Source organism: Onychostruthus taczanowskii, unplaced genomic scaffold, assembly GCF_017590055.1.
Source record: "Onychostruthus taczanowskii isolate IOZ18803 unplaced genomic scaffold, ASM1759005v1 scaffold51, whole genome shotgun sequence".
Taxonomy (NCBI): domain Eukaryota; kingdom Metazoa; phylum Chordata; class Aves; order Passeriformes; family Passeridae; genus Onychostruthus; species Onychostruthus taczanowskii.
Genome location: NW_024502680.1, coordinates 880,239 through 1,024,417, shown reverse-complemented (window position 1 = coordinate 1,024,417; position 144,179 = coordinate 880,239). Strand labels below are relative to the sequence as shown.

General features: G+C 43.5%; 1 protein-coding gene across 4 annotated transcripts; it reads right to left on the bottom strand.

The window, feature by feature from the left end:
* Positions 1–40,543: 40,543 nt before the first annotated feature.
* On the bottom strand, positions 40,544–108,533 carry PIK3CB (phosphatidylinositol-4,5-bisphosphate 3-kinase catalytic subunit beta). Of its 4 annotated transcripts, none has more exons than XM_041416304.1 (24): positions 108,408–108,533; positions 89,982–90,097; positions 77,305–77,490; positions 76,065–76,290; positions 73,207–73,430; positions 70,370–70,552; positions 69,964–70,134; positions 69,429–69,506; positions 66,623–66,874; positions 66,195–66,291; positions 65,289–65,419; positions 62,291–62,344; positions 61,396–61,584; positions 56,609–56,730; positions 55,593–55,736; positions 54,511–54,610; positions 52,120–52,298; positions 51,360–51,469; positions 50,977–51,055; positions 45,359–45,526; positions 44,808–44,931; positions 43,577–43,722; positions 42,656–42,788; positions 40,544–42,180 (listed from the first exon to the last, which is right to left on the bottom strand). In XM_041416304.1, exons 3-24 carry the CDS (start codon positions 77,455–77,457, stop codon positions 42,043–42,045), a joined length of 3,201 nt encoding a protein of 1,066 aa, XP_041272238.1. In that variant the 5' UTR covers positions 77,458–77,490; positions 89,982–90,097; positions 108,408–108,533; the 3' UTR covers positions 40,544–42,042. The 4 variants fall into 4 exon arrangements, with proteins under 4 accessions (XP_041272238.1, XP_041272239.1, XP_041272240.1 ...); XM_041416305.1 differs by lacking the exon at positions 108,408–108,533 and adding an exon at positions 107,197–107,335; XM_041416306.1 differs by lacking the exon at positions 108,408–108,533 and adding an exon at positions 96,592–96,652.
* Positions 108,534–144,179: the final 35,646 nt, after the last annotated feature.

Genomic DNA, 144,179 nt, shown 5'->3' with positions numbered 1-144,179 from the left:
TACAGAGAGCCAAACTCTCACCCTCATTTCTCCCAAAATGTCATATCTTCAGTTCCTGAAGAGCTTCCGTGAAGCACAGCTATAATTTACAAGTGCCTATCACAGGGGCTGCACCTTCCCACAGTGTTATATTCACACACAATGTCCCTTCTTCCCAGTTTCAACATCCATCAGTTCCTAAAACTGGATTTCATTTAACCAATGAAATATGTTAAAGCAATAAAGGGTAACTTCTCATTTGAAGTTCACATTGAATTAAAAGAACCTCTCCAAAACAACAGAATGTTTTGAATAAAACTAAGCCAGAGCTTTAAAGACCCTTTAAAAAAAAGATTTTTGAGATTATTTGGCCAAATAAATAGCATTAAAACTAATGTAAATTCATTAAATACAGAAAATTATGAACTTTATTGAAACTTCAAATATGCAAAATAAGATTGGTCTATATCATTACAGCCACCTCTCCTGAACTCCCCATCCTTATGGGATCCCCCAGCGCCTTGTGGTTTCTCCTTAGGCTAAGCTCCCACCTTTATTTTACCATCTCTCTTGCCCTCCAACTCTGATTTTTTAATGATCCTCTTTGCTTTACAAAGAGACCACGTTTAAATCCCTTTTCCAGAAGCCTGGGGTGGTTTCTGGAGCTAACAGGCACACTCTGTGGATCAATGCTGTGAACATCTGCAAAATGCCGCAGTCCAGGAACCGAACTTCAGTTCTGCTTTTCTTCCCCAGTACATCCATAAACACCTACTAATTCAGCAGAGACCACTTTACTCTGCTTGTATCTTTCAGGTTTGTTACATTGCAGACTCTGCCTTTTGCTATTTGTGAAAATGCCCAAACATTTTCATGCCTGAAAATCCCCAGTGTGTTGCAGCATCACAAGCCCTTGGGGGTCTCCGGGAAATGGAAAGAGTCTCCTCCCTGCCTGCTGAGGGAGCATTTCTACTTTGCTTTCCATTCCTCTGAAACTCGAAAGTTAATTACTTGTACAATACTTCAAAAGTAACCACTTGTTTCTCATATCCTTCTTTGGAAATAAAAACTCCTCGGGATTGATAAGGAACATTTGAGATTAAATTTACACTGTAAAAGTCAAACATAGCCCCTCCAGAACTTTACACTAATTTTTTTTTTTTTTTGAAAACAAATCAAATCATATCAAATTGAATCCCATAGCTTCCTGAAACACTCTTGGAACCCCAAGAATTAGAGTTCCTGGGTTTTGTGAAATTGGATTTTTGTGTTCATTTTAAATGCATGGGAAGGAATGAGTCAAAAAATGTTTCTCCCTATCGCCCTGTGTATAAGAATCAAAACTTTTTGTACAATCACACTTCTGGCAACCTTTCTAAATCCAGTAATGCAACTGCCATCAGGAATGTTTTTAGTTTATAAAGATCAAGCCTGAGCCTTTTCGTGGCTGGAGTTTTTAACTAAAATATTCTTTTTAGGATAGGTATGTATGTGATAATTTTGATAATAATTGTATTAATCATGATACCTTTCAATGTGAGCAGAGATTAATTTACAAGGCCATTAATTTATAAGGCCATTTGGTCGAAAGGATAGGGAGAGATGTTGGAATGCTGGGGGACACAAGGCAGTTGATGGACTTTGGACCTGTTAATGTAAGAGATTTGATAACAGGATGCCTTGGCAAAAGCAAACACAACTTTGAAAATTAGACCTAGACTGCAAGAAGATAAAATCAGACAGGTTTACCAGAAAAAGAAAATCCCATTAACCTCTGCAAGCAAGAGATGCTGTTATATGCACAAGTTTGTGATTTTAACCTAATCTTTTTAGTACACATTACTAGTCCCCCGAAACAGTACATAAGTTCTGTATCCCACAATAAAATTGGATTCTGATCACTGAGTCAGTCTCCCCATCTCTCTCCATCACTGACAAAGACCCAATAAAAATTTGAATTCTCCATGTTATTCAAGTGACAAGAAGAACTGGTGACAATCATACCTGGGACAAACAACACGTTTACAATTGACCATAAACTCCTGTTTATATAAACAGAGCAGAAGTCAGATGACTCCTTCTTTGGAAATAAAAACTCCTCGGGATTGATAAGGAACATTTGAGATTAAATTTACACTGTAAAAGTCAAACATAGCCCCTCCAGAACTTTACACTAATTTTTTTTTTTTTTTGAAAACAAATCAAATCATATCAAATTGAATCCCATAGCTTCCTGAAACACTCTTGGAACCCCAAGAATTAGAGTTCCTGGGTTTTGTGAAATTGGATTTTTGTGTTCATTTTAAATGCATGGGAAGGAATGAGTCAAAAAATGTTTCTCCCTATCGCCCTGTGTATAAGAATCAAAACTTTTTGTACAATCACACTTCTGGCAACCTTTCTAAATCCAGTAATGCAACTGCCATCAGGAATGTTTTTAGTTTATAAAGATCAAGCCTGAGCCTTTTCGTGGCTGGAGTTTTTAACTAAAATATTCTTTTTAGGATAGGTATGTATGTGATAATTTTGATAATAATTGTATTAATCATGATACCTTTCAATGTGAGCAGAGATTAATTTACAAGGCCATTAATTTATAAGGCCATTTGGTCGAAAGGATAGGGAGAGATGTTGGAATGCTGGGGGACACAAGGCAGATGATGGACTTTGGACCTGTTAATGTAAGAGATTTGATAACAGGATGCCTTGGCAAAAGCAAACACAACTTTGAAAATTAGACCTAGACTGCAAGAAGATAAAATCAGACAGGTTTACCAGAAAAAGAAAATCCCATTAACCTCTGCAAGCAAGAGATGCTGTTATATGCACAAGTTTGTGATTTTAACCTAATCTTTTTAGTACACATTACTAGTCCCCCGAAACAGTACATAAGTTCTGTATCCCACAATAAAATTGGATTCTGATCACTGAGTCAGTCTCCCCATCTCTCTCCATCACTGACAAAGACCCAATAAAAATTTGAATTCTCCATGTTATTCAAGTGACAAGAAGAACTGGTGACAATCATACCTGGGACAAACAACACGTTTACAATTGACCATAAACTCCTGTTTATATAAACAGAGCAGAAGTCAGATGACTGAAACATTCCCATAGTTGGCATTCCCTGCCCTCAAAGCTGCTCCTCAAGCTCTCTCAGTCTTTCCATCTGCTGCATCCCTTGAAGGGCAAAGTGTTACCTGCTGCTACTACAATTCTGATGCAGATACGCACTTTAAATGTTATTAATGCATTTTATTTCCATAAAAATAAATAACTTTGTACTGCTATCTCAGCTATGTATTAGGAATTACACCCACCTGTCCACAACAAATTCAGCCTACCTACAAAGGTAGGTATTTCAATGCACTGACAGAGTTATTATTTTTTTATTACTATTCCTTTTTGGCCTCTGTGTCCTTGTGAAGAGCACTCATCACCCTGGGGCAGTGCTGTGGTGTGGGCTCCAGACTCACAGTGCTACTGGGAGTCATGTGCATGGGATGCCTTTTAGAATGCCTAAAGGATTTCAGCTTTTCTATTTTTCAAATCCTGTACTGATTAGTGCATAACTCCAGACTCCATACACAGTGTTATTTACTTCACATTTTGATCAGGCAAAACAATTCCTCTGGGCCTGAGATCCAAGGACACCCTACAGCCTCAGAACACAAAAAGTACAAACAAAAGTGATTTGGGGGATGCAAACTGGGGGTAAATGACTTCATTAGCTGAAGCTGTAATTATAGAATTAACCCCTGGTATGTAAATGGACCAAACTTAGAATTGTCTGAAAATCTGGTGCCCATTGTCCAAATCCCATTAACCTCTGCAAGCAAGAGATGCTGTTATATGCACAAGTTTGTGATTTTAACCTAATCTTTTTAGTACACATTACTAGTCCCCCGAAACAGTACATAAGTTCTGTATCCCACAATAAAATTGGATTCTGATCACTGAGTCAGTCTCCCCATCTCTCTCCATCACTGACAAAGACCCAATAAAAATTTGAATTCTCCATGTTATTCAAGTGACAAGAAGAACTGGTGACAATCATACCTGGGACAAACAACACGTTTACAATTGACCATAAACTCCTGTTTATATAAACAGAGCAGAAGTCAGATGACTGAAACATTCCCATAGTTGGCATTCCCTGCCCTCAAAGCTGCTCCTCAAGCTCTCTCAGTCTTTCCATCTGCTGCATCCCTTGAAGGGCAAAGTGTTACCTGCTGCTACTACAATTCTGATGCAGATACGCACTTTAAATGTTATTAATGCATTTTATTTCCATAAAAATAAATAACTTTGTACTGCTATCTCAGCTATGTATTAGGAATTACACCCACCTGTCCACAACAAATTCAGCCTACCTACAAAGGTAGGTATTTCAATGCACTGACAGAGTTATTATTTTTTTATTACTATTCCTTTTTGGCCTCTGTTTCCTTTTGCAGAGCACTCATCACCCTGGGGCAGTGCTGTGGTGTGGGCTCCAGACTCACAGTGCTACTGGGAGTCATGTGCATGGGATGCCTTTTAGAATGCCTAAAGGATTTCAGCTTTTCTATTTTTCAAATCCTGTACTGATTAGTGCATAACTCCAGACTCCATACACAGTGTTATTTACTTCACATTTTGATCAGGCAAAACAATTCCTCTGGGCCTGAGATCCAAGGACACCCTACAGCCTCAGAACACAAAAAGTACAAACAAAAGTGATTTGGGGGATGCAAACTGGGGGTAAATGACTTCATTAGCTGAAGCTGTAATTATAGAATTAACCCCTGGTATGTAAATGGACCAAACTTAGAATTGTCTGAAAATCTGGTGCCCATTGTCCACCTTGGGTGCAGCCTCTGGGAGGCTCTGACTGCCCAAGGTGTGGCTGTGGAAGGCCTTTAATAAACACCCACTTTATTCTGTGAACCTTGTCTGGCCTCTGCTCTAGGCAGCCACCCCAAGCCCCATTTGGCACACCCAATGCCAGGCAAACAGAGAAAAGAATTTGCAGGGCTGGAGCCAGTTCCCTAGGTAACCAAGAGATGTTTTAAAAGGGAAAGTGGTAATAAGTAAATAAATGCACACAATAAAGGCCCACACACATGACTAACTTTCCTAGATACCACAGACAATAGAGGGGCAGAACATGGAAATTCATGGATTTGTGAAGAAACAGATAAATTTCTCCCCAGTGAGATGGTTAAATAATACCCTCATTCACAAGTTCCTTGTGGTGCCTGGAGGGGCTACCTAGAACAGAGGCTAGACAAGATTAAGAGAATAAAGTGGGTGTTTATTGAAGGCCTTCAATTGTTGTTGTTGAGTAAGAAATGATAAGACTTAATAGAAGGCTGATTGGTATAATGTGTTGTATATTTGGAATTGTTCTTTTTTATAAGTTGTTTTGATCTAGGTGGATTTGATTGGTTATTTAGTTAATACTTGATTGGTTAATTAACAAGATGCTTTTCTTATAAATAATCTTGGAGAAAAACAAGAAAACAGAGAGTAGGAAAATAACACCTGCAGGCTGTTTATACTACTAAGCTATTATTGTTTATTTTTTACTCCTTAAAGTCTCTCAGGCTGATCCTGGGAAAACTTATCTGGTTTTCTCACTCTCTGACCAGGCTGTCACATCCACATTCATCAGCCACGCCTTGGGCAGTCACACACCAGTTTTTCAGACAATTATAAGTTTGGTCCATTTACACATCAGGGGTTAATTCTATAATTACAGCTTCAGCTAATGAAGTAATTTATCCCCTGTTTGCACCCCCCAATTCACTTTTGTTTGTACTTTTTGTGTTCTGAGGCTGTAGGGTGTCCTTGGGTTCCAGGCCCAGAGGAATTGTTCTGTCTGACCAAAATGTGAAGGCAGTAACTAACACTGTGTATGGAGATTGCAGTTATGCACTAATGCAGTGCAGGATCTGAAAAACAGAAAAGCTGAAATCCTGAGGCCTCACTGTGCAGGCAGGCAGGAGCACTCTGCACCCAGCCCTCTCCCCTTCCCTCACCGTGGCTTTCCCAAGCCTCACATACAACCAGCTCCGAGCAGCAGGAGGTTGGCAGAGCACACTCCCTCCCCTTGGCCGATATTCTGCACACAGAGCTCAGTCACCTGTCAGCGCTCAGCCCCGCGCACCCAGAAAGCCAACACGGTCACTGAAAGCAGCAAAGCTTCACAGCTGAGGAGTGTTTTAAAAGGATCCAGCTGTCAGCCCCACCTTGAACTCTCTCAGAGGGATGGTGCTGGCCCAGGAAGGCACTGCTCCCTGCCGATGCCCAGCTGACACATGGCAGCAAGCATTTCACACCAATAAGGCACCTTAAAGGTAATTAAACAATAGATTACTATTGGAAGAGTAAAAGAAAAACCCTAGATTTTTTTAGATGGCAATAGGAAATCATTAGGCTTTGGACTGATAGTAAAAATTTTGGAACCTAACCACGCAAGGTCAGTCAGTTCCCAATGTAAGATTAACGATTGTAAGATTGTGGAATGTACGATTTTGGCATAACTGGGAGTCTTTCTGGCTCTGAATTCCCATCTGAATGAGGTGGGTTTTTTTTGTTTTTTGGTTTTTTGTTTTTTTTTTTTTTTTTTTTGTTTTTTTTTTTTTTGTTTTGGTTTTTTTTCTTCTCCCCCTAGGACAACAACAGAAAAGGGAAAATTGCTATCCCAAGGGACTGGAGAGGCCACCTTGGCCACCCCCTGGTCTCCAGGGGTGACCGAGTGGTGCTCCAGACGTGACCAGGCTTGCTGCCCCTGCCTTGCCTGTCCCTCTCCCCAGCAGGATTTGTGTTGGGCATTTGGAGGCTGACTGAGCACTTTTAACTCACCCAGGCTCCTGAGGCACCACAGACATTAACCCTTGCAGGGATGCTCTGCAGGGGCCAGAGTCCCCAGTGAGGTGCCCAAAATGCACCCACAGCATTTCATCTCCTGCAATCTGGAACCAGCAGGGAGACCACAGTACCCAGAAAATAACTCTGACCTGTGAGTACAGGGAAATCTTGGTGCCTGCATGAAAACCTTAAAATCAAGTCCTTTATTTTATCCATGGAGCCCTAGAGTGACTGAATATCCATGGAGGAATTCAGTACAGAAATGAACACAAGTAATTCTCCTTGCTAGAATTTCCTTGCTATAATCTTCCCTGGATAAAGTTGTACCTTGATAGAAACCACACCTGTTCTGAAGAAGTGTCTATGAAATCATTGGCAAAGTACATTTTAACCTGTTCTGTGCCCCCTCTCTTTATAGCTGCTTTGACTCAATTCCCTGGTCTTAATTAGAACTAAATTGTTAAAAATAAATTAATAGTGTACTCATCAAAATCTTGAAATTTGCAGTCTGTGACCTGCTGCCTGTAAATATTTAAATTATTTAACTAAGGCAAGTGTTATCAGAAAGACAAACTACAGGGTTATTGGGAAAATAGATTTTGAAGTCAGAATCCAGCATTCAAATGGAGGAGAAAATAACAGAACTAGCCCAGCCTAGATGAACAGACCACATTTCCATTTTTACAATGAGGTTACAAATAAAAACAACCAACAGCTTGTGAGTAATCCACTAAATAGAAGTTCCCAGAGATTACTTTCAAACTATTTAAAAAAAAAAAAAATTAGATTGTCAGATTACCATAGGCAATTCTGAATTAAAAAGTTAAATAATAAACTGTGAAGCATTCCCTTCAAAATCATAGAAGTTACTAGCACAAGAGTTTGTTAGGCTACTTAAGAACCTGAAGTAATTCTACAAATATGTAATCATGGATATATGTGCATGTGTACCTCAAAACCAGAAACCATCAGAGCTCAAGGAGATGTCAGACATTAGATTATTCTCCAGTCTAGCAAACAAAGCCACAATGATCTAGGATTAGTGGGTTATCAATTTAAATGGCTAAATGAAGGCTAAATTTCAATTTTAAAAAATTGAACATCAACACACTAGTCCCTGCTGTAATTCAAAAACTTGTAGAGGCTTAAAAAACTAAACTGTGAAATAATCTATCTACACAACACAATAAATCAGGATTTAATGGCATTTTGGCCTTAGTCTGTGTTCCAAGCTGCAGTTCCTTCGAAAAAAATCAATTTCTAGCTGAACTGATTTGATTTTTATCAATAGCTGCTGAATTAAATTCAGACGAACTACATATTTGGTAATTATGCTAATCTCTCCACACCGCTACACCCAGGTTATTCAAGTAAATGAAAAGTAATCTGTAACCTGCAGAAAAACCCTCTAATTTTGTTAACAATCTCACCTCCTGGATGGTTGCTGGTTTTGGAGGCTTTGTTTTGCTCACACACTGTTTATGCAGTCACTGCACACTAAGAGAATCCTTCAGGAGTGAAAAGAGCAGCATTCCCTCTCCAGTAATGAGCCAATAATCCCCACAGTCTCACCAACACCATCCAGCCAAGCAGGGGTAAAGCAAATTATCTTTTACTCCGTGCTCACACAGGGGAGCAAACATGAGGAGAAAAACAGGATCCAAAAACTTGTTTTATCAATGGAAAAACTCTCCAGTTTCCCACTCCTCTCTTGCATTCTGCTGTGACCTGCTCTGGATCAAGCTGTCCCAAATTCCCAGTTTTCCCCCAGTAAGTCTCCTGAGGAATCAGGACCTCACAAATGTTAGAACAAATATTAGAAATACTAGAAGTGACTGCACAGCATCGCAGCTTTCTAACAGCAAATGCAAGTTCTCTTGAGTTGCAACGATTTTGTTGCACTCACAGGTTGCATCAGGTGCAATGCACCCAGGTGGATTTATAGCAATACTTCCAGGAGCTTCAAACCAGCATAAAAGAACAGTTTGGAAATGGTTTTTGATATTTTGACACCCCATAACAACCCTTTATGGCAACTCTCCAGAGAACCTGCAGCTTGCTTCCACATGCAGCCTTCCTGAGCAGCTCCAGAAGGAGAAGGAGCCTTCTGACACCTTTTGCTAAACATTTTAAATGAAGATTTTTACTTACATTTCATGAGATTCAATAGATTTCAATGGCCTAGTTTTCTGAAAAAGATTCTTGTTCAGAAGTTTGTAGTACCACTTTGTACTGGGGTTTTTTGTTGCTGTTTTGGTGCTTTGTTTGGGGTTTTTTGAGGTTTTTTTTGTCTGTTTTGGATTTTTTTTTTGTTGTTATTTTATTTTTTTTTTCCCTCTGGTTGTTTTGTTTTGAAAGAACTTCAACTCAGCCTTCAATCTCAAACATGCAGAGTTTTACATCAGGGATTAATTACAGACATTATGTAACTCCCCACCCGATGGTTTGTGCAGGTAGTTCAGAGATTTTGCTTGAATTCAGTAGGATTACTGTCCTCCCATCACAGAGGGAAAGGGGCTAATCTGACACAGGTATTTTCCTGCTGAGAAATGCCTTGATGAATTGCTTTTAACCAGAAGAACTTTCCAATCATGTAAATTCAGAGCATTGTCAGTGAGTTGGCCTGAATCACACATCTTTGGTTTAACTCATGCCGAAACACTGACAGCAATTCCAGCACCCTGACATCTCCTTAAGGAAGCAATTATAGTAAAATATTACTGTCTCAACTCCAAAGTCCATCAGGCAATGTCCAAGGGGCTTTTTAACAGTGGCTGCAGCTCCATCTCACCCCTTCAACCTCCTCTGCTGCAGCTGGAGACACAGCCAGCGTGCAAAAGGAAAGAATATTTTCATTTGGTTATCGTTTGTCCGTCAGTTTGCTTGGAAATGAAATGCATCAAAGCAGGACAAATACTCAATCCACTGGCTTATTTATTTATAGAACAAACTCCCATGGTTTATTATCACACTTTTTCACTTTGCATTAATTTCTGCCTTTTTTTGTGGCTAGGGTCCCCTAGGAGCTGTTATTGATACTGAGCCTTATCCCTTCTCCTGGTCTAAAATGAGACTTCCTCCATTTATCCCCTGCTTTATGATGTTATAATTGTCAGCAAAAAGAACCTTTGTTGCTGTCCTATGAAGTGTTTCATGAGGAACTAAACCAGTAAAGCCTGGCTACATAAAGCTATTGCTCTGTTATTCTTCTGCATTCAGTCACTCAGCTGCCCTGAATGAAACAACAACATGAAAAATGTGGGGTGATTTGAAAGTACAAATAAAAGAAGCCACCACTAATGTTCACATTGATCTCAGTTCAGAAGAAAATTAAAAATGCTTTCCTGAAAATCCAGATATATGGCCACTGAATATGCAGCCCAAACACATTTGCATTGAGAAAGATCCTACTGGAAAAGCACGATGGAACAATTCAATTCTAAATACTCCAAGTACTTTGACTCTTCTTACAGAAGTCAATGCCAATGGAGTTCCATTTCCACCACACAGCAAAACAGGAGCCAAAGGATGTTTATTGGTTAATATGTAGGCAGGTACATGCTCTTGTGATCAGTTTGATGACAGGTTTTAGGAGTTTAATATTGAATTCATTTTCTAACAACTCTTTCAAAATCATACACTTGGGGGTACACATGAAAACATGTACAGACACCAACTGATTAACATAATGGATCTTTAGATTCTGTAATTTAGCATTAACGAGCCACGGATTACTGATTTTCTTCCAGCCTTATGGACATCAGTCACTATTGCACTTGTTTCCATTGGTTTTTAAAATCTCTTAAGCATTTTAAAATCCCTAGGGAAAAAAGAAGTGGGTAGCTCATACACAAGAGATCTTTCATTAGGAAAAAAAGAAAAGTTGGGGCTTCAGAGTCACTTCTCTTTGTAGCAGCTGAAGATCTGCCTCAGAATTTATCCAGCAAAATACCAATATTCAAGCACTGTTATGAAGAGCTTTGTGATTTTTTTCAGAGCTTGTAATTGGGTGAAAGATAAGTAACATGTGCCTTTTGCAACAAGTTTAGAGGTTTACAGATGAGTAAATTAGCTTAAAAAATCAATTCAGGATTTCCTTTAAATTTTATCTATTACTGCCTGCTGGAGTTTGTTGTCTAAATTGAACAAATATTTCTGAGTTATTTATTACAAAGAGTATTGGCTGCGAAATCTGCCCCTCATTCAGTGCTTGGGTATTGCACACTGCATTTTCTCCTGTTACATTCATAATCCAGACAGCCCAAATGTATTTCACCCCAGAGTTCATTTATTAGGAGGGGAAAACCCTCACCCCTCACCCTGGGTAAGGCTTGCACATTACATTTTTAACTTGTAAATGTCTACTTCTCAACAAGATCAGCCAGAGAGTAAGTGTGCTTCTGCAATTCGTCCTTTAAAGTGAGATTTATAGAGAGATTCCCAATATTGCTTGGTTTGTAATCTTTGGATTTACTGAATTGCCATCTAGTTAGGCACAAGTTCTGAGCAATGAGCCACCCTGACTCAGAGTATCTAGAATGCAGATAAAAATCTCTTGTTTTTTTAGCTCATTGTAGGGACAGGGAGCATCTCCCCAGTATTTGTACATGATCAAGGAGAGCAGAGACTCTGAACTCTCCTCTTATACGAAACAATAACAGCTTTAATGTTGGTCTGATGCTCCTTTCAAGCAAAAATGGAAATGAAAGGAGCACCCAAAGCTCTATCTCAGCCACACTAATCCTGTGAAAGCAGTGACTCACCTAGTAATGGCTTTCCATAAATTAGGCAGCTAAAAATGGGTAGGAAGCATGAAACCATTCACAGTTCCTGTAGTGTAAATTCTCTCACTGCATGTGAAGAAAATCCATGGCAGTGAAAATAAGAGATGAAGGTGTCAGCACTCGTCATGTTTAAATGTGCTGTTAATAATTCACATCTTCATCCCTTGGAGCCCAAGGCTTTGGAATGAATCACTCTATTTCTTTCCTCAAATGAAAACTGAGTTGCTGTTGCTTTCTAATCCCATATGTTTTCTTCCCAACTATGAGAAGAGAAGAAGCCAAGGTGGCCAAATGTGTTGTTCAAAGTGGAACAATGATGTGAGAAAGGAATGATGATTTTTCAATATGTCCACAGATAATTCTTGCTTTTATCCCACCTTTTATTTTATGCTACCTCCTGCAGCAGCACTGTGTGTGCTGTCACCTTCCACCCTCCACACTGCCACGGACACAGCTGATGGTAAAAGTGACAAAAAGTGACAAAAGTGACCCAAAAGGAAAGCCACTCAGTGAAACTGGAAGAGCTGCAGGAGGAGGAGTCACTGCATCTCTGGGAGCAGCACTCCCTGGTATCTGTTGCTCCTGGTCTGGCAGGAACACTGTGCCAAAGGCTGCCCCTGGGATTGCTGCTCTGTACAGGTGTACAGGTGCACCAGGGTCAAATAAAGGTTGAAAACCCTTAAAGGTTGAAAACTGAAATTTTAGGACTGGTATCTAAACTTAGCTCTGAACTAAGATAGCATGGTTATACAAAAAGAAAAAAAAAGGCAAAAAACAAAAACAAAACACCCAAAAACACAACCAAAAAGTGGTGCCAGACACAACAAGGTGCACAATTTTCTCATAACACAGGAAGGACTGTAACAGAGCATCCCAGAAAAGGCAGGGACAGCATGGCCTCACACCGGGAGCTGGCAAAGGCCTTGGTACTCTGACAGTTCCTGACATACTGCCTCAGTCACTCCATAGCCCCGGGCAATTACTCCTGTGAAATTCTGCTGGCATATCAAGAATTCTGAATATCAAATGTTCAGCTCAAGGTCTCTTATCTTCTCATTTCCAGAGCAATAACATCTCTCATCAAAACCATTTGTTCTATCCAGCCCAGCCTTGCTGCATCTACTTCCCATAACTTCTTGGGGTTTGTTTATACCTTGCCAAACTAAACAAGACCTTGAGAGAATAGAAGATAGCAGTGCTTTGCTATTAAAGGCTGAATTTTGCACTCATGTTGCTCCATTTCTTCTGGACTATGCACCCACTGAGATCTATTCCTTTATGCAATTCCTTCTGGTCATGGGGACAGAAGAGCGATTGTTCTTGCAGTTGCTCTTGTTTTCACACAAGGGAAAATTGCTAGTTTAAAGTAAAACTGTCTAACCAAAAGAAAGGCTTGGAATTTTATTTTTAATTTAGTTAAATGTTTTTCATTCCAAGTTGCCTGTGAGCTGGAAGCAACAAATCCTCCATCAGTTTAGGCACTTCTTAGAAGAGCAGAGGAGCACCCACAAAGCACAGGCAGTGCTAACGAGGAGCCAGGGCTTGGATTTTCCAGGGCCTTCAACTTCCTCTCTTCCCATCTGGTGACAACACCCCTCCCAGAGCACATGGCCACAGGCACAGCACTGAATGGGCTGTGCTGAGGAAGTGCACCCCGGTTTTGTTCAGCCCTCCATCCGACCATCAACACAGAGGTGACACACGTAAATCAACTCACAGCGACCCTTCCTTAGGCTCGCCGTACAAATGTGCTCCTTTAGCCAAAGAAACTTCTGCAGACAGACAGACAGACAAGAGAGGCAGGTTGTTTCTTAAAAACTGAAAAGGCAAACGAGGAATGGACCCAAGATAGAGGGCAAGCAGGTGTTGCTGAGAGCACTGAGTGCTGCTCAGGCAGGACTGCCAACAAAGGAAACCACCGGCAGGTTGGTGGGGATGCTCAAAGGCTTGGAGCAATAAACCAGAGGGGCGAGCAGGAGGCTCCGAGTGGCTGAGTGTCTCTCAGGAAATCCAGCACTCTGCACTTAGGGCAGCTGAGGCTCCTGGCTCAGGTGAAGCCTGGCACAGAGCCTGGCACCGGTGCTTTGTGCCGGGGCTCAGGGAAGGAGGGGATAGAGACAGGACAATGCGGGGACAATGAGCTCTGCTCAGCCCCAGCCGTGGGCAAAGCCACGGATCTCAGCTCCTGGGGCATGTCAAAGGCCTGATTCCCTCTGCTGCTGCTGGCAGGGAGATCCCTGAGGCTGCCTGCTGCCCAGCCTCAGCCCCGTGCCCGCGGGCTGGGACGGGCGGGCGAGGCTGGGGACACCTCCAGCAGGGCAGGTGACCTCTGCTGACATAACCTGAACCCAAGCTTTCTCCCAGAGCTCTTCACCCACCAACATCTCCTCGCTCACCAGACAGACTTCTGCCTGTCTTTCTGGGATAAGCTCCATGAGGTTTCTGACCCCGGCAGGACCTGCCCAGACTATCAAAGTGACTTATTGAAGAGTTATTACAATTATGGCAGTCTCTTGTCAGCCTGTCAGGACCTGTTTGCAGCGCAGGGTGCATTAGCACTGCCATAGAGCAGGAATTGAGGACTGCAGCTCCAAGGTTATTTTGACACCACAGAAGTGGAGGCTGCACCAGACAGGAAAAAAGTCCCAATTCCCTCTAACAACCCTTTAGCTACAGCATATAATCTCAAGTACTTAGCCAGCTATCTAATAACCCTTTATCTCCAACAAAAAACCATAGTCCTTCCTATTCCCCTCTTTTATGTTTGAACTAACTGTTTTCTCCAGGTGTTTCTTTACCTTGTCATAATCCATTACCTTCATATGCTTTGATCTTTCCATAGGGAATTTATTTTCTCTCTTCAAAGATCTTTTCTAGTCAGAAGATGTTTTCCCCAGTCCACACGCTCTGTTCCATTCAGATGTCCCAGCATGATGGTTATTTTTCCCTGACTTTTTACATTTATTTTTTTTAATTTACGAACCTTTAAGAACTCACATTTTAAATTAGAACCAAGCCAGGAAAGTTTATTCCTGATGACACAAGATGTGGCCTCTGATGAAAAATCTAAAAGACACACATTTTTCACACACTGCTGGAGCAAATTCACTTCACAGAAGGTTTTGTGAGGCAAAATAGTTACAGGAGAGCAAAGGCATTCAAAGGTCAGTCCCAGATCAACATTTGTATTCTGAAGGAAAATAAGCCATAAAATATATTCTATACATTTGCCTTAGTTTTCCAAGGAGACTTTAATGCTTCTTTGGTTCATTTGTCAATGTTTGTATTTGTAAATCTGTGCAGTGCTGAGGTTGCCAGTGTTGCAAGAATCAATTTGCTTTACTTACATGTATGTGACAGACTGGGGACAAACAGAAAGAGAAAGGTGCTGGATGCATCCTCTTCCACCTAGTATGGTACTGCATTACTATAGCCCAGGATTTTCTTCTTCTATGAACAGGGACAGGTCCTGTGCAGTCAGGGGCCACCCATTTCCTTCTGTGAAATAAATTCTCCATTTCTCTGATGCTGTAGGCACAAACTTAAAACAATTGTTCCTGCTTTGTTGCCGTTAGACTTGCTACTAATGATCCCTCCACATGGAGAGGGTGAGCACCAGCAGCACATCCTGGGTACAGCAAAGCAGCCCTGGGCCCACCCTTCCCAAAAAAAAAAAAAAAAAATTGGAGATGAGGCCCCAAAACCAAAATGTTAAATTCCAGCATTTAAATTTGTCAAATAACTTCTCAATTGCAGATATTCTGAACAACAAACAAAACAAGCTGCCTGTCCCAAAACAAGCCACCTGATGCACACACAGAGGAAAAACACCAGCCTCTCAGGGCTTTATTTCTAAAGATGGAACAAAACTCTGAATTGTCAAACAGAACATGCTTGAAATCATAATGCTCATATGTAAAATAGCTCTGGCACAGCATCATGGAAAATTCTGAATTGAGCTTTCTTTGTACACATTTGCACAAAGCAACTGTCATTATAAATAGCAGCAATTTGAAAAAAAATATCTGCGTGCTCCTGGGCAGAGGTGTTTGTTCCTGTGCTGAATATCTTCTCACCTCAAATCTCACATTTCTTGTGGAGTGTTAATATCTTCTCTTAATCCTTGTAAGGTCAACTTGTCTTTGTGATCTCTGAGCTATGCACCCTGAGCATTTGTCTGGACACGCCCAAGAGCAAGTTCTGTGTAAAATCTATGTAAAAAAATCACATAGATATTTAGAAATACAAAATACACCACAAGTAAAAGTAAAGGCTTTAAGGAAAAGTAAAGGTTTCTCAAGAAGAACCCTGCTTTGGTCATGGCAGTACCTATAAGGAGTTCCCAGCTCCAAACAAGCCCCCACTGCTTGGGCAATGGTTTAATAACTGAAGATAAACAAAGTCCTTTTCTTTTTTCTTCTTTTCCCCTCGTTCTGCTTTGCAGACAGAAGGCAGAGAGCAGTAATTTCATCCCCTGTACAAGAGAGAGGCAGAGTGATTTCTGGCCATCCCAGCCAGTCTGTCCTCGTGTCCTCCTCACCAGCAGCAATCTCTTCTAAGCCCAAAGCCTGTGGTCCTGACCCAGCCCTGCTGCAGGGCTGAGGGACACACGTGGGCAGCAAAGGTATGGGCCAGGTAAAGCTCCTGCATCCAGAGATTTATCCTGGTTTTGATTTCAGCAGGGCAGAAGTCCTGTTTCCCCCACGGCTCGTGTTCAGCTGTGCTGGAGAGCTCTCTGACAGAAAGGACAACCACCCCTCCACCTCTGCACGCACACACAGGAACAGCTGGAGTCCCCCACGTCCTCCAGGAAGCCTGGACAGGGACAAAGCTCTGCTTGGAATGCCAGGTCTCCATGCCGAGAGAGAGCTGTGCAGCTGGGCCAGCTGGGAGCTCACGGCTCCTCTCGCGCGCCTCAAACAAACGCTGCGGCACACGTGGTGCTCTCACCTGGGAGGTGAGGGCAAGGGAAAAGAAGCCTTGTCCATCATGACAATTCTCAGCCTTCTGTGCTGCTCCCAAAAAAAAAAAAAAAGGATTTACCAGGTTGGAGCTTGTCAGAACAGAAAATGCAAAGGCTTTTCAGAAATTCAGAAGTTCTGTAAGAAAGAGTCGAGGCCCTCACCTCAATCCCTCACATATTCTAAATTAATTTTCTTCTGACCCCAGCCCACATCCAGTCTGTTCTGTTATGAAAGAAGGAGCAGAGTTTGCCTAGTTTATTCTCTCCAAGAGACAGCCAAGAAGAATAAATGCAGATTATTCTACTTTGACCAAATTAAAGGAAATTGTAGCTCAGAGCAGAGGGATTCCCTTTGTTCATCTGACAACACAGAGGAATTACTGCAGCCCTGTCTCCTGTCACCACTGACAGGCTGCTGGATGTGTTTCTGTTGCTACTCCTTCATCATTTACCTGCAAAACCCCATCAGCAGCCTGCACAATCACTTTCAAAGCAAAAACAAAGACCACAAAAATCAACGTAAGCCACTGCAAAAAAATCCCTTCCACCAGAGGAGTTTTACAAACGGTTACATGTACCCAAACAGGGAAGCACAAACACTCTGCACCGCTTTGAGGAAACAGCTGCCTTTGCTGTAAACACACAAGGAATACTAGAACAGACCCAGAGACAAGCACCAGCACCAAAGGACCAAAAAAAAAAAAAGTGAAGTTTTAAATTAAACGAACATTTGGCCACACACAAAGGAAAAAAAAAAAAAAAAAAAAAGAAAAAAAAAAGTGAAGGTTTAAATTAAACGAACATTTGGCCTATCACTTTTTAGGGTTTGTTAAGTGTCCAATATTTTGCAATATTTGGGGATTTTTCATGTTCACTCAGCAAAGGAATGCTTAATTCATTGGAAGTTAACTTCTAAAGTGCTCTTTGCTACTTTTTGAATGTTTCCCTTCCCATTGTGCAATGGTACTGCAGCACCCCAGAGGGAAAGCCCCTTGTACAGAAGGATTTCGCTCCAGCTGAGCCTGATCCAGCCAGCAGCCATGCTGGGTTTGCCTTCCACACAGACGTGACCTGCTTGACCCCCCTTCCCTCTTCTGCTAGCACTTCATCCAAGGGGCTCCAGGACCTGCAGGCACCCAGTGCCAGCAGCTGTGTGACTGCTGGATTCTCCCACTGGATTCCTGCAGATTCCTCCAAGACCACGGTGAGTTACTGAGGAATCCTGGTGTCCCTTGGTCACTGCCAGCACACAGGAATGGGGGTTCTGGGGAGGACTCTGCTCTGTGCCTTCCCTGTTTCCCTCCCCAAGGTGCAGCCCTCTCCTGATTCAGACACACAAACACTTGGAGTTGTTCTTCTGCCCAAATATTTCGTGTTTGGCTGTAATTGTTATGTTTTACTCCAAGTCCTTTTTCCTGCATGGCAGGTTTCACCTTCCAGGTGCTCCTGGAACAGGAAGGGCTGGTACAGGCAGATCAGGACTCAGGCTTTATTTCCAAAGCTGGGCTGGCGAAGGAGCTCTTGGGCAAACAGTTCTCTGGGAGTCAGCAACAAGGAAAACACCAACTTGCATAGTGCCTAACTGGCTTTGCCAGGTGGGGGTTAAACAAGAAAAGCACCTGTCAGCTGTGATTTCTGTTAGGAGATCATTCTACTGCTAAGACATCTCAGTCAGCACAGAACTTAATCAAATCTGCTCATTCTCCCCTAGAGTCAAGTGCATAAAAGTGATTGTCACTGCAAGGGCAGTGAACGAGCTGAAGGAAAGGTCTGTGCTTTAACATTTCTGCTGCTGCTGAAGCCACAGATCAGTCACAGAGATGAAATACAGGAGAACACATCTCTTCATGTACAGGCAGCAATGGAGACTGACGTGCACAATGTGATTCCTGCCAGCGTGCCAAGACATGTGGGGCACATTCTGCCTTCCCATTCCCTCCCCCCATCTCCCTAAAATGTTCAATGCAAAGTAAAAAGCACCAAGGTGTTAAGTGACTTGAAATATTTGTGTATTTGTATCATCTAGTAAACAAAGTTGCTGAAAAATGTCATTGGTGATCTTCACACGTGTGTGGGAGAGCAGCTCAGCTGTCAGGGAATGACTGTACAGCTCCCTGCTGGAAAGGAGAAGTCAAACACTCCACAAGCAGACTTTTAGAGCCTGGTGGGATCTCTGCTAAACGCTAGGGATACCCAGGCTGTCAGCGGCTTCCAGGATATCTGCTGATTCATCCTGGCAGTGCCCACCCCAGAGGGCTGTCCCAGGTGCCAATCTGCAGAAAAGCTCCAGCCACAGCTCTGACACCAGCTCAGCAAATCCTGCCTTCAAACCCGGGGTGAGCCCGTGGGACAGAGATCATCACCAACCCCGTCACCTCCTGAGTGCAGGAAACACCCAGAGCCAGAGCCTTCTGGAAGGGCTGTTCTGTCACTCAGTGCCCCTGGGATGTTTTTGCTGCTATGGATTAAAGCTCTTTGTTCCTTCCCTTCCCCTTTCCCACCTGAATTGCACACGGTGACAGGTGCTGGCTGCAGAAGTGGGCATTGCTGCAGGTGTGTGAAGGGAGCCTGTCAGAGCTAGCAGCAAACCCAGCTGCAGATCAGAAAGCTTCCCACGAGTCAGCCTGAAAAGAGTGAGGAGAGAGGGCACGAGAGAGTTTTGTCCCTTCCTTTAGTGCTGTTCAGGATCACTAACAGCAGTAAGGAATGTACAGGCATAGAATCCCCCTCCAAAATCCAAAATAATGTACAGAACACTGACCCATGCATCAGTGTGTGTACCAGCTGGTGGGGGCCAGCAGAGCAGGTCTGTGCTTGCCAGCAGCAGTGCCCTGTGCCATGCTGCAGCACGCTGTCATTAAGGCCCTGCACATGGCAGTCATTAGCAGATAGACAGGAGCTACTTTTGTATCTGAATTCAAATGAACAAATGCCATTTCTAACCATTAATCTCCTGTAGTAGGTTAAAAAGTGGGTTTAGGGATAATTAATGATTTTCATAATTTCTAGGAAAGCTTTATCAGGATCCTTACATTTCTAAAATGCTGACACATCACATGATCCAGGACCTCAGTGTCTGAAAAATCACTGAGTACATCACAGCACCCCCAGCACCCCTGCCTTTCTGTGTGTGCAGGGGGATGCTGAGAAGCCAGGCAGGCAGGTCCCAAGACCTTTCCTTCACGGAGGCACAGCTGCCCTTACACAGGCACTCGGGGTGGATCACTCGCTGGGAGGGCTCAGAGATTGATCCAGCAAGAAATGCAGTTTGCATGGGAATCTTATCCTGCAGAGGTACACAAAATCTAGTATGAGGAAGGAGATCTGGAGAGGCAGGGAAGGTGTTGGGCTAGGGATCCATCCAGCTTCTGATGATGCCTTAAGTTTTTGGCTATTTTTCAGATCCTGTACTGCATTAGTGCATAACTCCAAACTCCATACACAGTGTTAGTTACTGCCTTCACATTTTGGTCAGACAGAACAATTCCTCTGGGGCTGGAACCCAAGGACACCCTACAGCCTCAGGCTCTGAAAAGTACAAACAAAAGTGAATTGGGGGAGCAAATTGGGGGTAACTTCAAAGAGCCCACAATGCAGGCTTTTCTGCCCAATTACAAAACATCACCCAAACCCATGAAGAAGGAAGAAGAAGCATGAAGAAGAAACCCAGGACAACACTCTGTGCCCTCCGTCTTGCTTCCATCCACAACATACTAAAAATCCCAAAACCTAAATTTCTCTCCAGGTGATACACCTACACTACTCTCTATAATCTATTTCACACTTTTGTGGATTCCAGTCTATCTTGAAGTCTAGGAAACTTTCTCCGTGAATGAGGGTCAAAGTCAGTGCTCCCCTGGGGGTCAGGGCACCCCAGGGCAGACAGAGAAATATTCCCAGTGCCCTGGGGTTCCACAGTAAATTACTTCATTAGCTGAAGCTCTAATTGGAGAATTAACCCCTGATGTGTAAATGGACCAAACTTAGAATTACCTGAAAACTGGTGCCCATTGTCCAGCTTGGGTGTAGCCCCTGGGAGGCTGTGACTGCCCAGGGTGAACCTGTTTGAAGGCCTTTAACAAACACCCTCTTTAGCTCTGCCCAGCCTCTGTTCTAGGTAGCCACCCCAAGGCATCACCCCTGCCCTGGCCAGCACCACTCCCTGCCTGCTGTGAGCATCTCCTCTCATCCTGGCAGGGAGAGCTCCTTCTCCTCTGGTATGGCTCTGAACACCCCCACTTACTAAAAGCACTTTTGGTTTATTAAACTGATCACTCTGCTCTACTGAGGCAGCACTTACAGGGGAGCAGCAGGATGGCTTTTCCCAGACTCTCAGGGTCTTGGGAGACGCTTGCAGAGAGCTGGGAGCTGGCACCGAGCTGGAGAAGCCTGCACTGAAGATGAGAGATGAGAAAGCTCACTTGCAGAGAATCTGGGTTTTGTTCTCTGTGGGAAGAACACAAATTTTTGCATTCAAGACAAATTTAATAATGCATTCCAGTGATCTGCATTTTTCCAAGCTCCTACATTCCCTCCCTTCCTGAATACCATGTTTTCCTGTTCTACCAGAGGGATTTCTGTGGCATCCACTGCCAATGGGTTGAAAATCAAAGTTATCATGGATGAAACATCAGGATCTTGAATGTTTGGGAAACAGCCAAACGTTAGTTTAATTAACTCCAACATACTCAATTATGACTGACCTTTTCAAACAGAGCCAGAGAAGCACTGAGGTTGGAAGCAACCTCTGGAGATTATCTAGTGCAACCATCTGTTCAAAGCAGAGCCCATTAGATGGACTTGCTCAGGACACCATCCAGTCAGACCTTTCATTATCTCCCAAAACAATTCTCAAAACATCTCTCCTCAACACAGACATTGCAAGAAGTCCTTCAAGAAGTTGTTTCAAACCAAATTTTCCAACTTCATTTCCTTGAATGCAAAGAAGTGTTTTGATAATTTTGTAACAACGTATTTTCCAGAATAGGAAATAAGAAAAAACACTTTTGTTACAATGACTGCATTTTTAATATTGTTCACTTTTCAAATTTCAATTGTCAATTAAAAATTTAAAATTTCAATATATAAATTCCCACCTGGATCTTGTGTAAGCATCTTAAAAGAAAACCAGCACCTCTCCAGTACCAAGCACTGAGTTCAATACAACACTACCACTGTGTGTCTCTTCTCTTCAGCTCCTTTCCAGATCACGTAGGGAGTTGTGGAAACGCTGTGGACAATTTTTGCCTGCTCAGACTGCAGCACATGGAGACCACTGGGTAGGACAGGACCCATCAGAGCCCCTGGGGTGTTCTCCCCTCCCAGCAGCTCTGCTTCCATCTCCAGCTGCTGGCAAAGGCTGCTGCAATTCTGTGTGGTTCCCACAGGTTTTGGAGTAATGGAACCTCCATTTGGGAACACAGCATAGACCCCTCACAAACACAAACTTTCAGCTCCCTGGTGCTTCCCAACATGCAGTGCCCACATGCTGGAAAGCATCACCACACATCTCCTGGCTCACACTGAAAGTGCACTGAGTGCAGTGAGAGAGGTGAGAAAGATGAGAATGTACTGTAAGAAAAATCAAAAACCAAACTAAACAAAACACAACTCCTGAAATGTTATGGGGTTTATCTTCTAAAAGGTGATCATAGGAGAATCTCTACTTTCCAGAAGAGCTCTCTTTTGATGCTGTGATACTGAGTCCAGGTGTAAGTTAAAACACAGGATAAATTAAATTTTTCTCTCATTTATTCTGAAATATAAGTACTTTTATTTTTCTTATTAAATTTTTCACCTGAAAAGATCAAGGAACTGGATCACATCATTCAGATTATTTGGTCAGAAACCTCCATTCTAAATATATCACCCAGTACAGAAGCAGCAATAGAACTGCAACCAACAAAACACTTGCAAAGGTACAGACAGCTCTATTTCAATGAGTTACTCACTAATTTACACTGAAAAAACATGAGGCTGTCACAGCTGAGCAGTTGAAAAAACCCCACCTTGCAATCACTTGATGCTTCTGCAGTGAATAATGCAAAGGGGTTTAGAGTGCTCAACCACAGACTCGGGAAAAAGGAATTGCATCATTAGAGAAAGCCAGGCCGGTTAATTGCAGGTAATGGCCACGAATAATGACAGCAGAGAGTGCTGAATGACGTAGGAGAGAGCACATTCTCCCTCGGAGCTGTAACTGCTTACAGCAGACAGTCTGGTCAGCCTGAGCCCGCTGGTGCCTGCCTGTGCTGCTCCTGCTGCAGCTGGGCACCCTTGGTGAGGCTCCCAGGGAGCAGCTCCCGGGGGCTCTGCACCCACAAACCGTGCCAGAGGAGCACACCGGTGTGCAGGATTTCTGATTTCTCTGTCTGGTGATTAATGACTCGAATGCACAGTACTAATGGTTGTTGGACTGGCTGCTCCCTCTTTTTTCCTGCCTTCCATCCTTTTTCCCTGGATGTGGCCACTTGGTAGAAAGCCCAGCAGCAGTCAAGGAGAGGGAGGACATGGAAGCCATTCCTCTCCTCCCCTCAGCCTGTTCATCCCCCACCCAGGAACATTCTCTACACACCTGCACACAAACGTGGCTTTGCCTGGTGCTCCACAGCCTGATCACTGATTCTTCAGGAAGACATTAATTATGGAAATAGTTCCTGAAGAAGGAGAAGTGTTCCTTTGCCAGACCAATTCATCTGCTGCTGCAGCCACTCTCAGTGTCCTGTGAGTCACTCCACAGCTGGAGCTATCTGTGAGAAATGCTGGGAGTCAAGGGGAACAAGCTGTGGTGATGCACAGCAGAACGAAGGAGAGCTAAGGAAAGTGACCTCCAAACTACATGTATTTGGGTATCATCTGCTTCCTATTAGCCTGTTGGGAAGAATGTTTATTAGAACACATAATACTTGCATAATACTGTACTTGTCACATATCCTTCCCATTAGCTCCCTTTCTGAGATTACTTCCTTGGCTGAGCCCTCAAGACACCACACAGTTTGATCTCTACACTTCCAAACACTCATCACCCAAACATCCAAAAGATTTATGACCTACTTGGGCCACCCTTACTTCTAAGGGCAAGCTGAGTGTATCAGGAACAACACTTCATGTGAGCTGGAAGCATTTATTTCTATCGCAATACATGAAGCTGATCTGTCTGCATGACGCCACGTGAGAGCAAGTCAGGGAAGCCAGCAATGAATGAAACACCTGAATCCCCCTGGTGATGTCTCCAGGCAGCAGACTAAGCAGCAGCTCCTACTCCTCACACCCTGACTTCAAGGCTCTTCCCAAGAGCTGTGAGCCTCAGAAGCAGCACAGGGGTCAGGACAGAACTGTGCTGAGAATGGGGCGCTTCCCACTTCTCAACATCCTTCTCCAATGCACACAGCCCTGCTGCTCTGGGAACAGCCTGGTTATTTTCACTGCAAGCTCCTAGATGAGAAGAGCAGCTCCACAGCCATGGTTGTGTGAAGCAGTCTCAAGCCCTCAGTCCCTCTGGCTGGCTGCAGCAGGAGGCAGAATTCCAGCAAATGTCACTCCTGACCTTGGCTGGCTCTGAGGCTGCTGGCCACCAGGTATGAAACCCTGAGAGCTCCAGGGGACTCTCATCCTCCTGCACACTGGATCCACAGAGCTCTTTGGAACACATTTCTGAGGGAACACAGACCCAGCGTGGACCACGCTGAAGGTGTATCCCTCCATTTCGTGCTTGTTGGACCTTCCCAGGACATGCCCTGGCTGAATGCACTTCTGTAAGGCACTGAACTCCCTGCAAACAGCGGATCAGGACTGTGAAGAGGATTATACTCAATGGTTTCTCTCTGCTGATTAGTACAAGAAAAGGGCAGGGAGATTTTGACAAGGTTTATAAAATGATGCCCACAAAAGCAGGGCTAAATACTGCTCTACAAACAACAGGAGACAATAGTCATGGCATTCTTCTCAGAGAAACCAAACAGACATTCAACCAGAACAGACTCACTGCTACTGCTGGAACCATTTTAATCCCACCCATCCCCTCCCTGCTGCTCTAAAACAGGCACAAGAATAATTTCTTTAAGAAGCTCTAACTGCTGCCTGGGGAAGGAGAGCGGATTTTGCCCCGGGGGAGCCAGGTGCTTTGCTGCTGTCTCACAGATGGTGTCCCCTGCAATGGAGCCCTTGGTACTGCATTAATGCAATCAGAGGCACCCTGCAGTCTGGTCACTGACCTGGCTGAACAGCAGATGACATGATGCCTTGAGCTGCTATTGTGTGGAATTACCCATGGAGCTGTGACCATTGTAAACGAGACAAAACCACCACTTCACCCTCTGCTCTTGGCCTGTTTTCCAGCAAGGAACAAAGCCCAGGAGCACCTCAACTCTGAGCACCATTTTGTCCTTCACTGCTTCTCACAGCTCCTCCAAAGGAGTTTGTGTGCTCTTCCTCACACCTGGAACTACTTTCCCAGCTTTACTGGCAGGTCTAACCTTTCTCTGTTCTTGCTTTAAATACCTTTTCTGTCCTTCTCCTTTCATTTCACTTCATTGCTGTAACAGCTTCCCCTCCTCTGCCTGCATAAAGGTGGAAGTTGTGTTACCTGAATGGATCTCACTGCCCTGGGTGCTCACTGGGAGAGGCCACGGGGACAGATTCCCACGTGACATGGATCATGCACCTCTGCTGGGGGGACACACAACCACGGGTCACAGAAAACATGGTGAATAAGGAACACTGTTCTCTGGTTTCCAAAACAAGAGTGAGATCAGGCAGAACCTGCTCCGTGTCAGCTCCAAACCAACAGGGAGCTGCTTCCACACACTGCAGAGCTCCTCACCCCAGGACACTGCAAACTGAGCAACTGGACACCTTACTGAGAGAACAAAGCCCACCAGGAGAAAGGAAATACAAAGAAACATGACATACAAAGAACTCCCCCGAGGCTCAGACGTTCCCCAAGCTGGAGACCTTTTCCTAAGCTGGAAACTGCGAAAGCATCCTGGGAATAGCTCAGCACAGCCCTGTACCTTCCCTGAGCAAACCCTGCAAGCTGCTGCAGGAGACAGCACAGGGCTGGGTGGGGCTGGCACCTGGCCCAGGGCACATCTTTATCCCAGCAGTGAAGTCAGAGCACCGTGAGTGTCACTGCAGGTCTGGACAGGCACAGGAGGAGCCCAGCACTCCCACAGGTGGCACAGCAGGAGAAGGGACCTGCAGAGAGCATTTGGTGCTCAGCAGCAGCTGGCTCTGATAGCCAGGCAAGCCCAGCTACTGCTGCAAGGCAGGAGCCAACCCACACTCACCTCTGGGGTTCATCAGCAGCCCAGCATGACATCCTTGGACATGTTCAAAGGAAAGGTTTCATTACAATGTCTGGCAGCGAAACAGAAGCCAGCTGACACTGCCAATGACAAGGTGCTCGTTTGTCTTGGTTTTCTTTCAATTATCAAACTGAAAGTCCATTTGGCTAAATTAGACAAAAACTGCTTTCCCATTTTCCTCTAATTTTTGTCTCATTCAGTCTGATGTAAAGCCCCTACAGAAGAAGTATGACCAAGTTATATCAGTATCACCCTTTCTACTTCATTTACAAATAGTCTCATAAAAACCTACCTGCACCAAGACTGAAACACGCACAGGTTATGTTAAACATCATCTGATTATTGCTTAGCGTCAGAACAGCTCAGATTGTACAAAACTGCAGAAGCAAACTCATATATTAATCATTGAAGAACAGCTCACGTACAAATAAAAGGGTTTGATGTCATCATCTGGCTCAACAGAAACACAGCCAGGAAACAGCAGCCTACCATGAACTGGCTTTAACTGGCAGGCTTCGGTGTTTGCATAAAGAATCTTCTATCAGAAAGTGGCTTTTTTGAATTCCAGGGAGTTCCTTGCTTTAGAAGTATTTTGGACAACACGAACAAAAGCTTCTTGTCTGAGATATTATATAGGAAACAGCATTAAAGACAAAAGCTAACATTTCAGAATATGTGATTGCAGACTCTATTTTGAAAATGTCTCCTGAAGAACAGTTGGTTTTTGGAAATATTTTTAAAGCAATTTAATCACAGATTTCCAAGACAGGCTGCACTCCTCATGTTCCCTGAATCAACCAAGTTCCAGTTCTTACAGGATCACCCAGTACGAGCACAAATGACTGTCTGTTTGACACATCTTCCTGGGCTCTCCCTTAAGGGTCACTGGGAATGAGCAATGAATTGAGGCACTAGTAAAATGATGCATTCAGCTGCCTGAGTCCTTTTGTGAAAGAAAAGGGGTCTGATCAATTCCTATTTACCTCAGCACACTTCTGGTTTCAGGATGGACTTCAGGGGTTTCATCGCTGCCTAGCAGAGAACACTAATGCTTCCATTAATGCTCCATGTGAAAACTTGGAACAGTATTCGGAGAGATAGGAACAAGAAGGAACAGATGACTTTCAAGCACTGCTGACAGGAAGCCATTGGCACTGGAGAAGGTGAGGCTGCCCTGATCAGACAGCAGCCGTCTGCGAGAGCATTTCATTAAACACGGAACACAAACAGGACCCGTGTGCCGCGGAGCGGCAGCGCTGGTGACTCATGCTATTGAACCACCCTGCCTCGAACCTGTTGAAGATCTTGGCCCAGCCTTCCCTTTTCAGCACGAATCCGACTAGAAAGGTGGCAGAAACCCGCGGGCTGTTGGACAAACACGGAGAGAGCCCATCCGTGCGCTCAGGTGCAGCAGCAGCAGCAGCGGTGGGTCGGACGGGCGGTGCTGCCGCAGCTCCGAGCGCGGCACCTGCCGAGCCCCCGCCCTGGCAGCCGCGTCCGTGCCCATCCCCGGCCGTGTCCCTCCCCGGCCGTGCCCATCCCCGGCCGTGTCCCTCCACGGCCGTGTCCATCCCCAGTCATTGTCCATCCCCCGGCCCGTGTCCATCCCCGGCCGTTTCCATCCCCAGTCATTGTCCATCCCCCGGCCGTTTCCATCCCCGGCCGTGGCCACCCCCGGTCCGTGTCCATCCCCCGGTCCGTGTCCATCCCCGGCCGCGTCCGTGTCCATCCCCCGGCCCATGTCCATCCCCCGCTCCATGTCCGCCCCCGGCGGCAGCAGCGGCCCCGGAGCGCTGCGGGAGGGCCAGCAGGGTGCCCGGCTCCCCGCAGCCCTCCGGCGGTACTCACATGGCGAGCGGGGGGCGAGCGGGCTGCGCTGGCTCCCTCTCCAGCAAAGATGGCTTTCGGCTCCGCGCCTGCCGCCAGCCGGCTCCTACAGTGGCAGGCACTGTTGTGGGGAGAGGAGGGGAAGGCACCGGCTACTGAGCATGCCTGCGCCTCGCATCACGGGCGGGGAGCAGGGCGAGGCTGGGAGCGCCCCTGCACACGCTGCTGCCCGCGGCCGCGGTCCCGCAGCCAGTCAAACCAGGTATGTGGGTAAGGCAAGTAGCTTTGCTAGGTACCTGGACCTCAAATCTTGGGGTGCCTGTTGGGAGTAAAGTGCAACAGTGTCATCAGATCAAATCTATGTTTTCTGATGTGGAAATCTAAGAAAAGGTGAATTGTTCCTCAAAGCAATAGGCAAAAGCACCACAGCTACTGGGGGTGAGCAAGGCATCAATCTCCATTTCTCAGCTTGTTATCAACCAGCAGTATTTTAATGCAGAATGTCGTCAGGGAATGTGACATCACCCACAGCACAGACATCAGGACACTCAGCTATTGCCCGAATCCAGGCTCGAGTGTTACCACAGCCTGATTCAGGTGTAAGCCATGGGCTCTCAGCTCAGAAGGGACCCAGCTCCTTGGGGAACTATGGAACTCTCAGTGACAGTCACAGGAACCCCTCTCCCTTCTCCTCTGCTGCCTGTGAGCTTGCTCACTGCATTAGAGACTCCTCATTCCTCCTGCCACTGCATTCTGCCTCTTGTGCTGGAGCCAATTATCTGCATAAATTAATAAATGTCACTTTGGGCAGCACTTCGAGCCTTAGGTTTTTTGCTCACATATCACACTCATGAGAGCTTAGCCATAGAAACTTTTCCTGAAGGAAGTAGAAAACACTTCAAACTGTATTTTCTCTATGTAAAGATGGAGTTTCAACCAATTGGTACACGCTGATGACAATCAGGAGATTCCCAACTACCTTCAAGCTTTATCCACCCACAGATTACTCAGCTCAGCACTTCTCATCTGGAATTCCTCCATAACTCCTCCCTCCAGAGGAGAGTTCACTTTTCAGACATCCTAGACAAAGATACATTTATATCATATATTATATATATGATCGTTTATATGATAGATTTATATGATTATTTGTGTGATGCCACAGCAGCACCCACACTCAGGCTGGCACCAACACAAGCACCACCTGCTACCAGCGACATTCTCACCTTCATCTTCAAATCCAAGCCACACCTGAATATTGAGAAAGTGATAAGTCATGCCTAGCTTGTGAGGCCAGGAGCTTCTGGGACAGAGAGACCTTCCACCAGACCTGTCTGCCCTTCTGTGGTCTCACTTCCAGTCATTATTACATGGAGGGTAGAACAAGTGCTGGTGCTAGATGTCTCAAAAAAAAAAACAAACAAACAAAAAAAAAAAACACAAAAAAAAAAAACAACAACAACAAAAAAAAAAAAACCAAAAAAAAAAACCCAACAAAAAACCAAAAATTAAAAAAAATAATAAATTAAAAAAAAAAAAACAGAAAACCCCCAAAACCAAGCCAACAAAAAAAAAAAAAAAAAAAAAAAAAAAAAAAAAAAAAAGGAAACAAAAAAAACCCACCAAACCAAAAAATCAAAAAACTGGAAGACTCCAAACCCAACCTATTGAAATGTTTTATTATACAAACTATCCAGAGCAAATGATACAGTGTTTGTGATGACCCCACGGTAGCTTTTTCCTGATTGAAGGGGAACAGAAAATACCCACACAAGCATAAAGGTGAAATGGCAGTCAGGAAAGTTAGAAATCAGAAATTAGCAGAAGTGTTCCACTACAGGGAAAATACCTCAGACCTTGTGAGCACCGGGCAGAATGAGCTGAAGCTGCAACAGTGCCCCACATCATCTGGCCATGACTTCCTCCAGAGCAGTACCAGAGAGTTCTCTAAACCAAATTAAACACCATCATTGCACAGCTGCTAAAAATAGAATTTCCTACCAGCTAATGAAGGCATCACCATTCCAGTCCAAGAAGGCTCACGATCCTGAGGAAAATCCACAGCTGATCTGGGGGACATTTCCTTCAGCCCCACGTTCCGTGGAGTTTGCAGACTGCCATTAAAGGCCACCAAAGCCTCTGGTGTTAGAAGAGATGCAGAGACACCCTGTGGTGGCAAGACTAATACGACCAGAATGAGTTCAAACAACTTAAATTTCATTTAAGTCACAGAACTGAATCAGAAAATCTGCATCCTGGCGACACAGAGAAATTGTTCCCCGGTTGCTGTTCAGGTACTTTCCTCTCTCCAGACCTCCTTTCCTGTCTGGCATCTTTTGCTCTGTCTGTTTGCATTGCCATGAAGATTTTCCCTCTTATTCTGCTTGGTATGATAACAACAGCAGGATCAGGGCTGGGGCAGTTGCAGGGATGGCTATGGAAATGCTCCACTTCTGGAAAATAACTTCCTACATCTTCAGCCTGCCCCTCTTGGGTATGGAAAACAATCAGGCTGCTTTGCAAACTGTTGGGGCTTTACCCCATCCATAATCTATATTTTGTTCTGAAGCAAAGATTCGTCAGTGAGGGCAGCTTCAGAGCCACCAATGCTGCTGAGGATGTTCCAGAATGAAAGCCACCAACAACCATCACCAGTGGAAATCAGTTCTGCATCTGGAGCCTTGCAGGTGCTAGAGATTGCTTACAATTATCTAGGGAGCACCTGGAGACAGAACACTGAGGCTCTGAGAATGTTCTGTACTGCTGTTACATGACCTTCACCTGAGGGAAACGTATTTGCTCATGGATCTGCAAGGAGGATCCCCACTCAGAACGGTCTCCATGTAGTCCATAGGTTATGGAGTGCCCACACAACAGAGTAAATCTCAGGGCCAGCCACAGTAACACTGGTACTGGTTACTGTGGCTCACAAAACAAAACACCATTAGTGCTAAATAAGAAAGGTGAGAGCAGTTAATTGGTTTATAGAAAGCAATGGTAATTAAGTTTCACGAGATTTAAGCAGAAAAGAAAAGGAAGGCAAATAAATCAATTATTCAAATGCTGCATTTTCACATCTGATCTGGAATGCATTTAAACAAAGTACAGAAGGAATTCTCCCTAAATCATCACAACTTATGCCACTGGAAACTCAGCACAGCCAGACAAACTCATCTTTAAAAGAGAAATTAAACACCATACATGTGCAAAGTACAATTTTCCAGAAACTATTGTCAGAAAGGATTAAGAAAAGATCTGTTCTAAGTATCTTCAATCCTTCGTCACCAAGTTCTACATGTTTATTTTAAATGGCTTGTTTTCTTCTCTTGACTTTTTAGAAGAGTGGAATTGGTGGTAAATGACCCAGCCTTTGCAGCTCACTTCCCAGAGGTAAGGCAGATGCCTGCCTCCCCAGTTGCTGCCTTTATTAGCCACAGGGGGTCTGTTCTGCAGAGCTTCACCTCAGCACCACTGCTTGCCTAAAATGGGTCTTGCCTTTGCAATTATTTTGTCACAAATGAAAACCTCAAGTCTGTATTTGTGGGGTGTGTAATTTTCTTTCATTCACAACTTCTATTTGTTCCTTCACAGCATATTAGTGCTTTAGTGATAATTTCCTTTTACAGGTCACTGGAGCATTTGTAATTTCTCTCATAAATTGTCTTTTCTGACATTTCTCTGAGAGATCCAAGTTCAAGTTACCTGGGTTCTGTTAAAACCCTGGATGGCTCATTACCAAGCCTGAGTAGCAAGGTGTGATGCTCTGTCCTCCTTCAAGGGATTTACAGTTCCTTGTTAACTGTGTATTAATGGATAATTTTGAAAACTTTGCAGCTGTGATCCTGCCAAGCATTTGCACAGTGAGGCCCAGTCCCTCCTGCCTGTGTGTGTCCCTGTGGTAAAAACCGGGTACAGGGAACTCTGCTTCAAAGTCTGTGAGGGGCTGAGGAGGGAAGAGAAGAAGAGTAAAAGAAGAAAAGTTAAAAATGGTTGCCAATTTTGTTTTTAAGCCTATGAGCATCGTGTGGTTTGATTTAGAAGATTTGTGGGAAATATTTGTAGCAGGCTGGAACGAAACAGACAGAGGAGGGGGGAGCATGACCCTCCGAGTCAAGCAACCAAAAGTTAATATAATTACCAAATGTGAAATGTGGAGCAGAGGGACTAATTCGATCAGAGAGGCCAAGGGGATAATTCTTGGAGACAAAGCATTGCAATGCGGAAATGCGGGCTAATCAGCCGCTTTATCAAAAGAAAAAGGAAACAATTTGGAAGGCTAAACTAAAATCCCCAGTTGGTTCTTCATCTTTTCAGGAGTCTGTTTTTGCCTAGCAGCGTTTGTTCCATCTCACATTTGTTCCACTGCCCCTGGTCCCTGCACAGAGCTGTTTTCCTGGCTCCTGGCTCTTCGCTTGTGTCAAACGACCGGACCCACCTCTGCTCCCGGTTTAAGGAACTGCTCGGTCATGAAAGACAGCATGCAGAGGGAAATATTCATTCTAGTCAATGTCCAAGCCTACTTTCCATAATCATCTGGAATAGAGCAAGACTATCCAGAGTCACTTTGTGCCTGCAGGATTTCTCAGAGCAGGTATTTGCCTCATCTGCTGGAAAGCAGCTGCTCAGTGATCTCCACTGAACTCCTGCGTGCCTGGGTCCCTCTCAGGTCTGTAGAGCAGCAGATCCAGACTTCACCAGCTACAACCCAGCAAAGCAGAGGTTTTCAGATTCAGACTTCTGCTTCCAGCTAAGCAGGTGCTGCTGGCATGACAGATAAAACGAGCTGGCACAAGGGAAAGAAGGAACTGACAGAAGAAAGCACAGGAGAGGGGAAGCACGGCCAAAAAAAGCGAGAGCGGCTCTTCAAGAAGAGATTTTCTCGACTGAGCCTCTTCTCTGGGCCTCCCAAAAATAAATTGTAAGTACATCCAAGATTATATTTTGCATACATTTACAAAAAAGAAATTTTGTGAGTATTTCCAGAGCAGCTTTGGAAGAGCCACAGACACCTTGTCACCTCTGATTTAACTGTTTCACAAACGAGGAAACAGAGGCTAATTGAACAACTTGAGCTAAAAACTATGAAGTCACTGGCAGCACTAGAGATGAAATTAATTTCTCCAAGTCTTGTGTGTCTGTATGTTTATCTTATATCCACTTCCCTATGCCTCGAGCAAGAGATTAGCAGGGGCAGCATCTTTCTCCAGGTACACACCAGCACTGCCACTGGGACAAACCCACTGTTTCCAGCAGTAATTAAAAAAAATAAATTAAAAATTACTTTGTTGCACCAGAGCTGTAACTCTGCAGCACAATGGAAAATGTCAATGCACGGGCAGCAGCAAAAATCACTGTTCAGCAAAGTTAATGACACTAGGTTTCTGAAAATTCCTAATTAATGTCTGCGTTCCTGCAATAGTGCCTTTATATTTACTCTTTCCAGTTAGAAGGAGAAAAAGGAAAATGAAACAAAAAGACAAACAAATAATAACAATTAATTTTTTTAACCAAAGTAAGCAAAGGCAAAGGTTACTTTGAGCTTACTGCTTTATGGATGTATTTGTTTTGAGTTATCATTATCATTCTTATGGGATTTGAAATTCTCTTCTTGGGTCTTTCTCCCTGGTATTATTCTTCCTTAACATGAAATATACTGAGTGTATGCTAAGATCAAGGAGGGCCTTCCAAAAAGTGTCTTTTCTCATCCAAGAGCTGTTTTCCCTACAGATCTCCTCAAAGGAGTCTGTCTTTGGTAATTATCATGAAATTACTGTCTTAGCAGGAAGTGCACGCAAGTCTCCACAATTACTCAGCTAACTGCATTAGCCTTGATAGCTGCAGCAGCTGGTTGCAGGCTCCACAGAAGATTAAAATACACTAGCAAGAAATGAACCCGAGAGCCAGATTTTTCCCTCAGACTGATCTAATTGCAGCACAATTAATACCAAGGGCTTGGTTTGGGGATTTTTCTTGCTGCACTGCTGAGGAACTGGACAAGAAACATAGTCAAACATCCAAGAAGTAAATTACTGCTGTGAAATGTTCTCTGTTGTTCATCATTTCACTGAAGAGTGCATCTAGGAGGCAAATACAATTGAAACAGTAAACTTCTGTTTTCTGAATATTGATCCTTATTTGTAAGTGATAAATATGGATTTTCCCCAGTTTGACCTAAAAGAAAAAAGAAAAGTCAAAAGTTGAACAGTAATCTAGTAACCTCCCATGGTACTCCCTTGTTAGTGGAGAGAGTCAGCCTCCAGAGTTTACTGGATCTATTCCCACAGACACACTGCATGGCAGTGGGTTTTAAAGGCATCAGGGCTTACAGACCTTCCACAGTGGTGCAGCCAGACCAGATCATCTCTGCAGTCAGCACTGATTCATGAGCTCTGTGAGGGATTGTGTAGGTAGAAAGAAGAGTACATAATTTGATCAGGAGAGCTTTCCTCTCAGCTCTTCCATCTCTGGCCAAGGCCAGTGCAATTGGCCAGTGCTGGCTCTCTGGCCAGCATTGGTGTGCATTGCTGGTGCACACAAGTGGGACAAGAACCTTTGTGATGGTGTAGGGGAGCATGGAGTCAGACCCAGAGCTCTGTGGACTTTGTCTTTGTGCAAACACATGAGGTTCATGCCACAATCATGCACAGAAGAGTTGCACATTGAAGCTCCTATCGCATTAGCTGATGCCACTCCTTCATGGTTTTGTTTAAATTATGAGAATCTTTTAATAATTCTGTGCTCTAAAACTAATGCCTTGTCACTGCCACCACAGCAGCAGAGCCAGACTCTCCTTTTTGCTGCCCATCCCTGCTTTTCCAGGTGGCCACACGGCACCCACTCACAGGGTGTCACAGGTACAGCCTCTGGAAGGGTTGAGAAATCAAATGATTTATGAACTCACTAATTCTTCTGCAGTCCGAACCCATCCAGGAGTGCACGGGCTGAGCTTGTCACCTCTCTGGGTGCCTGTGGTACCGTGCCACCTGTCTGTGTGGCACCGTGTCACCTGTCTGTGTGCCTGTGGCACCGTGTCACCTGTCTGTGTGGCACCGTGTCACCTGTCTGTGTGGCACTGTGCCACCTGTCTGTGTGCCTGTGGCACCGTGTCACCTGTCTGTGTGGCACCGTGTCCCCTGTCTGTGTGCCTGTGGCACCGTGTCACCTGTCTGTGTGCCGGTTGCAGCCCGCAGGGAAGGAGCCCGCTGGCAGAGGACAAGCGGAGGTGCTGGCACAGGAGAGGCGGCAGGCGGCCGCAGGAGGAGCCGTGCCCGCAGCCGCAGCTCGGGGCCCCGCGGCGCTCCGGGAGGATGTGTCCGAGCTGCGAGATCCTGCTCTGCCGGCCCTGCGGGACCCTGCACTCGCAGCGCGGCTTCATCGCCCACAGCCTGCTCGACCACTACGACAGCGCAACGCTGCGCTGCTGAGCGCCCTGCGGGGCACGGGAGCTCTGGGGCCCGAGCGCATGCCAAAGCCAAAGGTGGATCCATCGGGATGAGGATCCCGGCCCGAGCGCATGCCAAAGCCAAAGGTGGATCCATCGGGATCAGGGATCCCAGCCCGAGCGCATGCCAAAGCCAAAGGTGGATCCATTGGGATGAGGATCCCGGCCCCGAGCGCATGCCAAAGCCAAAGGTGGATCCATCGGGATGAGGATCCCGGCCCGAGAGCAGGCCAAAGCCAAAGCAGGCTCCATCAGGGTGAGGGATCCCGGCCCGAGCGCATGCCAAAGCCAAAGGTGGATCCATCGGGATGAGGATCCCGGCCCCGAGCGCATGCCAAAGCCAAAGCTGGATCCATCAGGGTGAGGGATCCCGGCCCGAGCGCATGCCAAAGCCAAAGCTGGATCCATCGGGATGAGGGATCCTGGCCCAGCAGCAGCCCCACGCAGCTGCAGCCACCCCGCAGTTCACTGCACGCATCACTCATTTAACCAGCACAAACCCCGTAAACAGAGCTGCAACCTAAATATTTCTCAGCTGTTAAGGACAGGGAATTGTTTCAGAAATATTCTCCAGAGCCTTCTTTCTCCTCTCAAGGAAACAAAGATTATCCCATTGAGCAGCAAATGCTAGCGTGACGATTTCAGGCAGAGCCACTTGCGATGTCTTTGTTTGCTTCAGTGTTGTTTGTGGTCTGGAATATTAAACGCTTTATTTTTAAATTAACAACTACAGAGATGCAACTTTATGGGGGAAAGGGGCTTCTAAAAGCTGTCTTGGCCAGAAGGATTGCAGCACACATCCCAATTCCCTCCTAGAATTTGCAAACTTTCACGTTTTCAAAATCTCACTTGTGATCCTGCACCTTGCCTTAAAAAGAGCAACAACAATCACAACTCACAAAGTATTTAAGACTCCTTTGAGCTCTTAAAGCCTGACCTGTATTTTCAAGCAGTTCTTCAAGCAGTGCAGTACAGCTCCAGACACCAGGCCAAGGCTCTGGGGCAGGGGTCGGTGGCATTAAGCTCCAGGTGTACCAAAGACTTTACCACAGTGGAATTCCCAAGCACAGGTGAGGGGTGGAATTAGCCTCGGGAACAGATGGTCCCAAGTCTAGCAGCATGCACTTTTCCTCCCATGCCAAGGGGCACACATCTATGTGCAGGATCAATTCCTTGCTCTTTGGTAGGGAAGAGGCTAAACAGACTTAGTCTCCCACAGCCGTTAATATTAAGGGTTCTTTTATTTAGCCAAGCAGAAGAACACAGGCTGGGACGTTTGGACCTTCGTTTGATCTCTCCTTTTCCAAAATTCCAAAGTAACAAGTCCACAGGGAAAAGGTCTCTATGACCTTCCCACTCCTCTTTTGGAGCTGTTCCATTTTTGTTCAAATGAATATCTGGTAAGGTGACTGGAATCCAGATTTTTTTTCCTATCCCTAGGGAATACTTGGCTATGACATCTATTCTTGTGGTTTGTTTCCAGCTTCCCAGGAAAAGGGTTTCAGCAAGAGGAGTTCAGAGACCCATATACAACATTCTGTGCCCCAGAGTATCCTGAACAACAGCGCTCAGCTTCCTTTGTGGAATGTCAGACACTCAATGCTCCTCATGCAAGAGGTACAGAGACCATTTCAGAAACCAGACTGAGCTGCTGAAAGCTCCCAGGGCAAAGCCCATTAGGAATTTCATGCAGGAGAAAGCTGTAGGCAGGACTCACAAACTGGAATGAACCACTGCCAAGTTCCTCCTTTCTGCCCACACTTCACTGGTTCTGTACATTGCCAACAAGTGCCCAGACTTCCTGCCCAAATGCAGACTTCTAAAGCCAGAAATAAGATCTTACAAACACCCTTGTGCTACAAGGGCCTTAATCCCTCCAAAACCACGTTTCCATGGTGCTTGATTGTCACTGCTGCTCATTTTCAAAAGCCAACCAGGACCTGGCAAGCCAGAATTAACTTTCACATTTCTCTGGGACTGCTATTTCTAAACTGGGACCCTTTACAGCTCTCCCAAGAGTAAGCCATACCACTACTTTAAGAAATATAACTTCAACCCCATTCCTCATCATCAAGCAATCCAGAGGAGACTTCTCCAGAGAATCACCTGAGGAAGAGCAGGGTGACAGACTGAATGAAGGACTAGCTCATCACAACAGCATTACTTTAAATCGTTCAGTCTCATACAGTGAAATGAGTTCAAATAGGTCACAAATGAGCCTTTATCCAAGTGTTCCAGAAGGGACAAAACAAGAAAGTTCTCTCAGCATCTGCCTGGTAGGATTTCCTGTGTGGCTTGCTGAAGGACACAACAAGCTCCTCAGGTGGGTCATGAGGCTGGAAAAGCACCCTAGGAGCAGCAGTGTGCAAACTGAGCTCCCTGAGCACAGCAGCTCCCTCCTGTCCCCGATGAATGCTGCTGTGCTGTGCTGTGCTGGCTGAAGGACAGCTGCCAACACGGGCAGAGTGAACCAATGCTCCTGGCAGGACCACCTCTCCTCCCCTCCATCAGCATGGAGTCATGCTTGGGGAGAGTAACAACACTTCTGTTATGCACTGAGGCAGCACCAACAGTTTTGTACTTGATTTCTCAGCAGCTGGTGAATTACTGCACCTTGCCTGCACTGGCTACCAAAGCCTGCTGCAGAGACCTGCTTGGTGCTGAGCCTGCTGCAGAGACCTGCTTGGGGCTGTGTTGGCTGCAGAGACCTGCTTGGTGCTGTGCTTGCTGCAGAGACCTGCTTGGGGCTGTGTTGGCTGCAGAGACCTGCTTGGGGCTGTGTTGGCTGCAGAGACCTGCTTGGGGCTGTGTTGGCTGCAGAGACCTGCTTGGGGCTGTGTTGGCTGCAGAGACCTGCTTGGGGCTGTGTTGGCTGTAGAGACCTGCTTGGGGCTGTGTTTGCTCCTACCACACCCAGGTTCATGTGTGTCCATGGAGGTCAGGCAGTAGAATCACACCTTGAGCTTAGCCTGGCTTTAATCTCATCAGCCTCACCATCCCTTTTGTCTCCACAATCCCCAGAGCCCTGTGCAAACAGTGAAGCCCAACAGCAGCGGGGCACTGTCCCCTCACATGGCAGCACCTACTGACACTTGTGCACCAGAACAGCTCTGCTCCCTCAGCTCTTGGAGTGTCATGCCAGACAAGTCATTTTTTAAATTATTACATCTCAGCAGAGGATTTTGGACTTAGATTTTAAAGCTGGCTCAGACACATAATTACACTAATACAGTATATTGTGAAAGAATAATAATAGAAATACTGATTACACATTTAAAAGATGTAGGCTTGAAACCATCCTACAGAATAAAGCTACAATATAGCCTGACATATCAATTATTAAGAGCCTCTACTATTTAATTATCTGATTTCAATAGCTCTGGGAGATTAAAGAGGAACATTGGACTCTTTTATATGAAATACAGGAATGGGCTCTGTCCAAGGCATTTGCTGGAATGTGACTGACTTGACAACCAACACCACCCCACTGCCAAAAGAACCAATACAAGCACGAGAGGGAAAGGAAGCAGCTCCACAGCTGAGGGGCAAATGCATGGGAGCTCCTTCCCTGGAAATCCCACACAGGACAAGCAGGAGTGTGAAAGCAGCAGTTGTCACCGTTTGTCACAAAATAAATGATTCAAGGTAGAAAGCAAACCCATCAAGTAATCCTGCAATCAGTAATAAACCAGAACAAATGAAGATCATTTACACACTGTATATACCAAATTTCAGCCGTGGTTTTTAAAGCAGCCCAAGCAGCTTTCCCCTCTGCCAGATACAATGAAGGCCTTGAGACGGAAAAGTCATTTTTCCAGTGGACATATACAAAAAATGGCAATTAACATAAGACCATGTGAACTGAAGATTCAACACAAAATCTTTAAATTCTCTTATTATAATCTAACCATTTGATGACTTCTGAATTCAGAAACTGGTCTAAAATATGTTCCAAATCAGCCCAAATTAACTTACCAATTTAGTATTAGAGCTGGATATTGTGAGGAAAGTACAGAAATAATCAATGGACTGATGTGCCAAAATCCAGCCTTCTCTTGAATGACAGTGTCAAAGTCTCCTTTGACTTTCCACAAAGCAGTTCATTTGTTTATTTGTTTTCTGAATGAAAGTCTGCATGCCACAGGCTGTAGCAAGTATGATGAAAACCAGGGAAAGTGGTGATCTTTTTACTAATACAATTCAGCAAACCAGGACTCTGCTCAAAACTTAACATGCAGGCATCACAAGATCAGCTTTGGTGCCCCGGTAAATGCTGCTTCCTGCCAGGTTCAGCCCTGATGGGTCAGCCTGGGAAACACTGCTGTGATATGGGGTCTCTTCTCAGCTATTTGAAGATCAATTCACAGGAGGAAACCACTTCATTGTCTTTGCTGCCAAACACAAAAATAGACCATTTAACTCGGCTCTTTCTTTTCCCATTCTTGTTAATTAATTGCCAAAAGTAAACATAGAGAAGGTAAAGACAAGCAAACACAACACATCCATTGAAGAGCTATCAACAAACACAAACACTGAGCAGAAGCAGTATTTCCCAATCCCCTCTAAATATTCCTCCAGGAACAGAGGCAACGGGATTTTCTCACCATCTCAAGTACTTCTATAACCTGCGTTAAAGTCGCATCCAAAATCCCCCCAACCACCCAAAACCTCTTGAGTCAGTGCAGTGCCCCGGTGGTGCTGGAGGCAGGGAAGGTGCTGCTGCACCTGCAGCTCACAGCTCTCACCTGCAGTGGTGCAGAGGGGAGCCTGGGGCACAGCCTTGAGTCCCACGGGATGCCGGGGCTGGCACAGGGCACCCAGCTGCCCTCGGAGCTGTGGAAGTAAAGGAAATGGAGATGCCAGTGCGCTCCCTCCTGCCAGAGCCCGTCCACACCAGCCCCAGGCAGCCAAGGGGCACTCACCAACTTCATCTCAAAGTCCTGGAAAAGCTGATGTCTCCCTCAGCAAGGCCAGAGATGTCCAAGTGCTCTGTCTCACAGAACAACAGAAGGTGTCCAGGAACGGTTCCTTATGCAAAGTCACATGCTGTGAATTACCTGAGGATGTCATTACTTTTTGCAGAGCTGTCACCTGCATTGCAGTTTCTTTCTAACTTTCTTTCTGCTATAGAAATAATAGTAATTTTAAAAAGGACATGGCACACTTGAAATGCTACTATGTTGTATATAAAAAAAACAGCCCTAAACCAAACAAAACCAACCCACGTTAACATTTGTTACTTTTAGAATATTCTAGAAGTCTTTTCAGAGCGATGAGCCCATAGGGTGAGGAGAAAAGAATCAATGCCCACAGAACTGACTCCAGGTAAGTTCTTAACCTCTAAAATAAACACAGAAACCCCAAAGCAACAAAAACAAAACACTCTCAACAAAGTAAAACCTACTTTAATTAAATTCATACATCATCCAGCATTTCTATGCAGAACAACTGTTTAGTCAAAAAGTAAATAGATATGTTTAATTCTCTTTCAAATGTCCACAAGAATCAAGAGCTACCAGTGCTCCTTGGAGAACGGGCAGTAGTTAAACCTCTCTTGCTGATGTTCAGGAACACTTTGTTACATCTTTTAACCAGCAGTTCCCTATTGCACATAACAAATTTCCTCTCCATTTAAGCACCTAAAAGCCTGGTACCTCATTAAATAAATTAAAACAAATCCAGTTTCTTCAGCAACCATCTTCAACATATATATCTCAGTAAAGCAACATTCCTGCAAGCTTTTAATAAATAGAAAGAGAAGATCAGTGACTGCATTGGTGTTCGGTGGAATGATCTTTCCCCATAAACTCTTGCTTCTCCAACCAGTTGGGGTTTTTGGTATGTATGCTTTAAAAAATCACTTTGTTTTGTACATTTAATGAAAACATCCCTTACATAGGTCAGTACATTTCACAGGGAAGGACTGATCTGAGGCAGGAATTTCAGTGTAAGGCTGGAGGAGCTTCTTGCTGGAATCAAACAAAATTATGCCTCTCTGGGAGCTGAAGGCAAAGCCCCAGAGGCTGAGTGGGAGACTGTAACCAGCGAGGGATTCTCAGGCATCTTTGGAATTGGCCTAACCTTCCTCATTCTGAAGGGCTTCTTTTGTGTGTTAAGTCCGAGGAACAAAGCTGTGCAACCCTGAACATCTGGATGCTGCATCACAGCTGTCAGGCCTCCCCCAGCCTCCACAGCCCCACCCTTCCCTCGGCAGCAGCACAGACGCCAAGCAGCTCCCTGCAGTACAGTGACACCATGGTTGCTATTTACAGTAGAATTAATGCATCTGTGCCAGGAGGGCAGAGGTCATATGAAAAATATACACAATACACTCATTTTTTAGCCAGATTAGGATATATATAAAAAAATTTACTCTTCAAGTCCTAACTTTAAACAAAGAACAGTTCTGTCAGAGGTCTTCAAACCTCCCGAGGATAAGTTAGAGCACATTACCCTAACATATAAAAACAAATATTTACACCTCCATGAAGTACCAAAGAATTTTTAAAAATGCCTCGTAGCTCTCAGCGTGCAAAGTCAGCAGGAACTGATTATCCAGGATGTTCACTAACTGTAGAGACAGTCTTGGAGTCAAGCATTGACAAGCAGAGTGCAAAAGACTCAGAAATTATTTCGGTCCATTTGTTTTCACTGTTGTTTCCTTTCTTGTTTTGGATCATTTCATAGAATCACAGAATGTGCTGAGCTGGAAGGGACCCATCAGGGTCAGAGTCCAACTGCTGGCCCTGTGTGGGGCTCCCCAAGAACCACCCTGTGCCTGAGAGCGTTGTCCCAGCGCTTCCTGAAGTTTGATTGGTCCATACCACAGAAACCCTTTACAAACACTTATCAAAGTAACCTTCAGCTTAGTGCAAATGCCAGAATCTCCTAGGACCTGTAATCCTTTCTGACAGTGTGAGCCATCCAGTTCACTTTAGTAGTCCAACTTTCCCGCAGAGCTTCATCAAACTTTTGCTTGAACTGTTTTAGTGCTTCTTCCTCACTCTTCCCTAAGGCCAGGGAGTCCTAAGGCAACAGGGAAACAAGGACTGTCAGGAATTTTAAAATGCATAGTTAAAGCCTCCTTTACCTTTCAACACAAGCCACAGTGTGTTTTGTTCTCCTTTGACACTTTTTGTGCTTACTACTCATTGAGCAATATATCAATTGGTTTAAATAATAAATCATCCTGGGTTTAAAGATAAAACTGAAAGAGAATGAGGCAAATAATTTTCACCTTTCCAGGTCTATGCTTGTGCATGAGCCAAGATGTAAAATACCCCTGTGGTGACTCCATTTAAGATGCACAGATCCTGAACTTATCCTCTGAGCACTAGGCCTGACTAAAGACCTCGTCCTATAGAGCTGAAAAAGAAAACTTCAAGGACTGTGTGAAAATCTTCATAGAAATGAAAAACAGTGAAAATGTATTAATCTTGGAATCAAAAAACCACATCCTGGAAAAATGCTGAGTCCTGCTGAGCTGTAGCTCTTACTGTACCTTGAGATACTGGATGTCCTTGACAGAGGTGAGCTCTGGCAGCCCTGCAGTCAGCATCAGTGCAAAGAGGGTAATAAATAGGTTGCCGTGCTTGCGCAGGATCAGGTAGGCTTCCTCACAATACTGCCGGAACCTGTGTGAGTGAGCGAGGAGAACAGCAGGGAGATCACACACTGGGAATGTCTGCAACTGCTGTCTGCTTAACTGCTATCTGCAATCTGTTATCTGTCTGACAAACACAGACTGCGCAACACAGCACAGAGAGACAGGGATGCCTGCAGAACCTGTTTGTGCATTCCCACAGACACATCCCACGTCTCTCCAGCGAGCCCTCAGTACGAAACATCGCCAGCTGCTCTTCAGAAAGAACAAAAGTGCCAGAGATGGTCCCACCTCCCTGAGAATTTGTTAGGTGAAGTTCCCTGATGATCCCACAGGGTGGGCTACAGTGGAAAAGCCAAAGCTCTATTGCAGTCCCTCTAATCTCTGTCATTTCTAATTCCTTCCATGGTCAAAACCGAGCCAGCTTCCAGGGCTCGTGGATCACGAGCATGTGGCTCCTTGTGGCCAAGCATCCAAGCGAGGCCATCACGGGGCAGCACAGTGAACCTGCCCTGGTGGACAGGAAGGGCAGGAGGGAGCCTCCTCCTAAGGGCAGTGCTTGAACAACAGTCTGGCAGCCCTGCCTGGAGGCCAGAGCTGCTGCAGGCAGAGCTGAGCCCAGCAGAACCTGCCACCTCCTGCTGCGGGAGATCAACTGCAGAGCTGCAGCTTCTGGTTCTGAAGTCATCTGTGGACATTCCAGCTCAGGGAGAGCAGTAGATAGCCCTGTAAATACATGCTGGCACATTTCCACACAAGTGCAAATAAGCAAACCAGCCCCAGTTATCTCAATTACAAATAGACCAAAGTAACACTCACCGACCAAATTTTTCAGTGTTCCCTGTTTTTCCTTGTTGAATAACATGAATGAAGTCATAGGTGAGTATGAAAGGTACCCGTTCCCTTTTAATTCCAAACTTGGACTTGAAGTTTCCAAGAATATGCCCAAAATCTATATGAAAGAGCTAAAAAAAAACCAAAACCAATCAAACAAACAAACAAACAACAAACAACAACAAAAAGTGAAAAATAATCTCTCCAGTGAAATGTGTCACTTCTCTAATATCTCTACAGGATGCAGGTATCAAGAACAGTTAACTCCTAATGTGACTCTCCAAAACCTGTGGTTTCAACCCTTTGGGAGTATTTGGTCCTAAACCACTTCAAGATTTAAAGTCAGTAATAACATCCATACATTTCTGGGTGACCACTGCAGCAAAAGATTCTCTCGGGTTTAAGATGCTGCTGCCACAGAGAGACAGCTTGGTGGCAGCATCAGACAAAAATGAGCCCAAGGATGAGCCCATGAGGCTGAATATCATCACATCCAAGGCCTTCCCACACAAGGACAGAGGCAAAGGGAGCAGAGCTGAGTTAATCTGAAGGACCCTGTGGAAGCTTCCCCATGTTAGAATTGAGATTAAGGGCATTCCAGCTTTCTTCTAGGAAGTACAAACTTAAAAAGAATACTGCAAAATGTCTGTAAAACTCTCCATTTTATAACCCTTGCTGATTTTCTAGGAAGAATAATTTCAATTAAATCAGACAAGTTACATTATAGGGTAACAATTAAGAAAGGACATGTCTAGGAGCCCCCCCAGGTTCTGAGTGCACAGCATTGTGCTGGTGCTGGGTTCCACACTGAGCATTTCTGCAAGGCTGAGCTGCACAGACTCACTACAGAGAAACCACACTGCTCCAAAATGCAGTTTGTGGATTTTTAAGGGTGGTCTTTTGCAAGATACCCTAAGACCACTTTTATTCAATGAATCTGAACCACCATAAGGCTTCTTGGATGTTCTGTAAAAACTCTGCAGAACAGTCTCTCTCCATACAGAATTGCTGATGGACCAGGCTGTGCTCTGTCTTTCACCCAACATTACATTTCCTTTCCTTGAAGCTCTCTCCAACCCTCAGTGAACCACAGACATCGGTTCTAACCATGTGTGCCTTTCTTTTCATCAAGACACCAAAGAAATTACAAGTTCTCAAGAGAACTCTTCCACACCAAGGTCACCAAAGGCATTCTACCTACAGAAAGAATTTTTACCTGCCCATTTTTCCTGACCATGATATTGTCACTGTGTCTGTCACCAATTCCCAGCACATACGTAGCTACACAGTAGCCAGCACAAGACAGAGTAAATTCTTCAATGGCTCGATCCAAGTCCTCTCTGTAACCACAGAGAAAATTGTATTAGTGCACACTGTTGGAATTCATGTTATGCTTTGGCCTCAAAAAGGATTTTTGCTTGTTTAAACCAGAAGTACATTAGGATGCTGCAAAACCAGAATTACTTGAGAAAAAAATACTGTCAAGGTAGCTGTGGAGATCAAGCAGATGGAAGGCAACATCAAGGCTTAAGACCCATCTAGTTTCCTTGGGTTTGTTTGTGCTGCCAAATTTAATATAACTTACTCAACAGCACACAGCCAAAATGCTGCAAATGCCAGGCCCAAGGGTACCATGAATCTCAGGCAGAATTTGACATGCTAGAAAAACAATTAGCAAGAAACCACACCTTCCTTCAGAGTGAAAGAGAAACTTCAGAGGAATTTTGTATCTTACACTATAGCTGAGAGAAGAAGTGTAGAAATTACCCTAAATTGTATTCCTTCAGCCAGTTCAAGAGCGCGTCCTTGTTGAAGGCAGCAGCTGCAGCAACGTTGCTGCTGTTTAACTGAATGTCAGCAATGGTTTCTGAGCTAGAAACAGCCTCAATGAGGCCAGAGTGATCTCCAGTTGCTAAACAGCCATAGGGCAGTATCCTGCAAGGAAACACAGAACCATGTCAGAACCTAAAACTGTAAAATGCTTCTTTAGTGTATTCATGTTTGGAGATGGCTGAATGCTCATGTGAACAGTAAACTCTCAAGGGGTAATATACAGGAATTGCTTGTAAAGGTTAAAGACCAGCAATACATTTTAAACTGTTCATTTTTCCTATTTTGTATATAGATACACAGAAGAGAGACACTTTAAAAAGCTTAATTTTTCCTTTTTACTGGAACCGAGTTTCTTGTAACTTCCCAGGACGAGCCACAGAGGGAGCCCTGTGCCTGCATTTGTGAATTCCTGCCCGGACAGACCCTGACCTGCTCCAGTTCATTACCCATAAATTATTGCTGGAAATACAAAAGAGCATCTTATCCTTTTCCACCATCTTCCCACTTCAAAGGAAAATGCTATAAGTCCTTCTTAATATTAACATAAAGAATGTTTTCCAGCTCATACTAAACTGAAGTACAGAAACCTAATGGAAAACAGGAATACATCTCTTAACTGGCTTGGTAACTCAGAACACACCTGTGCATTCACACACTGTGACCAGTGAAAATACCTCTTACCATGTCAGTGCATTACAGTGAGACACAGTTAAAGATAAAAATCAAGCAGAGATGTGCATAAATATCTTTTCCCAATACATTTCCTCCCTCCAGATGCTTAAAAAGCTAAACAGAATGGCAACACCCCATGAGATGGGAGCTCAGCATTTGCAAGGGAAACTTACAGCAAACATTTCAAAGGCAATGCATCACAAATTGAGCTGTCTGCTCTTGTGCCAGGCAGCCCAGGCCAAGAATATAATCTCAGTTGTGGTCATGGTCCATGGCTAAGAGAATGAATACCAACAAAAGTCTACACTGCAGCACACAGGTATAGACCAGCACTCACTGACTACAGAGCTGTATAAAACAACTGCAGGACATGAAAATTGATGTGTGTACTACCTTCAGACACAGACACACACACACACACACATATGTATAAAGCTTCACTGCTGATGAAGCTGTAATTAGTATTTAGATATAAAACTATATATATTTATATACATATATATATATATATATATATATATAAACTTTAACATAAGATATTAAATTTAATAGCTACAAAGCATAACCACATCTCTTAACTGACACAGCCTATTATTCCAAGCCATGGAAGAAAAATAAATAAAATTCCTTACAAAATTAAACACAACTTTTTTGCCTTATAGCTATCAGGGAACTGAGCAGTTCTCCACCAAAGGAATAACACAACTGGAGTGGTGCAAGTGCTGATGCCTTGGAGTGGCTACCTAGAACAGAGGCTGGACAAGATTAAGAGAATAAAGTGGGTGTTTATTGAAGGCCCTCAATACCACCCTGGGCAGTCACAGCCTCCCAGAGGCTGCACCCAAGATGGACAATGGGCACCAGTTTTTCCGACAATTCTAAGTTTGGTCCATTTACATACCAGGGGTTAATCCTCCAATTACAGCTTCAGCTAATGAAGTCATTTACTCCCAGTTTGCTCCCCCAATTCATTTTTGTTTGTACTTTTGGGGCCTGAGACAGTAAAGTATCCTTGGATCTCAGGTCCAGAGGAATTGTTTTGTCTGACCAAAATGTGAAGGCAGTAACTAACACTGTGTATGGAGTTTGGAGTTATGCACTAATGCAGTACAGGATCTGAAAAATATGAAAGCTAAAATCCTAAGGCATCAGAAGCAGTACAGATATAGACTGGGATTCTTCCCTACTGGCAACAAAGTGCACTGAAAACCAGAGGGTATTTCAAGAGCACTCAACTTCAAAACAACAGCCGAAGTACAGGCTTGGAACCTTCTTCCCGTTTCTGTCCGGAGCCCTGCCCAGTCCCAGCCCTGTCCCCAGAGCAGAGCTCTCCAGGAGCTGGGATGGTGGCTGGGATTGCCTCTGGGCATGGGGAAGCTCTGCCCATCCTTATCACCACACCAGAAACGGCAGCCAAAGCCGGCCAGGTTAAAGTGCACACTGGCCTCCTTCCATGGCACCGCAACCCACCCCGCTCGCGGCCGAGCCGGGCACGCGGCCAACAACTTCCCCTCCAAAAGCAGGCAATGATGAAAGCCTGCAGCCCCTGGAGGGCTGTGTGCTTACAACTGCAGGAAAAAACATCCTTGTCAGAGAGACAGTTTGACAGGAGTCAAGTTAGGGACAAATCCTCTGGGCCCTTTCCATCTCATCCTGGTCTTTCTGACTTCAGCATCTGTCAGCAGGATATGCTCTCTGCTTTTTAAAGCCAGCAAAAGCCATGGCCAGATCAATACTGAAATCCTGGGTAGGACAGAAAATTCTCTTCACTCATTTAAAACAGTTCTTTACTTAAAGTGTTAAATTCACCAAACCAGTGCCCTTCCAAACACAAAATACTGGTGATTTATCAACACGTTCTCTGTAACTTCAGGTCCAACAGTTTGAAAATGATGACATGTTAAAGAGTTGTAACAAATACATTTTCCAGTATGTGTGTGAACTCTGATTTCACTCATACACAGCCATGTAACCTCAGATCTCACACATGTAAGGGAGACGAAAACTGAAAACCTACTATAGACAAGCACTGAAACGAAAAAGTGTTTTGGAGAATGTCCTGCATCTGGTCAAAAAGTAGCCAAGTATTAAAATACTTTTATGACAATTTACCACAGCAAAGATGACTTGGCATAGATCAAACTCCTCAAATTCATGATTTTCTGTTGCTGTTACTTTGCTCATTTCTCCACTAACACAACTTTGATGCTATAAAAGAGCTAAAGGAACCCAAACACTTTCTGACACAAAGGTTTTCCTGAGAGGTGCAGCACCACAGGCACCACAGCATCCTTGGGAATACAGACGTTGTGCTCCTCTGCTGCGACATGTATTTGTAATAGGCCATCTACTTCCTGCTCAGTGTGTTCAGGTACAAGTTTCTCTTAGAAATTAAGGCGTGGGGATTAACTAAAAAATATACTTTTTGCTTTGTTAATTTCTCTCTGCTACTTGGATGGTGTTTGAGGTGAACTGACCAAAGGCAGACTCCTCTAAGTGTCAGTGTTTGTCTCGGTGCTGGTCCTGTTCTGGGAAGCAGATCCACCCTCCGTCCCAGGCTTTCCTCAGCTGTGCCCACACAGGGAGAGCCCAGGATGAAGGATTTACAGGAGCATATAGTGCCATCCTCCTGCACACAAGTGTCCCCTCTGATACATCCCCTGCCCTGTTTGTCACCCACAAGACAAATCAGTTGGCAGTTAAACAAACAAGCAAACATTTCTCCTCCTTCAGCTCTCAAAAAATCAATAAAGATTTGGCATTCCTCTCTAGAGTTGAGAAATCCCACCAGGAATATAGTGCTTGCTTTAGAGACAGACTGAGCTTAGGTTTCATTTTCAATCACTGCTAGAGAACTGAGTGTGGACTGCAGTGCAATTAGAAGGGAACTGATCCTGTCCCCAGCTCAGTGGTGCACTGGCTGCCATTTGATCCATGCCTCATGGAAGCTGGACAATCTGCTTGTGACAAAACAGGACTGGATGGGGAGCAGCAGCAGCCAGAGCTGCTCTGACACTGCTGGCATGGGTGAAGCCCTGCTTTTACTTGGATGGAGTTACTAGACTCTCCACAGTGGATAGAAGTTGAAAAGTGCAAAATCCATTGTGCATCCACAAATGGAAATAACTTCAGGGAAACTAAGGATGATACAGGGCAACAAGCAAGGACTGCACTCTTTGGTATGGGCACATGGCACTGTATTTTCAGGAAAGCAGCTCTTTGACAATACTTTTTCAGCTGATATCATGCTTCTCACCCACGCAAAAAGTAACCACTGAGTTCTGACTCACGAACATGGCAAAGAACTCACTCCACCACTGCTGGTTCATGGATTCTGGAATTGTCTCTTCTTGAGAGAGATGTAGGCTATAAACACAGGGATGCCAAAGCCTCACCCTCCTGGCGGTGCCCTCATGCTCTGGGGTTCTGAGTGCTGTTTTGGCCAATTCTCTTCTCAAGGAAGGTTATTTCAGAGCCTTCTCTTGGCAAGTGCCCAATTACTCTCTTTGACAGACACTGAACTGTAACCCTGCCTCAATCCCAGGATTTTATTTCATAATGGTAACTATGACAGGATGAATGGAAGGAAGATGCTCCCAGTTAAGCAAACAAATTGAAGAGGCCAAATATAGAACTTCAATTCTCACTAGGAACTTCCCCTTTCTACTTTTTTTTTTCTTCACAGAGTTTTAAGAAAAATCTTGGACATCAGAGCTACTTTTTGGTTTTCCTTTGTTGCATTTAAAAGAAAAAGACTTAGTCAGGAAAAGCATATTTGATGACTCTCATCACTATTCCTGTTTGCTAGGCATGGTGTGTGGCCCAGGCTGGAACCACAAACAGCTTCTGGCAAGGCAGCTACTGAGGAATGCTGCATCTGGGATTCCACAGCTGCCAGAGGCTGTCCTTGCCCCCAAATGCTGGATCAGCCTCCTCAAAGTCAATTTATAATGACATAAATGACCTAAGGTTTCCTCAAGTCAGTGTTCAACTTCACAGACACTCAACCATCTCATCAGAACTATATCTTTCCAGAAACAATTTGTAATTCACATTTCCACCTTTCCTTAAGCATTCTAGGTAACAAATTGATAATTTTACTTACCTGTGCTGATGTTACGTGCCTTATGTAGTGCCCACTACTATACTTGAACCATAAAAATTTGAAAAGAGCCCCAAGAATCTAAATTAAGTATTTCAGGCAATATTTAAGTATAAGTACTTCTAGACTTGTAAACAAAATTTAAACACAGAGGATTACAGCTCTTGAAACAGGCATACAAAATTTATTTTATGGCTAAAAATGGTTTCTAATAATATGACACCCAGTACCTTCTTTAGGACTACTTTCCTAAAGTGCAATTAGAATTTGTGAATTATGTTACCTAAAACTGGTTCATAAATTTGGGTGGAAAGGTTTCCCATGTACTAGAGGGCTGTGTGATAATGACTGATACTGTTGCTCTTAGGAATATTCCAGTATTCATTAAAAAAAAGTCACGTTTACCTTATCAAGGACACAAAAGTAAGACAGCTGCTTTGCAAGACTTTGGAAGACACAAAGATATTTCCAGATAGAAAAATGCATTCTGGTATCCAAGCAGTGTTTTACTAACAAGAGAAAGTGACTTCAGAGTTGCAGATGTTCCCAGGGGCTGTAAGTGCTGGTGTGAGCAGCAATGAGAGCTCTGCTCCCAGCAGGAAGGAGCAGAGGTAACGCTTCCCACAGCCTGCTCACCTTGGCCATGACAGCTGGAGCCTCTGGGCACCCCGAAAGTTGTGCAGAAAAAGGACAGTGGGGCAGGTGCTAAACCCAGGAAAGCTTTATTTCTCAAAGCAGACCCTCCATCCAAAGAAAGCAGCCCTCGGGAGCTCCTTACCGGAGATCCAGGCCAGCCTCTTTCCACAGAATGTCCATCAAGCGCAGAATCTGCAGCGTCAGCATGTCCTGCCGGAGATCTGCAACGAGAGGTGACACCACTGCTTCCACTCCTCAAACTTCCTCAAGTTCCCAAGGCCTTCAGAAAAAGGCATCTAAAAATACTCACTCAGCCTAAGGGTTATAGTGGTATTAATCATAATTACATCCTGACTGGCAGTGTCTACGCCTTGAAACTCAATCAGAAGATGCTTAATTTGTTTACTGATGTCAGAGTTATTCATGTTTACTTTATGGCAATACAGAACAATACCAAATAACTCAAGAGCAAACATGCCAGTGAAGAAGGAAAAGGAAAAATGGAAAGTTCCTAGCATTGCTTACCATCACCATTTTTAAAGATGATCCCTACAAGATCTCCTCCAAACATTTTGTTGTTGTACACTATCCAGAGAGGCTTCATTTTAGAATCCATATATCTACACTTCTCAACACTGGAAGAAAACATGACAGAAGTATTAGTCAAACAGGAATAATTCACCTGAAAAGATCTAAACATGGTTCAGAACATAAGAAAACAGGTAGACTTCCAGTCTGGAAGTACTTAAATGCTCTGTCTGCTTTCATTCTGCTGCTATGTCACGAGCATTCACCAAGCTATGAACACATTTGTGACATGTGGAATGTATTTGATACTGACTGGTGAATGTATCTCTACTGCTTAAATCAAGCACCCGCATTTTCTGAGAAAATTGTTTTCTTTATATCCTTTCCCTTGAATTTTTAGACTTTACATTTAAGTGCTGTGGAAAGTTTTGTAGCCTTTGTGCTTATTGTTAAAAACAGAAGCCAGGAATGCAGTCGAATTCATTTTTAGGCTTACATTTAAATATGTTTAGCCATGGCTAAACATAGCATTGACTAAGACAATATTAAGTTTCATGGTGGATCACACAAATCTTCTAATTTAACTGATACCTTAACCTCAGAAGATGCCCAGCAGAGCTTCTGTCACTACAGAAGAAGGTCCCTGTTGGCAACATGTGCTGAACAATGCAGCCAGAGGAAGTTCAGACACAGATGTGTTCCTCTTCTACTGTTTCCATGCAAAGCCATGGTGAAATTGTGCTCATTCTTTACTTACTGCAGTTCTGAGAGTATAACAGAAGGATTCAGAGGAGACTGGAGGTCAGAAAGGGCTTCTCTGTAAGCATTTTGTTTCAAACACGTGTGCATTGCATCTTTGCCTTTTGCTTTGCTTTGCTTCATGGCATTCAGCTTAATTAGACTATTTAAAGTCTTCATTTTATTGAGGGCTTCCACCTGAAAGAGATATTTTATCATTAAAAGTTATTGCTCTGACTTGAGATGTAACAATGTGAAATCCCATTTCACAACAAAACCAAGTATTAAATAATTCTACAACTTCGTAAAAATGGATGGAAATTAAGTTGCTTGTGTTTCAGAAATACCATTTTCATAATTAACAGAGACACTGATGAGATGAAAGCTCCTAAGCTTTGAGTCACTTTTAAAAGCATGACTTAACATTTCCAAAAAAACGAATGAGGCATTCTAATGTATGACACATTAACACAAATTCCTTCTTCAAAGTACAGTTTTTAGTTCCCTATTTCAACAAAGCACATAACATAGGTGCCCCCTTAGGCATACAGAAGTAACAGAAATATTGATTATTTCATCCTCTAACAAACTGAGACATTGCTGGAGATGAGCTATGGATGCAGATACTTAATTGTTCACATTAAGTTGCATCCAACAAGGAATGGCCATGTGACCACTTGCAGACAATTTTCACATAACAAAGTCTTAAATGTGTCTCATTAAAATCCTGCTTAAGTCAGGCAGAACACAAAAGCTTTAATTGGCTACAGTGTTCAAAACAGCATCTCAACTAAGCAAAGTTTTACCTTAGAAGTGTGTAAAAAGTCAAGACAATTATTTGCAGTAATACAGGTGGGTTTAACTACTTTTCCCCCTTCTGTTTTGCAAAGTTTTTTACTGTTCCAAAATCTCTAAGGAAATTGGTGATGTAAATGTGTAACACTGAAAGAGCAGAGCCTTTGACAAACCTAGATAGCACATACAGCAAATACAACTTCTACACCTAAGCAACTTTTTGACCAAATAGTTCTAACAATGAGCTGTGTTTGCACCAGTAAGGTGCTGAGCAATACACAGATTCTGTAGCAAACAGCAGCAATGTAACAATTATGAAAGCTCTTTTCTATACAAGGAAGCTTCAGCCTGACTTACAAGGTGCTGAGTCAAAACTCACCCCTCCCACAGCCTGAACCCTGCCAGGCAGGATGCTGTGGAAATTGTATGGAGTTTGATTATAAAACTGGGCAGTGGAGAGCTGCCAGGTCAGCCATCTGTCAAAACCAAAAGGGCTCTGCTTTTCCACTATTCTAGGAGCTGTACAAACATCAGTGACAAGGGAACAAAATGGAACCTGTGTTGTACAAACAGGAACTTTTTGAAGTATTTCTACTTTGAATTTCTTCCGTGTTTGCACAGTTGGGAATTTTCTTGCCCCTTCTTTGATTGTACTGACATTTGCTTCCTGTAGAGTGCACAAAAACTTTACTGACCTTACATCTATTGCTTAAAGCATTTTGCCACCTACTCTTTTCATGATTTTGACAATGCTAATGAGCACACATGGAAGAGATGGTCTTTTCCACGTCCTGTGAGCTGCAGCAAGAGAGCACAACAGAACATCCCAGTTCCAAATGCTCCCAAAGCAGTTTCTGTGCACACAAACACCACCATCAGTTACTCATCCACTGAGTGAATCTCTGTGGCCTGATACAATAAATACTTTAACTCCTAAGAGAGACCATTTTTCAAATATTTTTAAGATCACAATCTAAATTAACTCACTAAAACCACATTAGATACTTGAAACACTATTTGTGAGTGTCTCTTAATGACATGGTGATACAATTATTAGTGCTTTCAAAAGCAAACCTCTTGTACTTATTAGGGTATTTAAAAGCAAACATATCTCTCCTTTGTTCTCTCTTTGTGTGTGTGTGTGTGTGTAAATGACAGACCTATATTAACACTAAAATGAGTATCTGGGTAATTTGCAACATCTTTTAACCAAAGCAAAAGCTGCAGAAGTAGTCCTGGAGTAATCTAGGTAAAATTTAGAACAAGCTACTCTTAACAGGGAGAAAAACTTGAAATGTACAGAAGCCCTTCTTCAGTTAATCCAGAATCTCTTGTGTCCAGAATACACAGACAGTGCTGAAGGTGTCTCACAGGTCTTAGAGCACTGTAAAACCAGCTCCCTGAGCCCCACAGCCCTGGCTGCCTTCTGTGCCATGGAGGCTGCTCCATCACTCAGCCCCTTTAATTACCTGTCTCACTCATGCCTCCTTCTCCTCCACGCTGCCCAACTTTGTCAAGGCAGCCAATACCCCCCAAGAGCAATGGAGTAAGGATGGGGGCTCCAGGCTCGGACAGATCAGGATGACAGGAAAGGGAAGGGAAGGGAAGTCACTACCTGTTTAGCCAGCACCTTCATGTGAGCCACACTGCCCCTGCAATAAGCCTCCAGTATCAGACCGAACTGCACCGACACGGCGGGGATGTGAACCTCCGACCTGCCGGGGGAAAAGCTGCTCATCAGAGCACAGCATTCACACAACTGCACCCTTCCAGTCACTCACAAACCCAAAACAAACACAAAAAACCCCAAAACAAACAGTAAAACACCTCATGGTTGCATCAAACATTAAAACACCTCATGGTGATGTAGCTGAAACAAGCCAGATTTCCTGTGAGATGCTAGAGCCCCTCTGTGCTGGAGACGATGAGGACAGGCCAGTTTGGATGCAGGATCCTCGTTTCAAGCCCAGGACTTGACTTTTACTCTGGGGGCAGCAGGGCTCGTGCCAAGAGGTGGTGACTGAATACCTGCTTCAGGACCCCCTTTTATTCAGAGCAGCTCTGAGAAGTCACTGACTTTAAATCACACATTCTCCATTCTTTGTAAAGGAAAAGCCCAATTTTCCTGAAGGAGAACACTTTGAAACAAACCACTGAACTTTGTATCAGAGCCAATTATCCTCCAAAACATTTTCAGGTAACACTTGCTCTTTTTAACTAGAAATATTAAAATTAATTGTGCTCTAAAGACAGAATCAACCTATCCAACTTATTCCAGTCCATTCTACAAGGCTTCTGCCATTCATGAAACTGCTCATCAAAAGTAGTAAGAATACACAGAACAGCTTTTATTTTCTGTTAGACTTGCAACAATAATAATTTTCCCCAACTGTGAGGTATAAATATTGTGCTTTTACTGCACCCACAGTCAAAACAAACACTAGGGGTATTTACAAACCTAACTCATCAGGTAGTCAGAGTTAAATAGTTTGGAATACTTTCATCCAAGGGTACATTACAGACCACTCTAATTTATTGTTAATGAGAGGTCTGATCTATAGATGCCAAAGATAAAGACATGAAGAGGAGTTGTGGGGCACTATGACTATGACTCATTTAGAAAAATCCTCAAGAAATCATACTTGGAAGCCCAATCATGCTCAATGGTTTCAGAAAGATGAAAGGAAAACCTCCTACCTCAGGTGCCAGAACAACATCTGTCCTATCCTGCGATTGCCGAGTGCTCTTTCCAGGAGAAACCTGGAGAGTGCACAATCCAGAAAAGGCTCATACTTCAGGACTTGCACAAGTTGGAGAAGATACTGAGAGAGTTCTTCATCACTAGAATGATGTACATAAAAGATCAGTGATACTTTAGAAATTCAAGTGCATATGACAAACCCAGCAATGACAGGATTTGGTTTAATACCAAGAGTGTCTCCCAATTTTTCCATCACACAAAGAAGGACAACACACAACTTAGTGCAACTTCCAGATGGAAATAATTCCAGATGCATTCTTAGGATGGAATTCTAAGCAGCTAAATTCCTTGTTTGGATTTGACAAGAAGTCAAAATAATTTATTTTTTTTACCCCAAAAGTCTATCCTTGACCATTAAAAATTAATCACTAAACTATTCACCACAGAGAATTCAGAATTCAAGGACAGGAAATGAGCAGTAATGATAATGTTACACAAGTTCTGCCCTAGGTTACAGAGGAGAGCAAATGAAATGCAATACGGAAAGAACTGCAGAGAATGAAGAAATCTGTGAATCAAAACCAAATCAGTAATTCTCTGATTATTTACTGCATGCTACAGCTCACATTCCTATTAAATGGTACAGCAGAGTGGAGGTGGCTGGGTGCCAGGTGTTACAGTACTTGACTCCAGGCATATTCCTCCCTTTGTTATTAAAATGTTTCTCTCAGAGTATCTCAGTCTCCTTTGCCCAAGAAAGGGATGAACACTCAGTCCTCTCTGGGACAAAGGTGCAGGGGTGTTCTCCTTGCAACATGGAAAATAATCATTTCCTACAAGGTGGCAGAATAAGGTGGTTTTATTTAACTGCCAGTGACACTACCCAGAATTCAGACTGCTTTATTTGGTCACCTATCCATGGCAGGCAGTGTGTTCAGCTCTTTCCACCTGAGGTTCTTTTATCCTGTGAGCAAAAAAACCAAAGTTTGGCACCCCAGAAACCCTCACCTACCTCATCTGCCTCAAACAGCCCACTGCATATTCCCTGACATACTGGTCAGGGTAGTTGAAATCCAGCAGCTCCAAAGCCTCCCTGGGCAGCAGCTTGGGCCAGATCTGCAGGAGGGCCTGGAGCTGTTCCAAAAAAAAGGCGACAGGTAAGGACACGGGTGGGTCTCACTGCTCATAAAGGCACTCCAATGAACAGAAGATGGTGACCAGCTGCCATGGGATGGGGGTGCAAAAAGGAGAGAAATATTTTGGGGTAACTGGGCCCACTTCTGATTAAGTTTCTTACTCTTTAAAATGATGCAGATTATTTTTAGTCTGACAAACATGCTTCTTCACATGCAGACACAATGCACAGTAAACAAAAATTAGGTAACAACAGATATGTATGGTTTAAAAACAGATATTCAATAAAAATAAGATGTTTTGTAAGTGCTCTCATAAATATATAACCATTTTGGTAACAGTGGAAGTTTTCTGCTAAGGATAAAAGAAAGGGTTTTGTTGAGAGAGAGTTTTCTTTACCAAAAATATTTGACAAACTCAACTGATGGAGCCTTTTTGAACATTCACTGTGAATAGTAATGAGCTTAAATTGAAAAAAAACCAAACCAAAACAAAACAAAGAGTCAGGTTAGATATTAAAACAAATAAAGAATCTCTAGACTGATGACAATAATGTGCTGGAAAAAATTACAGAATACAGTGATGAGTAACTTTGAACTACCAAAAAGAACAACATTTAGAGGCCTCACAAAATAAAATTATCTTATTGCATTGTTATGAAGCTCACAGCTACCTGCTGAGAGAAATATGTATAGAGTTGTATCACTGAAACAGTACACTATGGATACAAATAAACACTTTAATGCACATTAATATAAATGCATATTAGTATAAATTCATTGTATCAACAGCACAAGATGTTCCTTTCTGTAGGAACAAGTCATGATAATAATAATACCCTCCCCTACAAATTAGGTAACACAAGTTATTTTATATTTCAATAGCACTTACAAAATCTGAATAATTAGGATGATCTTGTTTTTCTCCTGATTTCATAATGACTTTACAGCAGTGAAAAACCTTTATTTCTACTCTGTCACACATCAGCTCCTGCTTCCAGTTCCAGCAGGACAAACACGAGTTCACATTCTCAGCCCACATTTAACAGGCATGTTCATAACATCATTTATACACCTTGGGAGCAGATTGTGAACTGAGTCATCATTTTTGTGAAATCCAGAGGTAAGAAATGGGCATGAATCACAGCACAAAGCCAGGGCTATGCTGAAACGCCACAAGTGGAGGAAAGGACCAGCTAAGCTGTTTCCATGGGCAAATACAGGTATGGACACATGATGTAAACTAAAACTAAAGCTGTTTTAAAAATAGATGTCACATTCCCACAGAAAAATACACTCAAAATACACTTCAAAATCTACTGACCCAGCAAGGATCAGTGATGCCAGTCCTGACTGCAGCCACTAACATTTCCATAGCAGGAACACTGGCACTGAAACTCTGCAGGAAACACTAACCCTAAGCACATGTTTAATACACAAGACAGACACTGAAAATGCAAACAGCAGCTCTGCTTGTCAGACAGTCACAGACTCCAAAACAAAACTATCCAAATTTCTACACAATCTACTGTAAATCAGGTGCAGAACCAGCAAAAATATAGAGCTATTTTGTTAATACTGAATGATTGAAATGGAAAACCTGAAATAGTCTGAAAAGATGAGCTCACGTGGCCCCACAAGCCTCATACATCAGGCAGTGAAAGTCATGATCCATATCATTTTTTCCAGTAAATGTACATTTACTGGGAAGATGATTTGAAAATACAGAGCTCCTCCCTTCGCTGAAATCATTGCACAGGTGGTTACAATGGGAATGAACAATGCATGTTTCAGAGAACACTTGAATTTGGCATTGGTGTATCAATATTTTCTTCTGTAAAGAAATAATCACAATTTCTTCCCTAAGAAGACTATATGAGACAATACAATTAAGTACAGGCCGATGTTTTTATTCCAGTTATTTCAATTGTCCTTTCTCTACTTCTCATTAATGATGGTGTCACTTCACTGAAATCAAGTGGATTTTTAAAAAAATTTCTTTTAATTTTTTTGTTTTAATTCTGCTCGGAGAATAAATACTGCCTGTGAATTCTCATAACAAGTTCTGCCACCCTGCTACTCTGCTGAGCAGGGAAGTTATGGCAGCAGGAAGAACAATTCCTTCTGTACAACCACTCTGCTAAAATCCTGCAAATCCAACTAGGGCTTGGTAAATAATGGTAAATAGTTCAGGGAAGTTGCTTGAATCCACTGGACATAACTTCATGGATCACTGAACTAACAGATTAAAGATAGTCTACAATCAACTATGAGAGAGTAAATTTCTAAAAAAGCCTTACTATTTTTAAGCTGCATTAATAAAAACAGGAATATAGTTATTAAGTCCATTTGCTTACAAACAGCTGGCGTTTGATTGATTTTTCTTATAAACAGCTGGTGTTTGACTGCTTCTTTTGGCTTTGTTATTTTGTTGTATTGTGTTTGAGGATATTGAACTTCTTGGTTGAAGAGTCAAGACTTACTGAAATACATCTAAAAATGGGCATTATAAAAACTTTTGGTACAACAGTGTGCACATTGTAGCAGACAATTACAGCTAGTACAGCAAGTATTTAATTTTAATGGGAAGTAAATTATAAATCCTAATCATTTTGGAATTCCTAAAATTAATGAGGCTATCTTGCCTTACCTGAAAAGGTAAATCATTAGAAGTACTGACATGTCTATGTACTACAGAAATATTCAGCATGCTTAAGGTAAGATCTCATTTTTCAGAGAGACTCTCCACACTGCCAAAACCAATATTATGATATAAACTGCACTACTGTCTATAGATAAGCAAACATAAATACTATATTCCTTCCAGAAAGTACACAGTAACAAGACAACATATTTTCAGCCATCTGTTTAAATAAAAAGTTTTATGTATATGTAATATTTAATGTTTCCAAGTGTAAAGGACTTTCAGCTGTCAGCTAATATCCATAATCCAAGTTAGTTTTCAAAACTACCACCAAGGGCCATATTTTAAAACCCTAGCACTCCTGCCTTTTCCTTCACATATTTTAATGTGCAAACAAGTGCTGGCTTGTGTTTCTACAGTTTTGATTTCCAGATAACTTTTAATAATGAACGATAAATTTAGAAGTAATGGAACTACTAAGGAATGGGATTCTTGACATGAAAGAACACAAGTGAGCAAGGAATGTGTGGGTGCTCCATTTTGTCAGTGTAGTGTTCATGGCACAGACAAGGAGCTGGGATAAAATTCCATTTATTTTCAGAAGTTCAGGGAACTTGCATATCTAGCTGGGAGGAAGGATGTAGCAGAAAATGAACTCTCTGCTGGAGCAAACTAATAGCTTGACTGGATAATCACAAAAATCATATAATGGATAGACAGAAGATGGATTTTCATGGAGTGGCTGCCTTTTCTTCCAAGAACACATAGCTTGTAACAGGTGAAGGTCAGAATACTAAGGGGCAATAGGGTTTTCTACCATCAGTCATAATTCTTCACGGCAAATGCTTTTTAGCTCTAAGTTTATAAAAATCAAAAAAAGTAGTTGAAAATTTTAAAAATGAGACTGAAGGAAAGACATGAACATTATCAGTGTAGTGGTCTGTCAGAAGGTGAGCATCATTTATATCTGAATTCTGTCAGGAAGACCAGAAGAACACCTGTGCTTTGTAACTTGGGCCAGACTTTTTAGTTTGGCCCAAACTTCACTGTACACAATCTAAAACATTTAAATTCCAATCCAGAAACCTGTTACTTTATTACTTTTAAAACCAGTCTATCAAGCAGGCATGGTTTTACTGTGAGCTCATATAAGTTTTCCTGTATTAAAGTTCAACCTATTCTCAAAAAGTGCCCCAAGAGTTGGATTCTATTTGGGTAAATACAGCAAAAGGCAGCAACACCAACTTCATTACAGCGTAGTAAAATAACCTTGCACATCTGTGCAGCAAATGAATGAAGCAATTTTACTGAAAATGCACCTTGTTTCACAGCACCAGTCTCACATCCTTAGAAGTTATTTTAAAGAGACTATTTGGTCAAAGAGACAGGATGAGAAGGATGTGTTTTGTAGCACTGGTGGGCCTCACATCTCTTTGAAAACCCATCTGTCTGCCTTGGTGAGTTTTAATTACCCAGTCTGAGACCTGGATTTTACAGTATTTGAGCAGCTTAACAATTTTCACACAAAGTTTTATTTCAGATTTTGATTTACAAATTTTTTTTTTTTAGAATAGCCTTATAAAAATCATTCTTGCTGTGAGGATGGTCAAGATTTTTTTGCCCAGAGCCTGTGGAGTCTCCACTGGTGGAGATACTCCCAACTCAGCTGGACACAGCCCAGCTCAGGCTGACCATGCTGGAGCACCGGGCTGCACTGGATGAATCTGGGAAATTCTTGCTTTTAGCATCAAATTTCAGCACAAAGTTTTAACATTAGTCTGTATAAATACCCACTGTGTTTTTCTTGTCATTAAGAGGACTCTTGAAATGCATTTTGGTTTTGGTTTATGGAGCATTTTTGAGAGAATAAGTTCTTTACGTGTCCAGGCTGCAGAAGTTAGACACTGAACTCCAGCTTGCACAACAGCACCATTTCAAACTGGCTACACTTGGGAAACAAATCCTATTTTCTGACTATTTAATTGAAACTTTTTTCCCCACCATCGTTGACTTTTCCCTTACCTGAGCAACGTCTTCAAGTTTGTTCCACTTTAAAGAGAGCAGCAGTTTTGGCAACGATTGTGGGAAATTTTCACGACAGTCATATCGCAAAGTCCAAATGAGATCCATTTCATTTTCACACAGCTGAGATAAAGGATCTCTTTCCATTATATCTTTTAGCACAACATAAAACTTCTTACCACCTCGACCCTAGGAAACCAGACATGTAAAATGTAATTAATTCAGTAAGATTCTAGTATGGTACCTCAAATACCAGCAGCTCTACAGCAGAAAGAACATCAGATAAAAACTCAAGAAACACAGGGAAATGACCACTGTGCTTTTCTTTCAGATTCCTTACTGCAGACACTGTAAGTAACAGATTCCAAATCCAGTGTGCAGAACTTTCTGAAAAAATAACTCAACTTCAGAGTTAAGGACACTAGATGGCAATATTTCTGTTTTCCAACTCCAACATGGAGCACTCTCATTTAGGATGCATATACTTTCTTATTCTATTTTTTCAAATGAGCAAATTTAGATACATATATAATAATTTGTTCCTATTAGCAATAAAAAAAACTTTTGCAACAATCAAAAGAAAACATATTTGCCAAGTAGACAGACATTTACTTTGGTCTTCCTAAATTTTTTTTCAGCTCTATGTAAATCTTAGCTGTCTTCCAAATCCAGAGTACGCAAAGCTTTCTGACAAAATAAAGACAAGTCCAAAATATAATGGAAAAAGCAGATATAGATCTGAATTTTAAAGCAGTTCATCAAAGTGAATTATATAAGAAAACAGAGTCAGTAGAATTGCTATTTGAGCAGCTGACTTATTTATTTCTACATTGATGAAGAAGAACCAAAAAAACTCAGAAAATTAATTTGAAAATAGTCTTCAGATGATGCTCACCGCCATTGCAGCATTGTCACTGTTTCTTGCAATCTCAGCTGCCTTTTCAAGTATCTGCAAGAAGTCAGTTTTAAATCGTTAGATTTAACCCCAAATCTGACTGCATTGCTACATAGAACAAGCATTACAGAAACAAAGCAGATAAGGAAATGCTGCTATCTTTTAGGCAGTTCTGTATATCCAGTGGACTATTGTGCAGTGTCCCTTTTCTCACCTGCAGGACTAGAGAGATCAGGAACAGCAGTGCTTATGATGTCTTCCATTATTTCCTCTTTCATCACTCCTGGCCTAAATTAAACAGCCTTCCTGATGACATCTTGCTTTCTGTTTCTACATTTCTTCCTTATTTTTCACCCAAGCAAACCAATTCCTCAACTCTAAGTTGTCCTTTGCTTTTCTCACCTCAGCTTGTGCAGTTTCCAATGCCCATGGATCCATGCCCACTGTTTCCATGCCCATGGATCCATGCTTCTAGCCCTCAACTCCAGAAAGAATCAACAAGCCCAGTCCTTTCACCATGCTCTCAGACTGCCCATATGATCTCAATCAGTGTGTCCAGGTACTTTGCTAGATTTTGGATCTCCTCTCCTTTTTTTTTTTTCCTTTTGAACATTTTACTTTATTTTTGAAGTTCACGCAATAACCCATAATGGAGAATTAAGTCTTGAAGTAAATGCAGTTCTTCAAAGTGCATTCTGCACATTACTGCAACCAAGCCAGGTGTTACAATGCTGAGCTGGCCAGGTACGTCTGTCTACAGCTGTCAGATGCTGCTGCTTCAAGGAACAAATCATGAAATAAAATCTCAATAAAGAAAAAAGTCCAAGGAACTCCAGCATCTCATTTCCCTGAGAGCTCTGCCTCTTCCATCACCCAGGAATACACCAGCACCCCAGCTGGTCTGGGAGTCACAGGTCCATCAAGACTTGTGTTGTCTTTGCTCAGACAACACAAGAAACAACAAAAGGCTGCAATAATCAGAGCATAAATAGCCAGCAGCTAAAATCCCTAGAAAGACATCTTAACTTGTTTTATTTCTTTTCTTTGTATGAAACTCTCATTAATATCATGTATTACATCTGCTACTTGGCTGCAAAGCTTATTTACATACTGTGTGTGAAAACACGCATAAACAAAACCACAGAGTCCTGATTCTATGTTTGATTCTTGCCTCCCCGTGCTTTGCAGAGTTACTCTGTTTGCAAATAAATTTTCAAAGTCTTTGCAAGTCCAGCTTTGTTTGAACGAACCCCGAGCCCCATGATGTGCCTGCAGCACTGGCCATGGACCAGCCCCACACATGGCTCTTGTCCCAGACAAGTTTCTTATCCCTGGTCCAGGCACTTTTGCTCCCTCAGCCCCAAAAAGCTCCTCGCTGTGCAAGCAGCGTTGCACAGCTTGCTGTGCAGGCAGGTTGATGAGATGATTGAAAGGAAAAATCTATTTTTGCACATTATGTTTCTCGAAACACAAATCTGGCATCTCATTCTTTGTTTTCTTGGCAGAAACCAGCAACAATGCTGGGAAAATGAGAAGCAGCCATAGAGCAAGCAAGTCTCAGCTGGAGCATTGTGAGAGACAGATCTTCAGCTGATGTAATTCCAGCAGCTGCAACATCACTCCACATCCAACAGAACCTTCACCAAGAGAAACTCTAAGAGATTGAGTTGAATGAAGCTGAAAGTCACAAGGGATGAAGACCATTAGACCCCTACCTTAATGTCACTACACTCTGTCTCACCCAGTAAAATCTATTGGCTGCATCCAGCCCAGGGTTTTAACTTCCTGAGAACTTGGTATTGCAGAGGCAAAGAAAAGAAACACCAGAGCCAGAACAAATATGTGACTACTAAAGAGACACACTTTTACTTAGTCTGTCTAATATGTACATTAATTTTTCTTTAAAAATTAAATACCCATAAGTGTAATGAGCAAAAAACTTAAAGCAATACCAAAACTGGATAAAATTATATGTCCACTATGAAGCATTAACTGGTCAGCCATAAATAAACAGCAATTGGTCAGTATTGGTTTAACTCTTACTGTATTTCCAATGCTGTTTGAATAAAAGAAAAAGTACTGTGATGACAAGGAAGGGAAAACACTATTAACCCAAGCTGAAACAAAAGAAATGCTATCTTGTTATTTGATTTCATTTTTATGAACTTTAAAATCCCAAATCTGCCTTTGAACAAGATGATAAAACTTGGTGATTTCAGTCTTTTTCTTCATGACGCGCCAAAGGTGCAAAATCCTCCAAAAAGAAAAAGAAGCAATTTCTCTAGGCTGTTATTGACTTTCCCCAAACCAAAATCCAGACTACTGTGTACATGAGTTAAGCCTGATTTTTATAATGTATCATTAGCAGTCTGTTTTAAGACTTATTTCATTTCTTGTTTCCAGGTCTTAGCTTTTTTTGCTGGTTTCTAAACATCTTTCCATGTATCCTTCACACTACAGAAATAACCACATGTATTCCAAATATACACTTCCTTTCTAGACAGATTCTTAATCTGTAAAAAACTGCAGGGCCACTTCAGCGGATTTAGTCCAAGAGCAGACCTTCAGAAATCCCTTTGCACACAATGCTAGGAGTCCATTTATCCTTTAAAGGACTTGAGCTCACAGGACAGTGTCCCGAAGAGTGGCTAACACACACTTGTACCAAGAGAGAAAAGATCTTTATAGATCACAAGCAAGAACAGTTTGAAGGTTTCCAGAATAGCCGACAAATTTAGCTTTTTATAACATCCATACGGGAAACTGATTTGTTTTTGACCTTCAAAAGACCATGTACAGACCACTTTTAAAAGTGTACATCTTCAAAATAGACCCTGAAGTCAAGCACTGCCACTCATGCAGTGCAAGTTTAACAAGTGCAGTACAGTGACTAAAAGGCAGGAAAAGGAGAATTCACTGGAAAGGCAGTGTTGAAAGGAAAGAAAAACCAGCTATTTCCACATAAGCATTCCTGAGTGCTCTTTAGGTCATCTCTTACCTTATCAAAGGGAGGGTAATTAATAGGCTGTTTTGAATATTCCTGAAATCTAATGTGCAAAGCTGTTGCATTTTCAGTGTAAGGGTTGGTCTGGACGGTTCCCATGGGATTCAACATTTCTTCAAGTTCATCTGAAACACAGAGCATTTAATATTACAGGCATGCAGTAAGAAATCACTTCCTTAGAAAATGGACAGAGCATGTTTTGCTGCACAGCACTTTTAGTGCAATGCTCTGTATTTCCAGCATAAACCACCTCCTGCATTCCAAAAGGTTGGATTATCACCCCACGAGAAAGTGATTTCCTTAAGGAAACATAATAGTCCAGGGAAGCTGAGCTATCCCCACACTGCAACAAATCCCAGGGAGATCTGCAGCTTCTGCAAAGCAGGACACACCCTCTGGATCAAATGGAGAGCAGAGCTTCAGGCCAGCCAGGCTGGGACAGCGTTCCTCAGGATGGGCGCAGAGTGACACGAGGCTCCAGCCACTCCCACTAACTGATCTCAGTATCAGGGAACATGACAAAATTCCAATTCACAATTTTTGCTGATGCAAATATTATCACTTATATTATAACTGATCTATTCAATTTGGGGTACAAGGCACAGGGACCAAATGAAACCTAAACTGGCAAGTAAAACCAGATACAAACATGCATCTATTTTATGTGGTTTTCCTTCCATAACAGATGAAACTTTTAGAACACTACTTCTTGCTCTTCCTCTTTCCCTCTAAACAATACTTTCAGGAAAGAGATTAAATTGTGGTACACATATCCACATAAAAATTACAAGTATAAAGAGATTATTACAAGGGAACTGAGCATGAATACAGTAAATATGCTGCTATTGGATCCCACTCTCTCCCACACCCAAAGTCCAAATCTGAAAAGCTGAGGTTTACCAGGAAATGATGACCAGCTGTGCAGTACCAGTTCTCCATTCCTCAAGTGTCCTTTATAATCAAACACCATGGTATTTACCCAGGCTACAGGATAATGCTGCCAAAGGAAAGAATTGTTATATGGAATGAAGATGCCAGCAAATTTTACTACACAAAAAACACTGCAAATACATAAAAATGAGAGGGTGGCTTGGGTTTTTTTTTTTAAGTGGTATACCTTTAAAGGATACCTTAAAGCAATTAATCACTGAGAATTATCAAAAGTTTTCATACCAAGATGTGCAATTCTTAATGCATATGCTGCTTTTAATATCTTTTCTTTACATTTTGCATTCTTGAGCACTAAATTGGGGACAAGGAAAGATTTCTGGATGCTCATTTTGATATAATTTGAAGGTCACTCAAGAATAACAAATGAGATAAATTACCACTTTTCCTGCTTTCCTAATGGTTTGGTATTTGGAAGGATTCATTGCCTTGGTGGACTTCTTAGTTTTCATCTTATCCATGACAGCATAAACAGCAAAGCAGAGCCTTGCCATCCTTGGCAGATCACAGACATTGATTTCAAACTCCAGCACTTCATTCCAAACGTGGTCACTTCTCCCAGATATTTCTGTGCTTACAATTGTTTTACAAAGGAGCTCTGTGCCATGGAAAAGACCAGCCCTAACATGAACCTGCCATAAAGAAATAAGAGATTTTAAGCTTGTCACAGAACCTACAGAATTCTGCATAGAATCATATATAGAACATACACACATATTAATTCCATCAAATGAACAACTAAGCACAATGAAGAAGTTAAGACTAATTTTATGAATACAAATTAAAATCTCCACGTAGAACCAATTTGTGCTTCTAAATGAGAAATGTTATGGGGTTTTTTTCAGCTTAAGAAAAAACTCACTTTTTATTTAAACTATTTCTAAAAATGTATAGAGGGAACACTGCTGACCCTAACATTGGAGTCACCTGTAATAATAATAACAATGTACAAGATTTCCAGGGTTTGTTTTGTCTTTAGTACCCAGAAACCAACAAAACCAGGTAGCCTGAACAATTAAAATAAGGATCAGGAAAGGAGAAGGACAACTAGACAAAGAAGCTGGAGTTACTGGCACTGAAATTAAACTCATTACAGATTAATGCTAAGATGTTTTTCTGTTCTTTCTTCATTTTTGTTTCATTTCTACATTTCTGTTCCATAACATGTATACACAGAAAAGTGCAGAGTGAAATGTGCCAACTTCTTTCAGGTGGCCCTCCAAAATATCAGTGAGAGAGACACAGAGAGAGAAAAACCCACAAATGTAATCTTTTTGCTCAACACCAAAAAGAAATCCTCAATGTTAAATGTGTAAAAGTGATCTGATGTTTCAGGTTCTCTCTGCTCCTGAACCAACCTTCCCCACATTCCCTTTAAGCTATCATATTATTGCTGAGCACTGCAAGGTAAAGAGAGAGATATTAAATTTGATAGTGGCATTGGGTAAAAAAAAATAATTCACCTCTCTAATTCTTCTGATCCTGTTAATGTAAGGGATTGAATCCCAATTTTTCTCTTTTCATTCTGACATGCCCCTTTTACAAATGAAATGGTGTGTACTGATGGGGTGGCCAAAGACCAAGAGAAAAGAAAAGCAATTTTCAATGTCATGTATTTGGAAAATGGGGTGTTGGACTGCTGGGTGAGGTCGCTTGTGCCCTAGGTGGGTGTCCCCAGCCCAGCTCACACTGGGGCAGTGCTACCCAGCTGACAAAGGTTTTGTTCCCCAGTACAAACACTGTATTTGTGAACGCTGGTGGTGGGTTCAGCAGAAATGGATGAATATTGGCTTATCCACAGCACAGTGGGGCTAAAGGAACAATGGCAGTGAATTAAACAGCCTCAGAATCAGGACTGGGAAACAAACACACTCTCAATAGTGACAATTTTGTAACACTGTAGACAGACAAGGCAGGGAAACATGCACAGGTTTGCAGGGTCACTGCATTCATTCTTGTTCTAGGTTACCCACAGGACTTGTAATTTTTCAAGACTGAGAAGCATTCAAAATACTAAATAACATTTAGATGGTGCCCACAGGTGCCAATACGAAAGAATTGCCCGTTTTTCCTGTTTCTTCTCAAGCTTAGAAAATACTTTGATTGTTTTCCCCCTACAAGTATACTGAAATTAACTAAAGAACTTTTCTAAGCATGAAAAAACCACCCTAGAAACTCCTGATAGCTATGCTCCTTCCAGAATCCACCAGCTCTTTTATCTTTCCTTTTAAAAACTTAAGGGTCTACAGAACAGGGTTAAGAAGATATTGGAACTAGCTAAATAATGCTTTGGACAAAAAAGAGAGAAACATCTGGTTTTGTAGCCATCAATTCCCACAATCACAGTGTCTTAGGTATTAAAATGTAACTATGGCTCATTTATCTGTAATGTAGAACTTCTTCTTTGGTGTTGACCAAAATGTAAGATTGCTAACTTACAAGGAGGTTGTAACAACAGTTTGAAAGAAAAAATGCACCAAGTATCCTGAATAAAGCACGAGAACAGCAAATATCAATGGTTAACTAGGCATCTTCCTCATCTACAGGACTGGCTACATAATTTACTGATTTCTGAACAAAAAAAAAAGGAGTTTAATGTTGTTCTACTTCACAGGCAAGTGTTTTTAAGGCATTAAAGTAGCTGTGCAATAAATTCCCACGTGTTAACAACTTGTGGTCTGTACAGCAGTCAGTAGCCCAGTCATGTATATTTTTACAGGAAATGATACTCCAGCTTTCTTTCTTTGTATTCCTCATGTATAGAAAATAAAAGACAGATTGTATAGAAGCACACAGTCCAAGTTTTAGACATCCTGAATACATTCAGGACTACAAAAATACCATGTTGCACTTTAAAACATTTAACACTTAATTTACTTGTGTAAGGTGTTTATGACAATCTATTTAAAATGAGCACATTTCACACCACTATCAGCACTTAGAAATCAAACACCAATGAACACTTATGTCATACTGCCACAATTATTGAAATGTTCCAATGCACATATCCAGCTTCAGGCAATAAAGGAATATTTTAGCAATAAAGCCAGATTTTGACCAGTGCTAACAATACAATTTGGAATAATTACAAATGCTGAAATCTGTATGATTTTGAGTTCACTTAGCATTGAAAAACATTAAAATGATGAACAGAATTGTCTTCTGATACCAGACACAGTTACTTACTTTGGCATTTTCTTCTGTGTTTAGTTTATTGCCCTTTAATAGAATAACCTTGAAAGGGTTGGAAATATCCCACACACTCTGAGAAGAGAAACAAAAATACAAGTTCACTCTTCACCACTGTAACATTGAGATCTATTTTGTAAGCAAAGCATTTTAAGCAAAATTATCAAATACGAAAGAAAAAAGTGCAGTTAAAAATATAAATTTGAAATCTTCGAAGATAAATTGATCATCACAGCTATAAGGGGAGACTGAGTAAAAACTCAGCTGGAAGAGAGCTGGGGGTGAGAACATACATCATGTACTACATCCTGACAATTCAAAATTTATTGTTCACTCTGAGTGTGTAATAGAGCAAAGACCTGTTCACATTTATGTTTCTGAGGTAAATGTGCCAAGCAAGAGGAGGCTCTGAGCTGACCCAGGTGACCTACACTGGAGCACAGCAGTCACAGCACAAACCCCAGGCACTGTGATTTATATGCCACAAGTCACTGCTCCCTTCGGGTATCAGACATTCTCCCCATGAACTCACAGTTGTTGCTCTTGTTTTTTTTGGTGGCAGAGGAAGAGGAAGGTTGGAGGATTTTCGGTTTATGGCAGCTTCTATGGCAATCATCTCCTGCTCACACATCTTTTTTATGGTGCAGCACTCCACCAGGGTCAGCTGGGGAAGGGTCCTGCTCATCACACAGTTGCGGATATACTGAAAGCCCAGGGAAAACAGCTGTTAGCAGCCAGCAGACTATTCCTACAGCAACTTCCAAACGCCAGAAACAAAGAATTCATTCCAGAGATACAAAGGGAATGGTTCACAACTGCAGAGGGCTGCAGACACAAGGAGGGAGATGTTACTGTTCAGTAATGAAGGGATGGGAGGAAGCACCTTTGGTCAAGGCAGCAGGGAATTGTTACATCAAGTTCCAAAAAACTCTGTGTACCTGGAACTGAATTAATGGGTGATCACCAAAGACATATTCCAGCCTTCCACTAACTTGCAGCACATAATCAGCAGGATCAACTTCCTCATCTTCTTTTCCATGGATAGTCAAACGTTTTCGGATTGCCAGCTCATTCAGCTTGATGGGATTCATGTTAGGAGACACCTGGAAACTAAATACATCCTAACAAAACACAAGCAGGAATAATGAAGGTCAAACCTGTCTTAGGCAGACACACAAGGCTAAAATTGTAGCACACATAAGAAAACAGGGCAAAATAATAACTGTTAAATCCAGACTATATTAACAGTTAGAGTCTGTATGTTTAGGGCAATCAAAATCACACACACCCTAAAAACTGTAAGATATTAATTCCCAAAGTTTTATATTATCAGAAGTACTTTCAAAAACATAAGACTTTACTTGATTTAGCAGTGCTTTAAAGACTTCTAGAGCAATGCATTGATCTAGAAGATTCTGTTTTGGAATGTTGAATAAGGGAGACAATAAATCACGATGCATTTCAAAGTATTTAGCAGTACTAGATGTGTTAATTTTTCATCTTTCTGGCCACTAGCAAGTTACCCTCTTTCTAAGTATCACTGAACTCAGAAGAAAAAGCTTCAAGTAAGAAAGTAGAGGAAACTGTGAATGTAATTTATGTAGAAAACCACCACCACACTGGGAGGAGAGCAGAAAAGAGGAGTAGTGGCCAACACCAGTAGCATTCTGAATACAATGTACAAAGACTGCATTTTTTAAAGAAAGTTTTTAATTAAAACCCTTAGAGGCTATCAACCTACTTCCAAAGTATATCTAATTTTAATGTGTTCTAAAAAGATAAAGGTAAGAAGGTACTCTCTTTTGTAAATTAAAAAGGAGGTTTAAATTAATTTCAAGTTCCTAAAGTACAAGCTCTGCAAAATCTTTTGTCTCCCTTCATCTATCACATTATGCTTTATACAGGTTTATTTGCAAAGGCTGGTTCAGGAGGTACTGGGGTTTTGCTGTTATATTTTCTTCAAATTTTATTATTTTTTTTATTTACACACCCAATTCTGAAGATGTGAGCATCCTAAACCCAGTTATTGACAAATGTGCAGTGTTGTTTGCTTAGATTCTTTCAACTTGTACTTTACTTCTATAGACTAGTAAGGAGCCAAGCTGCCCCAATGGAACAAGCAAACTCTGCAGAGTCACACTAAATTAATTCTGTGTTTTCTCAGTTTCTGCCTGGTTCACAACAGCTTCCACCTTTCAGAAAGCTGCCACAATGTGAAGACTTTCTCCTCCTGCCATAACTGCTAGTTAGGAATAACACATTTTCTTCACAGGAAGCTGGTGCTCTCTGACAGCTGCCTTGCTCCCCAGATGATCTTAATAGACATGCCACGGAGATGGGGAGCTGTCTCTCCTGCTCCAGAGACAACCACAGAGCCCTTACAGCTCACCCACACCTTCCAGACAAAAACTACTTTAATATTTCCTTCTCTCAATCTTGCAGCTGCAAGAATTGACAGAACAGTCCCCACACCTTCCTCTTTAACTCTCCTGGGATGACTCCAGGGCTCAGTGCAAGTAGTAAAGTCTAGAACAGAATTTACTGCTCTAAAAAGCAGCTCAGATTTGAATGGTTAATAGCTCTGAAGGTCAGAGCTGGCAGCAGAAGCATTTGAAACATTTGAAATGTCAGCAGCCTAAGCTATTATAGTGGCAGGCAAATACATTCTGCACCAGCAAGAACTTTTGCACTGCTTTTGTCCTGTCAGCATAGGCATATAGATGCATTATTTAAAAAGGGCTGAAGATAATCTCACTCCTGGACAATGCAAATTCTCTGTTAAGCTGAAGAGGACTGGAAAAGGTTTTGTCATAAAACACCTATGCATCCAACATAAGGGGTTACTGGTGACCAAATTTAGCTTTCACCTCTACATTTAGTGTCTCCTGACTTTACACCTTTAAAGTTTAAAAGGATAGTGCTAGAAAAAATTCAGCTTTGTAACTAAAATAATCTGAATCATTAAAAAATCAGCCTCTTGCACCTGGGTCCAAATGGACATCAAATCTAGCCTGATGCATTTACACACTTTTAGGATTTTTAAGGTTTCCAATGCTGATCATTCATGGTTACCCAAAAGAACAGAGTGCAAAAAAAAGGTAATGGGAATTCTGGACTCAAGCAGAGGCAGAGCAACTTCAACATCATAAAAACTCATGCTAAAACATTTCAGGTATTCCCAGTAGAAACTAAATAGGGTTTAATTTTAAAAATAAACTGTGGTTTTGCTAGCCTCAATGAAAAGCTAATTCTAAGTCTCAGTGTTTTGGTTTTCTATGTGCATTTCTAGTAAAGGGAATACTGATTCTTCTTTTTTTTAAAAAAATATTTCTTAATCTAATTAGCAGATCAACCCCAAGATGTTCAGTGAGTCACACACAGAGACAAGTATATTGAATATGGTGCCTACCAATTACCAGCAATCTCTGATGAACTGAGCTTAAAACTGAATGTAAGTGAAGCAACACAGGAACAGTTGGCAAAACAAGTCCTGACAACTTTGAACTGTGTTTTACATTTAAACAAACCTGAAGTAATATAGAAGATACAAGGTATACATTTTCCCTTCAGAAGTTGAACTGTAATTAGACTTTAAAAGTTCAATTCTCTACCGTGGGCTTACATCCTCACTTTTTTTCAAGAGTCAAGGATCCTGCTGAAAGACTTTGCAAACACCATAATGTAAGTATTCTATTTCATTTCTATCCTTGAGCAATCCATGCCAATTCAGACCTGGATCAAGAACAGCTCATGAAACATGAACAACCATTCCTACCTGGCAGTTATCAAAATGAACAGCCACTACAAGGTTTCCACTGTAGAGCTTATCTTGGAAGCTCTCTGGGATAACAGGCTCCTGCTCTGGTGGGTAAGTGTGCTTCAACCAATCCATCCAGGAGAGACCCACAAGTGACTGAATCTTTTCCTCACTGATTCTTCTCATTTTAGCTCGGAAGTCATTCACTTCAGGATCTTGTAAGGCATCAAACTCATGGAGACCTGAAAGAATTCAAGGAAGCAAAAGGATACACAGCTGTACAAATACTGCCCATCCCATTTAAACTGTTACTATCTTTAAGTTAAGGTGACACAGGTGGTTTCCTTCAGACATCCCATCCAAAATGGATGCTCAAAGCTGAGCTGGGTTCTACATTGTCCTGTACACCAGTGTTCTTCCAAAGTTACTTGCACAACTGCCACGCAACCTGGCATGAGAGCTTATTTTAAACAATACCAATGTATCTCCTAGGTAATAGGAAGTGGAAAATCCGACCTTACCCTGAATTCAAGGTAGTTTGGAAAGCTTTAAGTCTCTCCTCACAGGAGCAAATTTAAAAAAGCACAGTAAATGCATCATAAAGACCACAGAGCAGAAGTGCTTTCAAGCTATAGGGTTTTTTTAATTGTCAGAAAGATGACATCATCCTTTTAAATTTTGTTTAAAAGTCAAAAAAGAAAATCCTCTACTCAAGTTAAAATGACATGACTGAAATGTTTACCAATCCAAGACCAGTAAAGCTCCCTTTCAAAAACGTGTAAAGAAGAAATGCACAGGGCAAGTCCTGCCTGACCGACTCGGTGACCTTCTGTGATTCAGTGACATCAGAGGACAGGGGAAGGCTGTGGATGCCACCTATGTGGACTTCTGCAAGGCCTTGGACCCCGTAATGTCCTTGTCTCTAAACTGGAAAGAGATGTATTTGATGGGGGACTGTCCAGCGGGTGTGAAATTGGACACGTCCAGAGGGTCACAGTCAACAGCTCAGAGTCCCAATGGACATGAGTGACAAGCAATGTCCCTCAGGGTGTACTGTCACCAGTGTTATTAACTAGCTTCGTTAATGACACAGACAGAGGGACTGAGGGCACCCTCAGCAGTGCTGCAGATGACACCAAGCTGAGGGGTGTGGTGACACACCCAAAGAAGGGGATGCCAGCCACAGCAACCCGGACAAGCCTGAGAAGTGGGCACATGGGAACCCCACTGACGTTCAGCAAGACCAAATGCAAGGTCCAGCACCTGGGTCACAGCAACCCCCAGGATCAACATGGGCTGGGGGATGAGCAGATGGGGCACAGCCCTACCCAGAAGGATTTGGGAGTGCTGGTGGATGAGCTGGACATGATCTGGCCACAAGCACCCCAGAAAGCCAAACATGTCCTGAGGGCAGGTGGACAGAGGAGGGGGTTCTGTCCCTCTCCTCTGCTCTGGTGAGACCCCATCTGCAGTGCTGCACCCAGCTCTGGGCCCCCAGCACCAGGGGACAGGGACCTTCTGGAGTGACCCCAGAGGAGGCCACAAAGAGGCTCAGAGGGCTGGAGCACCTCTGCAATGGAGACAGGCTGAGAGCCTGGAGAAAAGCAAGCTCTGGGGAGTTCTTAAATTAAAAGAGGGTAGATTTAGAGTATATGTAAAGAAGACATTTTTTACAAGGAGGGTGGTGAGGAAGTGGCACCAGTTGCCCAGAGGGGTGGTGGATGCCCCATCCTGGACACAGTCAAGGTCAGACTGGACAGGCTCTGAGCAAACTGGTCCAGTTGAACGTGTCCCTGCCCACAGCAGGGTGGTGGAACGAGATGACCTTTAAAAGGTCCCTTTCAACCCAAATCATCCCAGGTTCCTATGATACAATGGAAACCTGTGACTTTTTGGTACTTCAGGACGTGTAGGGCCTGCAAGTGTCTTTATCTTTACTCGTGAACTTTGAAGGGCATTGTCCAAAACACACAAAGCACCCAGCACCTTCTGAGAACAAAGCACTAAGTTTAGAAGCTCAGACAGGAACACGTTTTTTTCCCTGCTAAGGTACAGAATAGAGGCTGCTTAAGGCAGGGTCTTACACAGCTCTGGTAAGCCAAATATTCAGTCACAGAATGTGAATCTCTCCGAATCTGTCAGGATCTGTCTGAATGGTTAAACTGACCAACTGTTCCCATTGTCAGCTCTAACAAATAGGCAGACAGTATACTGCTGAAATCTAAACAAAACCTGCAGTCTTTATAAGAGACCTAACAATGGCTCATTGTTTTAAAACAAGAGGTATGACCTCATATGACCCTGTCAATCTTGATTGTATAACCAAGCAGAGTAGATTTAAAAGCTGAAAATTCTGAAATAACATCAAGAATAAGTTACTGTGAAACCTTTAAAAATAGCTTTTCATTGTTTGATGAAAATCAGTGTCACAATTGAGAACAAAACCAAGAATTATTGTTAACCAACTCAGACACCATGTAGAATAAAATCAGAATAATTCCTTCTGAGTACCCAGTTTGCTGGCAGGTTATTTATGATAACAATTCTCAAGAATTATGCTGCTACTCACTTAGTAATAATAATAATAATAATAGTAATACATATTTTTCTCCTTATATACAAAATAAAACGTGTTCCTGATTGATGTAGCCATACAATGCTGAAATGCCATACAGAAAGTAGCTTTAAATAACTTGCATGTGTTTCATCTTGACTATTTAAATTCTTTCCAGCTATATCAGTATTTGTTTGACAAAGGGAAATACTGAATTTTTAAGAGTTTGGGTTTTTTTAATCCACTCCTACCTGCCCAATTAAGACCCCCATACACATCAAAGTATAACCTCATTTTTAAAAAAAAAATGAAATGGAATTACCTTTGCCTATAAGGACACCTATTTTGGAATCCAACTTTTCTCCTGGATCACAGTTCCTTGTCACTAGTTTAAGGACAGGAAGAAAGGGTCTAACATCACAAAGTCTCCGTGTTTCATCCTCTAATTCTTCATGTACAGCAGTCTGATTCACACATGAGAACATGTAAGAGTCAATCTCCATGAGGAGATGAAAGAGTGGGTAGGAATGTGCCTGCTTCCATAACAGCTGCAATGAAAACAAAGAAATAAATGAAAAAAAAAAACCAAAACCAGAAAATAGGGACATATCTTAAGGCACTGAAGTTAACATTAATTTCTATTTATGTTCCCAAAAATTAGCAAAGAAACATGTTTGCTAACTTGGGTAATTTCATCATTATAAATCATTGTATGTTTACTTTGTCTCACTTCTAGTCTCTGTCTTGAGTGATTTCTAGGACAGACCTCTGTAGTTAGCATCAGCATTCCCTGTCTTTGGAAAACAGCCAAATATCAACAGTATATATTTATGGCATATCAAGTTTCCATGTGCCACAAGCAGCAAGGAAACCAGACAGTTCAGTTCAAATTCCTTATTGCTGTTACTTACACATTTATTTGTAAATTCTCTATCACTTTGATATATTAGGAGTAGGTTAGTCTGTGCTGTAATTCTTTCACTGCCTAATTCCTCAGTAACTTTTCCCAATGTCCTCAATGGCCATTATCTGATCAAAGGTCAGTAGATTGTTTTTAGTATCTGTGGTCATTTCCTTACATTCTCCCCTTCCTTGGATACTCCCTCACATTTTATGTGATGCTCCAATCTGTACAAAACCTTTAAGAGGCAAATGCAGTTTTTAAAGCAATTATCTTTGGTGACAGTCAACAGAAGCAGGAGCTCAATATGTGACTTCTGCACTAAAAATCTAATCAGGGAAATGTTAGATCAGCAAACAATGGATTGCCAGTGTGTTAGAAAAAGGTTCAGAGCAGCAGTACAGTATTAATATAGAGCTATTAGAATAACCTCTACTGAACTGTAACTATCAGCAAGAAGCCACTTTCCAAACCTTGCCATCTGCCCAAACCCAGTGCTAACCCCCTCGACACACTTTTTTATCAGACAATTTGCTGGGCACGTGCCTTAGTACCTCATTTCTATGCCTGCTAGAATTCATGGCTGGATTTGCCAGAGGGCAGGTCAAAATGAGAACCAGCCCTCATTCCAAACCTCAGTTAACTGCCCATTTGGTGTTACCTGTTTAATCTGGGATATGGTGGCATCTCGAGGGACATCCAGGTTGATGTAAATTCCAGTGGGCAACAGGAAGTCCACAGATATTGAGCCATCAGCACCAATCTGTGAATCCACTGCCCAGATGTCAAGGCTGTCTGTCACGGCAGGAGGCATTATGGAATCTCAATAATATCATAACCACATGGCCTTAGGGAAAAAAAAAACCCTAAAATTCAGTATACTTAACCTTCTATAATTAGACACACATTTTAAAGTCTTTGGAAGGTTTACATAAGCCTGCTTTGTACAGCTCAGCTTACAACTCTGAGGTCTCAAATGCCAGTATTGCAAACAGATAAGCATAGTTTTACTCATTAATGTTATTTAATATAATAAAAGTATTTGCCTAGCAAAGCACTGTTGTTGAGATGTTTATATCATTAAAACTAAGTAGTAAGAGAAAAAACTAATTAGAGGTTAGTTGAAACAAAGTTAGAAATTAATTTCAAGTTCTCTCTAAAACTTTACCTGTGTAAAACACAACCAAAATAAACTTCATGGATGAAGAATGGCAATATTTCATATGAAAGCTCATGATCAGTTTCTTTTTTTTTTTTTTTTTTTTTGCAAATTTCCTCTTAGTTGTCCATGAATGTGGCCAGTGACATTCAACTTGAAAGTCTGTATTCATAGTAGGAAAAATGTCTTTGACTCTACTAGAAAGTGTCATTTTCCTCTGAAGACACTTATCTCAATTTGTTTTCACCCTTAGAGAACGATCACTGAACTCCACCCACGGTGGGAGCTGCATCCCTGCAGGGCAGGAGGAAGCCCTGCCCGTGATCTCCTCCAGCTCACTCCTCTGCCTTCCTGCTGCCTGTCCTCTGCATTTCAGCACATTTCCATTTACTCTGAATGCTACCACCGGCTTTTCTGGCCTTCCAAGTCTTCTGTTTTGATTACCACTCTCTAAAGCTGAGTTTTCCCTTCTGCCATGGCTCACTGAATCAGTTACCTCCTCCTCATCCAGACTATGCCCCTCAGCTGCCAAAGGGATGGGGGACATTGGAAAACACTGCAATAAAGCACTTTAATAGACAAGTTACCCCTGGGAGATCACCCTTTGTAACAGAAAACGTCAGAATGTTCAACTCCACTCACAGCTTTCCAATATTTCAATTAGTCCTTCCCTTCCCCTCAATGGATAATAGATGATGCCAGCAGCACAAAAATCAACTTGTCAGTTCAAAGCTGCCTCAGGTATTAGACAACACACTCCATCCCACCTCTAACTGCCACGTAAATACACTGAAAAACATAACCCAGATCATTCCATTCCAACACCCTTCCACCTTAGCAAAGCTGTGAGGACCAGCACCAGCTGCCAATACATCTTGTAACCACACTTATGCATGGACCACTTCATATTTTGTTTGTACTAGATAAAAATATAGCAGAGTTTTCAATAATGCCAAATAAAACACCTTTAAATTTCGGAAAGCATATGTACATAAGGAAAAACATTTTTTCTCAACAGAAGCAATAATCAGGGAGCTTCTACCATCATCACTATCAAACAATAGTTTTACCACCATTATGTCCACATTTTCATCCAAAAAAATCCGCTACATTGAGCAGATTGAATTAAAGCAGAAGTAACTGGAGGTGGTGGTATGGTAAAAAGAACAAATCAGATATGAAGGTATTTTATATGAATTACCACAGTTTACAAATCCACCTACTCATCATTGGATATGTGAAGTTTAGCAAGGTGTGTGAGCTCTAAGCTGTCTACAGGAAAGAAATAAAATGTTACCCCATCATTACACCCTGCACAGACTACGTTATTGGAATAACACAGCATCTACCCAAAAAACAAAAAACCCAGACAAAATGCCTAATTCCTCATTACCAATCAGTATATTTTCCACAAGCTGCTATTTTAATGGGATACTATTTGTTTTACTCCATCCAGTTAATTGTTCCCATAAAATGCTGGCTGCAATTCTGCTGTAACCAAAATTAGCAGTCAGTGAAAAATACAAATACTGTACATTTTTTGTATTTGGATGCACACATTTGCAGTTATTTTCTGTGGTCATGAGGGTAAAATAAAGAGGTATTTCCATTACAAATTGTTACTTGGACAGGTACAGCAGCAAGAAAATCTGTTTTATGTAGTTATTTTGTATATAGTTAATTCCTGCTTTAATTCAGTGTATCTCTTCTATTTTCATACTCTTTCAGATGTTTTTCACAGTTGCAATTGTTGAAACCACTTTAGTGCACCAACAAGAGTTTAAAATCTTCAAAGAAACAAGACTCAAAAATGCTGCTCCATATCCTGGAGCCCAAACACCACAACACAGAGTTATAAAGTTCTTGTAAGATACTTGTTTATAATTACAGATTTCCAGCACAGACACCAAAGTCTTTTAAAATTCCATTTGCATTTTCAGTTAAAAAGGGAAGAGAAGCCATCTTAACAATCTGAGCATGCTGAGAAGCTATTCTTGCCTTCAGGCACTTACTAAACATTTCCTTCCTCAAGGAAGCAGGTCAGTGTGTTTTGCAGCCAGCACCCCGTTTCTGCCCCAAGAGCTGACATCACAGGGGAGAGAGAGAGAACCGGGTTTTATCCTGAGAAACTCAAGACTGCCAGCCCACAGCAGCTCTGGGGATGAGTCACGGCCCCAGCTGGGACATGTGTGGTGGCACTGGTGACTAACTCTCAATATCACATCTAGGAACTGAAACAAGGGCAAAAAGCCATCTGGATTGGGAGTAACAGCACCAGAGACATTTTAAACAACTTCCAGCTAAAGGAAAAAAACAACAATTCAAGTAATAATAAAAAGGCTATTTCAGGCTGTTAACCTCATAGCTATTCCTGCCCACTGTCACAGTAACAACAACCTCACTTACAAAAGAAGGAAGTAATTAAACCAGCACTTAACCTTGGCTCCTCAAGAGTCTAATCAATGACTTCAAATTTCACAGGAGCAAAGCCCAATACAAAATGCTTTTCTAAGATACAGGTAGTACTGACAGACAGCGTTCAAACCTTCCCATGTAAGTGTAAATTTTCTCTAAGCTTTAACCTGCAAATTTCAGATTCATATATGTGTGCCCACGCACTCTCCCTCCTAATGAATTTGTGTTTTAATATACCAGCAGTTCTGCCAGAGCTGCTTATACTAATGGAAAGAAGTGGAACACAGATGAGTAAAACATCTGCAGAAGAAGGAAATTTATCGCTCATCTTGGTTTTATTTATTTAATGTACACAAAGAATAAGCCCTAAAACAGGATTTCTCAATTGAGTGTTGCTTTTGTGGTTTTTAAAGGACTTGCTATCTCTAGGCAGACAAAAGAATTTGCTCTGGTGCTAACAGCCTCATTCCAGAAGCCAGGAGACCTTACAGCTTTCTCCGAAGCTCCCAACAGAAGTACATCCCATCATCTAATCAACAAGACCACCTGGAAAGGAAAAAAGGAAAAAACAAACAAAGAAAAAAAAGAGCTACCAGCAGCAGGGCTGCTTCTCCGTTGATTTCTAAAACACTTTAAGGACAGACAGTCAAGAGTAAGCTGCAGATATTTTTATGCGAATCGCAGCCCCCTCATGTTTTCCCCCTAACCAAAACAGAACTAAAATCGTATGTCCGGGTTATACAGAGCAGATACAAAACTAGTTTGGAAAAGAAAAAAAATGTAGGCAACACTTCCAGCAAGTGTTGGCCTCCAGCAGAACCACTGGAACATTGCACAGTAGCAGTTAACAAAACCCAGGCATTCAGAACATGCCCAGGAGTTTCAGACTTACTCTTTAGACCAAAGGATCAGGAGGATTCCAGAGGCTGTGGTTACACACTGGGGCTGTGCTCTCTTTCTAAACCACCCACCCATTTTCCTGAAGGCAGGCAAGACTATCTTGTGCCAAACTCAAATCCATGGTGACTCCTTCAGGACATTGCTGAGAGCCCAGGACCACCCAGCTGCAAAGGTGCAGCTGCACCTCCCACCACTGCAGCCAGAGCTGGTGAAATCAATTTTACCTGTGTGGTAGTTAACTTGCACACGTACAGGAATTAAATCAATGGTACCTGGGCTGGGTAGTTAACTTGCACATGTACAGGAGTTAAATCAGTGGTACCTGTGCTGGGGAGTTAACTTGCACACGTACAGCAATTAAATCCAGGAGGTACAAATATCAAACAGTGCTGACCACTGCCCCACAAGCATGGGGGGCAGTTTGTACGGTTATCCTGAAATTAAGAGCTGCCCAAGAACATGCTCACAAGAGCCAGTCTGGAGCACTGCAAAAAATGAGATATGGAATAACAATGCAATGAACTCTCCTTTGAAAACAATTTATCATATCAGCAAAAGATTTAGATATTAAAAAGTACCAAATCCACTTTAATTGGCATCAACACTCAACATTTATCTGTGTCAGATAAGTTCTTCTAAAACCAACTTTTTGAAGAATGCAGCAATTATGAAAACTCACACTGTGTCATTAAATCCTTTACTTCTGAACTCACCACAAATTCCCTATCACTCATCCTCTGAGATCTGTTTTTCTGTTGTTTAAAGAACACCAACATAAAAATCAATGCAATGTTCAATGTTTTATCTTGAACTATAATCCAGAAGAATACTAATCAAACACAAGTAAAAGTAGCTGCAAAGAAGGTGGTAATTATAAACACACATATAATGCAGTGTCAGAGGAAAAGTCTGATGCCCTGTTATCTCTCATAGCATTTATTCTCCGGAGTGCCAAGTCTCTGGAACAGTCTTTAGAAGAGCTATCTTCCATCTGAAATTATGTCACCCACCCCTGGAACGTGGTCAGTTCTCTCAGAATGAAATCAGTATGCTATCTTCCCAAACAGATGGCAAAAAGTTGGAGGGGAGGATCATTTATATATTGAAAAGTAACCTTCCATAACAAGTAAGTTTCTTTCACACCACCTCTTTGAAACACAGGTGCATTTTAAGGGCACATAAATATCTACAGCTCTTCAAGCTAAATATAAAGCTGGATTTACTCTTCACTAAACTTATGAATATTTACATAAAAGACAAATATCAAGCTAACTTGTTTTGGATACGCAAAAACTAAGGGCACCGCTTATCCAGATTTTTGCTTTATGTAATAAGTTGTTACAACTGTTGAGCACCACATCCAAGACAATCATCACTGTGATCAATACAGCTCTTTATCTACTGCTTGCTCCGTCATGCGGCAGTCAAGGGGCTAAAAAAAACCAGAAGTCTTGCAGCAGGGAAAAGGGCCACCCCATCCAGACACACAAGAACAGTGTTTGAACAGTATCTCACTGTTCAGAACAGACGAGATGACAATCTGACCACAGTCATTTTCTAGGAAACGGCAGCAGCACATCACGTAGTCTAAGTAAGAGAAACACTAAGCACTTACACAACACAATCATTGTAATAATTTTTCTAACCGTGTAAACATCTAGTACTATAAAAGGATGAGCAAGCTATAAATTAAATATTTGAGAAGAAACAAGGGAGAAGAACCTAGCAGAACAATGGAAAAGGAGTCTGAATATGCACGAAGACTTATGTCCTATGAAACTTACAAGGCCTTTAGAAAAATGTTTTCTAAAAAAATTGAAAAAGTCTGATTTCTTCTGAAGACACTAAAGATAAATACACGCATTAGATGAGGACCAGTTCACAGCTCTGTAGAACTACATCCTCTTCTTTTCCTCGGTCTGTACCAAATTCCCGGGAGCTGTTCTGCAGCCCAGGGCAGGGTCCGAGAGCCGCCCGGGACCGCCACAGGCTGTGACAGGGCACTCTGGGCACCGCTCGACCCTCTCCCCTCATCACTCCTGTTCCATGGCCTCATCATTCCTGTTCCGTCCCTTCATCAGTCCTGTTTCATCTCATCGCTCCTGTTTCATGTCACTGCTCCTGTTCCACTACCCTCGTCACTGCCATTCCCTCCCCTCATCAGCCCTGCTCCTCCCCTCATTGTTCCTGTCCCATCCCCTCTTCAGTTCCATTTCCTCATCGCTCCCACTTCATCTCATCAGTTCTGTTCCCTCCCCTCATCGCTCCTGTCCCATCCAGCCCACCCTGAGGGCAGCTCTCTCCCCTTCCTCCGTCCCCTTCCATCCCGCCGCGGGCACACAATGGAAAGCGCCGGGATCAAACGCCTCCCGTTGTCCACGGGCCCGGAGCGGCCTCGCCCTGCGAGCGGCAGGCTGTGAACGGAGCAGGGCGCGGTGAGAACAGGCCCTCACCCCGCAGAACAGGCACAGGGTCACACTGGGGGTAATGGGAACCACAGAACCACCAGGCTGGATGAGACCTTCAAGATCATCAAATCCAACCCAGCCCCAACCCCTCAACTAAACCCTGGCACACAGTGCCACATCCAGTCTGTTTTAAACACATCCAGGGATGGTGACTCCACCACCTCCCTGGGCAGCCATTCCAGAACTTTATCACTCTTTCAGTAAAAAACTTTTCCCTAACATCCAACCTCTATTTCCCTTGGCACAGCTTAAGGCTGTGTCCTCTGCTTCTGCCAGTTGTCACCTGCAGAAAGAGACCAACCCCACCTGAGTACAAGAGAGCGCACTGCAGCCGAGGTTTGTTTAAAGGTTTAATGTGACACCACCATTCCAACAGCGAGCGAGCTACTGAGAACTGTGTTTGCTGCTCAGCCCGCCCTGGGCCCGCAGGACCAACAATGACCCTTCTAAAACCAGAACACTGGTAACTCCGGTGTGGTCTGTGTACCACTGCAGACCACGGAAACCCTGCAGACCCTGACATGGGAATTCTCGTTTAGACCTAAAGAGCAAACCCACTTAAGGTTCGGGCCTTCTACAGCTGCGCAGATCGATTTCCATCCAAACTGCTTCCAAATCTAAAAATAAAATACTATCAACTTGATGATAAATACAAATGCCTAAATCAGCAAAGCAGAGATCTTTCCACTCCGCAAATGTCACAGGTATCTACCTACAACAGCAAAGATTTTAAGAATTCAAGACATCTACAAAGCAGAATGGAAAGTTATTTTTAAAGATCATGTGGTACTATAAATATTTCCCAGCAGTTTAGTTCAACTGCCACATGAGCTGGCCCTATGGAATGGAAAATTAAATGTCCATTTAGTCAGGGTTTCTCCAAATATCAGAATAAAAATATCACCATTTAGTTTTCTAAAAATATCTATGTACAGAAAACATGAAAGGCCTTTTTCAAAGGCCTCCTTCCCTCACAGTGCTAACACTGGTACCAAGAGTGGTCTCTCAGCCATCAAGTCTAGATTGTCTCCTTTTCCTCACAAAATACAGCTAATTTTCCACAAACAAAGATAATTTCATTTGGGTTTTTTTTTATCCCAGATCCTGATTATTTTGCCTGTTCCTCTCCTGTAGCTTTATTCCTCTGGTGTACCCATAGCATTATGCACCAAGTTTTAAAAACTGAACTCAGGATTTTAAACCCACAATGAATGCAGTTTCTACTCAAATATTAATGCCTCTAAATAAAAGTGGCCCACTTTTCAAGAAATGCTGAGCACCTAAATTTACACAGGACGCAGAGATATTAAAAAAATGCAGACATGTTAACTGGTAACAAATTAAAATTTAATTTAAGTAACTTCATTTGAACAGATGGTTAGATTAGATTACCTCCAGTCATCCCTTTTTACGAAAGTTATTCCACAATTCAATGAAAGTATATAGCTGAGAATGAGACTGTCTTCAGATTTTTTTTTTCCTGGAAAACAAGTCTACACATAGATAACAACACTACTAAAATGGTATTCCAGACTCAGAAGAGCTTATGGGCTTGGCTTGAACAAGAAGGAAAATCTTCCTTCCTGTTACTTTCTGCTCAGGCAAGCACACACATCTGCTGCTCCCTCTGAAGAACACCCAAGATGAACTGAACAAGGGAATACAACTTAAGCCCCAGCTTCAGACAGACTTCTGTCAATGCACAGGCAGCATGAAATTCTGGAACACCAAACAGTTCACACCAGCTTCTCACAGCCAATTCACAGCCATCCTCTGCTCTACCTTGAAATCACTGCACAGACACATTAAAACAGAAACAGTTTCGGGCCATCCTCTTGAATTGTGCAAGTAGAGTGAGTTGCAGGGAGAGGAAAAACTCCTTTCACATTTCTCTATTGCTGTGTGAAATTGTCTTTAGAAGCATCCAGTCACTGGATCACACTGAAGCTGGGGACACTATGGGAGAACATTCCCTTTCAGCTGGCTGGAATGCAGTTCTGCGTGGTTGAGAAGGAATGAAAGAAAACAGCAGATCAGAAAAGCACTGTCACATGAGTAACAGTTCGTTTGACACCTTAACCAAGAGACTCAGGGAGAGAAAAAGGAGAAAAGTTCAAAGGAAAAAAGCCCAGGCTAGTTATTCAATATTCTATATGAACTGGGCTGTGAGAAAACATCTCGTATAATCACCTTTAGAAGCATTTCTAAACAGCTCTCTTAGATATTTTGGAAAATTTTCAATAGCAGCAGGCAGAGTGGGCCCTGACGCAAGGGACAATGCATTTGTATATCCTGATCCTGTGAAGAAAGGTAAGACTGAAAATTTGGGAACAGATTAGAACTGGTAACCCTGCACAGCACTGCAGATACTTCATGAATTAGAGGGAGTGTTGCCTTTTTCCCAGCCTGGAAATGAAACTTAAGATAATTTTAGTAAGGAGGTAACATAAGAGCAGATCTTTATTTGAAGGCCATCAGGAGCAGTTATGGAAAGATCATGTAAAAAAATAATGTAAAAAAAAAAAAAAAAAGGCAAAAAACCCCCCAAACGGCACGAGGCCAGCATGAAATGATGAAATGTTAGGGTATGCTGAGTTCCAAGAACAGACTAAACAGTAAAATGATGGCACACTCACTTGGATATTTTAAACAAACAAACAAAACCAAGCTTAAAAAACCAGGTGAATGGAGGGGGCACAAGGGAAGGAGGAGGACTGGACAGTCAGACTGAGTGGGAAAGGAGGAGGAACTGAACCCGAATGAAGATGTCATTTGAACGCAGGCAAGTCAGGTGTTTCTGTAAAGCTGCACCAGTGCTTGTGCCAGCACAGTGAGGATGCAACGGGAGTGGCACAGTGGCAGCTCCTCACAGCCTCAGGGCTGCCTGGCCACTTGACAGCTCTTAAAATCATTTCAAGAATTGCAGGCAAAACCACAGCCTAAGGGCCTGGCTTTCTGACAGCCCAAGCTATTATTAGAACTACTATGCAGTGTCTGTCATGAATCTGAAAAGATGCATTAATAATCTGAGCTTTTATTACTTTATTGTGCTAAGTAAACTGTAAATAAAACTTTATTGTTAAGTAAACTGTAGAGGCCCTGTCCTCCCATTGCTCAACAAGAATCGTACCTGACTTCTTAACAATCTGACAACAAAACTAGGAAATAATCAACCAGGATTAGTTCTGCTCTCTGGGATTTCCTTTCTTGTTCTACCACTCAAAATTTTTTATTCCACTGTAAACACAAAGGAAACTTTCCACTTATAAGACATTTAAATATATAAATAGTTAGTATTTCCTTTCCTATGGAATTGTACAAATGAACGTAGACCATCAAATCTCACCAGCAACTGACTATTAAGATGTTACATCTAGATAACATTCTACTATAAAAAAAGTTGAAAAAAGAAACTGAGATTCTCCTATAAGTGGATACCTGTTCACAAAGGGACTAAAATATTCACCTTTTAGTTATTTCTGGTATTTTGATCAAAACCTCTAGGAAAGGGGATTATTCAGCAGACAGATTGCATGTAACTGCAGAGGGAGGTGAACCAGTGAAATAATTAAAACCAGTTGGGTATCAAGGAGGAGTGAGATTTTCACCTACGAGCAGGGCACACAGCCCAAGACACACAAGCAGTTTGTGCTTAAGTCTCATAGAGAGATGCCATGGATTCTACCAGGTAAAAAGATGCCCTTTAATAGAAAAAAATATAGATTTTACATGCTTCATCTGGCCAGGCATTCTTCCTGATGGAGTCTGTTTCTTACCTAATCTGGATTTTTGCAGTTATTTTTCTTCCAACACCAGTTTCAACACCCCCATCACAGATTCAGAAGTGGCCGCTCACAGCCATTTGTTACATGGACAGGACTTGTCAAGGACTGAGCAAATACTGAAGGAAATCCAACAACTCAACTCTAATGCAAATATTTTGCTATATTTTATACATTTTTTTCATGAAACTTATTTATAAAGACAAGTTGAAATAGGATGCCATTTGGTAGAAAAACACAATCCGAAAAACCCCTTTTGTCATAAAGGTAAAAAAGCCAAAAGTAGCCCTGGCCATTCATCACAAGGACCAAAAAATATTTAAGATTATGTAGGAATTACAGACCATTTAGCCTGAAAGGTACCTCTGGGAGTCAGCTGATTCCAAGCTCAGATCAAACAGTGGAAGTTAAAGCAAGTTGCTTAGGAGTCTACACACATAATTTTCCAAGTCTCCATGGATGGAGGCTCCACAATGTCCCAGAAATGCAGCAAGCCTTGGAGCCTGACTGCTCCTGGGTTACTTTTCCCCAGCTGTGAGAGTCAGCCTCTGCTTCTAAGACTTCACAAGAACTCCACCTGACTTTTCAACTGTGAATAGAAATGCTGTCCGGACTTTATTTCAATGCTAAGAGGACTTTAATGCTAAAATTCCAATTGCAAAACACCTTGTGATGATCCAAACACACATAAGCACACAAACTCCAACTAAAAACAAACAAACAGACAAACAGGTTGCAAAACATTTCTCCAAAAAGGAAAAATCTAAATTAATTTTGACTTGTAACAATGGAATTCTCTGAGTCTCTTAAAAAGAGAGGGAGGAGGGAAGAAACACAAGTTTACTGACTACTGAACACCTGAGCAAGTTTTGTGTCTGGCATAAGCCTAAAACAATGATTCAAAATGACTAAAGCTGTCTCCAGTGGACATTCTTCATTTTATTTGTTTGGGGAGCTCTGTTGCAACTTTATGTGTTTTTGTAACTTCATTACCAGAGTCAAGAATTAACTTGTCAAACTAAGTGTGCAGGCAGCAAATAGGTTTGTTTGTTGGTTTGTACTGGGACCTTGTGAGCAGGTGCCTGTATTTCCACTGTGTAATCTAATAAGGCAGTAAAAGACAAATAATTCCACCTAACACAACTCCTGAAAACTTCAGGGGTCAGAATTCAGAATCAGGTGCCACAAGAATGTTGCACATGAGTATTCACCAGTCACCTGACATTTGGCCTAGATCAGGAACTGATGAAAATTTAAATGTGCTGACTAAAAATTGTAGCATTTCTTTCAAGTACTTAGAGAAAGGGAACTAACACACATCAACTTCTTTAAATCCACACTGAATTGAAAAATTTACAGAACTTTTTTCTTTAAGGCAGAAAATCAATCAATCCAGAATAACATGTTATTCTGCCAGTTAAAAGCACTTTGTTAAAAAACTTTTTTCTTTAAGGCAGAAAATCAATCAATCCAAACATGTTATTCTGCCAGTTAAAAACACTTTGTTAAAAACACCAAGTATGGAAAGCTTTTCTTGTCTGATTAGGTTCCACAGACGTTTTTCTACCCAAATTATGACATCCTCTACACATCCGTGTTCAAAGAAGAAGATAAGAGGAGTAATTTCCTCTTGGTAATAAAGCAATATGGTGAAATATACTTCTTGTAAAGTAAAACAACTTCTCACCCTTCTCAGTTCTAATGGCCAGATTTTTTCATTCCCAACCAGGCATTCAGGACTATTTCCAGTGACTCCTGCAGAATTACATTCACACAACCACACGGCATGAGTAAAATGCATCAGACACAGACAGCTTTTTCCCACTTTCTAAAGAGAATATGTTTAAACATCGGACAATCCGATGCAAAGTGGCAGAAAAATGATTACATTTCTCATCTGAAGCACATGAAGTATACAGAAATTAAGAATTACACTATATCAGGATATAAATATTTATTTATCTGGTAGTAAAAAGTGCAATCCACAGTTCCTTCTTTTATCAGGGAAGCTTCTTTTATCATAAATGAGACACATATGTGTCAGCTAGACAGAATTCACAAAAGCTGGAACTGAACTACAGTGAAGGAAAGATGTCTCTGATATTCATAAACTGAAAACCTAAGCAAGTTTGATGAATGATGGAACTACAATACAGGACAAATAATAGTGGGAACAAAATTATTAAAGTCAGTCATAAGAGCCATGACTGGAGAGTTACAGACCAAAAAAAACCAAGTGTATTTTCAAATTCCCTGGAAAATACAAGCAGTGCTTTAACTTTTTCGAGCAAATAGGAGCTTATATGTAATCACATCTATAGCAGACAACCCCCTGCTCAAAACCACAGGCAGCATACACAGCAGCCAAGAGAAAAACCTGAAAACCATCCCAATTTCACCAGATACAACCACTTCCAAGAGGGAAGATGGTTCAGTGAGAATCCATGAGTCCATTACCAGCTGATCAACTGAAATGAGTACAGAGTCACCCTTTTATATTTTTAATATAACTATAACAAAGTTAAATGCAATAAAAGCCTAATAGCCATGCTGACTATACAAGCAAAAGACAATAGAAAACAACCCCAGAAAATCCCAGCCCTGTAATACTTACTCCAGTGAACTTTCCCTGTTTCAGTTTGACTGTGTAGCGAGGATACTTTTATTAAACATTTTCTTCCTATTACTCTTGTTTTTTCAGAAGGTTCCACGAGATAACCTCAATGTAATCTAAAAAAAGCAAAACACAGTATAATGTAATTGACCAAATGAGAAAATCAGCAATTTTTATTAGGTTTAAAAGCTGCACCAACTTTCTGTGCAGATATACCTAAATAATCATACTATTTTTTACTGCCTTCAAATACTACAGCACCACATTCCCATTGCACAATGTGATTAATCTAACAATTAAATGAAAGTCAAATCCACGAACATCCTGCTACCAGAAAGGAAAAAAAGGAAGCAATAATTTGAATATACAATTTATTCTAATAAGTCTTATGATCATGAATTAGTCAAAAGCATACTTAGCTGCTGTAAATATTTTCAAATTTTTGCACACTCAATTTGAACCAGATCAGCAGATGTCCACTGCAGTTAAAGCCAAAAAAAGGGAGACAGAGTGGCCTTCATTATCTTAAGCACATTTTATCTTTTTCCTCTGGGCTGTAAGGTGATTTTGGTGGAGGTTTTTTGTTTGTTTGGGGGCATTTTGGTGGTTTTGGGTTTTTTTAAGAGTGTAATATCATCTGTAGTCCTACTGTGGAGAAGCTAAGTTGATGACACAAGTGATCCCATATTCCTATTCACAGTTCAATGTGTGAAAAGTCCAGAAGGTCTCTGACCAACCAACTCCCTGCAGATGCACAGGGCAAAACATCTCCACAGAGCCAAGGCATGATCCTCCTCAGCTCTACCCTACAAACCGTGCTCTCAGTAAAGAGAAGTGAACAAAACTACTTCAATCCCCCCAAGCACCAAGCAGTGCTGTCAGCTTGCACTGATGCTATCTCCAGGTTTGTAGGCCAAGCCACAAGCACAAGAAGTGTAACTACCCTGCACTTCCCATAAACAATTCTTTTTCTAAACCACACCAGGCAGGTCCCACTGAGCTAGCGAGAACAGTACAGTGACCAGGAGGGAGGGAGGGCTGCCACTGCCTCGTCCCACACAGAGCAGAAATGTTCTGGGAATTGGCATGTAGAGCCCTCTGAAGCAACTCAGGCTCTTCAGTGGCTTTGAGGGATAAATACTTACTGCTCCACGTACTTAGGTGTAAAAAAAGTTACGTTACTGCTCCATGCACAATCTTTTGGTGCACAAAAGGTGTTGTTCCAAAATGGGTTTTCACCTGGTGTGCAAGAAGCCAATTAACACACATTGAGTTATTTGATTTATTTACAGAGGTATGAGCGAGTCCAAAAACTTCTCATGATTAATGTCTAGGAGCCTACAGCAGGGAACACACACAAGAAAAAGAAAAAAAGACTGCAGAAAAATGAAGACAGTATTACGTGATTTGGAAATTGCAAGGACAAAGCAACAGTGTGAATTTCACAGAAGCAAGGCTGAACTACCAGCCTGGAATTCATGTTTCACAGCCACGTCAATATTTGTCTTGGTGAAATCAGAAAAATCCTAATCAAAGGCTACTGGCCAGGAGACAGGCTCTTAGGAGGGGGTGTGAAATGCATCCTGCTATAGCTAACAGGCATGGCAACAGAACTTCCACCCAAGGAAGAAATCCTGCATGACCTGTGGCCCCTCAAACAAGGGGCACAGTGTGTGACTGAACCATACCCCGTGGCAGGGCAGGACACTCCTTGACTAAAAGTTGGATATTCCAAACTTCTAGAGGTCAATGGCTAACTAGACACATGATGACCAATCAGATGGTGGGTGCCCAAAACTACCCAGGGTCTATAAATGGTACAGCCTAAACAAACCGCTGCATTGTGAATAGCTCCTGTCACAGCTCCTGTGTTCACCCCAGCCTCGGTTCCCCACAGCTTCCTGTCCTGTTTCCCTTCTTTTCTCACAGCACTTTGGCTCTCTGCAGCTCAGACATCACACTGACAACAGGCTGGTCCTCTACAACCAACTGGGGGATCAGCCAGCCCTCGAGACCTTAAACTATTTCTAAAGTACACAAACAAAGCATCCATTGCTACATCCAAGCATGAGAAACAAACCCTTCATTAGAGGAAGAGGGTGTGCAGCCTTGTTTTTCTCACCAACCAACCCTTCCCGTTTCCCAGAGCGGGAGAGCAGGGGTTAAAAGTGGTGGTATCGCTGGGCTGCAGATCACACATGGGCAGCCAGGACACGTTCCACCTTCACGCCATGAGTGGAGAATTTTCCAAAGGCTGGTTACACCCAGCAGACAGGGTACAAACGCTGCTGGCCTTTTAGAGACTGTGAGCAGCTGCTGAGGACTCCAACTACGGGGCAAACATGCCAGCACCATCTTTGGGAACTGCATAAAGACAGAAGGACTTGGAGGAACTGCCTCACAAACTGGACTCTCTGAGGACATCTCTTTTCTCCTCTGCACCTCTCTGACAAACATGGGAAAAACAGAACTGGCAGCTGGACATCACAGACAGCCTCTCTTCTGGGTCTATTGGGTGTGACCTCAGCCAAAAGCACACCAAAAAACCACCTTGGGCCCACACCCATATGACTTCTTCTGACAGCACCCACCAGGGACCCAACAGAAATCCTTTTCTGTTCCAACTTGTAACTTCTGCATGAGAAATTGCATTTGGCAAAATAACAATTTTCATTAATCCTTTAATCACGCACTCATTACATAGATACTGATTTTATGTAAATTGTAACTTGTTTTTTCTAAAACATTAACAATCTTATGAGGCAATTCAGCAATCATAAAACTGTGTGGTGGCAATCAGAATGCCTGTGACAATACAGTAAAACTTTTTAGAGTTCTCCACCTACACTCCCTATGTACAAAGAAACACTTAAAAAAGTATTACCAAAAAGAATTACATCATAAGGAAAGAAAGGGGGAAGAGCTACAAGAAACTTTTGCCTAAAACTCCTTTGTGGCATAATGTTCAAGATAATTACAAGCCAAGGGAATAGGCCACTCACAAAGACAGAGAAAAGGAAAAAAAGAAGAGAAAAAAATAACATTCATAAGCCATGTAAGATGGCACATAGAAATTACTGGGCTAAAGAAATTGTGACCCTATTGTCTTCTGCTCTATAACAATTTCTAGGCCCATCAGACAGGCTGCTGCTCCGTCAATTCTTCCACAGCACACAAAAAATCCATTTGTTGGAGAGGATGCTCCAGGTTTACTTCAGGATAAGGAACTCTGAGTGGGCTCAATGACACAGCACAGCAGTTTCTTAGGTATCGTCTCTGTGATTAAACCTCTTACTCTGGAAGAAAGCACTGAGGCAGACATCAGGAGAGCACTAGCAGAAGTTTAGGACAGTGATACACAGCTGGGGCATTTTAGAGCTGTTTTTTCACAGCTTGGGTCACCTCAAAGTTGCCTTGAGCATTTCATGCCCTCAGTAGTGCTGAAGATTGGACAAGTGAATATCAAACTGAGTTAGCTGCTGTAGCAATGAAGAAACTTACCATTTCACCAAGTCAGAGACAAAAAAAACTTTGAAGGATCAGTAAATACACCAAGTATCTTCAACTTAAAAAGATACTGAAACATGTAAAGCAACTCAGTCTTAAGTTGCAACAATAACAAACATAAAATTCTTCAAGAACATTCACTGACAGTAATTAAGCCATCACAACTCAAGTGCAGGAACTAAAACAGTGAGCAGAAGAGAAGCTCACAGCAGTGCACATCTGCCTAAATGACAGCAACTTCCAGCTTCTCCACACTGCACAACTGAGTGCCCAGGCTGAGAAGGCAGGTCCAGTCCTAGATCTGAAAGGATTATTTCATATCTGCTACAGTGGTGTGTGCCAGCTGACCCAGACACTGTCCCAACAAGGCAGTGCCCAGACTCCCTTCAGCAGCAAGGACCAGTTCTGATATCTAAAAGGTGGCACCTATTTCTGCAGTGACATCAAGAGACAAAAAACACCATAGTGAAAATGGACAGCACAGTGTTACACACAGGACAGCATTCTTCTTTGTGTTCTACTTTCCCAGGTGTTGGTGCTTGGTCAGAAACCAGTAATATCCTTTGAAAAGCCTCAGACTTCTCTGACATGTGAAACCCACCTATCTTGTACAAAATCTTTTAACCAAAACTGAACAGGCATAGAGCAAAAAGTTCCCATTGCACAAGAACAGCCACAGAAAAAGAAAAAAAGGCAGAGACAGAAATGGCAGAACAGCAAATGAGTTCAAAAGAGACATCTATGTCAGAACTGTACATCAGTTCATGTCCTTTCTTATTCCTGAAGCTGGGCAAAGCAGAGACAACTTAGCATTTTCCAGTATTATTGTTTAAGTTAAACAGATAACAGATAAAAACATGATTTGAAGCTAGATTCAGTTATGCCTTCATCAAGAAGTAGATACCATAATTACATTTCTGCAGTGGGTGACTGAGGGCAGGAGCCCTGTCTCCCACCACAGTGACTCACAGTCTCAGGGAGCCTTGCTCACTCTTCCCAGAGCTCTGCCTCACTGAGCCCTGGCTCACCTCTGAAATCCCCTTCAGTGCCCAACAGGCTTGGTCAAAACTCATTTATACTCACACCAGCACGGACTAATAGGCTTCACAATGAATCATGTTTTTACTTGGTTACACATGATGCTGAGTTCCCTTTCAGTTTAGAACTGCAAGACAACATCAAAACGATCTTGCAAGTTTTCACCTTTATTTTGAACATAGTCTTTATTTTGAACACAGCGATTCTTTAACAGGGTGTCAGTTACATTTGAATTTATCTGGGAGGGGGAGGGTGTGTCCCTCCTCCACAGTAATGTAGCCTGCCTGATGGGGCTCAAGGTCAGTAACCCAGTAACTCTCCTACTAATTCTATCTTAGAACTCAATCTAATTGGAGTTGTGAGGCAAATAATCTTTTTCCTTGCAATAACGTCAAGCTTAAGAGCAAAAGACTGTTGGCAGTTTCTGGCACTGGAAAATGAAGGACTTTCCATTAAAGCAGCAAGGAAGAGAGAGTTCCAGATGGGAAGGAATCACCTTTACTATTTAGGATCAACAAACAGAAAACTAAACAAAAAAAAATTAAATAATTTAATAATTTTTATTTTCTCAGAGCGTTTCAATTGTTTTTTTCCTGCTCTTGTCACCTTCAAAAGAAATGCCTCTGGGCAAAGCAGAAGGGGAACACATCACTGCTAGGGAAGATTAACAAAAAGAGGCTCCTAGACTGCAAATTTTCCTCTCACACTGTGCCAGGCAGCCAGACATTCCCTGACCTGAGGGCAGTGTGCTGAGATGGAGATGGGCAAAGTCTCTGCTGAGAGAGACCCTGCGATGCCCCCAGCACTCAGGGCTGGCTGCCAGTGCTGATCACTTCTAATGACAAGTGCAGAGTAAGAAAAGCTCCCAGGAGAGGCTCTGGGCTGGAGGATGTACTCTGTCTGCTACTCCAAGGTTCAAAAAGCACAAGGTTCAAGGCTGTGTGTGACAGTTTTGTGAGAACAGCAGTGTGTTTGTTATTTCAGATGACTCACAAACGAGTGCTTAGATCTGCTTTAGACTGCTCCACAAACAGAGTCAAGTGAGCAACACTTTCCAGCTCATTTCCAGTTCTGCTGCAGCACAGGGCACAAGAGATGACCCAGCTGGCTCAGCAGCTCCAGAGCTGGGACAAAGGCCTGAATGGCTTAGATGGAACAGACTCACCCATGTGAAGATGTAACTCCTCCCAGGGCCCAAAGATCACTTCCACCTCCACGCCAGTGCTTCAACTTCTCTAGCTCTGGCTGGCTCCATGTGGCTGAGAGCAGTGAAGAACTGGAAGCTGTGGTCACAGAGCAGTGCTCCTCTTCCCAGAAACCCTCACCTACACATGAAGTGCGAGGCCCAAAGGCTTGAGCTGAGCCAGCCTAACCACTAAGCAGCAGTTTAGGCAGGTGCAGACAAACCCAGCATCCTGCACAAGCCCTTGTGACACCTACAGAGGTGTTTGCAGGAGTCAATGAACCCCAAATCAACCTGGCTGCCATCCCTGCACACCCTCAGCAGCCCTGCCACCCAAATGCAGCTTTTCACATCCTAAAATAGGCTGCAAGCAATAATAAAATATCTGATTCTGCATGGGTTTTCATTACATCTAAAGCAGTATTTAAGGACAGAAGTCTCAGGGGCAAGGGCAGGGACATTAACTGCCAGCAGCACAGCAATTCCTGTTCCTGTTTCTGTCACAATACAATTACATCCCATACTTTTGTTTTTTAAGCTGCTCCTGAATCTAGAGCTAATTACTGGGCAGAACACAAGGACTTGCTCTCTAACAAAATTACCCCTGCACCATTACTTCAATAAAGAAACCTTGTATTTGTTTAATGTGATATTTTCAGCCATTCTAAAGTTTATTATGTCCTTTCTCATGATTTATTTCTGAAAGTCTTAAACTCTCAAAGGCCAAGGCGCGTAAGGACTGATGAAGCATTTCCTCCGAACTCAGGAACACCTGAACTTATTGCTGATGCATTTCCTACTCACTAGCATGTCACAGACATAAAAACACTGAAAAACACCAACTGGTTCCACCCAAAAGTTACTACATGAATAAATATTTACCTGCACTTTAAACAGAGAAATAAAGCAGTGAGTCCTCATCCTGTTTCTGTGAAGATGCCACCACTATTACTGAGTTACTTGAAATGTAATTAGTAGCACTGCTCGTGATTTCTGTTTCTTGTGATCTGTGTAGTTTATTTTCTTCACTATTTGCACGTCCCCACGTTTCACTTCCCAGTTACATTCTGTGAAATGCCTAATATGGTGAAACTACACAAATTTACTTCTATTTAGTTCCTAAATTCTGCTTTTTGTTGCACTCATATTTGAATTTATATAAATGTGAACACGGAACTCAAAAGAAGACTGAACAATTTGTCAGTTATTAATTACTAAGAGCCATTTTGTGAAGGTGCTGCCCACCCTGCTCCAGGTATCACTTGAAAGGCTTTGTTCTTTATGATTAAAACAAACTCCCAAGTTTGGATTGCAAGGGACTATGAACCAATACAAAAATACCTAATACATGTCTGTAAAATACAGACATGCTGCTGCAGTCCAACTTCCTGTTTGATTCCAAATATTACCACATAATAAATAATAATAGCATTCCATCACTAACACCATGCATACAGTAAATACTACCTGAAACTGGAATTAATCACTAAGAATAGTTCCTGTGCTGAAGAAGGAAAAATACAAGCATCTAATAAATGCAGTTTACCTCCAGCTATATCCAACACTCAAAAGCAAATTATTAAGCTCTTTCAGATAATAAAAGTGTGCATTTTAATCTGCTCTTGCTCCCTATTCCCTCCTCTTTCAGGTAGTGAGGCCTCATAGAACATTGCAAGAAAAAAGTACATCACAGAACAACAGAAAGTTTAACAACAAACCATTTCATTGGCCACCACACCCCAACAAATCCTTCTTCAGCTTAACTGGGTCTGTTAATCATCGAAATGTAGGTGCTTGAGCCTAGGGTTTCAGGAATGCTGCCATTTCTGAAGAACCCTTCTTATAGAAGAGGTCTAGCCACTGCCTCTTTTTCAAGAAAATTGTCATTACATAGGTAGAAACCCTTTATTACTGTACAAATAGAAGTAAAAACCACCCTAAGAGTAGCTTCCTGGCCAACAAGTTAAATCAGCAATGAAGAAGCAACTTAGGGCACCAAGAGAGTGGAAAACTTTCACAGAAATTGGTATATATTGTCTGGTTCTTTCAAGCTTTATCAGCACAGCACACAGAGCCTGCACTCTCATTCTCCTGAGGCAATAACCCCAGGAATTCACCCCTGAGCAGTGATATACCAGGATTTAAAAAACTGGCAAGTAGTGATGGGAAGACAAAAGGAGCCACCAAATGTTGAAGGCCTCTATAAATCCTGTAGTTGAACATAATAAAAGCTGACAAGTTATCAAGCTACAAATAAATCTGAAAATTCAGCCGTGGTTTGTGAAATTTACTTCAAAAAGAAAGTAACTTGAGGACAGTAAAATGATGAACAGCAGAGATAGACTAAGGCAAGGATTGCTCTGTCTTCTCATGAAATTTACCCAGAAGTTAACTGGAACTGAAATAACTCAGAAAACAGCTATAAATAGAAAGGGGTTAATCATTCAAATTTCTATTCCCATGACAAGAATACACTAAAGACTCTAACTTTTTAATCTTATGATATGATGCTTTAAAAATACTTCAGCTGCTGCACTACAATCTGCCTCTTCCTACTTTTTAAGAATAATTTCTCCTTTATTTTTTTAAAATATGATAAAGGAGATTTTCTTTTGAAAAAAACATTTTCACTGACAGTCACCAAAGCGAGCCTGTGCATCAGCTGGAACAATTGTATGTGCTCACTGAAACGAATCTTTTTTTAATGGGGCCACTTAAAAATACATTTACCTTTTCCCCATCCTAATATAAAGCACATAAAACTTATTTGTCATCGATTTCAACTACTTGAGCTGCTACAAAGTATTTTTCAATTAAGCGTTTGCATTTATCCTAAAAGCAGCAGAGAAACTTTGAATCATTAGGGTTGGAAAAGGCCTCTAAGGTGATGGAGTCCAACTTGTCCCAGCACTGCCAGGCCCATCCCTAAGCCTGCCCCTCAGCATCACATCCATTGTATTTATTCAAGGACATTAATTCAAGTTTACTATGCAAAGACACCAAAGAAAGAAAACTGCCTCACCCTGGATGCACAGATAAAAACACACCAGGATAAGCCAATGTCTCTGAACTCACACAGAGCCTGTGACACACTTGGAAATAGAATCTAATTATTACAAATCCCCAGCCAGTGCTTTACTCGCAGTATTTCCCAACCAAATAAATTAATGTTGAAGCTTTTCAGTTAAACCAAATAAAGTACAAGAAATAATACACAGAGAGAAGTTCTTTATTCAAAATGTAGAAACAGAGAAGGACTTTTGTCATTTTGTGATGCCCAGCAGATTTACTATAAAGTGAGTTGTAAACCAGCATATTTGCAGTGACAGAAATTAGGACAGCATCCAATATCCACATTCAGCTGCTGCACATCTCCATTGACTACTCATACAAGAAATTGTAAGCAAAAGACTTGATTGTGGTCTTAACATTCCTTCCAACTTGTTAAGTTACATCCTCACATTCTTGCCAAACTTGCTTTTATTCAAGAACTCTACTAAACTGCTTTTCATTTTTATGCAGAACTTTTCTGCTCTTCACTCTCACTGCAAGTCTTCATACACCAGATTTATTTACAGCACCCAGAGGAAACAGAAGCTCCCAGTTATCAAAACAGACTGCAGAATGCAAATAAACAATTGTTATGTATTTATGTTAGCTGGACTCTAATTTGTACAAAATGACACTGAGTATAAAAAAAATTGTATCCTAACAGTTAAAGCAACAATTCAGTAAACAAAATGTTGCTGTTGTTACTCAGATAAAAATAGTTAGGTCATTATTCTGAGCTTACTAGAATTTTCAATATAGCTAGAGGTCACCTAATTCAAGTGTAAATAAACATTTCTATTAGAAAAATATTATCTCCCTACATTACTACCACTAGTAGCAGATGTAAAAAAGACCCTCTGAAGTACCAGGGAAGTAAAACTGGCCTAGCATGAAGACTGTCAGTATTCTACACATCTGAAGAGTGACATCTCTATCTCTTAAACACATGGGAAATTTTGCAATTGTTTGCACATAACTTGTGGAAGTTTATAACATAATTAATTTATTATTAGATATGTAATCAGATGCAGATTATCAGTATATTATAAAGTGGGGTTTTTAAAAATTTTTAATAAAATATAAAGGACTTTTGTCAAAAGCATTGTATCTGTCTTACATGGATACTAAAAAGCAGGACAGTATTAGCTACTGAGCACAGATAATCAGTCCCTCCTCGTTTTTATTATTAACAACAGAAAGGAAAGTCTCTTTTTTTGCTAGCAAGTTTTGTGCCAAAAATTAATGCACCATTTGCTGCTGACAATCTGCCAGACTAATGGTGTTTTTCTTCACTCCAGAGGGTTCAGAAACTACTACTCACTTTCCAGTCAGCATTCATCACAGGTTCCTCCCATGAAAACAGAAACAAAATAGCTCTTCTGCAGCCACAGACACACCTCAGTCTTTACTACAAGTAAACAAACTTCAGCAGAAGTACACCAGTGTTCCTCACCTCCTGCTAGTGTGGCTCAATCCACAATTCTTCAATTTCACTTAAACCTGGCATAGAACAGAATAAAACCATAGAATCATTTAGGTTGGAAAAGACCCTTAACAGTAAGTTTAGCCTTTAACCCAGTGCTGCCAAGCCCAGCACTAAACCATACCCTGAGTGCCACATCTGCACATCTTTTAAACACATCCAGGGAAGGTAAATGCACCACTTTTCTGGCAGTTTCAATGCTAGATAATGCTCTCAGTGAAGAAATGTTCCCTAATATCCAACCTAAACCTCCCCTGGTGCAGCTGAGGCAGTTGCCTCTCATGCTATCACTTGGTGCTTGGGAAAAGACTGACCTTCACCTGGCTGTAACCTCTTTCAGTTTGTTGCAAAGCCACACTAGTGTAAAACTGTAAAGCAACTTGTGGCTGCCCCTGGATCCCTGGAAGTGTCCCAGGCCAGGCTGGATGGGGCTTGGAGCACCCTGGGATAGTGAAAGGTGTCCCTGCCCATGGCAGTGGAGTGCAATCTTCAACCTTTCCACCCAAATCATTTTAGGATTCGACATTTCACATTTTATTTCCTACTAGGTTTGGACTTGTTTCTGGGGATTCAGCCTTGTCCATCTCCATTAATTAGTATCAGGACTAACACTCGGCTGTCTGCTCAGCTTCTGAGGTGCCATTGCCCACGCCCATATGGAGAGCACACACACCTGCACTGTCCCTGTCACTGCTGTCTGTACACCAAGCACCAACCCTTCCTTGTTTAGAGGATCCCTGGTTAGGACTTGGACAATCCTCCTTAAACATCTTGTGTCTTGAACTGCATCCTTAGCAGGGCATACAGATACCAAATAGTAAATTCAGAAATTCTTCCCCTGTATCAGAAACAAAGTAAGATGCTCAGCACTAAAGGTCAGAAATACAAAAACCCCAAGACCCCCATGTGATTTTCAAACTCCAATACACAATGTGCGTGGTGGTGTGAAAATCCCAAAGGCCTTGCCTTCCTCAGCAGCACCTATTTAAGTCAAAAAGGGAACTGGAAAAAAAAAACCAACAAAACCAAACCACAAAAAACCCCAAATGCAAAAAATATCCCAACACCAGCAGAGGGTAAATAACATTGTCACGTATGGTTAACACACTTAAATTCTTTGGGGGTTGGGAGGGAAAAAATGGAGGATCTGGGCAGAAGGACTAACCCAGGAGTAGTAAACTTTGTGCCACACTGTACAAAGAATAAAAAAATAAAAAAGCTGGGAACACTGAAAGGTAGATGAAGTGGAAAAAAGTACAGGCAAAAGGACCAAAGTACTCTTCAAAACCAGAAAAGGAATCTGAGACATGAAGCCAAGCAGGAAGGGCATTCAGTGCCCAGTGCAAATAACATTTTATGTGCTTCTTTCTACCAGGTCAACTTTGCACTTAACTTTTTGAGTTTCTGCTGGCAACACTGGCCTTTGGTTACCTGGATTCCCCTGTAGCTGTGCCTGTACCAATGCTTTGTACACACAAACTACAGACCGACCTGCAGTCTGGTGGAGGACAATGACACCACTGACTGAAAATTATCCTTCTGCATGACTCAAAAGCAGGGTTTTATGGCGGTTACTTGTAGTGACACAAATGTAATCAGTTTTTTTAAAATCATGTAGGCTTCATAGTCTTCTGTTGTGAACATACTATACTCATAAGCATCCAATTGTTAAGTGAAAATAACAGCACCTTCCAAAATGCTACCTTTACTTAGAAATAGATAATGAAAATAGAAAATAAAATGATGCAACAGCATCAAAATGCATCTCTCAAGTACCATATTTACCAAAGATAAAAAAAGATATTGCTTGAGAGTTAGCACCCATAAGGACCTCAAGCACTAAAAAATGTTACCAGCTATTCTATTTTCTAGCGATTTTGTACAATGCTCTCCAAACCACCTACCTACTCTGATTTTTAAACTGCTTCTGATACTCCGTAGCTGCACACTAGCACAGGTTTTCCACATTAAAACTGTCACAAAAGCACTTGACAGCAGGACTCAGCCTCTGGCAGTGTCAGGTTAACCAGCGATTGCACAGTCCACATGGCAGCTTCCATAAACCACTGGCTATTCTTATGCTTATTTTTGAATTATTTCATTGCCCTGATAACTTCCCTGCACACAGAGGACTTCCGGAAACACCAAGAATTAGCAAACACCTCACAGCAACACTGCAGCACAAACCCAAAGGCACGGCAGTATTTTTACAAATTCTTATTAACAGGTAACTTTCCCCACAGAGCCCACATGACTTCCACAGAACTCTATCTACCTCTGCCAGCCACACGAGCTCCTGCCCACTCTGCCAGCTGAGGCCAGCTCCAAACTCACACCCTCCAATTCACCTCTTAATTCTCTCACTGGGGTTTATTTTTTAAAATCCAGTGGATATAAGGTGCCTGGGGGCAAGGAGAGGACAGGAGTGACCTAAAGGGAGAGCAAGCAGTGCAAAGCTCTAACGGAGTACACATCACTTAAAACTGTCCATTAGCTCCAAATGAATGCCTCTGCTTTCTGCTTTGCATACAACAAATATGATGGGAAAAAGCCCCAGAAAAACACCGTGAAAAGAAATTTAAAATCAACCTAAACCTTTAGTAGCCCCTAAAAGTGAACCCAAGAGATAGCAATGAGAACACACTGATTACTTGTGTCTCATAAAAAGAAATTACGAATAATAGTGCTGTCACTGTTCCTCCCCTTACAAGTAAATTCATGCAAAGACAAAACATAACATCACATACCAGCAAAAAAATTAAACCCCCAACACAGCCTTTACTCCAAGTCATCACAGTTTCTGGGAAACAGGAACAAAAATTGTATTTATACAGCCAGTAGTGAACTGAAGTACTAAAAGATTACTTATCAACTAATATGGGAGGTAAAACTGTTCAGCTTTACAGCAGCATATAAAGCTGAGCTACACAAGCATAAAACTAGACATCAATAGCTCTGATGGAGCTCCTTTAAGATATTTGATGAATTCACAAAGCTGTTCTAAAAAATCAGAATAACTACTTTTGCAAACAAAAGCAAGATATTCTAGGAACAGAATAGCACCCTTTACAATTCAATTTCGTAGCAAAAATTGCAATGCATATTGCAATTGCATGCAATACTACTTATGAAAAATGCACGTTTAACAAGCTTGAAAGAAACAACAGTAAGCTGTGAGTAGCAAATTTACATATTTTATGCCAGAAGGAAGTTATAGTACTCCTAATTCTTATACTCTTTTAAAAGTAAATACTAAAGATACTTCTATACACGTAGATGTGCTCCAAAGACACAAAGTTACTCCCGAGTTCAGCTAATTCACAATTTTAAGTCACGACAGGTAAGGTAAGAAATTGATAGAACTGCCTTGTCCCTTTGCAATGAACTGAAGAGGGTTTGGCCAAAAGGCAGCGCAGGGAGCTAGAGAAGGTCGGTGAGGACAGCCCGGATCCTGCTCCTGAAACACTGTGCCCTGCAGCAGGCCGGAGTTAACCTGCAGCTGCACGAAAGAAGCCAAAATCAAACCAGTAACAACGCCATACACAAATGATCAGTGGGGAAGCAGAACTGCCCGACCCCACTCCTCAAAGGAAGCTGGCTTTGACACCCCGGTGTCACTCTTTGTTTCTTTAATCTTCTGAAGCCAGTATGTAAATTCAATTATGTCGGTACCTACAAAACCACAGGCATTTGCACATGAGGGCCTCCTCTGCAGCTCCTAATGTATGTAAATGAAACCACATTCCTGAATTTCCTTCCACCAAAGGCTGGGATAAAACGATTTATCCATGTAAATTTGATAGACTGACACAGATTGGTCGGTGGGTCGGTGTTGCCAACAAAACACCTGATACTTCAGGCATTATCCAGATCCAGGTACCATTCACCTTGAAGTTTCCCTGAATTGTGATTATTTCAAAGGTTACATGCTGTTCATTCTGGATTGTAAGTACACACCTTACCAACCCAAAGCAAAACTGCTTGCTTACTAAAATAAATTAAAAAAAAAAAAAGTTAGATTTCTAACTCAAGATGATCCTTTCCCCCAGATCTGATTTAATCATCAAAACAAAACGCATGGAAACTTTCACATGTGAGTGAATGGAAGGACTAACAGCACTGCCACAAAACAAAGTGTTTCATGCACTCAGGCATTAGTATTTGAATGAATTAGTATGAATTTCTGGCCTGCATAATTCAAAGTCCTCATATTTGAGGCAAACAATTTGAGATGTAATGTGTAACATCGTGTGTCAGCTCAAGAGTATTGGTTTGAGGAAAACACACATTGACTAAAAAATAACAAACAAAAAACCCCACCAAAAAACAAACAAACAAAAAAACCCACCAAAACAAACAAGCAAGCTTTTCTATGCAACTGTGTGAATTATGCTTATTTCAGATTTTTCTGTCCTGGACTGCTTCCACAGAAACTGCCAGTGGGGAAATGCTCCCAAGAGTGGCAAGTCAGAAAGTCCAGCTAAACCAAAGCAGCCTTTGGATAAATGCAGCATCACCTCCTGCAGCCCAGCAAGCCCTGCATTTATTTTCAGGTAAGTTAACTGATGGCAACCTTTAGAGAACCAAGGGCAACACTTCCATGTGTATCTGTAGATCTGTGAAAAAGCATTTAAACTGCTTGAACTGTGTGCCCTGCTCACTGAAACACAGCAGCAACTTTCTAATGAAACAGCCAAAGCATCACCCTGCACTTCCACACAACTTCTAAATAACAGCATTCCTTCCTCTGCACCCTCCTCCTACATACAGCGTCCTAAGAACAGCTTGGGGTTTTACTGGATTTTGGGTGTAAATTATTTGCAAAATAGAGCATATAAGAGATATATGCAAACTTTAAAGGGAAAGGAGCAGTGGAACAGGACATGTTCTCTCTTCACTACATCACAAGAGTCAAAGAATGATATTTTTTTTAAGAAGGCTTTCCTACACTAGAATTTGGAGTTCTGCCAAAAGTCCATAGACAATTGGAGAACCAGTGAATTCATGACATCAGATATTCCAAGGAAGTGAAACCTGGCTGAATGGAAGTGATTTTTACTCAAGAAAAATAGATACTTAAATAGACAAACAACAAAACTATTTTAAGACCACGTAGAGAGGAGGTCTCTTTCATTTAAAGAAAAAAAAAACCACACAAAACCAAAAAAAACCCAAATGCCCCCAAAACATTTAATCAATGTTAAAAACCCCACTAAAGCATGTTTCCAAAGCAATACACATCAAAACATTGCTGATGTGGCCAATATCCCTGATATTCTTTGTAGAAAGGCCAGTAAACCAGTAACCAAAGAATTTTTGTTCAGTAATCCTTTCCTGAAGGATTCTCCACTCTCCTGAAAAGCACTGCTTGCTGCCATGAAACTCCCAAAGCCTGGAAACCACCACCAGTCTGAAGGGAAGCTTCCAGATCAAAGTTTCCACGTGACCTGGTGATTGATTCCCAGCCACCTTAATGCATTCCTTAGACTTCACAACCCCCTGCCAAGCATATGGACGTTCAATATTCCTTTATATGCAGTTTTCCCAAAAGCAAGCATGCGCTAAAGTTTTATTCCACCTTTTAATTAATCTTTTAAGGCACACAGCTGTGGGAGTCTCTAGCTAATACTGCAAAACACAGGCCAGTCAAATTTCTCTGACATCCTTCACACATTCATCTCACTTCAAACCCTAAACTATGATCCTGAGAACATAAATTATATACTGCTGAGGTTTCCAGCTTCAGGAACTTCCTAAGCCCGAATGAAGCTCAATATCAACAGAACAATGGCAGCACGGACTTAGTTAGTACCTGATATTTACAGTTATGGCTATACTTGTCAATGCTAAATGCACAAAACTACAGTGTATGCTGTGACAAAAAAGACTGTAAGTGCATAAAGTTCGGGGGAAAAAAACCCACACAGCAAAACCAAAACAAAACAAACAAAAAACTCTGTAAGCCCCAAGAAAAACTCAGCTTTCCGGAGTTTGGAAAGTGTCCAGCATGAGTCTAAGCACACATGTGTTGCAGCTAGACAAACCAGCGAGTCTGGCATGAGAGGTTTCCTTTCTCTTTCAGGAACCCTTTGGGACTAATGAAGATTTATTCCCCCCTTACAGAGAAGCCGCTCCTCGTCTGTGGCAGTCTGGCTGTCTGTTAGGAGAGCACACGATGACAGCAGTGCCAAAGCCACCGCTCTGTGCGCCGCCCTGCACAGCGCGAGCAGCTGACTGCAAACACATTTCCCAAATACTGCTTTGCCATACAAATTCCTGCGGTTCCCAGGGAAAACAACACTCAGAAACCCAGCTGAAAACAACCGAGAGTATCGAGTAATAGAAACGCCACTTAAAATTCACAGAGCAATCACCGACAGTTCTCGGCTAGAGGGGAAAAAAATAGAAGAAAAACCTCCCGGCAGAGCGCAAAGCTTGTCCGGCGAGCGCTCGGGGGGAGTAGCACCCAGGGACCGTCCAGCCTCTCCCGAGCGCCGCCGAGCCCCGGGCAGCGGGAGGGGTGGCCCGGGCTGGCACAAAGGCGCCCGCCTGCCGCAGCGAGCCCGGCCCGGCCCGGCCCAGCCCTGCCAGCCGCCGCGGGCCCCTTTCCGCCGCCAAACGGCCGCGTCCCGCCGGAACCTTCCCCCGCGCGAGGAGGGCGCGGAGCCGCCCGCGCAGTTGAGCAACAGCGGTGTCGCAAGCGGAGCGGAGCGGAGCAGACCCTTCTTCCTGCGCAGCTCGGCGCCCGGGGCAGGGAGGCACCGCCAGCAGCGGGCTGGCGGCCGAGGGGAGCCCGGCCGCAATCACACCGACACCAAGCGGTGCCGCCGGACCGCCCCGTCCCGGCGCGCTCGGAGCGCAGCCCGGGCTCGGCCAGCCCGCACGCCCACCTGCTTGCCCCGCACACCCACCTGCTTGCCCCGCACGCCCACCTGCTCGCCCCGCGCACCCACCTGCCCGGGCAGCGGCCGCCGCCGTGTCCCCGCCGCCCCAGCCAGCGCGGCGGCGCTGGAGCCAGCGGGGAGCGCTCCCTCGGCCGCCACCGGCCCCGGCGCTGCGCTCCGCCGGGGTTACCAAGGCGATGGCTTCGCCCTCGGGCCGCCGCCGCCAACCCGGGTCGGGCTTTCGCTATCGAGCCGCGGCTGGCGGCCAATGGCGCGGCGCGTCCCGCCCCTGCGGCCGCTCCCCTTCCCCGGAGGGCCGGGGCTGGCCGCGCCTCCGGCCGGCGCTGCGAGCTGGCGGCGGCCGGGCTGGGGTCGCCTTTCCCCCGGCGGTCGCGGAGCCCCTGGCGAGCCGCCCCTGGCGCTCCGGGAGCGCTCCGCCGGCCCGCGGACGGACGCGCAGCTCCGCTTGCCCCGCGCTCGCAGCGCCCCGGAAGCCGCTACCGCACCCCCAGGTCGGACTGCGAGCAGGGGCAGCCGCCCTGGGTACGCCGGAGAGGCTCATCCCAGAGTCTTTCCCGAAGCGCCTTCTGGAAATAAGCAGGGAAAAGCTCATTGTAGCAGCCTATTGCCTTGCCACTGAACTCCCCGATACGTCCTCATTTCGGGAGTCTTGGTGCTGAGCGGTCAGGAATAATTGCATGGGAACTAGTACCTAGAAAAGGGGGTTTTCTAAGGCTTGAAGGAAGCAATCAAAGGAAGGCAAGGTAGAATGTAACCGGTAATGAAACAACTTTTGCATGCAGCGGGCCGTCCCCACCCACTGAAATCAGCAGCAACATTCCTGCCGCCTTCAATGAACACAGGGTGAGGCACAGCACATCCTTGTCCACAAAGAGTATGATCATATTATGCATATTTTAACATCTCTATGCTAATAATCATGCTGTATCATTAAGCCTGTCTATTAAGTCTGTTCATTTTTCCAGTTAATCCAGTTTTGAAAATGGATGGATGGATTTACTTCCTCAACTTCACTTGCCAATTCTCAAGGCACTAAAAATCCATTAAATTTGGATTGGAACATATCTAGGAAATGTTTTGTTGTTTTTTACAAACCACCCAACCAACCACAACATCTATTAACTGAAAATCTCTGGAAAGGACAATCATCTCCCCTATTACTTCAGCAAATGGGATTTTTGCATGAATGGTGATCATGCAATGCTACCTCTAGGCAAATCTCAGTGGAAGGGCAGAAGTTAATGAGAAATCTTGCCTACCGTGTGTCAGTTGCCTTCACAGCCTGTCTGTCCTGTGTCAATTAACAGCTCCCCTTCCTGCTTTTAACCGGTTCCTTAAGTCTGCTCAGTACCACAAGCATTGCTCCTGAATATCATGCTGCTACTTCACACCACAGAGTGTAGTAACGTAGAGTTCAAATGAAACTGGTTTATCAGGCAAATGTGCCACTCATACAAATGGATCGTGTTCTACATAACAAAGTTTAGTTCAGCATGTCGAGCCATTTGTTTCTTCCGTTTAAAGTTTACATTGCAATTGAAATATATTTCTGAAGAAGCAAGGTACTAATGAAATCCAGTAGTGTAAAAAGTCCCAGATCTGCAGTTTTTCAAATCATTCTGATACTTGTGGTTTTGACATTAAATATTCCAGATAGTCTTGGCTCAGTAGTTGCCCTCACTGATGACAAATGCGTTTGTGACTGGAAAGGCTTGATAAGGTTTCTTTAAAAAGAGCTCTTTACTCTGGATCTTGTGACATTAGCTGGTTGTTCTACAGGATCCAGTGCAGTCTTTGCAAAGCATAAGCCATGATGTGAATGACTTATGGACTGAGCAGAGGGCTACAATCCAGAGCCTTAAAAATCTGTTTACTGCCATCTTTTTCAACTGAGTAATGATGCCTTGAAGTGTCTAACGCACACAAAGCCCCCGGCACTTTAAAACTGTTTTGTATAGACAACTTCTGTGAATAGACTTCAGTGAAACCTGACCATCCCGAGTTTTTCTCCAGGGTTGTAATCCCGGATTTCAAATTTCCTTTCCGTTTTCTGTTTTATGCCTCCAAATACAGTATCAGTATTTAGCAGGGGGAATAAAGAGATCTCGGTGAGTAGTTATTAAGATATTTCAGATTACAGTTGATCAGCTTGCATGATATTCATGCTCTTGTCACACATGGAGTTGTTACAGACAGTGTGTGCGACACGGATAAGGAACTTGCCTGGAAACATCTTAAAGAAACATTTTTATATCCTATGTGGCATGGAAAAAAAAAATCTACCAGACTTCAAATATAATTTTAATTTTCAATTTCCTTATCTTTAGATTGCCTTCCCACCCCCCTTCACAAAACAACAAATGTTCTATTATTCAGCCCCTCAGGCTATTGTTACATGTGTTCTCAGTACAATGAAAGGGCTTTGTCTGAAAAGGCTGGATCTGAGTCATGTCTTTGCATGTGAAACAGCTGTACACCTAGGGCACATTCTTGGTTGCTTGAAAATGTGTCATTTTTAGTTTTTTGGGTTTACGCTCTTTGAATCCTGTGTCACTGCAGTGATCAGAAGAAAGGAATTAAGTTGTCTCTGTATTTCCAAACAGGTGGAAATGCCATGTTAAGGATGTTTGGCCTGAAGCAGAAAAAGCCATTATGAAAAAAAAAAAAAAAAAGAAAAGAAAAAGAATAAATCTAAAGGACAATGATCCAGAACACAGCAAAATACTGGGCAGGAGATGCTTAGAAAGTATCCATTAGAAAATGTAAACACGTATAGCAACATATTGCTGCTGTCCGATACTGTGACACAATGGCAACATCTACAAACCAAATGAGCTTTGGGCAGTTAGAGCACAGGAATGTTTGCTGCTGAACAGAGAATAGCACAAGAATCTCTCATCACTAATTCTTTTCTCAAAAAAAAAAAAAAAGTTATATTCAAAACTGTGTGAGCAATTGTAGAGAGAACAATGGCCACTGCACTGCATGGTCATCCCTTTGCCAGCTAGCTGCCTACTGCTGTCCAAATAAAAGGCTTTAGAACATCTTGTGTATGACAAAAAACATGTCACTCTCCTCAGCAGTCACTAGAGGAAAGCCAGTTTGCTTTGTAGCATTCAAAAAATAGCTTATCTGTTAACAAAACTTTAATCTCCCCTTTGAAGGCCCTTCTTCATCTAGACTAGAAAAAATATGTCTCCTATTCCCTAAAAGTAGCAGGTTGGTACCATTTGGAAGGTAGAGTCATTAGTCACTGAAATTTAAGAAGTGTTAAAAAACAAGTGAATAATACTGGCTGTGACTCTTTCAAACCTTGTGTTTAGTACAATAAATCCCAAGAATCAGGTTTAACTGTCAAAGCCTATATTTAATCTCCTGTAGGGAAAATGCTAAGAGATTCCCAATACATGATTTCATGCCCTAGGTTGAAGTACTGGCACACACATACATGATATGACATGATATGACAGGATAAGGTGTGTGGGTAGCATGGTCCTGGACCAGCCCAGCTGATAAATGAAAGTTGGCGTCCTGGACCTCCCTCATCTCTGCAGCTGTTAGACAGCCCAGCCTGTGAAACCCGAGCTGGCCACTGCCACCAGGGCCTCTCGGGGTGCATGGAGAAGTGTTAATGGCACCGTGAGGGACATGGTGTGACACCACCTCGATGCTGTGAGCAAGACACACCACCTCAGCGCTGTGGGCAGGACGCTCCCCCAGAGGTGCTCTGGCAGTGCTGTGGTCCCCATGCCCAGCCTGGGTGTCTGTAAAAGCTGCCCTTGGTGTCCCAGCTGTCCCGGTGCAGGGGGGCAGCAGCAGCACCAGCATCAGCAGTGGCAGCAGCCAGCCGGAGCAGTACCAGACTGCAAAGCACGTGTCAGACCAAAGGGATGCTGGCTTTGTCTAGTGGAGGAACAGCCTGCAGCCAGAACAAGCAGCTCTTAACAGCGCTTTGCTAAACCAAGTCATTTCACACAAATAAAATTCAGTAGAAGAGTTCTCTGAGAACCTAGAGCATACAGGAACCAGAGAGGCAAACCCCTCTGCCAGCTGCAGCAGCCCAGGCAACATCCTGACACTTCACTGTTCTGTTCCCCTGCTGAATTCCATGCCTGAGGGCTCTCATTTTGAAATTTTAAGCCTAGCTAAAACGATGCGGAGCCACTTTAAATACAGGGCCTCTTCCTCAACCTCCTTGAGTTGAGGTGATTCTGGTGTGGCAGGCAGCTGTGCCACACCAGAATCACCAGCAGTCAGCCGATGCACCCACCTGGGCAGACACAGCCCTGCTGTGAACTGCTGGGTTCAGCTCTCTCTGCTCTTCCCCGCCCAGACAAGCTGTGTGAGCCGGTGAGCAGCAGCAGGTCTGAGCTGGAGGGAGGTCTGACCCCACCAAGACTCTCCTGGAGCACTGGCTGTGCGGGTGATCCCACAGAGCTCCCCAAAGCTGGGTCCTGGCTGGGGAACTGCAGAGACTCTCTGCCCTGAGGCCGCAACTGTGCCAGGAAGGGCTGGTGTGGAACCCCAGAGCACTGGGAATATTTCTCTGTCTGCCCTGGGGTGCCCTGACCCCCAGGGGAGCACTGACTTTGACCCTCATTCACGGAGAAAGTTTCCTAGACTTCAAGATAGTCAAGGAATCCACAAAAGTGTGAAATAGATTATAGAGAGTAGTGTAGGTGTATCACCTGGAGAGAAATTTAGGTTTTGGGATTTTTAGTATGTTGCGGATGGAAGCAAGACAGAGGGCACAGTGTGCTGTCCTGGGTTTCTTCTTCATGCTTCTTCTTCCTCCTTCTTCTTGGGTTTGGGTGACACTCTAACTGGGCAGAAAAATCCACATTGTGGGCTCTTTGGGATCAGTTATTGGGTTAAAAGGGACAATAATCTAGGTGTCCTTTCTTAATTGGATAGTTTAGTCTTAAAAGACCTTGTAACAAGAGATTGTTAGCATTCTGTGCCTGCTAATGAAAAGCTGCTGAACTCACAGTAGTGAGACTGTTTTACTGATAAGAAATAATAAACACTGAGTCCCAACATGAACTGCCATCTCAAGTGCCTTCAATGCAGACCCAGAGAAACCAACAGGCTGGGAGGTGAATCCTCACCCACTATGGAAACCCACAGCCATAAGGCACATGGTCCTACAGCTTCCAAAGCACAGAAACCCCGCAGGCAGAAGCTACTAAGCAGCCACTTTCAAATGGTGGCATTATGATAACTTTATGCAAATGTAATAAAGCAGCAAATTTTTAATAGCACTAATCCATAGACAAACTGACTGAAAATACATATTGCCACTAATTCCATACCATAGCCAATGTATCTTTTTCTGTGTCTGTTCTGGTCACTGGGTATGGTCACACTTTACCAGACAGCTTTTACATAAGGTATGTGGACCTCCATCTGTATCAGCAAGTGAAGATTAAAAAAAACACTCAGAATTAGGAAGAGTAAGGCCTTTACAACAATCAACAGCATCCTGAGGTGGCCAGCTGACTTTCCTGCTACATTCTCTCTTTATACACAAACAACTCTACATAGTCTTTCATTTTTCCAGTTTCCTAACACAGACTTTGTAAAAATAGCTCCATCAATACAAAACAAATTCTTTCATCCAAAAGGCCAGTGCCTACCAGAGCAGGACTTCTGTCCACATGTAACCTCAGAGCCCACACAGACAAGTCTCCCATCAGCTATCGTTTCCTCTGCCAACTTTGTGGGCCTGAACTCATAACGAATATTAACATTTTATTAACATAACTGGATTGTTAGAAATGTCAGTTTTTAGATGAGGCACCGAGTTCCCTTGTGTTATTTCTACCAACTTTTCTAATCAAATACAAAGATCCCATGACACATTTTGACAAAAAGTAGGACACAGCCAGCTTATTTATTCTTTTACTAAAAATAGGCTTTGATGTCCAGCAGGTTGTAATGTGTGAGACAGCACTTCAAGTGTAACAGCTGCTCCTTCTGCCTCAACACATCTGTGTCACCAGCCCCTCTTTGCAATCTGCTAATTACCAAAATCAAACATCAGCCTTCACAAGGAGTTCCCTTTTTCTGAAACGCTTACTGTGATTAGGCTAACCAACAATTGGAATAGCAATAAAATATCTTCTCATCCTTACAAGAGGAGTTTCTGACACCCTTCCAAGCACAGCACAGCATGTTTTACATCTCTTGGGTTAATGGCATATTACTATTCTCAGCCAGAGGCAAAGACTAGAAAGAGATTCATTACAGGAAATCCATCTCTCTCTCAGCCTCTTTGCATATTTATTTTCTAGCTGGCCTTTTTGTTAAGGCAATTCTGATAACAGAGCAGATGTGACAACTGTGAAAACCAGCAACGATCAGGAACACTACTGAGGCTGTCACACATTTTAATGACTGTGGATATGAAACACTGTACTATTTCAGCATTTCACCTTGAGGAGACCTTCAACTGATGTTTTGTCAAGTTTTCTTCATTGTCCAGCCACAATGGTGTAAGTCACAGTTAGCAAGACTTTGTTTTGTCAGAACTGCCACAAGAGAGAAAACAGAGTCTTTGTCCCTCCGAGTACACTGATGTAGTTATCCCTTGGCTCAAACACATCTACTGACCTGAAGGGCACAGTGGGCATCACCTCAGAATTCGGCCATGTAACTTTGCAAACCAGGAAAGACTTGCTCCAACCCACCTTGCATGAGTTACACGTGATGTGCAAACCAAAGAAAGAAATAAAAGCAAATGTGGTATATTGCTGCTACCATGAGACACAGATACTGCACTAACATTTCACTAGCCCACGGAAAACATGATCAAAACAATAATTCCATTGTTTATCACCACAATACCTACACAGCAGGGCAAACTAAGAAAGTTGTTGTGAAATTTAAAAATTGCTTAAGCACTAGAAAAATGACAAATACTACATGCATCATCATTCCTCAAAAATACCAGTTCTACCTACAAATGGACTATTATTTTAAATCTCTATCTAAAATCTCAGATTCTAACTTCCTCCCTCTGGTGACTGTGTTGTAATTTTAATACTACTGATGAGTTTCTATTTTTAAAAGGACTATCAAAAAAAAAAATATATATATATAGCAGATAGGCTTTCGAAAGGCATTTACAGATGTCTTATTAACAATGTTTCAAGTCTAACACTAATTCATGTACAACATGTAATTTCAATGTTTATTTTTCTATAAAACTGTCCTACATTAAATCAGTGCAAACAGAGTCACAAGAACACACTGAAATGGCTGAGAAGCAAGAATGTTCAGTTCCCTGCTGCAGCAGACAGAAATAATTTCATCTCACAGTTCTACTAAACTTCCAATAATCCAGAGCCATGAGTCCCATCCTTGGAAAAAAGCACATTTCAGAGCGGCGTTATTAAGGGACACTGCACAACCAGTGCAGGACAGATTCCTGGAATACTCCTAAAATGTCAATACATTTTTTGAAGTACATTTTTCTAGCCTTTCGTTGCTAGATGATCCAGTCATCCTGAATCAGAAAGACTCATGCTATTTCTAGGAATTATATTTTAGACAGTTTATTCGAGCTACAGATGCATCATCCTAATTTTTAGTCTATAAAAGTTAAAATTACTAAGTCTGGCAAGATGCCATCACAAAAAAAAAAAAAATTAATTGTTGCAGTGTAAGAGTACAAGTATATTACTATTTGTTTCAAAACTAGAAATTAAGCTTGCCTTACTATTTTGGAAACTCCAGGCTTTGTGCTGAATCACTTTTTACGAAGTTTCCAGGTACTGATTAACCAAATCAAAAATTGTGTGTTTCACCCTCTCTGCCTGGCAGTCTGTCACAACAAGGCGAAAGTTTCATTTCTATGACTCACACGCCTTTAGATTAAACAACTATGCAAATGATGCCAAGTCTTTGTTTATCGCAGCTTTGTCAGCAAAACAAGATCATCCAGCAGGTGAATCATGAAATTGCTGTCTGTGTGGATGAGGGAAGCAGAGATGCCTGCTGAACTTCACGCTCCCCAATCTATTTCTCCTTCTCCTCTCCTTCACTGTGCGACTGCAGCCCTGCTGATGTGAACAGAGCTCTCTCTCCCTGCCTTTTCCCCAGCAGAAAGGCACAGGTCACTTGGCTGCAGCTCACAAAGTCCCTTAGGCCCTCCAGGAGAGCTGCAGCCTAAGTGGCTTGCTCCGCAGAGAGCACTTGCTGCCTCCCTCTGCAGGGAACGCGGGGTTTGTTTCCAGGAGAAGTGCATCCATTGCAGTGCCCTCTCCCCTGCCTGGAGAGGGCTCACGGGGGGCTTTTGCTGCAGTTCCGTTCCACTCCGGAGAAAGACTGACAGGATGGCAGTGCTCGGAGAAGGAGCAGCCATCCGGACAAGGTTAGGTCACCTTCACAAGAGAGCACATTCCAACAGCTCAGAAAAATGTGGCTCAAGAACATTTTTTCTGTTCCTGGAATGTACCTCATTGCCAAAGAAGGTAGCTACGACCAGGAAAATATTCCATGGGGAGCAAACAAATTCTCCTGCCAAAGCCATTCCTCCCTGCTCCACCCCAGCTGATATTACACAAGTTGAATAATGCATGTCAAGGTATTAAGTAACATGTAAACACTTCCAGTAAATGTTTCTGCTGCAAGCCTTGCCTTAACTGGTATTGCTTCCCCTCTCTGATAATGGAAAAACATCTTCCTCAGTTCTCCTGCACCTAAAGCTCATTATTAATGAGGCACTTCCCACCAAACTTTGGCTGGTAATCTTCCTCTTGCCTCATCTCCAGGGCAGATTTTAAACCTCTTGCAAACTCAGAGATGGCCTTCCCTGAAAGCCTCTATTTGCCCCACAGCCCAGGCACTGGGGAAGGCTGGTGTCTCAGGAGAATTGCACTTCTGGTAATCCTCTCAGGAACAGACGACAAATTCCAGTGGAAGCAAGCCAGGGGTTTTCTCTCCCACCAAGGATGTTTTACAGGAGCCTTGTCTTCCCATCATTGCCCAACAGTGTTCGCCACCCCAATTCTGAGAACACGTTTTCACATCTTTTTGCAAGGGGAGCCACAGCTCTTTTCAATCTGCTGGAGGAAATCTTGGAATTTAGTGTCACTTTAGGCATGCCCACTGCTTGCACGGCATATGCCAATAATTCCTTCTGCTTTACTGCCTGGAACACTCCTCAGCAGGGGAAAAGGCAGTTCTGAGCCAACTGACAAAAGGGGTTAATCACACCACTGGGATGAAGATGGCTCTTGAATCACCTCCATGAGAATGAGAATCATTAGTCCCAAGGGAGAACTGCCCAAGGAAATTTCTGGGATTTTCCACTGGCATTTGTACTTTCACGAGGGTTTTCTGTAGGAGAAACTGACCTAGGGTCAAGTATCCAAGGAACTCCCAGGGAACAACACCAAACTCCACTCTGAAAAATGCCTGGGTGATAAGTTTGATCAGAGTTGTTAAGTAAGAAGGTAACCTGATGCATTTTCTATAACTTTTTCCAAGTATAAATTCTTTCATTTGATGTCTGTTAACTGCACAGGGCTGAGAGCTGTGGATTGAGTTGGATTGTTTCCTTTCCATAATTGTTTTCCTGGCAATTGAACCTGCAGCCCAGCTGAGGATGTGGCACCAGCAGCACTAAACATTACTTAGATCCAAGTCACTGCAGCTGGTAAGAAATATGCTCCTGTTTGGGTAATACACAGAAAGCAGAAATGCCAGTGAACAACCTCAAAGCCTTCTCTGTCCCTGCTCACAGCAGCAGCCTTTTGTGCCTGATCTCCCACATCTGGGAGAGAAGTAATGGCAACATCCCAGCTGCCATCAGCAAGGCCTCCCTGCTGTCTGACAACTGCAACATCAGCACCAAAGACCACAGAGAGCACAGGAACTGGAATTACATCCACTATGGCAAAATCAGGTCACAATTACATGACAACTGCTCGACACTTCTCAGGAACTGATACAGGCTGATTTTTTCGTCTGGGCTAATCAGGACAGGCAGAAAGCAAACCCCATGCCAGAAGGAGCCTGTCCTACTCAGAAGATTGCTCAGGAGATGGGTAATCAGCTATCACAGGAATGGCAGTGCTCAGTAAAGAGTGATTTGAAGAAGGGCCAAGTGCTACTCCCTGCTGCTTTTAGTTCCCCCACAGAAAAACTTTTGGTAAGACCAAACCCTCCACAAACAGCTTTGGAGAAAGCTTTGGCCAGCCACTGCTGCTTTCCTAGGAAAGGGTAACTCACTGCAGCCTTAATTCTTCTTTAGGCTGTGAAATAATGTTTTTTGATGAAAGACTAATAAAATAACTGATTTCCAGACTTCTAAAAATGTTAGGGTTAAGGGGACTCAGAAAGACCAGTGGTGCCTAGGCTTCTCAAGATCTGAAAAGTTCACCTGAAAAGCTGTTTATTTTTCATCCAGGGCACTGAAGCTCAGGTATAAATTCCTGGTGCAGAGAGGAATGTGATGACAGCAAAGGAAATGCTTTTGCACTGTCCTTTTCCCCCTCCACCCACCCAAAGCAGAATTGTGCTGCCCAGCTCCTGCCTGGATCCCTCTCCACAGGGACAGGGGAACAGGGCACCTGCCACAGGCTCCAGAGCAGCAGCACGTGGGATAAAGCAGGACACACAGAGCCAGGAGAGCTTTCCTGAGGGGGCCTCTGGGTATGCACATTGCACACACATGCAGATGTGCATAATCCACACCTCCTGCAGCTTCACAGCAGCTTGGCTCTCAGTACAGCAAGAAATGCCAACCCTCAGCCTGTCACACACCATAAGCTTGTGTCACACACCAAGAAGCAGCGTCTGGCAGCAGCGGTCTCCCAGCCCTCTCTGCAGATATCCCACAGGCCAGCAGGAGCTGGGAGCACACCCATGCAGCAGGAAGGCCAAGACTGAATGGTGATGGCAGGCTGTACACATTTGGCATATGGAAATGTTTACATAGCTGACTGCACACAGGTCTGCATCCTTATTGCTGTGTGCTCACCCACAGAGCCTGGAGCAGAGCACTCCGGCAAACCTGTGCCAGCTGCAGGGATCCACCCAGACCTCACCCTGCAGAGAGCTGCTACAGCTGAGCTCTGGTGTGAGCCCATCACAGGAGAGCATCCCACAGAAATCTTTCCTAGCCTTCCTAGTGCCCCCACTCAATAGACACCAACACTCAATCACTGAAACTGAAACTTCAAGTACATCCTTACCGTGCCTTTAAACTACATTTAGAATTCCTTTTGTCAAGTACAATTTTCAGTTAGGGTGAGTCAGTTATGTGAGGACTACACAGGTGTTTCCAAACAGCAAAAAAAGTATCAAATATGAGCTCACAAGCACTATTAACAACAGAGCAAATACCTGGAGCAGTCACAATACAGGAAAAGAAATCTCTATATCCCAGTGAAAGAAGTCTCAATTCATGAAATAGCACGTGTAAACTTCCAAACCATCCTATGTTAATTCCTTCATATAATAGAGCCAAAATAACCTCTTGAAACATTATTGTTGAACATTAGTCTTTTCCTTTGATAATGTAACTTAGAGATGTTTATTTAACCTTTAAGTCTTTACTCTTACGCTAAATATTTCTCAGAGAAAAAGTCTGAATAATTAGAGAGATGCATACTTCACCTCTTTTAATGTTAGTCACATCTTAAACTGCCATTATCACAGATAGATGTTAAAAAGAAATACACCCAGATATGAAAAACAAGGTCCTGTTACAGCATGTCAGGTTTTCTATCAAAGAACATGCCATTACACTTTGTTGCTCAATAATTTTCAAACCTAAGAACTGATGATGCTCAGATAAATTATCCATAAAATAGGCCTTGAAAAACAGCATGGTTTTGTTTTTCTGTTTTCTCTCCTTCCCCCACAACAACAGCTGGGGGGAACAGTCATGCATCTCCATAGTGGCTTGGCCATATGAACTCTATTAAAAAACTGATTATTTCAAGTTCCTAAAGATCAGGTGATAACCTCCCTCAAAATGAAAAGATGTGAACAGACCCTCATTAGTATCTGATAGAAGTGGGGCTGTTGCACTGTGTAAACGCTGAATTAGAATGATAATGCAGGGAACTCAACAAAAGCAGCTTTGTGTTTCTCTCTGCAGCCAGTGACAGCTCCTGCAGGGGCTGTCCCTTGCAGCATGTGGGACTCTGAACACTGGGTTTCCACACCCTCCTCTGATGTACCTGGCACTGCTTCCACAGCTAGCTTAAGAGAACAAGCCTGTGTCCCATGCTGCACACCTTGTCTGGGGCAAAGAGTTTTTAAATAAATCCTTCTGGGCTGACTGACTCACTCTTACCTCTCAAACACACCTGCCCACGCACTTGTGGCACTGCCTGCAGAAACCCCAGCTGAGCACCACTGCTGCTCCCTGGCCTTACCCAAAAATGGGCTCTGTCCCTGATTTCGGGCTGATGGGATGTGCTGCTCCACGTGACACTGGAGTGTCACTCCATGGCAAACAACTGCTCTGCACATCAGAGACGGGCTTTGCCTTCACCAGTGCTGGCACCCAAACACACCAGGGTCACACTGGAGGCTGCCGCAGGCCAAGGCCACAATGGACACTGCATGGCATCATTGCATGGCATCATTGCATGGCAGGTTTATGCATTGTTGGAATCCTGGATGCTGAGAATTTTAAACTTTCTGTGCTTAAAGGCACAGACCCTCAAGAGAACACTGTATTTGACCTGAGGCTGTGAAGGTTTCCAAAATTGATCAATAGTACTGAGATTACTGAGGTGTGTAGTTGGTTAGGAGTGTGTAATATCACAGGGTGGAAAACCTAGAGTTTGGGATTTTAGAATATAGAAATAAATATGAAGCAAGATGGAAGTTTTTGGTGGAGGCAGGTTGTTCTTTACCTTCTTCTTCCTTCTTCATGGGTTTGGGTGGCATTTTGTAATTGGGCAGAAAAGTCTGCATTGCGGGCTTCCAGGGACCAGTTATTGGGTTAAAAGGGACAGGTGTCAGTTCTTAATTGGATAGTTTAGTCTCAAAAGACCTTGTAAGGAGAATGTTAGCCATTCTGTGCCTGGTAGTTAAAAGCTTCTGAACTCACAGGAGCGAGGCTGTTTTACTGATAAGAAATAATAAACACTGAGTCCCAACATGAACTGCCATCTCAAGTGCCTTCAGTGCAGACCCAGAGAAACCATAAGGCATGGCAGGTTTACTGCCAGCTCCCAGTGACTGTGCTTGCTTCATGCAGGTTTCCTGACAGACACTGAGTGTCTTAATCAGCAACCTGCCTTTTTAATGCCCAGAAAATCACACTGTTTGGCACTCTCGGTCTGCAGTGGCTGCTCCCACACACCCCCACCTGTAACCTTACACACACAGAAATCCCACTGAGTCCAACGCTCTTTCCAAGCCAGTCTGCCCCCAGCATATGTCAGCTTCTGTACATTTTGCCCTTTTCCAATTCATCCCATCTGTTTATGGTCTTTCCATCTAGTTAAATATGATCTTCCAAGGTTTCCAAGTCATCTTTTTGCTTTTTTTTCCCCATCTGATGTCCAGTTAATGATATTAAAGAACTACCTTAATTTCTACTTTACTAGAGAACTATCTTAATTTGAAAATAATTACTACTCAATTTCTTTCCATGTTTTTCCTCCAAACTGGCTGAGTGTGACCTTTGTAAAGGTATTTAGCAGAGGCCTGTTATTTGTCACATTATTTTTCCAGTTTTTGTCAGCAAGAATTTTGAAATCATTATCAAATTATTTTTGTTACATCAAATTTTAAAAAATGTTCTCTAGCTAAGCGGACATATTTTAGTCTAATTCCTTAAAACTGCATGAGATGAAGTACGCAGTGGAAAAAACCCAAAAAAGTCTAGTTTGTGGCCAAAATTCCACCTTGACGTAAAACAGAAGGGGGAGAAAAATTAAATCTCTTGAACAGTATTTCCCAAGTGTTTATTAAGAATTGCTTTCTTTCTTAGTCTCAGATCCACAGTAGTCTCAAGGCAACAATGCCACATCTGGGTTTGATGGGCTCTGTTGAAAATGTGTTGGGCCAACCCCTCATTCTGCTGCCCTGCCATCTCCAGCAGGCTCTGTATCCGTGGCACACGCAGCCCAAATTGTTTATTTCTCCCAGCTCTCATTAACCTCTGACTGCTCTGTTGGAATCAGGAGACCAGTTCAAATATCTTCTTACAGTTGCTGCTAAATTGTAACTGTTTGAAAAGATTAAGTGTGACAGGTCAGAGAGAGGAACAAAGAGTTTTATTCACGGAGAATCTTACCAGCCTTCAAAGCGAGTCATATGAGAAATATATGAATACATACGTTTTTATAGCTCATGCCTAAATTAGAAACAAGATCAGAAACCTCAACATCCCTCATGAACTCCTTCCTGTTTCCCCATGCTCTCCTATTCATTTTGGATGACACACTGCCCCCTTTATTCCTCTTCCTCCTCTTGTCCCTCCTTGTCCCTTGTCACCCTTCTCTGCTCTGTGACTCACTTGTGTTGGATTCAGAGAAGAACACCCCAAGATCTGCCACTCTGGAAATCTGGGAATTGCCAGCTGTGAATGTCCCATCTTGCCTCCCCCAAAGAAGCAAAGTGAGTATGAAGCCAGACTGCAGCCCTCCTTAACAAGGGATGTTCAAATACGCTTCACAGCAAGGTAAGAAACAAGCAATTTAATGTGGTATGTGACAAAAAAACAAACTGGCAAAGCAAAATTCCCGAGGAAAAAGGCCATTTCCTCACCTTCTGGCTTTGGGACTAGACCAGGATAAGCTAAGTGGGCGAGGCAGAAGTGCTGGCCATTTGACCACTGCAACAGGGGAAAAAAAAAAAAGGGAAAAAAAAGGCAGAAAACAAGTGAAAACTGTTTGCACATGAATCCTTAGGGCCATCCAAACTGGGAAGGTATGTTAGAAACCATTTCTGCTTGCAGGATTAAGGTTGTGAAGTCAACCGGGGCAATCATTTCTGGAAATACAGTACAATACAGATAGTGCCTTTTGACTCAGAGAGAAGAGAGAGCAAGAGACAAACTTCTGGCTGGACAAAAAACTCTTCTTGCAAGAACAACCGCCTCGAAAGAGGTAAAGACAGCAACAGCAGCTGCTTAGATTTACACTGATATCATGGAACACAACTGAAACCAGCCAGTACCTCTAACTGGTACCAACTGCTATATCAGTGGGTCTAAACAACTTTACAGCCTCAGAACACTGCAGTCTCCCTTCCACACAGGAAAGGAAAATCGTTTCTTTTAGAGGAACTCAGAATTTCTCAACTCTAATTAATCGTCTAACACAGGAAATCCCTGCCAGCACAGGTGGAACTGTAACACACTGGCTGTGCAGCTGGGGAAAAATGGGATTTCCGTGTTCCTGTCTCACCCACCAAAAACAGAGCAAGTAAAACAGGCAGCTGAAAAGCTGAAAAGAAGAATGCAAGTAAAAAAACTGAGAGGGAATTTAGGAAGTCACTAGGTCATTCCTAAGAAAATTCCCTACAGTGTCAAGGATGGTTTGAGCCCTTCTGAGGAAGAAGCCCTCACTGAGAGCTGAGCATTAGGGCAAAGGAAACTCATCCAAATCTGTATTTCAGGAACCAAAGTCGAGAGGACACTCTGGTGCTTTCTGAAAGAGCCTTGTAATGTGCATGGACAAGTCCAGCTTCCCTCAGCCATCCCTTTGTTGTCTGTAATTGCTATGTTTAAATACAGTTTACACTGTTACTCACTGGACCACATCACAAAAGATGAATGCCAGCACAGACATTTCTTTTCCATTGAAATGTTACTCGAGTTAAAAGTCAAGGCAAGAAATGGACATTTTTTTATATTTACTTGTCTGCAGCATTATAATTATGGAGGCATGTAAAAAACAGGGATATAAGCAATTATTTACATTGCTACACATTTCTGTCTGTCTAATTGAAGCCAAAAGACTTAGAGACAGGTGAAGATGACACAGGTGCTTGTAGGGTATGCTCTGCACTCTGCTCTGAGCACTAGGGCTGTGCTTAAGTTCAGCTTAGGATAAACAGTATTTTTCATGACAGTATTTTATTTTATTTTACTTCATTTTATTTTTTGAACAACCTGGTCTAGTGGAAGTTGTCCCTGCCCATGGCTGGGGGATCAGAACTAGGTGATCTCTAAAGTCTGTAAGGTCCCTTCCATTCAAGACCATCCTGTGATGCTGTGATTGAAGAACATCAAGCACCACAAAACCATCTGTATCAGAAGGAAGACACAGGGCAGATTTCAGAGAAGCTAAAAAAACATTGTGTCTCAAACAAAACCAACTAACACAAATAGTAGCACCAAAGCTTTGTTTGACATGGAGAAGTCCAGCAAGACCGGGATAAAAGAGCTGTCAGGGTGGGTACTGAGAGGTGTGCTTGCAGCAGAAGAGCAGTGCTCTCAGTGTAAAACAGCCTGAGGACTTCCAGCCATAGGAAGTGACCCTCACTCTCTGATGTGCCAGACCAAGTGGGTAACAAGCCAAACCAGATTAATTTCCTTTAGCTACAAGTACACCCCCAACACTTGCTCACTGGGGGAAAAGATAAATATACTTACTATTAATAAAAATAACACTGGGAGAGCATGACATTTTTTTCTTTCCTACACACACACACAAGTTCTCTCTGTTTAGACTATTAGAAGGCTAACTTTTCTCACACATACATTTCAGTCACTATCACAGGTATTTGCATTGTTACTTTCTCATGAGTTTGTATTTCATTGCCCCATTTTGACATGCCATTGAGCCCACAGGACACTGTTGGAGTCCATATGGTTTTGTACTGCACAGCAAAGCAGGCCATAGCTGGAAATGCCCTGAACACATGCAGAGGAGGCAGAAAAATGAGCAAGGTCACTCAGCCGGGCTTTCATTTCAGCCCGGATACCATGTTCCACAAGAAAGTCACACACATTCTCCAGAGCAGGCATCAGCCAGAGCCACAGAACCTCAGCTGCTCACAGTTCAGGGTTCCCACGTGCACTGCCAGTGCCAGGTCAGAGCTGTGAGTACCCTGCACAGGAGGCTGCAGGTAGAGCAGAAGCTCCAAAATGTGCACGTGCCCTTCGCCAGCCCCACAGCCATTCCCAGGCTGACCTCTGCGGTTCAGGGTGTTACACTCAATATTGAAGGTAAATGTACAGAACAACTGAAAACTATTTTCCTCCTGGCCTACTAGTGTAGTGCTTAATTGAAGGAGATGACAAAGATTTAACAGACATGTTCTTTCCTTTAAGATGGATTGGTAAAACACAGAATTTAATGTTAGGTAACTGCAGAACTGAGATAATGTCATGATGTTTTGCCTTCTACAAGATAAAAGGAAAACCCTGGTTGCTATATTAAGAGGGGAAATGATTTTAAATAAATATCTTAACTTCCTGGCAAATTGCAAGGTTTAGGTCAGCTCTAAAAGGAATTTATGTCAGCTAGAATGACATCTATGTGAAAGATTAATAAGAAAGAAAACCAACCTCTTAAAAAGTAGAAGTAATGCTTGTTGAATTTATCATCACCTGTAAGACTGGTTATGTTAATAATCCTTCATGTTATGCCAGGGAGACTGAAAATAATTAATAGTTCACAACCTTCCCACAGCAGTTTCAGTGCCAATGTTGTTTTGACTGTTGACAATAAATACAAAGTATAATCCCCAATATTCAGGCCTTCAACATAAATTCCTTATATCTGAGCAACTTCCATGAAAAGTAATAAGAAATCTACCAGTCCAGCATTACCTGTGAGTTCCTGGATCACAGACTCAGTGGGGAATTTCAGCCTCACTGTTCTTCAGTGAAGTCCACTGTGCTCATGACCTGGAGAAGCAGATCTGATGTTGCGCTCAGGGCTCCACAGCTGAGCTCTGCTGAGCCAGCACCAGCGCTCAGGGGTCAGAGATGAGAACCAGGGTGCTGCCAAAGCCTGGCTGATTGTGCTGCTCAGGAGGTGCTGTGAAATCCTGAGGGCTCTTTGTCCCATGTGCAAGCTCTTTCATAGCTGTGAAACAATGCTCACCTCACACCAGCAATAAGGAACGTCTGCAAGGACACAGCACCGTGAGAGAGGATGGAGAGGAAGAGAAGGAAATGGAGAATAAAGCAAAAGATGGAAGGGAGGAAGGGAGGAAGGTTTATACACTTACAAAATCTCTAAAATAGTCACACCCCAGAGAGATGCAGGTGGCAAACTGATCTCATTAGAAAAACCACAATGGTTCAGAGACAAGGTTTGTTTCTGGCAGGATCCTGTTTCCAGCACTGCTCATACCCAGATGCTGCACAGGAAGGTTCCCTGCCACGCTGTTTGACAGACTTTAATGTGATTCCTGAAGGACAAGCCAGAAATATTTGGCTAAAATTCATTGCCAACTTAGACAACCACTACACAAGGAAGAACTAAAATCCACTATGTAGAACAGGACACCCATGGTTATCAACTTTAGAACCCACTCATGGCACTTTTCCTTGGAAACAGCACTTAGTGCAGCACACAGCATCCCTGCAGAACTTCCACAGCCAAAAAACTCCAATACAGGCCTCAAGAGTGTGAGAAATGAACCTGGCTGCTCACTGCTCTGTTAGGCTAGGAACTGGGCAACTGGTGTGCAACCAGCACCAAATCCACCGAGGTGTGAAAGCACTGCAGTATGCACCTGCACCATGCAGACTTTTGGGGCAAAGCAGAAAGATTTACACATTCACCCACTCCTAGGGAAGAGAGTGCCCCATCAGGACAACATGGCAGTCAGTGCTTCACTCATGGACAAGGCAAGAAATGGACAAGATTGACTGCCTTCATTCCTCATCCCTCCATTAATACTAGATTTTAGGAACTGCTGCCCAGGGCTAGTCAAAAAACTCTCTTCATGATGTTTTTCTATTGAAAATTGTGTCCCTCTCCTTGGGGCTAAAAAAAAAAAAAAAAGCTTTCCATTAAAGGCACTCACTCTGTCTGGTATTTAATTTCTAAAAAACACCAAGTCCTACTATGTTTTTGCTTTCAACAAAACCTTATTTTTGAAGTGGTGCCTCACCGGAGCTGTGGTTCAGTTGCCAGAGCACACCTCCCACGAGGTGTGAGATCACTCAGAGGGGAGGTGATGACACCACTGGGGAGATGCAGCCTGGCCACGGAAGCCAGGCTGCAGCTGAGTCAAAGCTGTCCATCAAAAAGTATTCACAATTTTAGAAAGTCTACTGCAAATGTTGACAAAAGTAATGTGCTTCGCTTTAAATCTTTCTGCAAAATAATATATTTGGTGATCATGTCTGTTCCTCACCGTTTCTAGGCACTCCTGAAATGCCACTCATAAAAGTGGAGTGAACAGGACACTGGAGGCTCCACCAACAGCAGCCATACCCACCACTGCCAGACTCCTTCCATGCTTGGGAATTGCAAGGGGATTCTTCCCCTCCTCAAGCATGGCAGCTCCAGTATCTGGCCACTCATTGCCCAGAGGGACTGAGCTCCCAGGGAATGCTCTGACAACATCAAAGATTAACTCACTGACCCTCATGTTTAACATACAAGAACTCTCACAGGAACTCTGCATGTAAGCCTTTAACACAGAACTCTGATCCAAGGGCAGCGGACAGCCCTAGCAGCAAAACCTGGTGCCTCTGCTCTCTGAGGGGATGTGAAGGCTCCGAGAAGCAATCCAAGAGCACACAAGCATTTGCAATCAAGGCTCCACTCTTATCACACCCCTCCCAGTCTGCTCCAGCTTTACCAGATCACTGACCTCCCTCATGTCACAATTACCAGTAAAATACAATAGCCTGAAACTGAAAACACCTCAGTTCTACCAAGAACCCACTCCGCAGGACAAAGTCACTGATAATGCTGAGCCCAGCACACAGGACGAGACACTGATTGTCTCAGTGCTCTAAGTGAGCAGCTTAATTGGAACAGAAAAACAGGGTGATGAATCACAGCTAAGGAAAGCACCTTGCTGAGGAACACAGACAACATCAATGCTTTACATCATTAAAAAAAATTTGAGGTTACTCTTTAGGACAGCACACGTGGAAAACATTTCAGAAAAAAAAAAAAAAACATGAAATGCTGTTTAATTGGTGAATTCTTGCCATTAACACCCCAAACGGTCTGACACATGCTGGCGGCAGGAGGCATGAGCCTCAGACACGCTGCCAGCCACACTTCCCCACTCCCAGCAGCTGCCAGACCTCGCTGAGGTTTGAAAGTTTCCCAACTGGAGGCCCTGTTCCCTTTGCTTTCTGGTAGATTAGCCACAGTAGTCACATCTCCTTGGTGGGTTTGAGTTCATTTTTTGTTCTTTCTGCTTCTTTTTAAACTTTTTTCCCGGTTTCTTTTTGATGCAGTAACATCTGATCTTACTCAAACCTAACCCCTCTTCTCATCTCCTCACCCCGAAAAAGGAAAGAGACCCCAGAAGCACCCTCGGGAGTGGGGGCTCACCTAGGACTGGGAAGCTGCCACTGCAGCGGGACGGGGGAGATTTTCACAGCACGAGAAGCGCCAGTAGCGACAGGGAGGGGAAGCGCCCGAGTCCGGAGCGGGCGGGAGCGGCAGGGCTCCGGGCGGTGCCGGGCTCGGGGCAGGGCTCGGGAGAGCTCCGCCGGGGCTCCCGCTCCTGGGGAGGGGTCGGGGGTGGTCAGAAAAGCAGCAATGCAGTAACGCGAGCCGCGCTCCTACCCGGCCGTGCCTCCCGCAGCCTCGCACCGACAGGGCGTCCCCGGCACCGGCTGGCCCGGCCCGCCCCGCCCCGGGGCCGCCGCCTCTTCCTCCCGCCGTGCCTCGGCCCGGCCCCAGCCGCCCTCAGGGGCTCCGCGGGGTTCGGCGCTGGCCGGTCCCGGCCCGGGCGGCTTGCACGGTCCGCTGCCGTCCGGACAGCCCCCCGTCACCCCGGGCACTGGCATTTACCCGGGCACTGCTGTCCACCGCCACCGCCGCCTGCTACTGCCACCGCCACTGCCACCACCTCCTGCTTTTGCCGCCGCCACGGCCACTGCCACACACAGCCTGGAAGTGCCCCAGAGCCACGCTGTACCTTTGGCCTGGGCAGAGGAGCAGCCAGCCCCCTCAGTTTACAAGCATAATGTTTTCAGCCATGACTTTGCACTTGGTAGTGAAATACTGAGTCATGCCAAATGTTACCCAGCTGTTCCTTTATCTCCTTCTCTGAGGAAAGGTGATTACTGCAATAAAATCTGCTGGTTTCTTTCATGCCAGTCTCCGTTCCCTCAGAGGAGCTGCCTGGAAAGCAGCAGGTAACGTGGGGCATGCAGGGCCCGGGTCTGCCACAGCCAGCCGAGGGCACTGCTTCCTTCCATCCCTCTCCTCCTTCTCCTCAGCCAGCTCCCAGCATGGCCTTCAGCCAGCCAACCACCCACGGGGCCTGCCTTCCTCACAAACACCACACCTGCCACAGAAACTGCTGTGGAGATCCCTGCCGGCCCGCAGGCTGACACGGGGCATCCCACAGGCACACCCTGCCACACCAGGGGATGCCCTGCCCAGCCAGCCCAGCCCCAGTGCACGGCAGAAAACAGCTGCCCGCTGCCCACACAGATGCCTGGCTGACCTCCAGCCAAAAAAGGCCTTCGCTCTCTGCACTTCAGCAGCACCTTGTGCCAGCCTTCCCCAGGTTCAGGCCACTGCTTGGGAGATGGCGTTCTGACAAATCAAAACCTGTAACTATAGGTGCAGTGGTGACAGATGTGCAAACCCAGTCGTCACACCTGGCCAAGCATCAGGGGTGAAGCACAGAGCTCTGCTCCTGTGGGCTGCAGCTCGGACGTGGCGGGAGCGCCAGGGCATCTGCCAGCAGGCATGGGGCACCTAGAGAGCTAACAGGAGGACAGCAAGCAGACCCACAGGAAGAGTGGCCTCCACTGCTGAAACAAAGGCAAGTGTGGACTCTAAGAAAAGCCTGAATCCAAAGAATGTCCTAGTAGGAGACCTGGAACATCCCACAGGGCAAGCTGATTGCATTCCTCTTTTATTTTCTGCCATAAGCAGCAAGCGTGGTGTTCAGCAGCAGAGGAACTTGAGTTAATGACCTCTTGTAAATTTTAGTACTTGCAAGAAAGGTTTAATGAGAATTTCAAACCTGCAAAGTTGGAATATATGCTAAAAGCATGGCAACATTACATTTTTGAAGCCTGACATTCTTCTAATGCATGGTATGGGCAACAGCTTGCAATGAACAGTAGCAACTCCAGATCCTCTCCTACGGCTATGCTAGCCACACATAAGGTTCTGAGCAGGGCAGAAAAACCAATGTCACAGAACTAAGGAACCTGAAGGGCCCTCCCCCTGGAATTTCCTTTTCCAGGCTCCTCTCTTTGCACATGAATGTGCTTTGAGGATCCTCAGTGCCAGATCTGTCCCCTGCCCCTGTCCTCTGGAAGGAGCAGAGCTGTGTCCCTCCCAGTGACACAGAACAAAGCCCTGGTAGCAGCAGTTCCTTTCTGTTTCTTGCAGTGTGCTGGTTCCCTCCCCTTGGACAAGCATCTGTGCCCACCAGTTACATCAGCAAGTTGCAACCTCACCCGTGGAGGAGAGCTTGGGGCACTCTGTGCACACAGCTTCCACCTGGAGTCACAGGAACTGGGAAGTCAGAGTTCAGTCCAAATTTTACCTGGCAAAAACCCATACCACAGGAAGACACCCCCTTCCCTTGCCCACTCGTGGTGCTCTCTGCATTGTCCCTGCCCTCCCACCACTGCCAGCTCTTTCCCACTGGACATGTGGGATAGTGAACTTACCCAGGCTAAAACACAGTGGTTGGCTTCTTTTCCCAATGTACTTGTGCCTTCTTAACAACTGCCTTCCTCAAGGAGAAAGGACATGTTCAGTTGGTTTTTTTTTTCAAAACAGAAGGTGCAGTACTTAGTTCTGTATCTAGAAGTAGTGGTTCAATAATCTGAATGGAGGTATCCTCCAGGCACCTCTCCTAACACCTGTGTGGATCAATGGCAGATATGATGAAAACCCAAGCAGCTGAGAAGGAACAACTAGGAAAAACAGTCAGGACCTAAGGAAGTGTTTTGTAACTCTCAGTGACTGTGGGTACTTTTAAGTTTATGTTTGCATCAGAATCTACAGATTTGGAGGCTCAATTCTCCACAACTGACTTTTGCCAGCACTTTATTTTTTGCCAGTAGCTTTTATGGCATGTGTAGGTTAAATCCTGCTTTGAAAGGACTCTGCTTCCTTTGGACATTCTGGTATGATCATCTCTGTCAAGGGAGCCAATGTATCAAATTTCAGAGAATGAGCAGCAAAGCACTGCTGGCTCTAATTCTTCACTGAGTGTTCCTGAGATAGTTCCTTAATCCAAATTTCCACTTTCCTCCCACAGAGGACAGCCAATACTTCCCTTTTTCCACCCTCCACCAGCCATCCCTGTACAGATGATGCTGTCCAAGTAAGGCTGTTCCCCATGCACTGAACACAGCTGTGGCATTTCAGCACCTGAAAGGGTAAAATTAGGTACCGAGCTACTGCAGAGACAAATCCCACTTGCTCAGTTTCTTGCCCTTGCCATGAAGGAATCCTGTTTGTATATCCACTGCCACAGCTGTATTTTTCAGCCTGCAGACAGCTTGTCTGCCCAGCCTAATTTACAGACTCCTGGCCAAGGTTTCATCTCACCTTATCAGTGTATTCAGCATTCTTCAGATCCTGACAACCCACGCCCCTCCCTCTCTGCTTCCCAGGATCCCTTTGTATTCTTGTCCTTATCTAGTGTTGCCTTTTATCCTTCTTACTTTTTCTTTTTACTATCATTTCTCACCACACACCTTGAGAAGGGTGACTTTCCTGGAAGAAGGCTTATAGAAAAGATCTTGCCTCCCTATCTGAGCAAGCAAGGGAGCCAGGAGCTATTTACATATTTTCTGATAAGCAGTGAGAATGTCCTGATGGTCCTGTGAAGTCCACAAGGAATTGGTTTCATGCTGTTCTGCATTTTCTGCTTGTCTATGCTTGCCCAATTCTAATGAACAAACAGTATTAAAGATATTTTACATATGGTTATAACATTATTTGAATGAGAAAGCAGTATCACCATCTTGAATTTAGTCATTAAATAGATTATATTGGCAACACTTAGCATTTAAATAATGAAAATAACTTTTAAAGTATTATTTTTTCCTTATTAATTATCGGTTGATTTCTGCCTACAGTATTATGTTACAGCTGCATCTAATTTCTAATTTTTTGTGCAACCATAAGGCAAAAAACTATATTTAATTATATATTATTAATTTAAATTCTTTACTTTTTTTATACAGACCAAACCCGGGGGGTATTGTGTTTTTTACAGCTGACATTTACTTTTCTTAACACAACTTTAAAGATCTGGAGCCTCACAAGAAAACCCCAGAGCAGCCAAGATCCCCCTCACAAATACACATGAAGTGCAATATTGACACCTTGCAGTAGCAGCAGGAGCTCTCGCTGCCCTAGCACAGGGTAGCTGTGGGAATGGGGATGTCAGCATTTTGCTTTCGCTGTGGGAAGAGGAGGAGCAGCCCCAGCGTGCCCATCCTCAGGCAGCAGCAGGGCTCGGGTGATGAGCAGCCCTGCGAAAAGCGTGCAGGGCAATCCAGGAGCTGAGCCAGGCCAGGCACAGAGGGCTCAGCCCGAGGGGCAGCGCTGCCTGGGAGCCCCAGGAGAACACATGCCCTGTGCCAATCACAAGTCCTGGATAAGGAAGCGCTGGGGAAAACCTGTACGTCACTCTGAAACGTTTCCCTTGCAGTGAGTGAGCTATACATGGTGTGAATGCAGCAGATTTCTGAGTATTTCATGCTCTGTAGCTAAGAAATAAGAAAGACTGGGCTAGGAGGTAACTGACTACCAGGAGAGAGCTGTTTGCATGACCAATTCTGAAAACACGGCTGAAACTCTCCTGGGGGCAGATCCTGAGACTGTAACTGTTTTCACTCGGAATATTCAAATCAGCCTGTACTGACAACAAACAGAGTGCAAGCAAAGCCAAGCCACAGTTTCGGGAGGAGAGAAGAAGACACAAGCAGCTGAGAAGAGAGCACACAAGCTGCCACTGCCGGGGTTGCCCGCTGCTCTCAGGGAGCTCTCATTGCCCTGGTGGGAACTCCCCTGTTCCCACTAATTTTGTTCTTTCCTTTTTCATTAGCTACTTGACCTGGTATGACTTTCAAAGCGGTTAATTCAAAGTTTCTTCTTGCTCACAACACTTACTAAGCCCTAACACTTGGCAAATATCTCAAAAACACCTGCTTTGAACCTGGCTTTAGATTACAATAGAAAAACTACCCATTTGGTCAACTAAAGTTGGTTGGTCACCTGTTAGTCCCTGACAGCCACACCCATCCTGTCTCTGGCAGTCACCTGTTGCAGCATCTGCTGCAAGCAGAATAAAGGAAGATCTGTTAATTTTTGCCTCTCTTGATGGTTAGAACCAAATGCTGTGATGGTCAAAATTGCTGACTTTTAAAAGGCTTTTCTATAGGTGCAGTCTGGCACAACACTGACTTTAAAGCAATACAGACACACCATTTGCAAAAAACCCCATCCACACAGGGAGAAATGAGGCAGCAGGCTTTGTTCCAAGGAACAAATTCCACCATCCCAATCCAAATGAACTTGACCCTAACACAGCGCCTTGAAAACATGAGTACAGGCCTAAAACACACAACTCCACACATCCATTTGCTGCCATACCAGATCTCAGACCAAACACTTACGGGTGAGAATCCCTCTTAATTTGGTTTTTGAACAGTTGTACTTATTCTCATTTGGTAATCTGTTGATGGCAGCAGTGCAAGTTCCATGTGTGATACTTCATTCAGCTGAACATTACTGAGCTGTTCCTCATCATGCCGTGCCTGATGCTGGGGCACAGGCAGCAGGGCTCAGCCAAAGTCACATGAACATGCTGCTGCTGGGCAGGAGGAGCAAGCTGTGGGGAAAACGTTGCAGTGCACCAGGTACTGCACAGGTGTATAGAATTAACCACCCTGCACCACGGGCCCGGCCACGGCAGCACCGCGCTGCCAACAGCCTTGACCTTGAAACGCTCGCGAAAGCAGGGCTGCAGAGGAGGGAGCGGAGGGCATTTGCAAGTAGCTGCACTCAGGCGGAAAGACAAGCCCGGGGCACGTCTGCCACGGGATCGCTGCCGCTGCACAATTCTGCCGTGCAGCCGAGCGCGAACGCCCCGGGAGTGGCTCACCGGGGCTGGCTCACCTCCGCACTGCCCGGACCGGGGCTGGCTCACCTCCGCAGTGCCCGGACCGGGGCTGGCTCGCCTCCCCTCGGCCGGCACCGGGGCTGGCTCACCTCCCCTCGGCCCGGACCGGGGCTGGCTCGCCTCCGCACTGCCCGGACCGGGGCTGGCTCGCCTCCCCTCGGCCGGCACCGGGGCTGGCTCGCCTCCCCTCGGCCGGCACCGGGGCTGGCTCACCTCCCCGCTGCCCGGGGCTGTCCGGAGTTGCCGCTCCCCTGCCCGCGGTCCAGCCACGCAGCCCCGGCTCTGCGGAGAGCACTTTGCACACTCTGCCCCCGCTGCACACAGGGCCAGCCGGGGCTCACCTGCAAGCCCTCGCTCTGCCGGGATCAGCGCTTCGTTGAGGCGCCGTGGCATTCATCCTGGTGGATGCTAAAAAGGTGTTTACCTGGGAAAAAAAAAAAAGGAGGCTTGTGGAGTTTACTTTGAGAGGATCATTGTCTGCAAAGTCACTGCAATGCTTTTTAGAGTCCCTGGGATATTTTTATGCTTGTTCATTATAAGATCTACCAACTGCTACAAAATAGCAAGGGCTGCAATAAGAGCATTACACATTAAGGATGGCTTTAATTACATACACAATATCTATGCAAATGCCAGATAGCATCTTCTGCATGAAAGGGTTGGTTGGTTTGCTTCTTATCCTCACAGTATGGAATCTTAGTGCTTCTTATGATGCAATATTAATTTGGTTAGACTTAATTTAATTGCTTTGGTTGGTAATTAAATTAGCATGTCTTAAATTAAAATAACCAGTATCATCATGAAGTATTTCTGTCACAGTGGCTCCTAAAATATTTCAGTCAGGACTAGATCCCTATTGTTCAAGAGGCTAAAAAAAAAAAAAAAAAAAAGCATTAGAGAACAGGGCCAGACAAACCCATCTGCCTCTTAATGTGAGGAGGCCACTGCTGAATGGCACACTACAGATCTCTCTCCAGCACCAAAAGCAACATTTTTCTCAGTCTCATCCTAGTTTGAATACCTTGACCTGAGTGTCATGTCCAATATTACACCATAAAGCACTAGAGCAGTGCTTGTTTCACCTCTTTTCTTCAGCTGTTTCAGTGTGTTTGGTTAAACCCTGGAGCACCAGAGAGCAAGTTCACAGTAATGATCATCCTGTACACCCCAAGTCACTGAGAGGTGAAGTAACTTGACCAAGGTAGCGTTAACTCAGTGGCTCACCCTTATTTGTACTGCTGCTGTAACTGTGCTAACAAGCTTTACTCCTCTCTGAGTAGGAGTAAACACATCAAGCCCTTGTTGAGTCAGTGGCACTGGCAGAAGCACTCCAACATCCTGACACTGGCAATGATGCTTAAGGCACAGCACACCAGGTAATGAGGGTCTTTGACTTTCCTGCAGGAGCAGCTTCCCCTGGTGTGGTCTGGCCAACCAGGTTTTGAGGTAAAATGCAAGCATTTACTCCAGACTAACACAGTGGAATGGCACTGTTTGTTTAACTATGACTATTGCAAAGTGTCATGAACAAGGTACAGTGTTACACGTGCAGTGAAGAAACAGAACCAGCCCCCAGACTGCCAGGACAAAGGTTACCAACACAACTTCAGCTCAGTCCTCTGCAGGCCATGTGGCACAGTCTTGATTCCTTATTTCTCCTGCATTAATTCATCAGTGAAGCTCAAGCCCACTCTCTCCCTTGCAGCTCTCAGGAAGAGATTGCTTGCAGACTCTCTCTTTCAACTGGATGACAAGGGGAACATTCAGCGTGGGCCAGGAGAACACATATCCAACAATGAGTTACACAAGCAGTTGTGAGACAGTACTGGAATGTCAGCAAACAGGATCTTTGGGTCTAGCTCTGGAGGCAGAGAGCAGCCTAAGTCACCGTGAACAGGAGGCCCCATCACAGCAGCAGGTAGATGTGCTTTGAGAGGTGAAATGGCAAAGCAGATGAGCCTTGCTGCTCTCCAGGCCAGGGCTCATTCTCACACTGCAGTGTCTGCAAAGCGGGTGCAGGACCCCTGCCTCCCACCAGGAGGTATAACTGCCCTGTGGAGTGCATGTGGGAACAGCAGCAGTGGAGCATGTGGGATCACACATCACAGACTTCTGGGCAGCAGCAAACAGCACTGTGACTGCATCTAACTTCTCCCCCTGGCCTCGCCCTTCCCCTGTCATTGTGTGGGCTGGCAGGCTTGCCAAATGTGTCAGAGCCACATGAAATGTGTGACACTTGTGACCCTGCCCTCGTGGCCCCCAGGCTGACGGTCAAGTCTGAGACACAGACCAACCCAAAAGGAAATGAGGAAGGTCCTACCCATAACATAAAGACTGCAGGACCAGTCTCTATGTGTTTGTTTATTCTGCAAGTTTTAAGATGGAAAAAAACCCTGTAATAACAACCAAGCTTGTGAATTCTGTGCTATGTATAGCAATTCTCTTATATGTGAGCTCTGCATGTGCTTGTTGATGTCAGTGCCTTGTAACCAAGAGCCACTGCTGCCTATCACACACAAGTCCTCATTATGTTGCATAACAAATTACCTTTGTTGCCTCACAGAATGGCACAATAGATTTTGTTGTTGCCTCGTGTAAACTTTAGTCTTGCAAATTCCATTTTGCCCTGACGCACTGCTGCTGCCTCAGTGCTTCATTTCTGTTCAGCAGCGAGCTCCACAGTGTGCAGGCGGCCACCGAGCCTGAAAAACAAGTTCAGAAGTACAGAAATACGCCACCACTATGTCTGCAAAACAATCAGCCACGTGGATCCTGGCTGCTGTAACACTGGGCTTAGTGGCTGCAGCCACACATTCTGGGAGGCAGCACCGCTGCACATTCAGCCCTCGTGGTCATCTGATGTTTTCAGCTGCAAGGAAAAACAGGAGCATAGAGAAACAAAGAAAGAGGCAGAACAGCAAAGGAATTTTAAACCGACAAAGAATTAATGGTGTTGGTATTTTAATGCTGTACTACTGCCTTTTTAATGGATTTATCCAACTGCATTGCACTGTCTCTCACTTTCAGTGTTTAAGTACTGTTTCTAACTGAAACCCATTAGTTACAATGTTCATCTATAAAAAAAGAAAGTGTGAAAATGTTAATAAATTCATCCATATGATTACAGAATGTTAAACCTTACTAGACACCCCTGAGTCTTCCTTCTTTATATATGTTCAGCACATATTTCAGGGGAAGGAAAACATTTACTGCCAGGCTTCAAACAGTGTTTCCTTTCTTAAAACGTTTTAGTTGGCAGCTTTTTCTGTTGGCATATGACCAATACTCTGGATAAGTGGGAAAATAGCGGTGATATCTACAGGCCAGATTTTGCCACTTCTTAAAATGAGTAATGCTATCATATTTTCATATGTCCTGACCATTCCCTCTACTCAGAGTACTACTGGAAACTCACTGATAGCTGCTCCCTACTTTCCCTGGACAAAATCCAAAGAGGAAGAAAATCTAGGCATTGCAAGGGCAAACTTCAATAAAGTCTGAGAGCTGGCCTGTTGGGATAACCCTAAATAAGGATAACAAAATCTGGATGCCAGCTTATTTAAAAAAACATGTTTTGCCATCCCCTCCTTTGAGAATGTATGTTCCAATCTCCAATGCACACTCATCTCCCATGCACTCTCCGAAATTTTTAGCTGCTTCTTAGTTGAACCTGCCCTTTCATGAGTGCTCCTGTCACCCCACTGCTCACTCCATGTCCTCCACAGCCAAGCAACACTCATCAAATAAATCACTGGAGACGTTGCTGGACAATGGGTGAATGAACTACTGCTGAGGGATTGGGGTTTGCCTCTATTTACTGGCTCTAGTTAGAAACATTTGAAGCCAAATTTCAATTACTGGGATAAAATAAAGGCCAGCCCAGTCTGGGCATTTTAAGAGATAATTATACTTCAGTAAAGCACTAAGGCACGGCTGTTGTCAGACATTGCTGCTCACAGCTAATGGTGCTGGTACAAAATCTACCTGGGTATGACTGCAAACAGCTTTGGGGAGCCGTCATGGGAATGAGTGTGGCCAGTGAAGGCAGCAGGGAGCCTGGATGCTTGAGGTACAGGACAGAGAAAGAAAAAGTCTCTGTAGGAACCTCAGGTATGTGAGCACTCAACAGCTGTAATTATGTTGTTATTATAACAACTACTCCTCAGCTTGTGGAAAAATATCGTGAGCAGCGCTAAGTGGAAGGGAGGGAGATTACAGCCCTGCCTGCTTCAGAGTGAAACAGCAGCCCTGAAGCTGTTAGCTTCTTCACCTTCTCAACATGCTGATGACACAGGGCCTGGGGAATTTCAAATGATGGCTGAAAGACCAGGATTTCCCAGGAGAGAGAGCTAGTGAGTCAAAGAAGACCTGATAGAAGCATTCAATACAGGAGAGACCAGCTTGGCTCTTTCCTGTCCTGATGCTTGAACACACAGCTGTAGAAGGAAATGGAAAGGGTAGAAAACACAAATCTGAAGAAAAGAAATACCTTTTCACAGCGAAATTTAAAGTGAGTCCAGAGAAAGTCTGGACATTAACAAGAGTAGACAGTAACCCAAGTCTTGTTTACACTTCATACATTTGGGCACTAACACCTATTGTCTAAGTCCTGCTGTCAGCTCTGGGCCGACTGGAGCCCTCTTTTAATAATACAAGAACAATATGACTTCAATGCAATTTGAAAGGCAACATTTTAAATTAAAAAATTCTTTTCTACACAGCACATAATGAACCTATGGAACCCATTCCCACAAGATTTCAGTTGAGCTGAGACTCCTCCAAAAAGGATTGTATGTGTATTTATTAGCTGGCCCGATTCCACCTAGGGCAAGGGTAGTGAACATTCAATTGGGTATTTGTAAATGATCCTTTTTAAGTCCCCGTGGAGAATGTGCCAGCAACCCTAAGGACGTCAGCCGTGGGAATGATACACCCAGGGGCAGGAATTCTCCAGGGCTGCCCTTTAACACTTGATTTCTCCTCAACAAGAGATGGAGCTGAAAGGTCAGCTCTACTGCAGCCGGCAACAGCGCCCTCGGGATTTGACGCGCAGCCTTGGCAGTGGGTGTGCACAGGTAACAGAGTGACCACACACCTGCAGTGGGTGTGCACAGGTAACAGAGTGACCACACACCTGCAGTGGGTGTGCACAGGTAACAGAGTGACCACACACCTGCAGTGGGTGTGCACAGGTGACGGTGAGTGTGCACATGTAACAGAGAGTGTGCACAGGTAACACAGTGACAGTGGGTGTGCACAGGTGACAGGGACAGTGGGTGTGCGCAGGTGACAGTGGGTGTGCACAGGTGACAGGGACAGTGGGTGTGCGCAGGTGACAGTGGGTGTGCACAGGTGACAGGGACAGTGGGTGTGCGCAGGTGACAGTGGGTGTGCACAGGTGACAGGGACAGTGGGTGTGCGCAGGTGACAGTGGGTGTGCACAGGTGACAGGGACAGTGGGTGTGCGCAGGTGACAGTGACAGTGGGTGTGCGCAGGTGATGCACAGTGACCGCACCCCTGTGCATTGCTGAGACCTCCTCGCACCTGCCGAGCTCACCGAGCGCTCGGATTCGCGGTGCTTTCGTCGCTCAGCCGCTCCAGCAGAGTCAGGGCCGCTGCAGAGCCGACACTTTACGAACACAGATCTGCTGGGACCGAAATCCTGACCACGCCGTTCGTGATTTCCGTGCCGGCAAGGCCTCCGTGCACCCGGCTGCGGGGGGAGGGACGGCCACGGAGGCATCGGGCCGACAGACGGTGCGGCCCGTGCGCGGAGACCGAGCTCCTCGGCGCTCCCCCGGGCTCCTCCGGGCCCCTCGGGCTCTTCAGGGCTCCCCCGGGCTCCTCGGGGCTCCCCCGGGCCCCTCGGGCTCTCCGGCCCAGCGCCGCTGCCAGCAGCTCCTCGGCGCTCCCCCGGGCTCCTCCGGGCCCCTCGGGCTCTTCAGGGCTCCCCCGGGCTCCTCGGCGTTCCCCGGGCCCCTCGGACTCTCCGGCCCAGCGCCGCTGCCAGCACCGTCCTCAGGGGACCCCCGCGCCCCGCGGCGACACCTGGCGGCGGCGGCCGGGACTGCCGGCTCGGGCACACCGGGGTGGGATCGGGCACACCGGGGTGGGACAGCTCGGGCACACCGGGACGGGCTCGCGCACACTGGGGTGGGATCGGGCACATCGGGATGGGACAGCTCGGGCACACCGGGGTGGGATCGGGCACACCGAGGTGGGACAGCTCGGGCACACCGGGGTGGGATCGGGCACACCGGGGTGGGATCGGGCACACCGGGGTGGGACAGCTCGGGCCCCGGCGCCGGGCTCAGTCACTCTGCGCTGGGGACGCGGGGCTCCGTTCTTCCAGCTGCCTTAGCGCTCACCTGGGGCGGCCAGAGCGGCTGCAGCCCCTCTGCAGCATTGTCCCAGTGTGCCTCTGCGTCTCAGGGACAGCGGCACTGGGATGGGACTGGGCCTTAGGAGGGGACATATCCTCCACTGCCTTGGCCTGAGAAGTGGCTGAATTGCAGTGGAAAACCCCTGGAAGCTGTGGGCTTATTTAAGGTGCTCGTTTTAGCTTCACCAATTAAAAAGTCTAAGGGTTCTGTGGAAGGAGAAAAGCAGTTCGACCTCAGAACGACTCTAACAGCAAAGGCAGCCTGAGCTGGACACAGAGCCCTGCCAGCACAGCACAGCACAGGGACTGAGTGGGCAAAGGACCCCTCAACACTGATGCTGCTCTTAAAAAAGACAAAGCAGAGCCTGGGCAGCAGAAGAGAAATGAACCTAGAAACGAAAGGGAACATCCAAACAAATCAATTGAGGAGAAATGCAGGAGAGGAGGGGAAGAAGGATTTCACTGGTTTTGCCTCTGCAATTTGTCTCCACTTCTTAGGGCACAAATACTCTCCCTACACAAATCTACAAGGAAGGATCTTCTGCACCTTTTGTAGAGGCGTCTCTTCACCTCTGGACAGAGCTCAATTTCTCTCGGGGTGAGTTAAGCATTAGGCCCATCTCCCAAGGTCCATCTTCCATGTCAAAATACAGTCGAGGCTGCTGGTTCCTCACTGCTCCAGCCAGTGCCCTCCAGGTGTCCCAGGCCACAGTGACAGGGCAGGGCTGGGACCAGGCCACAATGTCAGTCTGTGACACAGCTGTGAGCATGGCTGGAGTTGTCATGTAGTTGTCAAGACTGAGGGCTCCAGGGTGAGCAGAAAGAGGCTCCTGGGCCATGGACAGCTGTGGCTGGAGGGCCCGGGGAGGCTGTTTGGGCTGACTGGAGCCTGTTGGTGCCCTCAGGGCCCTGACACACCAGAGACGCACACCTGTACTGCCTGAAGGCTTGAGGGGGCTCCAGGGACATCACTGCATGGGATCTAAGAGCAAACTGCTGAAAGAGCATGGGGAGAGATCGTGCTGATGTGCAGTGGCTGTCTCAGAGCCCTGCCAGTCTCAGCAGTAAAAGCCTGGTTTCCCTAAAAATAGCCCTTCTGAAGCCACCAGGCAAAGGGACATCACCCACAGCTGAGGAGACAAGAGGAAGGAACAAGGTATTTCAGAGTAACTGCAAAAATCAAACACACTGTTTCAGTATTTTACAAACACACCGTTTCAGTATTTTACAATGGCGTCTGTGAGCCCACAATTAAGCAGGGTTTGGAGAAGCAGCTACAAGTTTCTACAGTTTTCAGTTCCATTTCAAAACTCTGATTCCATGCATTTGCAGCCTGAAGTCTCAAGACAGCTCAAGATTCACTATGCTGGGTTTCCTCAGCCTCAACCCCTCTGGAAAACATCCCATGTGCACATTGCATCTCTCCAGATTTTATTCTCATTCCAAATCTGCAAGTACAAATATAGTAACATTCCATTCTCCTAATGCACACTCACAAGATGTGCTGAAATGTCAGATGCTAAACGGTACAAAAAAGCACTTTAGCACGTTCCTGTTGATGTGCAATAGAAGAGAGAAGGCAGAAATCGCTTTAACATCTGTTGATTTATTAGATCTGAGTACTCCCCTCCTTTCATCTGGCAGCAGCAGAGCCATTAACACCGCAGCAGCTCCTTCAGAGTTTGCAGCAGAGCACAAGGGGACGGTCCCGTTCCTGCGCGCTTTGACCACGGCTCGCTCCGTGCCAGAGGGAGCTGCGGGAGCAGGGGGATTGCAGGAAGGTGACCCCAGCAGAGAGGGTGGGCAGGCAGGTAATGCCCCTGCTGGGAGGAAGCCGGGGGGAGGCTGGAAAGCTTCCTAGCGCTGTAGCTATTGTGTGCCTGCTTCCTCTGCTGCACAGGCAGGGCCAGCCCCGCTGACGCAGCGGGATGGAGCTCACACCCTGCCGCTGCGGGGCTCTCCTGCCAGCAGAGCGGCTCCTGGAGCATCGCTGAGTCATTCCAGTGCCAGTGATACAGCGTCGTTCCCCGTGGCTGGCATTGTTTCTCATGCTGCTAAAAACAGACAGTTGGCAATATTCCTTCTGCACATTTGAATTTACCCAGAAAACTCAGCTCGGCCAAAAATGTTGAGATAACAGGATTTTTTTCCTGCTTCTGGATGGGAAACTGAATATTTTGACATATTAAGAGACTTCAAAGAGGAAAAGAAAAAAATCAAGATTTTGTTCTGATATATTTGCATTTTCACAGGGAGCAGAGGGCCAGGGAATCACTTCATTTAAATTTCCCAGTCAGAGTGAAGTATAGGGATATGACCTTGTAGAAGTGAACTGTGACATGAACGTTTTCTCTTAACAGAAGACACAACCACTACTTTACTGTGGATCAAGCAGTGTGGCTGTGCTGTTGAGCACTGTCCAAAGGAGAAAATGTGTGTTCAAATGGGAGCATCTCATCCACAACCAAAGCTCCACGTGAAGGAAGCACAGGTGAGAGCTCCATGTCCTTCCCTTCCTCTGGTCCTGCCCCGCCCTTCCAAGTAGAGGGTTGGAGCTTTTTGTGAGTTAGGGACACAGCCTACCTCCTCTCAGGGAGAATTTAGGAGAGGAATTGTTAGCACAGCAGGTTGGTGTGCTGGCTTTTGTCAAACATCCTCCAAACTGGCCATTGCTACCTTCCCTCCCAAGGCCATGGGCACAAATCCTCTCTGAGCATCGATCCAGCTACAGCAGCTGTCAAAACCCTGAGGCCAAAGAGTTGTGAGGACAAATTTGCTTGGAATAAAATTAGAATTTCACTATGGGATAAGCATCAGGTTAAGCTGAGCCACCTCAGGAGCATCCTTTAAACAAGCAGTCCCCAGTTCTCCTTTTCTGCTGGCAGGAAACTTCCTGACTTCAGTGTATTACTTTACCCAAATACACTTATATTTTCCTAATATTTAAATTATAAACTGCCAGAGAAGCAAATATAGGAACAAACCTAACTGCAGGAGAAATAAAAGCTTATTTTTTGCCTCTTTTGATTTTGTTAGTAACATTTATTTCCTTTTTCTAGAGTACCTTGCTCAGATGGAAAGAAAAAATCCTAGTTACCAAATTGTATTACCTAATTTCCAAATCTGTATTTAATGTGATGTTTCTTTCTATACACTTGTTATACATTCTTTAATTTTTTTCAGTCACAGTTCCTATGTAAATGCAAATTCTCCACAGTGTCCTAGTCAAAATATCTGCTGTATTAGTGGGAATGAATCTCTTTGGTACTCAATGAGCCAATCTCAAGGACTTTTTTTTCAGCAGAAACTCTGTCATACCATGAGCACTGACAAATACTGCAATTTGTGTCTCTACACTTGGTGTATAAAATTTAAACTCCTCACAGCTGCATTTCTGGCTGGAATCTCCATGGAGATGTCACTGACAATTTCCACCCCCTGAGGAAGGGAGAGGTGCAGGCACAGCTGGGTTTGCCTGGCTGCTGGGGAGCTGCGGCTGAGCAGCCTCTGCGGCTGCCTGAGCTGCACCTCGGCAGCGCTGGAGCTGCAGAGCCTGACTGCTCAAAGCCCCACTTAGGTCAGGTCAGGCAGGATCAACCCCTCCAGCTGCAGCACTGAACCACTGCTGACCTGAAACTGGGGCACACAGCCCTGCAGCATTTCCCTCCCTCTGCCTGCTAAGGCCAGCTAACTTTTGCCATCTTCTGGAGGAAGGGAATAATATGAGGGTGCTCAGTTACATTTGTGCTTTTTCAAACTTCAGACATTAAGTAATCTGGGGTTTTGCTGTTCTTACAAAGATCACTAAGTTTGTAGAATTTTTAAGGAGCTTTTAACTATTTCATCACCAGTTCTGCAATGCAGCTCTGATTCTGCCTCAGACTCCAGAGGCCTTATGTTCTTCAGAAACACTCCCAAGGTACACATATGTGGGGTTTCCTGACAAGTCCTTCTCAGCATTGCAGCCTGCTGAAAAGAACTGCTCAGTACCAGATCACTGGTGCATTTCCCCTTGACTGAAACAAAAATCTCCTTCACAGGAGAGCTGTGCTTTCCCGTGGACAGTGAACTCACTTCCTTCTGTTTTCTTTATAGCCCTGTGTGAGGTTTTTCCTCTCCCATTCCTTTTTCCAAAAGCAGTAAGACAATAAAACATTGTTAAGTGTTAAACATCCACGTTTCTGTTTCTTGTCTTCACAACAGGATTATTAGAATTATGAGAAATGAAACAGGGGAATGATAAGGGAGAACAGAAAAATTTAGCTCAGATTTTCTATACAAAACAGCAGAAAAAACATCCAGAATTGGTCCAGAATTGGCCAGAGGCCTTTTTTGGTTTTAGAAAAATTACGTAGTAATTACATGTAGTGTTAACACCTGGGGTCCATTCCTGAGCTAGAACACTTT

Bases quoted from the DNA above. Each gene is read 5' to 3' on its own strand.
- PIK3CB (XM_041416304.1), bottom strand. From the start codon at position 77,457: ATGCCTCCTGCCGTGACAGACAGCCTTGACATCTGGGCAGTGGATTCA. The intron at 55,737-56,608 runs GTAGGTGAGGGT...ACATCATTCTAG, and splicing joins GGCTGTTTGAGGCAGATGAG to TGATGAAGAACTCTCTCAGT. The intron at 42,789-43,576 runs GTGAGTGTTACT...TCACTCACACAG, and splicing joins AACACTGAAAAATTTGGTCG to GTTCCGGCAGTATTGTGAGG.